This window comes from Camelus dromedarius, chromosome 18, assembly GCF_036321535.1.
Source record: "Camelus dromedarius isolate mCamDro1 chromosome 18, mCamDro1.pat, whole genome shotgun sequence".
Classification (NCBI taxonomy): domain Eukaryota; kingdom Metazoa; phylum Chordata; class Mammalia; order Artiodactyla; family Camelidae; genus Camelus; species Camelus dromedarius.
The window spans coordinates 4,562,005-4,700,670 of record NC_087453.1 but is presented as its reverse complement, the minus strand read 5'-3'; the positions used below and the strand labels follow the sequence as shown (position 1 = coordinate 4,700,670).

Genomic DNA, 138,666 nt, shown 5'->3' with positions numbered 1-138,666 from the left:
ACATGCGGAAAACTTGTCCAAAGCAAGTCCCAGGCCAGCCCAGATTCTAGGAGGGTGGGACAGACTCACCAGTTGTTGGAACACAGTCAGTGCAAAGGTGAGGCTAGAGGGAGTGGTGTGGAACGTGGCCATTAAAAAACAAAACAAACCTACCACAAGGAGGAGGACTATACGACCTTTCCGGGGATTTCTGTTTCTCTCCGCACCTCGGAGGGGAGCCTCCAACATCATTCATGGTCCATGTCTGACCTCGTTGGGGAATGCTTCCTCTGCCCCTGCCTTCTGCTGCATCCTCTCCTGTCCCAGCCCAGGTCACCGTGGCTGGGCACACCTGCCTTCGTGGAGCTGAGGAAAGACCCCCAAGGCCCCGGCTGGGCTGGTGCAGCCCCGGCACTGGAGGTCCCCGGCCGCTGGTGCCAGCCCGCTGCCGAGCCAAAGGGAGCTGCAGGAGCCCTCGGCTCGGCTCTGACTTTTTTCACCCACCGAGTGGTAAAAGCCTCCGTGGAAATGGCCAGGAGAGCCCCCGGCCCTTCCACAGAGCTGGGGTCTGGGTTGGCCTGACCAGCCAGGATCTTTCCAGATATGCAGTAAATTCTGACCTTTGCTTCAACCCGGCTCAATGAGTGTGCGAGGCTGACACAGGCCCGGCGAGGTCCCCAGAGCTCCTTTGGGGTGAGGCTCCTGGACGTGGGGCCGGCCCTTCCCCGTGATCTCAGTGTCCCCTCCCAGTCCCCACAGAGCTGGGGGGGGCAGGTGGGGGCTGCAGGGCGGCAGCTCGGAAAGACGGCGGCTCTGGGAAGGCGGGGATGGAAATGCTGAGCTGGGGAGTCCGGGCCTGCGGAGGCCTTGGCAGGGCCGTGGGTCTCGGAACCATTTCGATCGGGACACAGAGTGACTGTCCGTGGTGGCTCTGGCATCAGGTCACCTGGGTTCACCGCCCGCCACTCACCAGCTCTGTGACTCGAGCAGGCACTGGCCACCTGCCGGACGGGGTTAAGACCGCCCAGTGCCCGGGTCGCCGTGGGGAAGGCTGGAGAGACGCGGAGAGCGCTCAATAAATATTAGATCTAATTGTCCCCGCGGGCGCGGGCGCCGGCACACCTCGGGAACTTGGACGGTGCAGACGAGAAGCACAGCCCAGCCCTGGGATGAGAAGGCTGTGTTCTAGTCAGCCCCATTCCGGTGCTGAGAGACTCAGGAGACACACCCTGGAAAAGAGGGCTCATCCTCTCTATCCGGCAGGAGAGCAGCCAAGAGAGGCGGAGGGCTGTGCCCCGGGCCGCCCAGCTAGAGGGTGGGGCTTGATCGTAGACTCCATGCAGCGCCCACCAAATGCCCACCCAGGGCTGCAGCTTCATCCGCATCTTATTTCATCCTCACTGCCACCTCCACTCCCTTGGATGAGGAGGTGGGGTCCAGCAAACCACGACCCCGCCTGGGGGTCTTAAAGTCTGAATGCACGTGACGAGGTGCTGGACGTTGACTTCACTCAGGCTGCAAGTGGGGAATGGACTTCGGGGGTCCCCAGCTCCTGATCTAGGAAAGTATCTTTAGAAAGTGGCAGCTTCCATGGGGAGACTGATGGGACCAAAGCAGGACCCAGAAAGAAAGAGACAGCTCCTGAAGACAGCCTCCAACTGATCCCCATTTCCTCCGGCTTGATGGGGACAACTTTGCATCTTTAAAAGCCCATCTGGCAAGGCTGGAGGCAGGGAGACCGGAGAGCGGACTGCTGGTGTTATTCAGGACAGAGGACGGTGGCCAGATCTGGGCTGGTGCCGGGGACTTGGAGGTGGATGGCCAAGATAGATCTTAGATGGGGAACCAAGAGCCTTCGTTGTTTAATAACCTGCATTTCCCCTCATATTATGGTTGACTGCTATATAAATTCAGATCTATGTTTGAACCGCATGGCATCACTAATATTCATCTGTTTTGATCTACAGAAGCAGAAATGCCATATTGTCTGACCAAACACATCACGGGTTTCCAAGGACTGGCTCATCCCTTCCCTCTTGTTCTACCATGTGTGACCTCCATTCCTAAGGTCACCCCCACCATGGTCTAAGATGACTGCTGGAGATCCAGCTGTTACATATAATTCCAGCCAGCAAGGAGGAAGAAACAACAAAGAAGGTCATACTCCCTCCCTAAGGACACTTTCTAGAAGCTGCACAAGCATATCAGTTTATGCTTCTTTTACCTGAATTCAGTCAAGTGGCTTTGGTGTAAGAGAAGCTACTATATATATATATACACAGGTTTTATTCCAGCTGATCTCAGGATCAAGTAACAGTCAGGGTTTTTCTTGCTAAGGGAGAAGGGGAGAAGCAGCATAGAGAGAGATAATTAGCAGATTTTACCACTAATAAATACTATTATTATCCTCATTTCTGGATGAGATTGAGGCTCACGAAGATTAAATAACTTACCCAAGGTCACTGAACTGACAGCCTACCCACAGAGGCTGTCTTGTGATAACCACTATCATGTAATTTGACTGAATTAGTCTTCATAAATGCCAATTACATAAGTAGGATCTGATGATTGGCAAACCGTTGGTTTTTTTTTTTAATATAACATTCAAACAAATCATGGACATTCAAACAAATCATGGACATTCAAATATCAGCACTTTGTAAAACACTCTAATGATTGTAACAAATGCAGAAAAAGTCAGGCAAAAAATGTGTAAATGACACACCCCACACAGATATAAGAGAGAAAAGACCGATTTTCCCACAGATCAGTAGTCCTGCTAGGGAAGAAACAGTTCGTCTCAAGGCCTAAGAGTCAGTTTAACCAAAATGATCAAAAGGAGAAACGGATCTATGAAGTGGAAAAGTGGCTGTCGGGGAGGGGAGGCAATGCTGGAATCAGCGAGAGTAGAAGCTGGAGCACGTGGGTGTGAATGAGGACTGAGCGGGCTCTGTGGGTTTAAGAAATACAGCTCAGCACCACCCTGCAATGTCTTTGAAGTCTTGGATCCCAGCGAAATGGCCTTGGGAATGAGAAAATTCTCCAGGAGAAATATTATTTGTAGCCCACGGTTGTCAAGTGAATAGCTCTCCCCCACCCCAAACTGGACGAAGGGAAATTCGAGACCTGTAATCCAGGAGCTGGGCTCCACGTGGGAGGGCCTGACTCCCAGGTAAGGCGGCCTGGGGCCTTCTGCAGGCCGGTCTAGAGGCCCAGTGGCTCTAACTGTTGGGAGAAACTTTCTGAAAATCCACAGCTTGGTTGGCCTCCCTCCTGCTAGGATTAGGCTGCTCACAAAATCATGGCTTCACAGAATGCAAAAAATAAAACAGAGCTTTGAGACTATCTAGGCCTCTGACATCAGCTGGGTCTCATCTCGGGGGGCCAACTTCCTTCAAGGCCGCCAGCTGCGGGGAGCACTGCACTGAGCAAGTGTGGACTTAATGAGATGGGATGCTCTGCTTTGATTGATGCGTTATGTCTGCTGTGGGCACAGAATGGTAGGGGGAAGCTCGTGTGCTGTGTTTCCTGACTCTGAACTTGGGGAAGCCCTTCATTTTATAGAGGAGGTAAATGAGGCTCTCTGAGGGAAAGCAAATTGTCCTGAGCCTTCTGGTAGCTGAGTTTTAGTCCTGTCTTCCTTCTACCATCAGCATCTGAGGCTGGCAAATGGGATTTTCTCCAGAGCAATTCCTGACGGGCATCCTCATTCCACTCAGAGAGGACTCTCTGTCCGTCCAGGGGAATCCATTCCGCTGTTCGTTGATTCGCTTTCAGGTCTGAGCATGGCACAGTTAGAGGAGGGATATGTTTGATGTTGGAGTCAACCGTCCCCTGCGGCAATAGGAAGAGTAACTCTTGTGTGCTGCTGTAACAAATAACCCCAAACCACAGCAGCTTAACACGGGATGGCAGGCTGAACGAGGGCCCCTCAATGGTCCCCACGTCCTCATTTCCAGAACCTGCGAAGAGGATACTTAACAGGGCAAAAGGGATTTTATAGGTGTGATTGAAGATCTTGAGATGGAGAGGTTACCCTAGACAAGCAAAACGTCTCCAGACGTCGCCCCCCGTGCCCTGGGTGGGGGTCGTTGCCCCGACGAGACCAGCAGCTCTAGACCATGGCAGCCGAGCTCGACATGGGAAGTGTCTTAGGTTTCCGACTGGCACCCAGGGGGTGGAGTCCAGGGACGCTGCTAACTTCTCTACAACGTACAGGACGCCCCTCAACACAGAGAATCATGAGCCCCGCGTGTCATCAGTGTGGAGGTGGAGAAACCCCGTTCTGGAGCGCAAGCCCTGTGACGGCGGCGTCTTTTTCTGTCACGTGTGCTGCTCTCACCCCTGCGCCTAAAAGAGGGCCTGGCACAAGGTGGCTACCCAATTAGTGCCTGCAGAATCAGCAAGTGCATGGGTGGGGCTGGAAACCAGCCACGACACAGCCCTCTCCTCCCAGCTCCAGTCTCCCCGAGCGTGCGTTACCCTCTTCTCATAGCCTCTTCACCCTGGGGTTCCCGTCGCCTGGCTTTTGCTGTCTGGCTTCATTTCTCAGCATTTTTCTCCTTGCCCACCATCTCACGGCCTGACTGGTCTCCTCGGTCCTCAGATATGCTGAGCGTCCCCAGCACCGGACGAGCCTCGAGCATGAGGTCCCTCCAGCCTCTCGCAGGGTGTCTCCTCCCCTCCTGCCCCTCACACTCTACGTATTTGCTGCATAGAGTTGACTTCTATGCAGAAGTCCCTGCTTTGCTTTTTTGTTTGCTGTCTCATCTCCCGGGGAGTCACCACCATGATGCAGAGTTTGTCTCTGCTTCCCCCTGAACCCCCAGCTGGCCAGAGGTTAGCATGCAGTAAATGCTCAATAGATAACAGTCTGTGGACTGAATGAATAAATGAGCTGGCCCAGGTCCACCGGAGAACTTGACATCCCAGAAGTTCAAGACTAATGGAAGGAAGGCAGGGCCCACCTGCTGGGCGCCCAGTGGTGACGAGAGCTGGTGTACATGAACTTCTCGGGGATTCAGTGCACTCCTTCTCCGGAGCTGTAAGGGAAGCTGGCTCCTCCAAGCTGTGCAGAGGGGAGGAGAGAGAGGGGGGAGGTGGCAGAGAGAGGGAGGACCCGGATTTTGCACGGGAAGGTTCAAGGCAGAGCGCACACAGAATGTGTTTCCACTGTAAGATGTCAGCTCCACTTCCCCGTGTCAAAGGCCTCGACTCCACTGCCCACAACAAGGCTCCCGCCAGCCTGTGACCCCAAAGACACTCATACTTCCCTCCAACACTCTTTTGATCATCCCCCTAGGGTCACATGTCTTCCAAGGCCTGAAGATAAACTGTTAGTTTTATGGGGTCAGTTTTACTCCCACCAGAAAAATAAAATAAATGCATGACATTGTTTTGGGAAATCTACTTGCATTTCTCACACATGTGCCTCCCTTCTGCCTGCAGATGATTTTTCCGCCACTTCCTACCTGAGCAAAGACTTCCTCTCCCACCCGCACGAGCTGCCCTGCTCTCCGCTGCACTGTCTCTGACGCAGGTTTCACTCGCAGGAGCCGGGTGTGTGTGCCCTCGCCCTCATCCACATGCATGGAGAGAGGAGAACGGTGTTTCCTGAACTGACGAGGAACTTGCAGAGATCAATAAGACACGGCTCTTGAAAAAGCTATTATGGAAAATCTCTTTATAACAGACAGAAAACCGAGACCATCAAGTGTCAAATGGCATGGGATTGCAGCCTTTCTGAGGCCCTGCGCTGCAGCCAGGAAAATGGATGTTAAGGAAAGGGTATTCATTGACCTGGAAAAACATTTGTTTTATGTCCAAAGGGAGGTGGTGGAGGGATTAATGAAGACTCTAGCCAATCTGCTCTGGCCCCATCCATGTCCCCTTGGCCGGCACGCTTCCTGGGCACGTGACCCCAGCAGCTTCCAGCGTCAGCACCTGCAAGCGCTCCCCAGATGCGCCAGGGGTGACGTCCTCCCGGGAGCAGCCCTCGGGCAGTGGCTGATCCGGGCAGGTGGGTGAGTGGTTCGGCTTGTGCATGGGGCGACTCTAAGGCGTGTCATGTCTGATACTGTCTCCCAGAGGCTCCCAGCGGGGTGGAACCCCACGTGAACCCCAGGTCTCGAAAGGCGGAAATCCAGGAGTCGGCAGGGCCGCCCTCTGCTCTGGAGGCTCTGGGGAAGAATCTGTTTCCAGCTCATCAGGTTGCTGGCGGGATTCAACTCCTGGTGGCTGTTGGGCTGAGGTCCCTGTTCCCTTCAGGCTGACAGTGGGGGCAGGTGTTTGTGCCCCAAGTCTGCCCATTTTCCTTCTAGTGCTTTCCATATGATCCCTGCAGCAACAGTGGGTCAAGTCCCTCTCCTGCTTCAAATCTCTCTTTTCATCTGCCACACCTCTGACTCTAACCAGAGAAAGTTCTTGGCTTTTAAGGTCTCACGGGATTAGAGTGAGCCTACTGGAAAATCCAGGTTAATCCCCCATCTTAACACCCAGAACCTTAATCAGGTCTGCAAAGTCCAGTTTGCCAGGTAGCATACCATCTTCTCAGGTTCCAGGGATTGGGGTGTGGGCATCTTTGGGGAGCCCTTGACAATGCTGTATCACGAACAAAAGCTGATGCAATGTCTGGTCTCCATTCTCATCTCGAATGATTCTTCACTCAGGGACTCTGCAATTGTAGACCTGAGACAAAGGCCATTCAGACTGCATGGAATTGAAAGCAAAGATATTCCTCCCTGACAAGAGCAAGGTATGCAAGAGAAGAGCCTTCCTAATTCTCCTGTTAGGAATTCCATCATGTAAGGATGCTTGACTTGGAAGCTTGGCAGCCATCTTGCCACCATGAGGCAGCACCAAGCACCAGGATGGCAGGCCAGAAGGAGCCCAGGTGGAGGCCACTACTGATGTTAAGGCATCAAATCAGTCCTGGAAGCTTCTATCTCCAGGTAATTGGTAGGATTATTAAATCTGTTATTTAAGTTAATTGAGATGCGTTCTGTTCTTTGCTGATGAAAGCATTTCTAACAGATATGGATGATGGTTGTGATCATTTGGATTATTACTCAGCATCAGTCACTCCCTTCTGCCTCACACTGTGGAAGAATATCCCTCCTTACCTGGCTGACCATAGACCTGGCCAGTGAACATTAGCGAATGTGACACAAGCAGTGGCCTTCAAAGTGCGTGCGTACTTTGGCGTGGCTCTTGTGCCCCAGTGACCCACCAGGACAAGACTGTCCCCAGGGTTAGCTGCTGCCTCTCCAGTCTGGGCCCCAGAGCAAACCACGTGTTTCTGAGTAAGCCCAGCTGGAGTCCTGTAACCCAACCCAGCAGACCCTCAGCCTGAAAGCAGACCCCAGCAGAACCCAGCCGAGGTCAGCTGAGCCACATTCAACCCACCCTGTTGCTGCAAGCCACTGAGTTTAGGAATGGTGTGTTATGCAGCATTATTATTATTATTATTATTAATAGCTGACTAACACAAAGATGAACATGCAGAGGTCTGCACCCTCCCCTTCTCCAGGACTCCCAAAGTTAGGTAGAGGTGAGAGATAGAACCTCCTGCTACTTTGAGGATCTAAGAGCAAAGAAAAACCTATGCCAACCGTTTGTAGAAGAGAATCCAGGGAACTGGCCAGCTCCCAACAGTCTCCCGAGACACACAATGGGGCAGCCGCACAGACAACGTGTGTCTGGTGTGCTTGGGAGCCGCACAAAATTTCCTCAGCTCCGAATCCCACAGTATCTGAAGAAGCTTCCTGTGGGCTCTCAGGCTGCTCTGCTGGTTGTGCCCCAGGGACCCAGCATCCCTGGAGAGGCTTTGAAGAAGCAGGCGGCACAGGTGTGGCTGGTAAGAACTGAGGACCAGAGAGGAGGGGAAGCAGGCAGGCTCAGCAGATTCCCAGGACACCCCAGGCAGCCCAGACCAGGTGTCACATGCACACATGGGGCTCCATGGGCTCCATGAACAATGATCCACAGAGAGGAGGCCAAACCCCTAAAGTTAAGTTTTTACCACCTGGCACTGGGGACTCAAAAGAGTACTTAATTTCAGTTAGAGTTACAGTCCTTGCACACCATAGACAATAGATCGAAATCCATCATCATTATAGACAGAGAATTTATTTAGTCCCTGGGTAGAGTGGTCAGCTTGCTTAAGGATTGGCTTGATGCCTTAACATCAGCAGTGGCCTCTGCCTGGGCTTCTTCTGGCCTGCCATCTCCGTGCTTGGCACTGCCTCATGGTGGCAAGGTGGCTGCCAAGCTTCCAAGTCAAGCATACTTATGTGATCTCCGAGTAGAAGAACAAGGCAGGCTCTTCTCCTGCATAGTTTGCTCTTGTCAGCCTCTCAATTCCTATTGGGCTAAACCAGGGTTGGCAAACTAGGGCGAGTGGGCCAAACCCAACCCGCTGCCTGCTTTTGCAAACAAAGTTTTTGTTTCTTTTTTGCAGGGGGAAATAATCAGGTTATTTATTTTTTTTATTTAATGGAGGTACTGGGGATCAAACCCATGACGTCGTGCATGCTAAGCATGTGCTCTACCACTGAGCTATACCCTCCCCTCTGCAAACAAAGTTTTATTGGAACAGCCCTACTCATTTGTTTGCACATTGTCCGGGGCTGCAAAGGCAGGTTGAGTAGATGTAAGAGAGACAGTCTGGCCTGAAAAGCTGACAATATTTATTTTCTGGCCCTTTGCAGAAAAAGTTTGTCAACCTTTGCACCAAACTGTCCCTGACTCTGAGCTCCAAATTCTAAATCCCCACCTCCTGGACTCCACTTCCATGATAGTAATTCAACAAACACTTGAGAACAGTGCACACAGCATTAACAGGAATAGAATTGGCTTTATAAAAGGAAACCAAACCCTTGAGTGGGCCAGGGAGCTATTTCCCACATACCACAAAATGCTGCAGACTTCCCCCTCCAATTAGCAAACGGGATGTGTCAGGGGCCTGCCTGGATCTCACTTTTCTACCCGGTCCCGTCCAAGAAAAATGACTTTTCCTCTTACTGTTCACATCCCTCCCTGCCTACTGCCCGGCACTTCTTACAATCCTCCCTCACCCCCATGTTTTGCAGGAGAGGCCAAAATGAGAAGAGAAGTCTCAGAGTTTGAGTTCCACATGGAAACTGCTCTGGCCAGACTCCACCCAGCGCCGTGGATGCCAACAGAAATCCAGTGTTTGTGTCTATTAATCACTGGTGGAATCAGCAACTTGAGCCCATGCACCAGAAATGAATGGAAAAAGTGCAACCTGACCACAGAAGTATTATTTTATAAATAAGGCTCTTCAGTAGTGGTTAATTAGATACACATTTTGCAAGAGTTGGGGAACATTAAAACTATCATAGTTGACTGGACAGGCTAGGTTCGTATTACAGTAGTGGCCATTTTCTAGGCGATGTCGGGCCCCAGGTTGCAAATCCTAACTCTGAGACTCTATGTTTCCCTTAAGGATGTCAATTCTCCATCCCCACCCTCAAAAACAAACAAAAAAAAGATCAAGATTGATTTAGTGGATGTTTAACAGTGCTGTAAATCACTCAACATACTCGAAGCTCTACAGAATTCTGCCAGAAATGATTTTCACTAAAGCAGATGGCCTGTTTGGGAAACCGATTTGGCATGCTTGATTTTCGACCAAATCTCGATGCGTTCCTACTGTGTGTTAGCCTACACTGAGCACTGGAAGCGACCGAGGGAAGTCGTGTCCAATGTGCAGCTCTTCAGGCAAGAGAAAGAGAACACCACGGGAGCCGGAAGTGGGAGCGTCTGTTCAGGAATCCAGCAAACCTGCTGCGCAGACTGGGAGCCGCAGGTCAGGCCCCTGTTTGTTCTGAGGCTGTTTGAAATTCACAAGTTCCTCATGAAGACGGGAGAATCAAACTCAAGACAAGCTTTGAGGGCCATCTATTGCTTCGCTTGTGCTCTGTGGGACACTGCAGGGACTTAGCCACACTTAGAGGGACGGCTAGAAGGTAGGGTGGCAGCTTGGGGGCCAGAAACTTCATCCGCCCTATCGTCGATTCCTCAAAACATCCCCCAAAGGTAAGTACAATGATTGTAGCCGATCTTCAGGTGAGAGAACCAAGTCTCTTGAGTTTCTCAATTTTTCCATCAAAATGCTCCTGATAGTAGAAGAAAATAGCATGTAAGCTGGAGACTTAGAGGGGCTTCCCAAATCAACCTGCTGCCAAACCAAAATTTCTGATTTTTAATGTTGAGTTGGGTTTTTTCCTATATTCAGCTCTATAACATTTCTCAGTCTGTTTTCACATAAAAGTAGTATTTTTAATTGTCTATCAGTGAAATTCCACAAATTCTGCCCCCTCTCTGAAAAAAAAAAAAAAAAACCCTCTAATAAAATGAACTTTCCCAGAGGATGCAGCTCGTTTTTTCAGGGGCTTTTCCAAATCTGTCACCACTGACTTGTGCCCGGAGGCCAAACACATTCTAGCCTAAGAAGCTTAGTCAGAGAGCAGGGCTTGTAAAATGGTGGCCATTGGCCCTCTGGTTTTGTTTGACCTGCGTAGTATTTTTGTTTCTACCAAAAAAAAAAAAAAAAAAAAACCCAAAAACCTAGATTTCCAAGTTCTCTTGAAAAGTGGTCTTAAAATAGCCCTTGTGTGGCTGTGAGGAGTGCAGTCCCATCTGGCTGTGTGTGGGCTCTGCAGTTTGCCCCAGTCTCCACCACTCCCTAGTGTCTTACACCTAGACTATACCACTGATTTATATACTCATTTGGACTATGGAGGCATTGAGTATGGGTTCTTGTCTTGGAACTATTGATATTTGGGGTTCAAAGTGCTGAAAAGCCTCAGGGTCCTCCTTGGGAAGATAGAAGGCCACAAGAGAAAGAAAGAAAAGTCCATTCACAAAAGAGCCCTGCAGCCAATGCCAACATGGGGTTGTGGGGGGAGGAAGCCTAAATGACGCTCAAAGAAGCCTTTTTATTTTCCACTCTACCTCTGATGCGGCTCAGAGTGATGGATTAGAGAAGTTCATTTCCTTTGGTTTGGGGGGAAAAAAAACCCAGAATGCAAAAGAAATAGCCAGTGTTCAATAAAACACGGAGGAATGACGCAATGGTGCTTGAAACCCACGGAGTGGAGCTGTTAATTGCTTCCTTCCCCGGGTCGGGGCGCTGGTCCGCCCCCTCTCATGGACTTGAATGTGTTTGTCAAGGAAAGTACCAACCGCCCATAACTCTCTGAAACGATACAATACATCACTTGAAAGTCAGCTAGGATCAACACGTTGTTAACTGTTTGATCTCGCAAGTCAGAATTAATGATAGGTATTTTGCACAAAGAGAAAAAAATGAATGTTAAAAGCCTATTTACGTTAACTAAAGACATCCCTGCAGCATCGGGGTTGAGTTGGAGGCGATTTCCTGCGGCACAGCTGTTCCCCGTTTGTTAGTCTGCGGGTGGGTGGCAGCAACCGGTAATCAGAGCCAGATTGAGGGTGCGGGAGCTGGAATGATGGGGGGACCGGAATCTTCAAATGGAAAATCCCGGGGACTGCTGGGAAAAACGGGGTCCCGGGTTAGAGTTCAGTGCCAACTCCTTCAGAGCTTTGGGGAGAGTCGGGGATCAGTTTCCTCACCTGAACGATGGGCTTCATGCGTTTGTTCTGAAAATGCTCAGAGCGCCTGGGCTGGGCACGGAGGATCCAGCAGGGAACAGACCAAGTTGTTACCTGTGTGGAAATTACATCCTGGATGGAACCACTTTAGTGGATAAGCAAACAAGTAGATGAACAAATAAAAAACCCTCCAGGTCATGATGATACTGGTAAGGGAACAAACAGGGTGAGATGTGGCCTGAAGGAACCAAGATGGGTGGCCAGGGAAAGCCTCTCTGTGGAGGTGACCCTGGAGTTGAGCCCTGAATGAAGGGAGGGCCGAGTGAGCCAAACAACCTGGGGCAGAATGTTCCAGCAGAGGGCGAAGCCCACGCAAAGGCCCTGAGGCAGGACTGGGTTTGGGGGTGTTCAAACCCCAGCAAGACGCTGGAAGATGCTGGAAGCAAGGGAGGGAGCAGAGTGTGCAAGAAGATGGAGAAACAGGGACCACATACAACGTGTAAGGTTTCAAGGCCAGGAGTCTGGCTGTTGCTGTGAAGGTGGAGGTTCCATTAGAAGAGTTTGAATGGGAGAGTGATGAGGTTCGATTTTCATTTTAAAAAGCTCCCTGGTTCTGGTTGGAGAATAGATTGTGGGGACCAGTGGGGGCAGTGGAGTCGGGGAGACCTGGTGGAGGCGTTCCTAGTGTCTGTTTTATGACATCGTTCTCTGCTTCTGGGGAGTTGGAGGCTAGGATTTAGAAAAGGCTGGGATGTTTAGAAAAAGCCACCTCTGCAGGGCGAAGGGAAGTTGAGGAGGCTCAGAGCAACACAGAGTTGCCTCCTTGGACAGGCAAGCCTGCTTCTCCTGCTCCAGCCTCCCTCTGACCACGAGGGAGGACTCTTAAATTTCTCAGAGTCATCAAATTTGCTGTGCCCGCCCAGACAAATGAGGGTTTCCTGGAGAAATCAGGGACCATCGGTGACGGCATCAAAGCTGGCTCCGCTCCCCTGGGCCGGAGAAGTTTCTCGTCTACCAGACACAGCTCCTGAGGTGGGACGCCTGGGGAATGGGGGTCCCCGTGGTCCCAGCGCCAGAAGGAAACCCCACCCATCACAGCTCCACGTCCTCGCGGGAGCGAGGGACAGCGGCAAAGCAGAACAGGGACAACCAGTCTCATTTCAAATGTTCCAAGTCAATTCTATCATCAAATATTGAATTAATCCCATTTAAAATCATATTTTTACATGGCAAAGGATTTTCACCTGTACGAGTTTATTTCCACGTGTTACAGAGGCTGTTCTGGACACCCCGGATGGCTCATGAGGTGGTTTTGGTAGGACACAGACTTTTAAAATTTTATGGATTTACTTTTAACTGTATTGGAAAAAACATACCAAGCACATCAAACACATGACTTAGAATTGCTTAAGGCAAAGCTAGAGTGGGTATTTACATGAGAAAAAGAGAGGAGGGGGTACAGCTGATTTACATAAAATGTTGAAGAATCATAGTTATATCATGGGTGCAAGTAAAAATCATAGCGTGGCTGAAGTTTGGGGAACCCTCGCCCAGTGGGTGGCGACAAATCTGGAGAATCCACTCAACACGTGCTAGTGCCTTGAGGTGATGAAATAAATGGAGGGCGGCGAGAAATACAAGTCACACACGTGGTGATGAAAAGTCAGGGCCGAAATGCTGGGTTTTAGAATTTTTGGTTCAAAAGGCTTGTCACCGCCCCCGAGCTAAGACGTCAGCCGTCACTCTAAAATATGACTTTTGAAAACTCACCCCAATATGGCATTTCTCCAGAATTCTCTAGAAGCAGAGAAAACCTGACCAAATGTGGTAATTATCATGTCGTTCTTATTTTTCCTTCGATAGCAGGGCTTCTCCATCAGGGGTGAGTTGGCTCCCAGGGACGTTCAGCCATGTCTGGAGACACTTCTGGTTGTTACGTATGGCAGCGGGAGTGGGGTGGACACGTGGTGGGTGGGGGTCAGGGGCATCCCTGAATTTGCCCAGAAATGAACGTTTTGTTGGCTAAACACAGAGGGACTATTTTCTCATGAAGACTCATCATATGATAATATCTTTAAATTTGTTTTTTAATGTTTTTAAAATTTTAATTAATTAATGTTTTTGGTGAGGGGAGGTAATTAGGTTTGTTTATTTTAATGGAGGCACTGGGGATTGAACTCAGGACCTCATGCCTGCTAAACCCTCCCCCAATAATATCTTTAATTAGAGCAAACATTTATAGAGGCTTGTGTCAGATGTGGGCCTGCTGACTTTGCAAGTCATCCTCACAGCCATCCGATCGAGTAGGTGCAGAAGAGGAATCTGAGGCACAGAGAGGTTAAGCCACTCGCCTGAGGCTCCACGCGGGCAGGATTTGACCCCAGGGGTTCTGGTTCCCGGGCCTGCGCTCTTCACTACGCTGTTATTCAAAACAGTATAGAGCCAAAGTTGAAGGATATATATTTTCTATGGGACACACTCTAACGATTTTCGTTATTAAATGGAGGGAAAATGCCACACGTAAGACTCTAATTTTTCCCGAGTTGGTCTTCATGAAGAGAGAGGACGCACCGCTGTTCCAGGTTCGCCCCCTTTACTGCGGTTACTTCGATTTCCGTTTGGCCTTCATTTCCTTTCAGGCCTCGAGTGCCACGTAAACTGGACGGGACGGGTTCTGTTCAGCTTCCCAGGCCTGGGCAGATTTCAGGCTTGTTTGAGCAGGATTTTCGGGCCTGGTGAGAATGGAAGTTTCTAGAACCGTGCAAGTCTTACCATGTACTTCCAGGGAGCTAAGTTCAGCTGGTCCGGGTTATATGCCAGGCGCCATGCAGACGCTTCCAGGTGCTGTTTCCTCTCAGGCCCAGCCCTTTGGGTGTAGATACTGTTGGTTTTTGTTTTTTTATTGAGATAAAATTCGGCAAACAAAATTCAGCACTTTAACCTTCTTGAAGTGTGCGATTCTCAGGAAAACTGCTGTTTTTCTCTCCCATTGTTTTACGTAAGGAAACCGAGGCTCAGACAGGTGGACTGACTGGCTGGCCTGGGAGTCCCTTCCAGCTCCTTCCGACCTTGAAGCCAGAGAGCCGTGTTCACCACTTACTCTCTGCCTTTATATCCGTTATCGCATTTGATTCACAGCAAGCCTACGAGGAGACGCTTTCATTAGCTCCATTTGGTAGACAGGGAAACAGGCTCAGAGATGGGGAGTGATTTAACTGAGACCTTTTGGCTAAAGAGAGAGCCAGACTTGGACTCAGATGCCAAGTGTGAGGTTCTTTCTAGAACGAGAAGCCATTCTCTCGCAATTTAGGTGTCCGTGCAACGCGTCTCTGGCTTTCCTTCCCAAGGGTAAAAGTGTCTAGGCGTCCTCCTTGACTAGTTGGATGGGATTCGTATCAACACAGAGGCCTTGATTTCAGATCCCAGTTCGGAGCAAGTTGCTTAATGAGAAGTCAGACTACACACATGAAGGTGTATCTATTCCATGGAGAGATAATAAAGAAATAGCAAACTCATCCAAAGAGCTTATTTCATGGGACAAATAGGGCAAAGCATTTTCTATGTATTAATTAATTTAATCCTTGCAACAATCCTTTGACCTAGGTACTGTTTCAATAGAATAGATAGATGTGGAATAGATATGGACACTGAGGCACAGAGAGGTTAAGTGATTTGTCTGAGGTCACCCAGCTCCCATCTGCTAAGGCTAGAATTTGCAAGCCATGCAGCTTGGTTCTGTGGCCTGTGCTCTCAGTCACCACAGCTTAAAATCACACTGTGGAACTACATCCACTAGCATGGAAAATTTCATGAGTTCAGCTTAAAACGCAGGTTACAAAATGGAGATGTCCCTATTTCTTTTAAATTTATATGTACCACTTCGGTTTTTGAGTGCTGACTAGACGCTGGGTGCTAATGGAGTATATTGCTTAACTTAATCTTCAAGCAACCCTCCCAAGGAGGGAGCTACTATGGACAGATTTAGATGCAAAACTGAAGACTCAGAGGGGTTCTATCACCCAGCTATGGTCACACAGCCCTGAGAAGAGGAGCTGGGATTCGAACCCAGACACTCAGGCCTCCAGAATGCACCCACGTGGAGGCACTGCAGACCCATGGTCATGTCGCCTACTTGCAGAGCCCTGAGTTCCTTCACCATGGCCCGTGGCTGGTGGCTGTGATTTGTGGGTGTGCGATGTGGCCCTGTATTGTCCCTAGAGACCCACACTCCCCGACCCCAGCCCCACTTTTGCAAGGCGCTTTTCAAAATATTTAACAGCACACAATCGGAGGATGGTGTTGGCCGCCCCACCGGGCAGAAGCTGCCCCTTTAGATGCTGGACTGGGGTGCAGTGAGGGAGGGTCCGGGGCAATGTGGGGAAGCCTCGAAGGCTCAAAGCAACGCTCTTTGCCATCTTGCAGCCTTTTGCAGCAGCCGGTTCCGGGGTTTCCTGTATCTCTCCAGGAGCTGCCGCCAAGCCCTGACTCCCAAGCCCCTCCACATGCAGAGCCCCAAGCGGGAAGACAATCTGGAAGATGCTGGGATCGTGCACAGCTTTGGAGAAGCAGCAGAGGGGATGTGGTGGGGCGTGGAGGGGGCAGGGGCAGGCTCAGATGCCCGCCCCTCCATGTGCAGGCCAGACGTAGGGTGGGGAACAGGAACCCCGTCAAAGTGGCGGGGGCCCAGGCCAGAGTGGGAGGGGCCGAGGAGGCGTGCGGCGCAGCGATAAAAGCCCAGGCCCCACAGAGCCGCCGCCATCTGCAGGCGCAGAGCCCGGGCCAGCGAGGCGGGCAGCCGTGACGCTGGCTGGTCCAGGATGGCACCGAGAACTTGGGTTCCTTGGTCAGCGGGGTCACGGCAGGGTTGCCTCTGGCATGGCCAGCAAAGAGGGTGAGGGGCCACGCCCTGCAGAGGTTAGGAGCACGGGCTCTGGACCCAGAGTGCCTGGGTGCAAATCGCAGCTTGACCAATCACTAGGGTTATAACCTTATGCAAGTGTTTAGCCTCTCCAGGCCTCAGCTTTCCCATCCATAAAATGGAAATAATAGTGCCTACCTTACAGGGCAGTTGCAGGATTAATGTTGCACAACATTTAGGGAGTATTCTGGGAGGTAGCGCCCCTAGGAGAGACCCCACTATGATGGACAGAGTTAGTGGATTAATATCCTGGCATCCTTGTCGCTCTGAAGACCGTACACCACAGTCCCCTCAGGGTCCCCAGCAAGCTGGAGGCTCGGCTGCCCACAGCCATGAGCTGTCCTTTGTTGGCTGCCTCCCTCCTGTCTGACAACCCTGCCTCCCTGCCTCCCACATTCACCACTCGTCCTCACATCATCGCTGTCTCAGGGTGGGCAGGAGGGAAGGACCCAGTGGATGACACTGGTGAACAGCACTGGTTCTCTGTGCTGGGAGTCCGACCTCTGTGCAAATCCCACGCTGTCACCTGCACACTGAGACCTTGAACGAGCCATGCAGTGTCTCTGAGCCCCTGCTTCTCAACTATAAGATGCAGGCAGGTTAGTTGTCAGGACTTCACATGTTCTGCAGGTCGGGTGTCTAGCATAGACCCTGGCACATGGGACCCACTCAACAAATGTCAGCTATTACTATGACAGTGAGCTAGCCAGGGGCAGCTTCACTGTGAGGGCTCTGGGCAGGCGCACAGGCCCCTCACCTAGTTTAATGCTCTGCTGCCAATGTCATGAAATTCTGCTCTCTTGTTGTGCACAGCACCCTGCAAATTATGCAGCCATCCTGCTAAGACCTCTCTGGGCCTTGGTTTCCTCGTCTGTAAGATGGGTGACAACATAGTAAACCCTACCTGCACAGTGATGTGGGACAGAAGAGTGTGCGCCTATAAAAGTGCTTTGCTAATAAAGACAAATAACTCAAGTGAAACACTCACAAAGTCTCCGAATAGATGTTTCTCCAAAGAAGATGTACAAATGGCCAACAGGCACATGAAAGGATGCTCAACATCATTAGTCACCAGGGGAAAGCAAATCAAGTCCACAGTAAGATCGCACTTCACGCCCATTACAATGTCTAGACCCAAAAGGACAGGCTCTAACAAGTGTTGGTGAGGAGGTGAAGAAATCCGAACCCCTTACGTGCTGATGGTAGGAATGGAAAATGGTGCAGCCACTTTGGAAAACAATCTGATAGTTTCTAAAGAGTTAGAACATAGGATTTTACAGACATTGAAAACAAACTTATGGTTACCGGGGACAGAGGAGGTGGGGAGGGATAAATTGGGAGTTAGATTTGCAGATACTAACTACTATGTATAAAATAGATAAACAACAAGGACCTACTATATAGCACAAGGAACTATATTCAATGCCTTGTAACAGTCTATAATGAGCAAGAATATAAAAAGGAATATATATATGTCTGACTGAATCACTATGCTGTACACCAGAAATTAACACATTGTCAACTGACTATACTTCAATAAAATTTTTTTAAAGCCCATAGGGTGACTATATGACCCAGCAATCCCATTCAGTATATACCCAAGAGAAATTTTTTAAAAAGTATGTCCACACAAAAACTGGTGCACGAATATTTACACCAGCATTATTCATAATAGCCCAAAGTGGAAACAACCCAAATGCCCATCAGCTGATGAATGGACAAACACAATGCCGTTCGTCCATACAATGGAACATAATTCAGTTGTGGAATAGAGGAAGTACTGCCACCTGCTACAGCGTGAACGGACCTGGGGAACACTGGGCCGTGTGAAAGACGCTGGACACAGACCACGTAATGCATGATTTTTCTTATACGAAATGTCCAGAAGAGGGAAATTCATAGACACAGGAAGTAGAAATTGGTTGCCAGGAGCTGAGGGTGGGGCGGGGGATGACTGTTAGCGGTGCAGGGTTTCTTGTCTTTCAGGGGTGATCAAAATGTTATAAAAGTGGTTGTGGGAGGATTGCACAACTCCAGGAATACATTAAAAATACGGAATTGTGTACCCTAAGTGGGTGAGTTGTATGGATGTTATATTTCTGAAAAGGTGCTTTACAAATTCGGACGTGCTTGGCAATGGCTGTTCTGATGATGAGGAAGGCACACACACTCACCCCCACGTACACATGCGTGGTCCCGGCTGCCTGTGTGCCAGACCTGCACCACACCCCTGCTGGCTTCTCTGTGTTTATCTTCATCTTTAGGGAAACACAGCTGCTGCCAAGTCCTCTGGGGAGAGGCCCCGAATAAATACACCAAGCGGGAGGAAGCCCTCCTTCCTGCTCCTTACTCCATCCTGCGTGCCAAAGCAGACACAGAACAGAAGGAATCCCGGGTGGAACATGTGATGTGGCCCCTCCAGGTCCTCCCCAGGGCAGGGGCAGCCTTCTGGCCTTACCAGGAGGTGAGTGGCCTTCTCGCCTTGGTTCAGGCCACAGATGAGAGAGGGCTGAGTACAGTGGTGCCCAGACTAGGGGCTCCCCAGAGCAGTCAACATTCAAACAAAGTTGTGACTCATGTGGGGCCATCTCCTCTCCTTCTCTCTCTTTCCTTCTCTTTCCCCCTCTTTTTTCCCCCAGTTTTTGTATATATGTCCATCTCTCACTCTTTGATTCCCTCCCAATCTCTCCCTGTTTGTCCCTTCATCAGCATGTTTATCATCTCATGGCTGCAAGATGGCATCTATGCCTCCAGACATCACTCCCAATTCCAAGCAGAAAGGAAAGGTTGAAGGAACATTAAGCAATGCCTCGAAACATTTTCCAGGTTTTTGTGACAGAGACACACATCAATAAATGTTTGAATGTTCCTTTCTTTTATCTAAGCACCCCAGAATCCCCACCACTAAAGAGGATTTTCTATTTTGCTTGCTCAATTTTCTCCTTTGTTTTTTTTTTTTTTTTTTTTTTGTCTGCTCTAAAAGGATCCCAGCCTGTTCCTGAGCTTCTGTGAAATGGAAGTGGGAGAATTAATAAAGGCAGACCAACTGGTGAGGCAGGGGGCACAGGAAGGGAAGAGGGAGGGGCTAACTTAGCTTGGGAAGTCTTGGCAGTTGTGAGAGTTCTGGGCCTTCAGCCTTGTGAGCTTCTACCAAAGCTGTACTTTACCCAGCCACATCAAGTATTTGGGTTCATTCATTCATTCTCTTACTCCCCCACTGATTTCCCCCCTCATTTCAACAAGAACTAAGGGGCTCCTCAGACAGTGATGTGATTGCCTTGGACTAGTGAGCTCTTTGAGTCCCTTTAAGACCAGGGCTCCAGCGAGCTGCCTGTTTATTAGACAAATGAAGGGATGCAGGGATGTGCCATTAAGCTTCTCAGAGAAGGACCCTGGGTAAGAAAAGCTCAGTTAATGAGAAATCTCTGGGCCAGAGGCGATGAAGATGTTGGAGCCTGCTGGTCTGCTTTCTCCGTGACTCCTTGATGATGGAATCTTGCCACGATACCCTCATCTGGTTCTCCTCCAGTGGGGTCAGGACCCACGAAGCTTGATTGGAGCGCCCTCCAGCGCCTGTGCTGTGACAAAGCCTGGAGCACCATCTTGAGTGACGGAGGCAGGTGGACGTGGCTCCCACATTGGCTCCCACAGGCTCTGCTGGGCAAGTCCTCGCTTGTTCCCCAATTGTTGTGGGGGTGTAGATGTTTCAGGGTGGGGGAAGCTGGGTCTGGTTAGTGGGCAAGCTGGCTGGTTAGTTGAATTCCAACTAAGTGTGGGCTCCCTCTGCTGAAGACTGGCGAAAGGTCTGCTCTTCCCTGTGCCTTCCATCCCAGGTGGAGGCGACCTGCAGCAGAGTGGGGATAATTTCCACCTGCAGACTCAGGTGGCTGCCTCGAAGAATGGCAAAATAGCCTGATAATTATAATAAGAGCAATAATAACACCAGGCATTGTGCATTTATTATGTTCCAAATTATCATAATATGGTAAGCACATGATATTTATTTTTCTTTCTAATCTTCACAACAGCACTGTGAAGTAGATGCTATAATTATATCCATTTTGCAGGTAAGGAAACCGAAGCTCAGGGAGGCCAAATAACACAGTCAATAAGTGGGCGGAGCTGGGACTTAACCACAGAGGCATCCACCATCAGGGCGCACACCTTGGTCCCCACTCCCCACCGGCCCCTCCTCTGCTGCCACCCTCCTGCCTGCCCTCCAGTGACGGCCTTGCAATGGGCTTCCCTCCCTCTTCATGTAAACTAATTTACTCTAGCATGTGAATGACTGCTAAGCCTTTTTTATTTTAAATGCCAGTTCATCCAAATTCACGCTTAAATGGTGAAGTATAGCATAGCATCAACCAAAGAAAAGGGCACCTCCCTGTGCCCATTCCCTGGGAGGTGGGGCAGACTGGGGGTGCTGAGACCCACTGACTCCCCTCCCATTGACAAATACTGTTGCAGTAGACAGTGAAACATCACCTGAAGCCCTGCCCTGGGTGGTGAGTAAGTCCTTCCAGGCTTTACCACGGAGACTGTTCCTCTCCAGCCCTAACGACCAGCCTGCTCTCTGCACTTCCAGGTCTTGTCTGGACTGGAACAATTTAAAGTGCTCTCTTATAATTACAGAGGGTGTGCGGGCGGGGGCTGCGCCGGCGGGAGGCCCCTGGGCTCGCACGGCTGTGCTGCAGCCGGCAATTTCAGTAATGATAGCTGTGCATGTCGTTTATCTTTGGGGTTTCCAGAAATACAGGGACTTTTCCAGACACTTGTGAGTGTCTGTGAGCTGAGTGATTCGGTCCGCGTCATCCTCTGAGGCCGGGAGGACACACCCCCTGGACGAGCCGGGGCACTTTCAGTGGCTGTTCAGGGAACACCAAACTCAGATAGGTTCAGACAATCCAGGGAGCGAAGGTACAGCTGGAGAAAGATGGTTTTCCCAGAACTCAGGGATTTCCAGGGAGCCAGGACCTTCACTTTTAAAACCAAGAAAGTTCTGGGCAAACTAGAAGGAGATGGTCACCCTAGCCGTGCTTTTCTTTGCTCCATCCAGAGACCTTGCTAAACAGGTAACAAACGAAGATTTAAATAAAGATATAAACCTAAAGAACAATATGAATAGAAAAGGGGACAACAGCAGATGAAAGACACCCACAAAATATTTGAAAGCGAACATCAAATGCATAAGAACATCCCACTTAGGCGAGAAGAAAAGCTGAGCTAAGCAGCACAGGTGGGCAACGTTGGAAGGCTGGGAAAATCAGACTCCCTGATTTTAGCCCCCCTCTGGAAGGAGATGGGAGGTCAACCCTGCAGAGAGTTCACCTGAGACTCGCAAACCAGGGATGCCAGCACAGAGAAAGACGCAGTGACCCTGTTGTGAACAGGGATACTTAAGTAAGTGTAAGTCAGTGTGGGAAATGGTGAGCTTCACCCTTCTCCCATCACGGGGACCACCTCCACATCAGAACCAGAAACCAAAACCCACAAGCAGAAAACAACAGGACGCAAGGAAAACAAAGATAATGCAGAGAGAAGAAACACACTTAAGAAAAAAACCAAAAAGCATGGTTCACACTATCTCCGAGATAAGATTGAATTGGTGAAACAAGAAGAAAATGCTACTTTAAAAAAGAAAAAAGAACTTTCAGAGAAGCAAGAATGCACCCCTGTAAAACTGTAATAAGAGAGTCAAGAGGGTAATTGAGAGAGAGAGGTGAAGAAATACATGCCATCTTGGCCTAAAAACATGGATATGAAAGCTAGAAGTCAGAGATAGGAAAATTAGAGGTTCCATCCTGAGACCCAACTTCCAACTAGTAGGAGTTTTAGAAAAAGGAAATAGAACGGAGGGAGAAATGATCATAGCATTAAAATTTTTCATAAAACTGGACATAAAAAAGGCATGCCAAGTTTTCAAAGAGAAAGGAAGGGGAAATTTTCACATACAAATGAACAGGAATCAGAAAAGCCCTGAACTTCGTGACAGCGATCCTGGAAATACAGCAACTATGAAGAGTGTGGAGCCAAGCCTTACTAGCCTTCAAACACCTGGAGAAAAATTATCCTTAAACTAGAATTTTACGTCGGGTTAAACAACCAAAATGTGAGCTAGAATGATGATGTTTTCAGATATTAGCTGTTTCAAAAATTTGCCTCCCACAGATCTCATCCCAGTCAGCTCTTAGAGGACTTACTCCAATCACACAATGGAGTAAACCATGAAAGAGGAAGACACAGGATCCAGGAACTGGGGGCCCATTGAAGAAGGGAGGGGAGGGTGACTCCCAGAATGGTATGAAGGAAGTTCCAGCGGTACAGCAGGGATGGAAGCCCCTGAGAGGGAACCAAGGAGGAATAACTGAAAAATAAAAACAAAAACAAAATCACCCCATAGATTACCTGATGTGTTTGTGCTGAGAAAAGTTTTAGATTTCTTTTGGAGAGGTGGAGAAGGACGCATGATGGATACAAAGAAAACGAAGTAGATTATTTTCTAAAGGCAATTATAAACTCCAGGAAAAACAAAAGGTTGTACAAGAAGGGAAATGATGCCAAAATATACCATATGGGGTAGAGGTAAACAATATTTATAAGGCTATAGTTATGTAAATACTAAATATTCATTTCACCAAAAATTTGGATCAGTAGTTCAAGAGGAGAAGTCTATCTATGGAAGTGATGTAAGGTTTTGAATCCTCATTTTCCATATGAGAGGTCAATGGTCAATGGCTAAAATGGGAAATCAAGACAGAACAGTATGAGCATATTATTTAGAAATACAAAGGTATATATGAGAAGAAAGAGCTAAAAGAGTAAAAAGGTGGTTTCTTCTAGAAGGCACTAATGTCCAGACTTAATGTGCCCATCAAGTACCAGAAGGATAAATTTCAAAATGATGACCATCAATCTGTATCCCCACTGGGAGAGGGAGTCAGTAGGAGAGGTGGGTAGAGCACAGCTTCTCTTTATTATAAACCTTGCATTAGAGTTTAACTTTTTATTTACCTCTGCACATATAGAAATTAAATGTAATTAGTAACAAAAGGACAGTTTCCTCTGGGTAAAAAAAGAAATAAAAGGAATTCATTGGTACGTATATCTGTGGCGGCAGGTCTCTGTACACCCGTGACTCGCGGTGGGTGTCCTGGACCAGGCCTGCCAGACTCCGCCGCCGCCACCATGCTCGCTGCGCACGCAAGCCGCCAGCCCGCTGGACTATTTATACCCCTGGAATGTCACCAGGCTGCCGCGAAACAAAGACACTTGCCATTGCATCAAGGCCACGGCCGCCGCCCTGTCTCGGCCCAGGGCTTCTGTGCAGCCCCGATCAGCCTTATCAGGAGGCCCCTCGGAAGATAAGGAGCCTCCGCCTGGCCCACTAATGGTATTATTTTAGGATCACTCGGAAGGACAGGATGGGATGGAGGCCGGGGCATCTGTCATCCTTTCCTTCATCAACACGCGAAACAAGAATGGAACAAAGACCAGCGCTTGTTTGGAGAGCTGGAGAGGCCCCACCTGCCGGAAAGTCATCCCTCCAAAGACACCCGGGAAAGGAATTTGCTCAGAGCGACGCTCCCATCCCCCGCGTAGCCCCTCTGGGCGACCCACTCACCCGCAGGCCAAGGTGCCATGCCAGGTAGAGGCGAGAAGCCATTGCTCCCCAACTCTGGGCTGGACGGAAGGGAGACAATGGCTTCTGCTGAAATGTCCTAAAACAGAGAGACCCCGGGTCTGGATTCAGTTAGAAAGGGTCGGAGCTCAAATATGTCATTTCTCTGTTGGTCTTAGCAATTGAAACCATTTTTATTCAGCATTTCTATAACTTAAGTTGGATGTGCACCAGTGAGGGTTAAGACAAGGGTGTGGGCCTCTGAGCAAATCGTGGCAACACCTCACCTGCCCCCTTACCCTGCCCCTCACCCCCATGGCTCCACCACACACACACAAACCGTCCTGGGGATTTATTTAATCTGTTACTCGGCGGCTTGCTTGTGGCGTTAAATAATGCTGTGGGTTTGGGAGAACCAGGAACTAAGGTCAGGTTCATCCTTCCTAATCTCCCCAGCCACTTCCCTTCCTACGGCAGGAAATGTGGAGAAGGTTACAGGGTTCGGAAAGAAAGTCAGAGGGTCACTTCCCTGCTCCATTAAAAAGCAGTCCTGAGTACCCCGGACAAAACAGCTCACAGAGGGTCCCAAAATGCTGCCCAGAGGCCAAAGGGGCCGATCAGATGGAGCCGCCGGAGAACCCATCTGTAACCTTGACCTGAAAGGGCAGGGCTCAGAGGACACGCTTAAGGCCCTCCCCAAGGTCCTGCAGCTACTAGGGGCAGAGCCCTGCCTCCTGACTCTGGGCCTGTTAATAATGATAGAGACATGTATTTATCAAACGTGTCAAGGAAGCTCTGCTGTGTGCCGAGCCCTGAGCTGGGCACTGGGGACACCACAGCGACCCAAGCAGACAAAACCCCTTGACTTCCGGAGGGCAAGATGGACAACAGCTGCTTAAATAAGAAAAACACTGTCTGGTGGCGAGGAACCAGCAGGGAAGAGGACAGCAGGGCCGGAGTGAGGCTGCAGTCACCAACAGGGATCAGAGGACGGCTTGGGGACAAGGTAGTTTGGGCAAAGATCTGAAGGAGCTTAGAGAACAGCCTGCAACAGTCTGAAGGAACAGCATTCCTGGCTGGGGGTGGAGCCAGTGCAAAGGCCCTGAGGCAGGAGCACATACCTGGGATGAGGAGACCAGCCCAGGTGAGGTGAAGGGGTGCTCACCTGCTCTCTCTGCCATTGGATGTGCCGTCGAGAGTGGGGCCACCTCCCTGGCTTGTTCACAGCATAACCTCAGTGCTCAGAACACCGTCCTCTGCCTATTGATGTCCAAAATGTCCTTGTTGACTGGGAATGTGGCAGAGACCAAGTCAGACCTTGGGCTTGACAACAAAGTGCTCGTTCTGTCCACAGGACCAGCTACAGAAGCTTCAGGACCCAGAGTAATGTGAAAACGCAGGCCCAATCAGAGCACAGAGCCTGCTGTGGTCACCTAAGCCACACGTCCACGAAGCTGGCCCTGGCTGGGGGAGAGCTGGTACCATCTGGCATCACTGGCCTCTGGTGCTGAGATGTGATTTGTGGCCACACCTCACTGCTCACAGCGCTAAAGTAGGGCCAGCTCTGGGCCCACGTTCTGTGAAGCAGGGTCTTGAGACCCTGCCCTACTTGGCCACCTCCTCTGCCACCAGAAAGCAGTGTCTGAGAGGCGGTCAGAAAGCCCGAGTGCTGGGGGAAGCGCTGCCCTCCCGGCCCAGGTGCACTTTGCCTCTGTCCAAACAGCTGTCGCAACTCCAGAGAATTTGGAGAGTTCTGTGTTTTTCATCTTCTATTTTTATTTCCTCAAATCTAAGACCAAGAGAGGCTGGTGCCAGAGTCCTGAAGGGGTCCGTGCCAGCAGGAATTGATCCACATGCAAAGGGAGAGCATGTCTAGAAGAGGTCACTCGGAAAGGATGGATGGACTCCAACCTGAGTGCAGGGCTGGGGCACTGAGCAGGACGGGATTTTGTGAGAGAGGGTCCGTCCTGACATCAGATGCTCCCCAACTTAGGACTGGGGCAGGGCTGCCTCCGCATTGCCCCACCCTGGAGGGGCCCGGTAAACAGTGCCCCCTGGAGGTGTGTGGGGACATCCCCACTAATATCCAGCAAATGTTGAACAGTGCCATTTCCACCTCCCTGCACTTTGTCTAACATGGAAATGAGAGAACACGGCTCTCAGGCTTGTCCCAAGGATGCAGTAAGCTCAAAAGGAAAGCATTTTATGTGCCTTGGGCAGCATCCCTGGACCTGAGGGAGTGTTCAGGAGCTTGCAGTGTGTTTTACAAAGATCCAAGCAGATCATCCCATCATCCTTCCCAAACGCATATGAGAGTAACTGGAGTGACAAGTGATTTTGTAAAGAATTTGGGAACTATGGGTAATGATTCGGGCACATGAGGGTCACAGTTCAAATTGTTCAACTCATTTGGTGGGGTGGGTGGGTTCTCACTGGGAGGACCTTGATATCCAGCTGGAGTCACTGGTGTTTGATTGTGTGCATGCTACACGCCTGGTCCTTTTTATGTACATATTTTCTCTAATACCATCTACAACCAGAGGTGTGTAGTGTAGCTTAGGGTCTGTGCAAAGCAGAATTCTAAGATAGCACTCTCAATTTCTGCCTGATTTCTCAAAGGTGCAGGGATTTTTGCAGTTGTAATCAAGGCCCCTAATCAATCGACTCTGAGTTAATCAAAGGGAGGTCATCCTGGGTGGGTCTGCCCTAATCAGGTGAATCCTTAAACGAAGTAAATGAGATCCTCCTGCTGGCTTTGAAGGATTAGGCTGCCATGCTGTGAGAGGACCATATCAGGAGGACTTGACAGAGGCCTCTAGGAGCTGAGAGTGACTGTGGCTGACAGTCAGCAAGAAAGTGGAGACCTCAGTTCTCCAACTGCAAGGAATTGAATTTGGCCAAAACCCCAAAAGAGGTTGAGAGAGAACCTGAGCTCCAAGTGAGATTGCAGCCACTGACACCTTGATTGTAGTCTTGTGAGATCCAGCTACACTCTTGCTCAAACTTCTGATCCATGGAAGGCGTAAGATAATAAGTGGGTGATGATTTAAGCCACCAAGTTGGTTACAGTTATGCAGCAATAGAAAACTAATAGACAGCAAAATAAAATAGATGGCTAGTTGCTAATCTCTAGCAGCTGTAAAATTCTCATTGCTGATTTTTGACTGTGTACATTGCCACTCAGAATAAAAGATTTTATCTTTCCTGTAGCTAGAGGTGGCCATCTGACTATACTTTAGCTAATGAGAAATGAGTGTCTCCTCTTTGGGATGGCTGCTTAAAGTCAGCATACAGACTAGAATATAGATATGATGGCTGGTGCTACAGCAGCCATCTTGGAGCATAGAGTGGACTGTGAGGATGGAAGCCATGGATTAGGATGACAGGGCAGAAAGAAAGAGACTAGATCCCAAATGGCACCATGGAGCTGCCATCTTGACCCTGGATGATTGACCTTCAGACTCCTTTTAAATGAACTAGAAATAAACTTTTTTTCTGTTGTATACTAATCCTAAATAACCTAGGTGGGCACCATACTATCTCACAGGTAGGAAACTGAGGCCCAGAGAGGGTAGGAAGTTGCCCAACGTGGAGGTCCTGGCTAACTAAATAAGTTGGGCTTTGTGCTGGAGCTGATCCCGGGCCCCTCTGCCCAGCATGCACTCCCTCTGCAGCATGACAATTCACCTCCATCTCAAATAAATATTTGTAAGAAGGCAGCAAAGGTCTTCTCCCGGGGAAAGTGAGTGCTCCGTTGCCTCCACGTGGGACCTTGATCAGACACCACACCCCATCCCAAACACCAGATAGAGGGGTTTCAGTGCTCACCCCACCTCCAGGCTCTGCAGATGTGGAGATGAGAGGCTCAGCCGGGGCAGGAAAGATTAAAATGCCACTTCCTTCTTGAAGCCCTCTCTTATTCTCTTACCCACTCCCCAGCTCTCCCCATCATGTCTTCTCCTGCTCTTAGCACTTTCTACGACCTCATGGCAAAGTCCTTCTGTGGCCCTCAAAGCCATTCACACCTGGCTTCTCCTTTGCCTCATTGACTTCATTCTTGCCCAACTCACTCTGCTCACAGGGTGGGCCTCCTTGCTGATCCTCCAACCTGCCAAGCAAGTCCAACCTCAGGGCCTTTGCACATGCTAATCCTTCAGGCAAAATGCTCTTCCCTATGGTGATTACATCTCTTTCCACTCCCTTCCCTGACCATTCTTTTCAAGAGCTTGGCCATTGATATCACCCTCCCTTCCCTGTTCACTGTTTCTTCCTAATACTCATCATTACTTGCCACTAAATGATCACCTTCAGGGCCAGCTTGTCCATCGGGCACAGCAGATACTGTGCCTGAGGCCCATGGTACTTTTAGGAGCCCACAAAAATCTCTTAATGTCTTTAAAAAGGAGAAGATAAGAAACAAATACGATGTGGCCTGGTTTATATTCATCTTAGTCTCACAGCTCAGCTTATTGTTTTAAGTCACTAATTTGTACTACTTTGTTATGGAAACTAATATAGTCAACTTCTCCAAAAGATCCGAATGGAGGGAAGGACTCAAAAGGTACCTGTGAGAATTTTCTGAGCAGATGTCCCCCCTGGCCACTGCTAATCCTCCCAGGCTCCCAGCAGGGGCCACACACTGCTGTCACCAGGCAACGGAGCAGAAGTCAGAGGTAAGGCCAGCTCGGCCGCACGGCAGGTGGGGCCACGGGCCCCGGCCAAGGGGAAGCTGACAGTTCGGCATCGTGTTCACAGATGAAGGCCCTTGAGCAGCTTGGAAGCAGGGGGGAGACCCCGGGCCTGCGCTCGTGTTCCAGGAACTCGGCATGGATCCAAGGACTGACGTGGGGAATCGAGGGAGGTCATGTGGAGTCAGGGCTGGGGGCCAGGAGGCCCCACATTTCACGAGCAGCCCCAGGAGACTCCAACTCAGGTGAGCCCAGGGTCGGGTCCAGGCTTTGGGTTCCAATTCCAGTTCCAGGAATTAACAGCTGGTGACATTGAGTCAATCCCTTCACCTCTCGGCTCCCTCTCAGCATGGCCGGGGATGCTGTCAGGCCAAGCACGGGGAGAGCAACGATCCCGGACACAGGGGCTCCCTCTGTGAGCAGAACTGGGAGAAGAGGCACTGACACCAGATCCTCCAAGGTGACAACGAGCAAGAGAGGCGGGAACCAGGAAGGGGAATGGTGAGGGCCGAAGATGAGGCCAACGGTGCTGCCGGCCGCAAACACACCTGCCCACAGGGGTCTGACTGGGAGCCACAGTGGAGAGTGGGCTGGAGAGAAACCAAAGCCTTGTCCTTTGCCCCTGAAGTATGTGGCCTTCTCAGTCTAACTTTTCCTTTCCTCCTTTTAATAAAGACACAGGTACAAATCAATAGGCATCTACAATTTTAAAAATAGCAACGGACATTCGTACCTTCATGAGACAGACAGCGGGGAGCGGTGGAGACTGCAGCCAGATCCACGTGGGCGTGGGCCCTGGGGTGGCCAGATCTGCTAATTGCTCAAGCCAGAATCTTGAGATTTTTTTCACCCCTATCTTCTGATTTTCAAAAATGTGATGGCAACAAATTCACTTAAAAAAACAAACATATAAACACTCAGGGGGAGTAAGACACGTCTGCAGGCCGCATCTGGCCTTCTGGTCTGTGGCTCTGGTCTGCAGCCTGGAAACCGAACAAAAGATAGATCACGCATCAGGACCATGGCAGGAGGGTTTGGAAATCACAGGGGCTGGAACTTGTTAGGAGCGGCTGCTTCTACTGAGGCAGCAGGGGAAGACCAAGTAGCCCGGCCAAGGAGTGAGCCCGGAGTCTAACATCCATCAGGTGACCTCAGAGTGCACTTCATAGTAAAAAGGGACCGGAGATGCCGCTCCACGCTGCACGGCTGCCCGCCGCTCTGTGCACCGCGGGCCCTGGCTGCCTTCACCAGGCCCGCCGTGGGCCAGCGAATCTCAAGGCGGGAGTCAACAGCAGCCCCCAAACCACTGAAATAATTTGCACCGGACAATGGCGGCTCTGGGCCTGCTTTAAAGTTTTGGGTGCACACCCCCACCCCCACTACTTTTTTTCTTTCTTGTGCCTCTGTTTTATTGGGATGACTAAATCTTTCAACTATGTTAGCAGTAAACACAGCTAATTTACCCCCTGCCTCTTTGAAACAGCTGCTGACAGCTGCACTGTAATTCAATCAAGCATCTTTGTAGTCGAGCCTACCAAACTCACATTCGCTGTTTGGTTCCATCCCTCCTGCCCGGAGCCCCACACAGCTGCACCGAATATTGACGAGTGGCCCTTTCTCCCCAGGGCCTGGATGATGAACAGCGTGTTAATGGTGGAGGCCAAGGCAAAGAGTTCTGAGCAGACCAAGACAATTCCGGTGTCCAGGCGCTGGAGAAAAAACAACACAGACGTACACAGGCCCAAAACCAGAACCAAATGTCTCCTTTTATTGCAAAGTCAAAACCCTTTTCATTTTGTCTATTTGTACAGCATTTTCTCTGAGGACTGCTCTTTGCAACAGCTGAAGGTCCATGAGTCTGACCATCAATAAATAAGTCTTAAATAAGAAAATAAACAGGTTGGAGGGACGTGAGCGCATCGTCCCGAACAAGGGGCTAGAGAGGGTCTAAAATGAGCTTCAGATGGACATAAATAATTTCTTTGTTTTGTAACAACTATTTACATGTTTCAATGTACAAATGATGCTAGCCAGAGGCCAGTTGGGGCATACGTGGTGAGGGAACTTGCACCAAGAGGGAATCACACCAAAATCCCCAGATCCACCAACAGAGAAAACAAAATATAACAAGAACGGAGACTCCTCCCCACTGACCAGGCAGAGTGAAGGCTGCAGCCCAAGCTACTGAAGAAGAAAAAATAAAAGAAAATTAAAACGGGTCCCTGTGTTTCCAGGAACCAACTTAATCAACATGGAGAAACTAGGACCAGATTCCAGGGGCCTCAGGTCTCAGCTGGATAACCCTATTCTTTGTTCACAGACATCCTGGTCTCTCCAGGGCCTGCAGTACAGATGGAGGTGGGGGTGGGGCACACCATTTTGGGGACCCACCAGCCAAGGCAAGGGAGGCTTATGATATAGCCACATCAGAAATGGCACCTTCAAGTCAGGACACTTGATTAGAATGTCACTCTCAAAACAGCTTGTGGACCCTTCCATGTGAGGGTCACACCCCACACACCCTGTTCACAGCAGACCTCCCTCCGCGTCATCCTCCCCTGGTTAAGGGGCCGATCCTTTCGCAGGGCCCTTTGATGAGGGCCTGCAGATGAAAGGAGCTGACCACGGAGGCCCTCGTCAGAACCCAGACTCTGGGATGCTGATGTCAGTGACCAACAGAGGAGCGCATTTGGGGGATGACAGCCCCCTCTGCCCACCTACCCCTGTTGAGAGCTGGGTTTCCTTGGTGCTTCTCTCAGTAGGGCTATTCCGGCCAGAACTCAGGGTCAAGTTGCAGGTTCTGTCCTGAGTGCCGTCCTCCTCCGCTCTGCCACCTCTCACTGGCTCCCGACCAAGGGGCGGGGGCGGGGGCGCGGGAGGGGCTGGAAAGCCAATTCCAAGCATCTGCCGGTGCTTCACGTGGCTGTCTGAATTTCTGCCACTGCACACCCAGCTGAAAGATGGAACCTATTTTTCCTTCAAGGTCAACACCCTCCCAGCCCCAAGCCGAACATTTCCCTCTCCCCTCCCAGCCAAATCTTGGGTTTGGGGCAAGTCTACGTAAACAGTGGGCCTCACAAGCCTCAGAATGAAACCGAATGGAACGGAGAGGAAACCTCCCCTCCCGCCACTGGCCACAGCTTCTGTTTATGAAATCGGAGTAAACCAAGAAATGGGGATAAACTGTTTAGGAAAATATATCTGTAACATCCTAACCATTTTCATTCATTCGTTTTATTGTGACATTTATTACAGGAACTTCCGCGTTAGCCTTCCTTTCGCAGAGACACCGACGTGCCCACCCCTGGCCGCGCCCCCTTTCCTCCCGCTGCTGGTGGCCTGGCTGAAGGGCGCTCATAGTTACCCCTAGGAACGAGTCGGTGCACGGCTGACACTTCACAGCCAATGATCACGGCTGGGCCGTTTTTCTTTGTATTTTTTCCTGTTAGGTTTTGCCTGCAGCAGCTTGTAGGATCTTGTCCGTAGGAGGCCGACGAAAAACTGATCAAAAGCCATTTGCCTCTCGGATTCCTTAACACTCCTACACCGGTCAAGCTGGGGCGGGGAACGGGAAGGTCTTGCAAAAGGCAGTTGGTCTGCTGGCTCCTCGCCCAGGCGGTGGGAGGCGCTGGGTGGCAAGAGACCCAGGATCCAGAAAAATGTGGCCCCGAAGGGTCTGATTTCCAGGAGGGGCTAGTGGCAGCCACAGGCCCGGACCACCATGTTTCTGTATTTCTTCAGGATGACATTGGAGCTGTCATCGAAGTAGAGGACGGAGATGGCGTTGAGCTGAGTCGGAGCACAGCAGGGCTTAGGCACCGTTTCCGGGTTGATGAAGTGAACCTGGAACACACACCAAAACGTTGGCGGGGGTGAGACCCGGTGAGTCACTTCCCCCGGCCTCCTTATTTCTATAAGGAACAGGTACTGCTTCCTTAAAATCACCGTAGGTGACACTTAGCGAGCACTCCCAGTTCTAAGCACTTGCTGGATAACTAACTCAGTTCTGTGGGTGATTCTTGTTTCACAGATGAGAGAACTGAAGTACAGCGGTTTACACAGCTAGCAAGTTACTGGCCAGATGAGACATTTGGGGCCAGGTCATTCGCACTGGTGGGGCTGTCCTGTGCATTGTAGGGTGTTCCACAGCATCTCTAGGCCACATCCCCTAGAGGTCAGAGGCACTACCCCCCACCCCCCAACCGCGACAACCAAAAATATCTCCAGGCACTGTCAAATATCCCCTGGGAGGCAAGACTGACCCCAGTTGAGAGCCACTGGGCTAGACCAGGGTCAGCCTGTTGGCCAAACTCTGCCCTACCACCTGTTTTTATGAATAAAGTTTTACTGGCACACAGCCACACCCATTCACCTACACAGTGTCTGTGGCTGCTTCTGTATTACATCAGCAGAGGTGAGCGGTTGCAACAGACATTTATGACTCTCAAAGTAAAAAATATTTACTGTCTGGCCCTTTTCAGAAACGGGTTGCTGACTCCTGGGCCAGACGTATCCTGTCCAAGAAATAAGTATCATGCAAATCACACGTGGAATTTAAAATGTTCTAGTAGCCACATTTAAAAAGGTGAAAAAAGAAACAGGTGAAATTAACTTAAGGAACATACTTACTTCAACCCCGCATTTCACAAATACCATCACTTCAGTGTAGACTTAACATAAGAAGTCATTAATGAGGTATTTTACCTGTTTACGTTCTAAGTCTTCAAACCCGGAGTGTATTTTATAGTCGCAAAACATCTCAGCTCAGACTGGCCACACATCAAGGCCCAAGAGCCACACAGAAAAGCGGTTACCATCTTGGACAGTGTAAGTCTAGACTCCATTAGACTATTCTGTCCCTTGAGCAATAAAAATGAGAGGAAAAGAATGTGGACAAACACTTAGGCGGACATCAGTGAGGAAAGAGAAGGTCCAGAAGGTATCAATGAAGGAAGAAGGCAGCCAGCTGCCCAGGTTTATTGTTCTTGTTCACTCATGGACTTGTATGCACCTTACAGATGAGGGTTGGAGTGGGGGTGGGGGACAAACTCAAATGCCGGTCGGGCCACACACGTGCCACTGATGACCAACCTCGGCTAGGAGTGAGCAATAGGGGATAGTGAGGATGGGTGCAAACAGAAAGCAGACAGCCACAAGCTGACCACAGCCAACCGAAGCCAGCGCAGTCAGATGTGCCAGTGCTCGGGACAGGCCAGCGGTTCAGTCCTGTTTTCTTTTTCTGTGCAACTTCAGGTTTCCGACACCACGGGGGCCAACTGCAAATGCTATAGATGACCCTCCGAGCCCCAGTCTGTGACCTCTCACATAAGGCAGCACACTCTTTTAAACTGTTTTTATGGAAAATTTCACACCTGACAAATCTAAATCTTCCCCCATCTCCTCCACCCTTGAATAATTTTAAAGCCTATCTCAGATGTCAGCTCGTTTCCTCTGGACTTCACGAGGACTCTTTAGACGGCAAGGATTCACCCTCTTTTCAAACATGACCCTCATTTCAGAATAATCAAGAGGCTTCATTCTGACCTTTGAGCTCTCTGGGGAAACGTGGATTGAGTGGTTGGTCACAGGGCAGCCGGGCCGGCCCCTGCTCCGAGGGCCATGAAGGCAGGGCTTGAAGGAGGGTGGAGGTGTGCTCCTGGCAGCCAGGGAGACACCCCCAACACCTCCCGGGGTCCTTGGAGCAGGACAGAGCAGGGGAACACTGACACAGACCAGGGGACAGGTTGGGGACACTATCCATTTCCAGCCTGGAGACTTTCAAACCTGAATTGGACTCAGAGTTTACTGTTGTGGGAGGGAAGGCCCGGGCAAAGCAATGCTAAAAAAACAAAAAAAGGGCAGAGCAGGGTCCAAATAGAAACAGAGAAGTAAGACATGGGGCGGGACAAGGAGAGAGTGAGGCAGGTTACTAAATAAAAGAAGCACCAAGCTCTGTAACAAGCAGACCTGTGGGACAGAGGGGCTGACCCTGAGCAGTGAGCACTCCGTCCCTAAAGGCATTCAAGTCAAGGAGGATGACTAGTTGTCAGGAAAGGCGAGATACTGTTCATAACAGGGAGGTAGACCACCAAGTTTCCCTGAACCTCAGATTCTAAGCTAAAGAACAAAGTCCCTAACTCGTATCACTACTGGCATTGTTAGTAAAGTGGTAAAAATAACATGTATTGAGTGTCACCAGTGCGGGGCACCCTTCTAAGAGCTTTTAATCTCATCATCACACCGAATCCTCCGATGACCCCAAGAAAGTTCAAATCGCCCCATGGCTAACACCCCGCCCCATCTCTGTAAGATACTATCTTATTTGCCATCTTCCTATCATGTCCCCTCTCCCTGAAGTTTCCTCATTTCTTCACTTGACTCTTTCCTCCCCTGGAAAATGAGGCTTTTAGGGCTGGGACCACATCTGTATTGTCCCCTGTATGCTGTTCCCTGTGGTGTCCTCAGCTCCCAGCACACAGGGTCCACATGCAGTAGATGCTCAGTAAACACCCTTGAATGGCTGAATCACGAAGTTTGAGGCTAGGAAGCAAAGATGTAAGCTCTGGGAGGGAACAAGTTCTCAAGCCTGCCCAATCTGGGGGCAGCCCAGACACTGGGGCGGGGGGGGCAAAAGTCAGGGAAGCCCATGGAAGTGGACGCTGACAGCCAGGAACAACCATCCCCTAGACAGAGGCTGGGCCAGGGCGACTCTGCCATTAGGCACAGTGACCTTTACCCGTGATACCTTTAGGAGCCCATGAAACTGTTTCAATTTCTTTTAAAATTAGGAGAAATAAATGAACTTTAGGGTTGAAGATTACACAGAAAGATTACACATGCATATTATTAAGTGTAATCTTTAATCTTATTTTATGGAGAAAGGGCCCAAGACAGTCAGCATGCCCAGGGTTCCTGAACGTCACAACGTCACCTTGGCCGGAGATCTGCAGTGGCCCCAGCTTGGAGGACCACGAGGCAGGATCTGGTGGCTCTGCTCCCGTCAGCTGACCACACCCCAGACAGTGCAGAGGCCACACTCACCAGTGTCTGCACAATGGCGTGGTTGGTGGCATTCATGTAGGAGTTCAGAGGGAAGGCGCACTCCCCCTCGCAGTAGTAGGCGGCGTAGCCTTCGGGCGCGATGATCCAGTCCTGCGGGAGGGAGGGGAGGGCGTGGGGCGTGGTGAGGGCCCCATCCAGAAACCCAAGGGAAGTGGGGGCCGCAGGGCCCCACCCTCCAGGCCGAAACCTCCTCCTGTGGGCCAGACTCCATAGATCCCAGAGGTCAAAGGCACGGCCCACACCCACCCGGGCAGCCGGGGCCCCTGCAGGGGCAGGAGAAACAGGTGGCAGCCCTTCGTGACCACAACAGACTGCAGAAAGAGGGAAAGGCCACAGGGGGCTGGGCTGAGCCCAGCATGGACCCTTGGTCTTCATCTGAAGGTGGCACAGAGAGGGGTCACCAGGGTGGCATCCACCTTACCCCAACTAGGTGGTGACACGTGGGCAGTCTGCTTTACACAAAACCTCCAGGCCTCACCTGGGAGAGAGTGGATAGTGCAGCTGGCCCAGCCTGGTGCCTGGGACATGTGTGCCGCTCAGTAAAGGGTGAGTGGGGTCGGGTCAGCACAGAAATGTCGTTCTAGCAATAAACAGACCCCCGCTCCCCACCCACCAGTGACGCAAGTCTGTTCTGGGGCTCTGTCCCAGCACAAGAACGGAAGCACCCCTAGGCCATGAGTGTTGCCATCAGAGTGAGGACAGGACTGCAGGGGGGCACGAGTGGCTGTGAGCACAGGTGCCCCGGGGTGTATTTGGGAACCCCCCGGGAAGCCTCTGGACTCTCTGGCTGGACGGCAAGCTCGCTGAGGGGACAACAGCAAAACCAGTGGCCCTGGTGACTTTAGGACAACGCCCTGTCTGGGGATGCTCGGGCTCCACAAGGGCAGGCTCACTGCTACGTCCTAGGCTGCATTTCTGGTGCCTAGAAAAGGGCCCAGAATGTCAGAGTCTCATAAATCGTTGTGAGATCATATGACCCTCACTCCTTTTCTCGGATTCATCCCCTGCCCTCTGCCCGGCTCCAGATGGTTCCAGAGGGGCAGCCATGTTCCTTCAACATGATCCCACCCCTGAAACAGCTGACTGGCTCAGGGACAAGCCTGTGACCCAAGCTGGGCCAATCAGAGCCTTCCCTGGGAATCTGACGCACAGAAGTGGTGGGGAGGGGCAGATGAGGCAGAGGGTGGGAGCCTGCTCTCCAGGCAGCTGGATTCTGGCCCATGCACCCAGCCACGTCTGAAAGAAGCAGCCAGTGCAGGACAGAAATGGGGTTTATGTGGGGAATGAGGTTCAGAGTCCAAAGTGTAGGGGTTCCTGGTTCTGGCTTGAGCCTCAACCACATTTCTGCTCTTGGGTTTCGTGAGTCATCCCTGGAGCCTGGACCTAAATCCTCTACTGTGGTTGGGACACTTGATCCCAGAGCCTTAACTGATATAAGAAACAAGACCCATTGCACATGTGGGACACAGCCCCATCATTGTGGGGGGAGCATGGGGGAGCCAGCACCAGAGGCCCCCGACACCCAGGGCAGAGCCGCCGACCTCCCGCCCCACCTCCGCTTACCTGCCAGCCCAGGTCTCGGAAGCTGACGTATAGCTCATGCTTCTTACAGGCCTGCCTCTGGTCACTGCTGCTGTTTTCTGCGTTGACAAGGAAGCAGGGGAGCAGGATGGGGGAGAGGGAAAGGAAACACACACACATATTACACCTTCCTCAGTCTAAGGCAGTTGCATGAGCACAAAGTCTGAAAGCTGCAGGGTGACTTTCCTGACACAGAAGTTCAAGCACCCTTAGCCTCACAACTCACTTCCAGCCCCAGCAAACAGCCACCATAAGGGAGGTACCAACGCCCCTGCTCCTCTCACGCAGTCTTAGCTTCCAGCTTTCTCTCCATCCTTCTGTGGACACTGGTTTCTCTAGTTCTGATGCTGACATCTGCCCAGGTTCCGTATGGGAATCAGTCTCCGTCCACACCCCACAATGCTGACTCCAAGAGCCTAATCGGAGGGACTGATCAATCTCACCATGTGAGGCCAGCCCACCTCCCAATGCTCAGGCCTCTAAAGGGGGTGAGAGGAGGCACAGATGGAGCCAGGAACAAAGCCCCCACCACCAAGAAGAAATGAGAGGGCAAAAAGTCAAACCCCACTGACCTTGAGAAAACACAACACTGAGGTTTCTTTGAGGAATGAAAATTATGCACTGGGGTTTTCCAGAAGTATGTAAGGTTTGTAGGCATTTGGGATTAGGAATTGAGGACTTGTAAACATGTAGAAATCTCTGTTTCTGTCTCTCTGTTGTCTCTCTCTGTCACACACACACACACACACACACTGCTGCCACTGCACAATCTCCCCCACACACAGAAGCTAGAGGGATTCATTTTTTTCTTTAACCATGACCTCAGCTCCTGCCTTGGCCTGTAAGGCGATATATGGCCCTGACTCCTGAACCATCAACCACACAGTTCCATTTATGACAGCCTTCTTTCTGTGCCATAAATGTGCTGCCAAGCCCATCCCTACCTCTGGGCCTTTGCACTTGCTGTTTCCTCTACTTGGAATGCTCCTTCTCAGACTCTTTGTATGTCTGGCTCCTACTTAGTATTCAAGCCTTGGCTTGATGTCATCTCTTCAAAAAGGCCTTGTGAGATCACCGTTGGATTCCCAGAGCCCAAAGTCCACCAAAATTTGTGGAATGAACACACACATAAAGGAGGGGTCCCTGCCTTAGCTTCTTCCACTGCTCTGACCCACTCAAGGCCTAAGTGTCCCAGAAGGTCACAAACACCAGTGGGTAAGGAGCAGAAGGAGAACTTCTTGCAGGAGGGAGAGGCACTGGGGTTGCCAAGGAGATGAACCAGGGTTGCCTGTTCAGTTGACCTGCACAGGGAGACATTCAGATACCTCCAGTTCCCATTGCCCGGTCTGCTCTCTCAGATGGCCTGGTGGGTGGCCCCTCCCGGTGGACGGGGGTCCTCATGGCAACCCCAGCTGTTGCCAGTGACTGGTTGAGAACCCAGTCCTGAGCTCACTGGCTCACATCCTGACCTTGGAATGAGCACTGGTTCAGATGAGGGCGAGTGACCCAATTCACTCCTCCTAGACCTTGGACTCCACTTTGCAAAGTGGGGACAGAGGGCCCGCACCTCCCAGGGCAGCCTTGACCGCTGGAATCAGGTCAGCATGCACGGAGCTCACAGCACCCGGCTACTTGTCATCATCCTCCGAGTCTGCCGGTTACGGACGTTTAGAACTATGCACGTGCTTCATTCACACGCACACTCTTCACCTACTTGGAGTTGATAACCATTTCCTTCAAATCTAATGACCTGCCATCAGGGAGTCTGGCAAAAGGTGAAACACCCCTCACTTTTCTGCTTTCCCCTGATTCACAAGGACTCTACCTGTACAGTTGCTGGGTTGATGAGAAATGGTAAGAGAAGAAGGGCATCGCTGAGTGTCCCTCCCTGGGTCTCAGTTTCCTCAACTGTAAAATGGGTGTGGAAGCTGGGTGGCAAGCGGACTTCATATCCATAAACCTGGTGACCACACGCTGCAAATCAGGGAGCCTCCTCGGACACATGCTGGACTTCACATTGTCCGGGAAACCTCCAGGGACAGCCACCTGGAACCCCCGCCTTGGGCTGAGAACAAGGTTGAAAGGAAATGGGGGTGGGGTGAGGAGAGAGGGTGGGAAGGAGACAGAAAGAAGAAGAGAAATGGGGTTGAGGACAAGAGGACAGCTGAGGGGCGCAGCAGTCATCAGAAAATGGTCTCCACTGTTTTCCCGAAATGCTTAGACCCCAGATGAACAGGTGTGTGTGGCGGGAGGGGCTCACTCAGGTGCTCCATCCCCGTGCATCAGCTCTTTTGACTATTCCCAATTTTGTACATATCTTTCTATCTAGGGTTCAGAAAAGCAATTTTTAAAGATAAACAAACCAAGGAGGAAATGACACTAAACCAATTATTACAGAATTGTGTGTCTTTAGAGGAGGGATCCTGGCCCCTGGGAGACACTCAAAACCAGTGAGATGATCCCCGTGAGGGGGACACAGTGACCCTTCCCGGGCTGTGGGGGCAGGGAGCATTCATCTGCGGATGTCTTGGGCCCTTGTTACCTTGGTGGCAGGTACAGCATTCATTCATTCATTCATACAAACTGTCACTGTCTACAGCCAGTTTGCAGGTGCCGTCTTAGGCACAAGTGTGAACAAAGCAAAGCTTTGCCAATGGGGGGCTTATCTTCCAGGGAGGGGGACAGATAATAACTCAACAAGTCAACACAAATGACACTGCATCTAGAAGAACACCATGGAGGAGCTGAGGGAGGAGAGGGGGACAGGAAGGCTGTGCTGGCGTCCCGGGGCTCTGTGTCGTGGGCGATAAAGCAGGCCTTCTGAGGAAGTGAGGAGATCCCAGGGTGAGGACAGAGCTGGTTGGAGAGAAGGAGACCCTTCATGACTGAGGAAGTCAACAAGAACCAGATGGGAGCGGCAGCCGGCAGAGGGATGGGCAGCCAGGCACTAGTGCCTTCTTGGAACGAGGAGGCAGGGTCCGCGGTGTGGACGGGAGAGGTCTGCTCTGCTGCACGGGGCACCAAGGCTGGGAGTGGGATGGGGAGAGCACAGAGCAGTAACGGGGAGCCCTAGATCCCCCTTCCACCTCTGGAAACTTCCCTGAGGGCAGTGAGGGAGAAAACCCACTGCGGGAGTAGCAGGGCTGCTGGAGGGCCAGGTGGCCGTTGATATGAAAAAGGTCAAGGTCAATGGAACCATCAGAGAAGAGCCTGAGGAACCTCCTGGACCGTTCACTGCACCGCCTGGAGGGCGCAGACGCTGAGGGAAATCTAAGAAGGCCTCCATCGCTGTGGCCAGGCCTGTGGCCCCAGGTAGCACTGTCAACCCCACAAGCCATCCTCCCCTCCTTCCCTGCAGGCAGGTGGAAGGGTCCCTCAGCCCAGTGATGTTGTGTGAAGCAGTCTGACCAAGACAAAGGTCTGAGCACGTTAGTTTAGGCCAGGGATGTGGCAAAGAAGCTGCGTGTCGAGTGCCAACACTGCTGGCTGTTTGGTGCCCTGAGTGAAGAAGCTATGTGTGGGCTCCGTGAGAGGAGAGTGCCACGATTGATTAGGAATGTCTGCCATGAGCAGGGGAAGTGCCAGTAGGGGCTTGAGTGCCACTTTTCCCAGCCCTGTCTTGATTTTCGGCTTCAGGTTGAAACCCAAGGCCCAACAGACCAAGACCAAGAGCAGCTCATGAAGCTGGTTGTGGATGTGCGTGTGTGGGGTGGGCACCGGCCCTGTCATTGGAGCCAAACCCGTGGCTCCTCCAGGCCTCCTTGGATTGTGGCTGCTCTGGGAGAAAGTGGTCACTCAGACCTCCTGTAGGCAGAAAGGCGAGGACAGGGAAGAAAAGAGATGCTCAGGAAGCAGACTCCCAGCTCCCCTGTCCCTCCGTCGGCCCCACCCGCTCCACGCGGCAGCGGGCGGACCAGCAGGAGCCGACAGGCTGCTGCCTCACCCGCCTCCGTGATCCCGGCCGAGCAGCTAACAAGTCACAGCCCGCGCCAGGACGCAGCTCCCACCCCCACGGGTCACCTGGAGAAGATGGCTAATGAGCAGGGAGTTGGGTCCAAAAGTGGGTGGGGAGAAGAAAGTGGAAGAGAGGCAAGGGTCCCCATTTCTCCACCCCAAACTGCACCACTGGGGTGTCTTTGGGGGTGGGGGGAGCCTGCAGGCGGCACCTCAGCACACGGAGGGCGGCCCGGTGAGAGGGGAGTCACTCTGCTTGTGTGGCCCTACGGCAGGACTCCTAGCCTGTCACGTTGGGTAAAACTTCCCACGGGCATGTGGGCACACGTGCGTGCACGCACACACACATGCACACACACACACACACACACACAACTCACTCATAGAGATTCTGGTTCCTAAGCCTGCAGTGAGGCCCAGGCTTTGTTTTTTTTTTTAAAGTAAACTTCCAGGTAGGGTTTAGGTGAACTTCAAACAGGGCTGGGAATTAGAAATCCAGAGCAAGGAAGCAGCTTCCAGGCAACGTAGAGTAGCTGCCCTGTGAGGTAGTGAGAGCCTCGTCCTGGGAGTTATGTAAATGGAGACTTGATGGGCATTTGATGAGGATGCTAGGGAAATGAGGTGTTCAATGCTAAGACTTTGGGGCCTAGTCCCTCCCCGTCCATTACCTTGGTTAGGCCATTCCACCTGACAGACCTCTGAGACACGGGATGGAATTTGCCGGCGCTTCCTGCCTGATTGATACAGAAGGGCCTCTCGCAAGTCTCCCTACTTCTACCCTCCCTGAGCGCCCCGCCCTGCTCCCCCACCCCATTCCCTGAGCAGACAGACTGAACTGCTTATCAACTCCACCCTACACCATCGCCTGAAACTCTGCAAAGGCTTCCAAATGTGCTTTGGATGAAACGCAAACTAAAGATGTGGCTCCCAAGAGGACACTTACTCTGCTCTCTCCACAGCCCCGCCCTCCCCTGTCCCAGCCACATGGCTTTCCCCCACCCTCAAAGCTGCCCCGAAACCTCCCTCCACAGGCTTCTGCACCTGTGGGTCCTGCTGCCTGGAGCGCTGATCTCAAGCCCACCCAGCCTGGCCTCGCGGGTACCAGAGCTCTGAGCCAGGAAGTCTTCCCTGAACCACCCTCTGCACATCTACCATCTCCCGACCCCACGGCCAGTCACTGGTGTGGCTGTGAATGAGGGCCACCTCCTGCCCGTCCTGAATTAGCTCCGGACCATGGCTGGGCTTCCACTGTTGAAACCCCGCCTCCAAGAGCCGGGCCTAGAGGAGGCTCCCAATACAAATGGAAGAACTCAGCTGGTTTTTAATTGGGGTGGGGGTCACAGATCCCCTCAGAATAGCCTGAAAAGGAATGGATGCACCTGCCAGGAGGGAATTCTTACAGAACCTCTCTGTGCACAAACTCTGGGGCCCATCCAGCAGGAAGCCCTGCTCTTAAAAACATCACCAATCACAGCAACCATACTTTTCTTTTCCCTCGAAAAGGAAAATGAACAGAAATTTCAAAATTGGCCAGGTGAGGCGAAAGAAGCTATTGAATTTGAGGGTGAGTCTGAGGGAGAAGGACCCTGCACCACCTCACCAGCACACCTCTAAGCACCCCCACGCCCCCTTCCATGCCGCCTCTGACCAGCCCCAGGCCTTCCCCGGCTCACGATGAGCCCAGAGCTGCAAAATGGCCACGAGAAAATTCTACCACCCATATTCAACAAGTATTAAAATTTGCCACGAGTTTCAAATGTTTTCACTTGAAGAAAAGAAATGAAAGGTACAGCAGACTCCCCCAGGCTCGTCCTCCCCGCTGGCCGGGCTGCAGGCTCCCTCCCCGGGAAGCTGGGGTGGAGTCTGCCCTCTCCCACCTATTTCACAGTTTTCCTTCGTTTATTTGTAGCTATTGTTTTGTCTGTTTGGGAATTTACGTGATCGGCAATCTTGTTATACTCGTGTTTTGCTACTTGAGTTTCGAAATGAATTTATGACACGATTTGTACAATGAAGATGGTGAGCGCTGGGCAGGAAGGGATGTTGTGGGTTTCGCTTCCTGCTGCAGTGGTTCCAGAACCATCTGCTGAGCACATGCTTGGATTTCGAGTCACGCCCCGAGTGGGGTCCCGCGGGGGCCCCCGTGGGCTTCTAGGGGGTCTGCGGGTTAACCCTCCCACCCTGGGCGTACCTGCGACGTTGGCCACGCGCAGGGCTTCCTGGTTCTTGGACGTCTTGGAGCGGTTCTGGCTGCGCTGCTTGCCCCCCGTGGAGCGGGTGCTGCGGAGGTGGACCTCAGTGGCCTTGAAGAAGGCCACCATGAAGGGCTGCTTGTTCTGGGGCCCGTGCCGCCCGATCAGGCCCGCCAACTTGGGGTTGATGCTCTGTCCTAGACGGGAAGCAGTCAAAGGCACAGAAGGGCGGTTACGGGAGGGGTGGCTCTCGGGGAAGGCTGCACAGACCTCGTTTCACCCGAGCATCACGAGGCGCCGTGATTCTCCATTCGTCCATCCAGCAAGCACCCCCTCGCTTCCTGCCCTATGCCAGGCAGACTGGCCATGGGGCTGGAGCAGAGACTGGGGGCCAGAGAGGTGGGGTGGCTCAGGGGTAGGGACGGTAGGGGCACAAATAACGCAGGGTCCTGTGGGCACCAGCAGGCTCTTTGCTTCTGCTCCGCTTGCTGGTGTCCCCCCCAAATTCACGTCCACCCAGAACCTCAGGATGCGGCCTTGTTTGGAAATAGCATCTTTGTAGATATAGTTAGTTAAGGTCATACTGGATGAAGGTGGGTCCTAATCTAATGAGTGGTGTCATTGGAAGGTCACGTGAAGACATAGAGATGTGTGTGTGTGCGCGTACACACACACACACACACACACACAAGATGGCCACATGAAGACGAGGCCGAGGAACATCAGGGACCCCAAAAGCCAGAAGAGGCGAGGAAGGACCCTTCCCTAGCGCCTTCGGAAGGACTGCAGCCTGGGACACCTTGGTTTTGGACTTACTGCTCCCAGACGGTGAGCGAGAGTTCTGCTGTTTTAAGCCCCGGGACACACAGTGTGCACGACGCAGAAACCAACGGGCGTTGGGCTGTGGAGGGGGCAACCTGAATTGTTTGTCAAAGACTCCCGCCCTGGCCCCGGCTGCCCCGGACACTAGACTGTAGGGGTCAAGGCTGGAATTGGAGACCAGATGGAGGCGACTGAACAGTTCAGGGAGGGGTGATGGGGCCTGGACCTGGACCTGGACCCAGGGTGGTGGGACCACAGTTGGCCATAAATGGTCACCGTGATGGTTCACTTTTTTAAGTCCGTCTTTAGAATTTATTTTATTTTTAATGCCTTGTTTTGAAATAATTACAGATTAACAGAAATTTGTGAAAAAAACATACAGGGAGGTCCCCAGTACCCTTCAGGAAATGGGGAAACCGAGGCAGGGGTAGGGATGGGGAAAAGTCCAGGGGAGGGGAGGGGAGGGCAGGGGACGAAACAGTGTGACGGAGCGGCTTTTGTCTGAAATCCCCACCTGACCTCGAGGGAAGGGGGCAGAGGGGCGGCGGAACATCCTGCCTGCGCCCGGCTCCAGGTCCAGAGGGAGAGACAGACTTGGAGTCAAACATGCTCCGGCCCAGGGCCAGCCTTCCTGGGTTCAAGTCCCACCTCTGCCACTCAACGCACAGATGCTCTTTACGGCAAAGCTCTGCACACAAGAAGTGCCTAATAAATGCCAGCTCCAAGCAGCGGTCCAGGCTGGTGTGGAAACTGGACGCGCTCACCTGGGGAGAGTGTGGAGCTGGACAAGCAACGTGAGGGCTGAGCCCAGACGCCCCACCTCCACGACTGGGAGGTCGGGGGAATGCAACCAAGGCTGCACACGAGTGCCTGGCGGGGAAGCTTGGAAGAAGCTTGAACAGAAGGAAGGGGGTACCAAGAGGATAAGGGGTCCTGGAGACCGAGGGAGAAGGCAGATGAAGCTGTCACCATGTCCTGTGCTCTGTGGATGACCCGAGTACGATGGGGGCTAGGAACAGGTTACCTGCTCCGGCAACGGCGATGCCATTGGTCCATATAGACTTAATATCATGTCTGGTGGTGATAAAAGTATTTCAAAGAAAGATAAGGCAAGAGGACAAAGAAAGCCCACCTCACTCGTGTTAGAACAGCTTAGAGAGGCTGAATAACCTGCCTAAGGACACCCAGCCTGGAAGAGAGGGAGCTGAATTTGAACCCAGGTCAGGCTGCATAACATGACAGATACGGTACGTCCAAGCTGGGTGAGGGGTCGAAGGTCAGTGAAAGCTGTGTTTCTGGAAGCTCTGGGCCCATCCACATCTGGAACGGACTTACCTGGAGCCCCTCAGACGGGCTGAGAGTCCGGAAACCCAGCCTCCCAAGGACCAGGTCAGCATCTGGGGGTTCGCTTTGGTCGTTTAACAACAAATGTTTAGAAGAGTGCACTGCCCCCACCCCCCCCACTTTACCTTACTTGCTTTCCCACATTCTTTAGCAGGGTTTCCTCAAGTTCACCCATCTATAATTTGAATGATTCTATAAAAGAAACCATTAAAGCCAAGCCCCTAGGAATTGTGTCCCCCCTGGAAGGCATTTAGGGCAAAATAAAAATGCCTCCCAGAAAACCTGATGCCGTTCCAGACATAGTAAACCCAAGCGCTGCACGCAGTTGCTGCACCTCGGAGGGAGGGCGTCAGGCTCCCCTGGCTGTTGTCAGGACAGCCAGGTCCAGGGACCCACAGCCTCAGCTGAGAAATGGGCAGACAGAGGGGGAAGAAGAGGGTCTTCAGGGTGACCAGCTTGTGCAGGCTGAGAGAGCAAATTGCAACGTGGGGCCTCCATTTCCTCATCTGTAAAATGGGGGTGATATTTGTCTCATCCACGCCCTCCTTTTCTTGCTACCCAACCCAATTTTTATTTAGGCAGCTATGCCTCACATGGACGCCAGCCTGGACGTAGGGGTGGGGCCTGTGGTCTAATATGTGGCAACTAATCCTCCAGCTACAGCAACTGGTTTAGGGACGGGCACATGGCCTGATGTAGCCAATGACAGGAGGAAAGGTATCCTGGAAGTTTCCAAGTCTAGGGTCCAGCGCAACCCTCTCTCTCCCTGGATGGGACTGAGGGAGGAGGGATGGACAGAGGTCCAGGGACAGCCACCATGTGGCAACCACAAGTGGACCACCTTTCCAAATGGGGCTGAGTGGGTGGAAGGAAGAGCTGGGAGAAAAAAAGACATGCGTTCTCTGATGGCATCACTGAGCCACTGGATCAAACCACTCCTGAAGCTTGCTCTTGCCCCAGTCAACAGAACGAAAAAACCCCTTTGATTGTTTAGTCTGAACTGCCATTTGAGGGTTGTTCTCGCCACTTCCTTAGAGGCTTGAGAACTAGGGGACGTGGTTGCAAGGCATCCTGGGCCTGGCAGTGAGCAGGCGCTCAGAGGCAAGGTACGGAGTAGTCCTCTCCTGTCAGCGAGGATGAGAAAAGACCAAGGCTTTCAGGGCAAACAAAAGCTAACCGTCACCACAACAGAGATTCACTTTCAACGGAAAACAGGGATATGAGAAACTACAACAAAATATCACTTCCCTCCCCCTGCGTTGGCTAAAATCAAGGCAGACAATAAACAAGGATCGGTGAGGATGTGGAGAAAGTCAGACCCTCATACACTGCTGGTGGGGTTACAAAAAAAATGGCGCAGATATTCTGGAAAACAGTTTGGCAAGTCCTCAGAGTTCTCATGTGACCCAGCAACCCCTCCCTGCCCCACATATGTATCCAAGAAAACGAAGAACATAGGTTCACAAGTGTTCACAGCAGCATTGTTCACAACAGCCAGAAAGTGGAGCCAACCGAAAAGTCCATTAGCTGATGAATGGATGAACAAAATGAGGTGCATCCATCCAATGGAATATTCTTCTCCACAAAAAGGAATGAAGTACGGACACACGTTACCACACGGATGAACTCTGAAAGCATCGCACCACGGGAAAGAACCCAGCCACGGAACGCCACCTATCGTATGATTTCAGTCACACAATATGTCCAGAAAAAGTAAACCCATAGCAACAGAAAGTAGAAGAGTGGCTGCCAGGAACCAGGGGAGGGAAGGGAATGGGGTGAGTGCTCATGGGTGGGAAGTTTCTTTCTGGGATGATGGAAATGTTCTGGAATTAGACAGTGGATGGTTGCATAACAATGTGAATGCTGTTCATTCATTCACAAAAACCCCTAGATGGTACACTTTGGGATGGTGAATTTTATATCATGGGAATTATATCTTAACTTCTTAAAGTAAATAAAGAAACAGGGGGTAGGGATGAGCCACCAACCAAACCCTAGGGGACAGTTTTCTTTACAATAGTGAGGATGCCGATCACAGTGCCTGGCCCTCATGGCCTCATGGGCACCATTTCCTAAATAAACGAACACCTGGGCCAACAGCGGACAGAGCACTCACAGCCCACCTGAGCCCCTACACGGCCCCACCAGGGAGACAGACTTTACAAAGAGAAAATTTGGATTTTTTTTCTTCCCATGATGAAGGCCTTGCAGCAGGTCGGTGTTGGAGCCAGGATTCAAGCCCTGCTCTGTCAGAAGCCAAAGCCTGAGTTCTCAGCTATGACAGCAGTGTGTCCTGGTGCTGCGAACACGCCCAGACTCCTTCCTGGGCTGCCCCACGTGCTAAAATGGGGGTCAAGGTTCTCCAACACGAGGTGGGGGTTGCATGTGAGCTCAGAGGCCCCCTTGGCCCAGGGCCACATCTCAAAGAGCCAGTCAGGGGTGGGGAGGAGATAACTTTCTCCCAGGCTGAACTTGACCTCCCCGGTATTCCTTAAGACGTCCAATATGTGACTACAGTCGTTGGGAAGAACTTGGAATGAAAGGCTCTGAACTGGGATCCCCACCCCCGGCTTCTTCTTGGGGTAGCAGCGTTGTAAAAACACTACCTGGGACCTGCAAACAGAGCTAAGGGTGGAGAAGAGAGTGGGTCCTCCTGCACAGAGCCCATGCGGGGTTCTGGAAGACGGACCAATGTCCCAGCCATGCCCAGGCACCCCCAGGCACCAGGACTGGCTGCAGAATCTTCAGGGCCCTGTGCACCACGGAAACCCAGGACCCCTTGACCAAAAGTTATTAAGAACTGCAAGACGGCAACAGCAGAGCATCACTCCAAGCTCGGGGTCCTAAGATCCTGGTCCTGTGCTGGTCACACACTCACGGAGTCAGCCCCGTCGTGCACGCACAGACACACAGTAACACGTGCGAGCAATTTCTCGTCGCTGGGATCATGCTGTCCCCATGTTTCACATAAACCTGGTTTTGACACAATAGACTGCGGACATCTTTCCTCGTCAGCAAAACATATTGATCTCATCTCTTGCGGCCGCAGAGGAGCCTCGCATCTGGAAATTCCTTGGCCTCATCCTCTTCTGTCCCAGCGTGAACAACCAACTTGTTTATTCACTTATTAGTTCATTCAACAACTGTTTAAGGAGCACCCACTGTGTGCAGGCCCCGTGCTGGGTACACTGGAACAGGGCTACAGCCCCCCACGAGCTGACCAGGGAGGGAGACAGACTCCGGGCCCAGGGGGAGCCAGTCACAGGTTGGGTCATATGGGTCCTTGTCAGGGTTGGGGGGGCGGAGCTTTGGATCATGTTCTAGTGTGACAGCAGCCCCGGAGGGTTTGGCAGGGGGACGCGGCCAGAGTTCTGTGATGAGAGGCCCGCGTGAGCTGGTGTGTGGGGAACAGACAGGGCAGGGAAAGAGGGGGCCGAGCCGGGGTGCAGAAAAGAGCCCCTCCCACTGGGCCCTCCTCTGGACCCCGCAGCGCTCAAGGCAGCCTCTCTGGGCCCTGCACACATGTTATCCTTTTCCAAAAGCTCAGCAGCTCAGGGCTGGGACGGTCCCCTTCAGCTGTGGCCCCCGCACAGTAGAGGGCTCTAAGACTGAGTCCAAAGCACGCTCACCAACCAAGCGACTGCAGACGCAGGCGGCCTCTCCGCTGGGCACTGGGCGCTCGATGGCGATTCTCTGGGAGGCTGCCGTGGGCACCGTAGGATTTGCAGCAGCATCCCTGGCTGCTCCCAAAAATGCACCCCCAAAATGTTTCCAGGCCGTGCCAGGTGTCCCCTCGGAGGCAAAACGTCCCAGGTCAAGAGCCAGGCATTACGTACACCCTCCCTAAAGTAAGCCAGGCAAGACAGACATGCAAACCTAGGTCGCTGAGGTCAAAGGTTTTCACTGCAAAACCCAGAGGCAATGTGCTGCTGTATCAAGACGAGATAATTAAATTAGGGGGCATGCCATGAAGTACCAACCAGCCACCTAAAAAATCCATTCATCTATGTACAAACGTTCCCGGCGCACATGCCCTGAGCCCAGCACAGCTCTCAGTCCTAGGGGTTACGAAGGGAACAAGACTGGTCCAGGCTCCTGTGCGGTCGACAGAAGGAAGGACTGCTAAGTGAAGGGCAGAGCGTGAGACAGTGTGAGTACACATGGGAGAAAAGAAATTTAAAGCATATACCAACATGTGTGGATATGGACTTACGTAAAGTTTATTTTTGTTTTAATACCCCCACAAAGGGCAGAAAAATGTTATATTGGGAGAGAGGACGTGTGGATTGGCTGGGAGAGGAATTCCTTTTCATTTTATGATGCTACAATATATAGGCTTTATTTAGCCTTTGCAAGTATTTGTTGTGATTATTTGTATCCGAACGTCCAGGGCAAAGCATGCTGAGCAGGGAGCCAGGCCAAATGTATCGGGCAGAGGGGCTGAGGAGGGTGAATCTCAATCTAGGCAGGAAGAAAAGATATATATAATATTTTAACATTGGTCTGTATCTTTGGGAAAGTTGAAAAAGTTTTCTGTTCTAGACAAAGGTTGATAGGTGAAAAAAAAAAAAAAAAGAAAAACCTGAAGATTTGCTCAAGGATGGGGTTGTCAGATTTTGTAAATAAAAATACAGGATGCCCAGTTAAATCTGAATTTCAGACAAATGACTAATGTTTACAATAAGTGAGACATACTCAGGTTAGCAACTATTTGTCGTTTACCTGAAATTCAAATTTAATCGGCCAACCTGTTAGTTATCTGCCAGGAGGGGCTCCTTAAGTTAGGACAGAAAGCTTTTCCCGACGTCTGGTGGGGACTGACCCCTCTACAGATTGCAGCCGCTGTGGTGGGGAGGCCGCAGTCCCCCAGCAGGCAAGTAATGACTTCGCTGATTGCTTTGTCCTTAGGAGAGCTCATGGCTGGCCTCTCTGCAGGGTGTTTTGCTTCTGTTTCTGTTTTTTTGGCTTTTCTTAAACTTTAATTTTCAAATTAACATATAGTAAAATAGACCTTTTTGGTATACAGATCTGTCAGTTTTAACACACGCAGAGGTTCAGGTAACCAATTCTATCTGGATACAGAGCGGCTCCCACCCCACAAAGAATTCCCTTGTGCTGCTTTATCTCACTGCGTCCAACCAGGGGTGAGCCTGCCCCCCGGGGGACATGTGACAACATCTGGAGACATTTTTGGTTTTTGCAACTTGGGGCAGAGGTGCTCCTGGCGTCGAGTGGACGGAGGCCAGAGACGCTGCCCAGCGTCCTGCAGGGCATGGGCCGCCCCTACAAAAATGTGCACAGTGCCCAGGGGGAGAAACCTGCTTTCTCACCATGCTTCCTCTCCCCGGACTCCCAGCCTCCAGCATCTACTGACCTATTCTCATCCCTACAATTCTGCATCTTCTAGACATTTCATACAAACGGACTCCCAGCACTTGTGTCGGCGTGTCTTTGAGATGCACGCGTGGGGCTGCCTGTTACACGGGCCACTCCTTCCGGTGGCTGTGTATTTGGTGGGGATGCACGGAGCTGGGGACCCACTCCCCTGCTGAAGGATGTCTGCGTTGCTCCCAGTTGGGGGAAGCATGACTATCACGAGACATGGTCACGGCAGGGTTTTGAGCGGACCGACATTTTCGTGTCTGTAATGTAAAGCGGAAGTGAGGTCCTGTGCGTGGCCTGCTGCCCCCAGTCTTGCACACTCTGGGTGTCCACCTGCGCCTGAATCATGACACCTGCTCTCCGAAGAGGCCAGGGACGCTGGGGAGCCGGCTCGGCTCACTCCAGCATGGAGAGAAGGCCCAATCCGAGGGGCGCTCAGGCAGGCAGACCCGGCAGCGCGCCCAGCCCCCGCCCCGGGTCCTCCTCCACCCAAGGAGGCTAGAAATCCGACCCTGCCCAGCCTCCCCTGCAGCTCCTTCCAGGATGGGTGCTCGGGCACGTCAGAAATGCCTTCCTCCCTAGAAAGGCAGACACGAGAAGAGAACTTCCTCTCTCCAGCCCACTGTCCCTTCCTCCAGGCTTGAGCCCGGGGAGGCGACCTTCGTGCCAACTGCCATGAGTCTCAGGACACAAAGCCAACACACTCAACATGGGGGACCGAGTAGGGAAAGTCTGGACTGCTGTTGACACTCTAACCCAGGAGCTGGCAAACTCCAGCCCATGGGCCAACCCCAGGCCACTGCCTGGTTTTGCAAATAAAGGTTTATTGGCACAGAGCCTTGCACGTCCGTGCGCACGTTTACCCGGCTGCTTTAACGCACATATTTACAGCCTCTCTGACGGTAAAATCAAAGAACCCTGACACAGAGGGTCTGACCCACAAAGCCTGAAACATTTACCATCTGCCACTTTACAGAAGAAGCTTGCTGACCTCTGCTCTAACCAATCCCAGATCTGCTTACTTCCAGACGGATAAAGAAAACCATAAACGTCCCCATGAGATAAAACGTCTTAACTATTATTTGCCAATGAAAGTATTCCTGGCAGAGCTGGTTCTGTCTGTTGCTGGTTCCCAACAAAGATGAGAAACCACCGCTGTTGAGTGTTGCTCTGGACCAGGCACTGTGCTGGGCCCACCCCGAGCACCGCTCCTCAGGCGGGACTACTGATCCCACATTTACAGAGGGGAAAGCTGGCTCGAGGCTATGAACCTGACCACTGAACCTCGGCCGAGCCAAGGTGGATGGAGGGCAGAGGTCAGAGATTGCCCAGGCATAGACATGGGCCACCTATGGGGCCTCCAAAGGTAGGAAGGGTCCACTGAGGCTCAGAGGGTAGGTCCTTCCAAGAGGTGAGCCTCGGGGGGCAGAGGCGTGGAGGCAGGACTCCAGGAAGTGAGCTGCGGACAGGGACGAGCTGCCACTGGCAGGCCCCTGGTGGCCTGAGCAGAAACAGCACGCCCAGCCCAGAAGAGCCCCAGGAGCAGGCAGGGAGCACAAACGGGAGCCTCCTGGGAAGGGAGGGGAAGCAACTTGCCCACAGAGTGGGTGGCATTTTGATTTTCTTGTGGGTTCTTCGTTTTCCAGGCCTAGCGCCATCAGGTGCCCCTGGGAGGCCCACAGCATAAGAATGTTCCTCCTTAATTGTGCAAAATACATTAATTCCAGCCACTTCTCTCGATGGACCGAGGCCTAAGTGACAAGTGAGAATGTAGTTAATACTTGTGACATCTACTTGGCCCAATTACCCAGTGCCATCCCAGCTGCCACTGCCCACTGGCCCTGATGGACGCATCCCAGCCTCTGGGTCACACAGGCTGCTTCTTTGCTCTCTTGCTCTGGCTTCTGGACAAACAGGATGTGAAGCAATCCCAAGGGCGCAGGCACCTGGGAGCCAGCTGCACCGCAGGCAGGATCGCTCGCCAACCCCAGCTTTATGGGGCTTAGTGTCTGCAGCCTCCGTGGGTGAACAGCTCACTCCTGGGTCCCGTCCCCAGCTGCTGCGGCCGAGTGTCACACTTGCACAGCATCCGCCCTCAATCCTTTAAATGCCTTGCAATCCCATTTGATCCCATCTGGAATGACGGAGAACAGGAATACGTGCTCTCGCGCCCCAGCAGAGAAGCCCGAGGCCTTCTTCGCACACAGACGCCCGGAGGCAGAGACGGGGTGGGGGGGGGGGAGGGGGAGGGCCCCCCTGGGCTTGGAGCTTGGGGGGTGTCGAACAGCAGCTGGAGGCTGCCAGCGAGGAAGTGTGAGGGGGAGAAGTGAGGCCACCAGATCGTCTTCCTGGATCGGAGGCAGGGCTGACTGGTGTTGCTCTCCTGAGCCTTCAGGTGATTTCTTCTGTGGACGGGGGAGAGGAGGGGGACCCTGTAAACTGTAAATTAGGACAAGATGCTGGAGTCCTCGTCTTGGGAACCAATGACTAGGTGCTTCTATGTTTGCAAAGATGAGCCTCCAGCCCAAGGCAGTCTTCACCTCCCGCAGCTCTGGGATGGAAGGCGGCACCAGGAACCGGGTGCGTTAACCTGGAGGGAGCAGGAAGCCCTCCTTAGCAGTCCTTGGAACCTCAGAACTTGTCTTCATGGCCTCATCCCTGACCTGCCGCACAGGGGCCCCTCACTGTCTGCCTTTTCCTGAGAATATGAGAACGTGACAGCAGAAGCCTTGTCCTGTTCATGCCGCAGCCCCAGTGCCTACGACAATTCCTGGCCTTCATAGCTACACTCAAATGTTTGTTGAGTGAATAAATGTGCTTTCAGTGTGGGCAAAAGGCTCCTGACCGTAGGAACTGGGTTCTGACTGCTGTGGGGCTGGGGCAGAGAGGGTCCGTCATCACTCCCCAGGCTGGGATGCAGGCCTGGAGCTAACCTGTCCATCAGGTACAGTGCCAGGCCCATGGTACTTCTGGGGGCCCATGAAAACGTTCTAATGTCTCTTAAAATCAGAAGACAAAACATGAACTTTTTAGGGTTGGAGAAACATTTTAATTTTTAATCCAGCCAGGATTATATTCATTATACCAACGTGGTCACATACCTAACTGTTAATATTTTTGAATGGAGGGTGGACCCCTGGCCAAGTTGTGTGACTCTGGTTCCTTCCATTAGTCCTGTGGGAAGCCCACTGTCTTCTGGGTCCTTTTGTAAACTCTTTCCTTCCCAGGAAAGGGGACGCAGAGAGAACAGCCAGGCAGGAGCCAGGATGCTGTAGGGTCCTGGGCTCTCGGTCTGGATGGCCCAGCTGTGTGCCCAGCTGTGTACTCAGCAGGGGCTTGCATACTACATACTGCCCCCCAAGTGTGGTCTGGGTGACCACATTCCTCGAAAGGCTTTCTAGCAACCAGCAAGTCCGGAGTCAGAATCCTCAGTGAAGCCCAGGTCTACCCTGGGAGCAGAGTACCTTCAGTCAAGTTGCTTGGCCCACCTGGCCTCGGTCTCCTCTCTGTAAGATGCCAGTGATGGCAAACGTGCTCCCTGGGCAGGGTCACTGTGAGAATGAAGCCCATTAGTAACAGCAATAACAAGACCTCACCTCCACGGGCACAGACAGGGGCGTAACTATGCCTGAGGAACAAAGGAAGCGACAGGACACCAAGAGGTTGGGCCAACCGCCCAAGATCACACAAGGCCGCCCCGAGGAGTACCGGGCTTTTGGGTCCTGGAGTCTGTGCGGGAACCGCTAGCCTGTCCCCTTCTGGTCCTGCCGCAGGGTCTGAGCTCAGGGCCCAGCCTGCAGCGAGGGCTCAGCCCTCAAGGGCACCACTGAGACAGCCCCCTTGCCAGTGGGTGCGTGCTCCACTCTGGTGTCAGGGTCCCCTCCACTCAGGGTGCCTCTTCTCCCCTCTCCCCACGCCCCTGGGGTCGGGGGCGGTGAGTGCAGCCTGCGTGGCTTGGGAAGGGCAGGGGCTGCCTCTCCTTGTCTCCCGTACAAGGAACGACAAGCGGACGCTGGCCCTCCCTCCTGCAGCGTCCGGTCCTCGGAGATGAGACGAGCCACGGGTGCCTGGGGAGTTCATGGGCTGCTCCCCGCACAGGCTCGCAGGCTGGCAGAGGCCCCAGCCGGGCCGCTCCGAGGGTTGACTCACAGGAGGGCCGCAGCTGGAGGAAGACAGAGCAGATGCAGGCTTCCTGGGTGGTCTCAGGCGGCATTTGGAGACCCGGTGAGCTGGGGTCACTGCACCCCGCGCCAAACATCAGGAAAGAAGGTCTGTGATGGCTGTGCTCACTAGGATGGAAGCAAGCTCACCCATACCACCATCATTAACACGCCCATCGTACGGGTGGGGAAACTGAGGCCTGAGAGGTGACCTGGCTGCAAGTCCGGCAGCCGTCCTGTGGCTGCAGGATGCTGCACCCCTGACTCAGTGCCCCGTCTCCTCCCCTCCCAGATGGGGCACTGGGAGCTGGGCATGGGTGCCACGCCCGGTACTCGGCCTCTCCAGGTGCTGTCAAGAGGCAGTGACGCTCACTGAGTTTATGTGAATGCTAGTGGGTGGTCCCAGGGTAGGGACCAGGCTGTCTCTACAGGCAACACAGGGCTGCCACACAGTATATGCGCACCAGAATCATGGGCTCCCCCAGATTCCATGGGCTAACAGACCCCAGAATCCATGGGCTCCCCAGCAGGCCCTGCTGGTTTTTCACCTGTGTAGGCATCCAACATGAAAAGGTTTAGACCCCAGGTTTTAGACCTGAATGGAGCTGGGCAGCCGGGGCACCATCTTATAAACAGGGTCCCCCAAAACTCAGAGCATGACTCTTGCCAGCGTGTAATCACTGGGCCAGACCCCCGAGTTACCAAGGAGGTTGTGAGAAAAGGCAGATTCCTGGACCCATCCTCAGGGACTCGCCATCAGTGGGTCTGGGGGTGGAGCCGGGGAATCCGCTCAATGTGCCTGCCAGGGGATTCTGACGGACACCATGCTGAAGAAACACCATGAAGGGAAGCAATTTCCCAGCCAGGAGCCTGTGGTCTCAGAAACGTTGGGCTCATTTGCTTCTTATCTCATCCCCCAAAAGATCCAAAACTTCACATGCCCCATTGGTCATTGTATACTTTGCCCCTCCCTGATGGTCTGTGTGGGTGGTTCTTCCCTGACCCGGGCAACCAGACCAAACTTGCCGTCTCAGCGTGCACAGCGTCTGGACAAACGGGTCCCAGGGTGGCAGCATCCGTGCCTGGCCCCCGTGCCTTATTTCGGAGGGGAGGAGATGGGGCACCAAGTCAACATCTAATCTTTACCCTGACTCTAGGTAGCATCTTGCGACCACTAAGCTACGCTCCCCATGGATGGAGAGGGGTCCCAGGCACCTGTCAGAATATGGAGCCTCAACGCCGCCCAGAGGCCTCAAAGTTTCCTCCCCTGTCCTGGAGACTGGTAGTGCCGAGGATACAGGAGACAATGGCAGAGAGCACGCACTCTGTGCTTAGCAGCTGCCACACATGAAGCAATTAAGCTCTTCACTCTCATGAGCTCATCTAATCCTTCGCAACCACCCTGGGAGGTAGAAACTATTATTAACCCCATTTTCCAGATGAGGGACATTAAGTGACTCATTCTGGGTCATGTGGCTAGAAACAGCAGGGCTGGGATTTGAACCTGGGGAGTCCGGCCAGCTCCTGAGCCCCAGCTGTCACCATCAGGCTGTGCTACCTCCATAAACGCTGAGCCTTGGCCACAGCCTCGAGGGGGATCAGAAGCTGGAGGCAAGAGAGGCCCAACAACCCTGACTGTAGGAGAGAAAGGTAGACGGCAGGTCCAACACTGGGCTGAGAGTCATTTAAGAGAAAAAACAAACCTGGGCCACCCCAAGGCAGAAGGCAGGTAGTACAGAAGAACACAGGACCTATTGCGGTCAAGTTGGAAGGTCAAGCCAGTATCCACAAGTTCAGGGAAACAAGTCGCTCTGAAGAGAGCAATCAAGTCTCCCTTAGCCTCATTTGCATCACGAGAAATTGACACACTGTAACTGAGTATACTTCAATTAAAAAAAAATGTCCCATAGGTGCTTTTAAGGATAAAGAAGAATTGAATGATTTTATTGCCAAATAAGTTTGGAATTCTTCTACGCCGTATACCTTATCAGGGGAGTCACAATGGACATCAGCAAAATAAAGGCTCTGATAAGTCCTGCAGCAAAACCTGCTTAGTTTATCTAACTTAGCATTTCTCACACTTAGCTGATCAGGAACCCCTCCCTTTTCCCTGGGACACCCATTGACATTTCACGGAATATGATTTGGGAAATTCTGATATAGAGCAGGGGTTGCAAACCTTCTCTGTAAATAGTATTTCTGAAAATAATATTTTCAGTTTTGTGGGCCAGTGTCTCTGTGACAAGTATTCAGCTCTGCTGTTATAGCACAGAAGCAGGCCTAGGTGATACATAAACCAATAAGGGGGACTGTGTACCAATAAAACTTTATTTATGGACACCAAAATGTGAATTTCATATAAATTTATGTGTCACAAAATACTCTTCTTTTTAAAAAAATTATCTCAGCCATTTAAAAATGTGAAAACTATTCTTAGCTCACAGGCACAAAAAAACAGGCTGGAGGCTGAATTTGGTCCACCAGACAACCTGGTATAGAGCAATGGAAAACTCCAGCACCTTCTAGAACCCACTATAAAGTGTCAAGGGTGTGGAAAAAAGAAGGTTGGTCAGGGGAGGTTGTGGGGGAGAAGAGTGGAAAGAAGTCCAGACTGGAAACAAGACAAGTGTGGTCCTCAACTCTGTGGCCCCCTCCCACATAGTGCGTGCCCGTAGGCGGATAATGCTGGGGAAAAAAATTATAAAATGTATCTACATTGTCTAAATCCACTTGGCAAAACCCAGCATGAATGACAGTAAGAAGAAAAACTTAAAACTGGGACAGTATTTGCAGCTCAAATCACAAAAGGCCAAATGTCCCTAAAATACAAAGGAAAAAGACCGACACCTTTTCTGGACAATGGGCAGGGGAGACTGATGGAGGGGGGCACAGGGAGGAAACAGTAAACAGCTCAGGTGAGCAAGGGCTCAGCCTCGCCCAGAAGAGAGAAGAGCAAAGCAAAGCTACAAGGTCCCGTGTGGCATCTACTGGGTTAGCAGACAGGTAAGTCCGAGGGCGTGTCCTGATGCAGAAGGGGACACAGGTGTCCCCATGCACCGCCGGTGGGGGTGTGAATGGACGGACCTTGCAGGAGGGTAAATTGACAACATCGATTAAACTCACAGACTAACAATGTTGCTTTCAGGAACTGTTCCTAGAGCTACACTCAGCCAAGTCTCCCAGGACATGGGCACTGGGGTTTCCTGCTGCAGCCCCGGTTTCTAAGGCGGGGAGACCGGAAAACACCTAGATGTCCATCCCAAGGGGACTGGGTAAGTCACTTTGGTGGTAGCAGCAACAACAACTCTCGTTACGGCACGTGTATCATGAGCCATTCTCAGCTCTCGCTCCTCAAAGCACCGTGCGGGGACCCACAGCCTCTGCATCACCTGGGGGCCGTTGCGACCGCAGCTCCCCTCTGCCCTAGACCTGCTGAACCAGAATCTCTATTTTAACAAGAAGCCCAGGGGATTCCTTTGAGCCTTAGGGCACTCACTACCTGTTAAACTCTTCCCGTACTAACTCAATCTCAGAACAACCCAGTGGCCCAGGCTCTCTCATTACCCGAGTGTCACAGATGAAGAGCAAGGCTCTGGGACATTAGGGAAGTTGTCGAAAGTCGCGCAGCGGGTGAGTGACACAGCCACGTTCACTCCACACGTACACAAAAACATGCCAGCCTTTACAGAATCAGGAAGCTCTTTGAAGACTGAAAAGGACCAACCTCCAAGACGAAAAAAGCGAGGTGAAGAACACTGTATGTACTAGGCCGGTATTTGTGGGAGGGGGAAAAAAACGGAGAAGCAGAATCTGCGAGTAATCGCTTAGATCACAGAAGGCATCTCTGAGAAGAAAGAGATCCAGTGTGTGGAAACAGCTGCCCCTGGGGGTGGAAGTCAGCAGCTGGGGGAGGAAGTCAGGGGGAAACTGTTCACCACTGAAACATCTGTGACTTATGAATTTTGAGCCTGGGCATGTATTACCTGTTGTAAATTTTTTTTTAACTGGTGTAAGGAAGAAGTTACTCACCCTAAAACCATCCCCACGCCGTAAGTAATACACTTCGGGGAAGGAGAAATTGGCACCGCCAGGCCTACCCTAGTCCCCCACTCACCTTCCCTCTGCCCGTCCCAGGAAAGATGGATGAGCGGCGGGGAGTGACAGGTGCAGGGGGAGGGCAGGTGAGCAGTGGATTTTCCAAGTATCTGGGACCCAGAACCACATTCAGTCTCTTGGAAAGGGCTTAACGCCTTGCACCAGTGCAGTCGTTCTCACTGGGGCAATTTTGCCCTGCTGGGGACATTTGGCAACATCTGGAAATATTCTGGGTGTCACAACTGGGGGATACTGTTAAACATCCTACAATGCCCGTGACACCCCAGAATGTCCCACGTCAAGTTTGAGGAGCCTGCGTCAGATGTAATATGTCCAGGCGTCACCTGGGGCTCAGTGAAAGCACAGGTTCTGATGTGGCAGGCCTGGGACAGGCCAGCATCTGCACTTCTAACTCGGGGAGGCCACCAACGCTGGTGTGGGAGTCACACTTGCAGCAACGAGGCCTTACCCGATCCAGCTCTGGCCAACTGTGTAATCGGCTTACGTTAAAGGGGTACATTCATTTTGGACCCAAAGGCCAGACCTTGAGTACTGACTGGGGAGGGGGCAGGAGAAGCCTGCTCTTGACGGAAACGAGCACGTGCACCTGAGACCCTCCTTATGCCCATGGCGGCAGGAGGCGCTGGCACCAGCTGGGGCGGCGGCCAGGGACTTACCATCCAGAGTCTCCACAGACAGCTGCAGGCCCAGGTTGTGCCGTGGGTTGACCACCCAGTGGTTGCTGGTGGCTGTGATGTCAAACACCAGCCAGCCCTCCTCTGAGGCCCAGAGGGTGCGGCTGTCCAGCAGGAACAGGTCCGACTCCCTGCAAAAGAAGAGAGAGGTGCAGGTTCTGGGCCAGCAGGTCGTGGCTCAGTGACCCCATCAGCCAGCCAGCCAGCCAGCTGGCCAGCCACTGCCGGCCAGCCACTGCCGGCGAGCCACTGCCGGCCAGGAGGACCTTGCGAGGTGGGGGAGGTGGAGGGAGGTCCCCAAAAGTGGGCTCACCAGACCGAGATCCCGCTGTGGGGACCCTGAGTAGTGGCTGTGGTGGGGAGAGGGCGGGCGGAGGGGTGTGAAGGACGCAGGACACAGGGAGCTGCCGGCACAAATGTGCCCTTCAAAGCTGTCAGGGGGGTGCCAGTGGGACAGAGCCCAGGAATTACACAACCTCTGCGATGCTGGAAGTCTCAGGGAACAGAAGTGCACGTTTGTTGGCTTCTTCACCACTTACCAGGCACTGTCCCAAGTGTTCTACACATATTGTCTCATTCGATTCTCACAACTTTAAGTCGTGGGGACATTATCATCTCCAACAAATACACGGGAAAACCATGACTTTCCCAAGGTCACGGAGCCAGGAGGCTGCCAGATTGGGAGTTCGAGCCCACCTGCCAAGCACCAGTGCAGATGCTCTTCATGCCCACGCTATGACGCGACTTCTTCACGAGCCCACCGAGTGTGAGGAGGTGGACCCCTACGCTGACGTTAGTAATAGAGGTAGTCGTTTAAGTCCCTCTTCCTCAGATTTTGCAGTAGCAAAATGGGTAAAACTACAATTGATCTTGTAGTGGATGGAGGATGGATGGATGGATGGATGGATGGATTGAAGGATGGATGAGTGGATGGATGGGTGGATGGATTTTTACTTTCCTAGACAGTATATAAGATTTCATAATACATCTTTTGCAGTTTTATTTATAAGGATTATTTATAAGGATTCAAAGTTTACATATTTTGAGTCCTTTGACAGTCAGTTAGGATATTTGAGCCCCTACGTTGCACCAGGCAGTAGGTACAATGGTGAACAGCACCCAACAAGCCCCTGCCCCAGGGCATTGACAGCATCTCTCAGACCTGGATCTAACTTTCCTGGGAATTAAGTGGATCTTCTCTGCTCAAACATCATCAGACATAGCGACTATTCATTGAGCACTTGCCGTGTGCCAGGCCCTGGGACAGGTCATGTCATTGAGTCCTTACAATAACTCTGTGAGGTGGGACATATTAACCGCACCATTGTGCAGATCACAAAAGTGAGGCTCAGAGAGGCAGAGTTGCTCACCCGGAGTCTCACTGTTAGAACTCAGCCGAGGCAGGGCTGGAACCCAACCAGGCCACCTGCAAGGCTTGCAACCATACGAGACAGGGCTTTCAGGCACTACCTTTACTCAGGTGTAGCTGTCATCATTTCAGAGCCTCTGGCAGAGCAAACTCATTGGAATATAAGCCACTAAGCTCTTGGCTGAAGCTGAACAGCAGACACTACTTTAGATGAGGCACACGCCTCCCCAGTGACCCCATCCCCAACTCTCCCTCCTAAAAATGGCGCCGACTACCCCCATTACTCTTGCGTGTGTGGCCTGGAGATCTCCAAGTTTGTGAGCTTTGTCCAATTGTAATTCCATTGTATGCCATCCCACATTCGACATCTACCAAGCGCATTAATATGTACAAGACTCAGAGGAGGCGTGAAGACAACAAATTGGTAATGCTGGGCCAGCGTCTCAAACCTCCTTTAACTCAGAACCTAGTGGAAAAGCACTGGGAGGTTAACAGTCACTCCAAGAAGTCCACACAGCGGTGGAGAACCAGGCTCAGAAACAGACAGGAGCCACAGCAGGCGTGAGGGTGCAGGGCTGCTGTCAAAGGAATGACCTTGAGCTGTATTTCCCTCTTTGAGTCTCCCCATCCGAACGTCTCAGGGTGGAGGATCTAGGTGGCCTGGTCAAGTCCGTGCCCTGCCCTTGGCCATGGGAGGACAGGGTATTCCACGACCGTGGACAACACCACCAGGGCCACGAGATGGAAACAGGGGTTATACCCCACCACGCCCCTCCAAACCCCACTTTCTAAGCAATATTCAGTAATTGCCGGAACCCAATTCAGACAATGCTGAATTACACGACGCCATGCAGGTGAACGAGATACGACTTCTGATCTGATGGCCAACAAAATGTAGCCACAATACAAGGCAGTATGTTGTCTCCCAGCCAGCCAAGCTGAAGTCCCTTGTGACTGTAGGAAACTCACCACCTCTCTCACACAGAGGGGCTGAGAAGCAGGGAAGCCTTTTTAGAGATGCTAAGCTTGACTTTCCAGTTCAAACTGAATTAAAACAACCAGACAATCCTTCATGACCCGTTTGCTGCTGCTTCTTCCTAGGGCCCTTTCAGAGGTAGTTCAGAACTGACCTGGGGGATGTCCACACAGATTTTAGACTTACAGACAAGAATTCCCACTGTCTTCACCTCCAATTTGCCTTGATGACTTTCCTGGCTATGGAGAGTTACCAAGACTGTCCGTGAACCAGTGAGCTGTTCTCAGCAATGAACAGATGAGAGAAGACACACCACTCGGAATCACAACAATTCCCTCACTCACCCAGGCTCCAGGGCCGTGGGAGGAGACACCCACACCCCAGAGCAAGAAGTCACAAACCTGGGGGGTGGCTTTGCTGGAAAAGGGCGATCTGCAGGAAAAGGTGATCAGATACCCGGATACGCCCTGACGGACAGCAAAACAATGAAGAGTAACTTAGGGAACAGAATCAGGCCTTTGAACAGTGAACGCCTTGCCAAACGATACTCAGCGTTCTCTCGTTACAGCCCGGCACACCGGGGGCCCAGATGTTGCAGGCTGGCGTTGACTCACCGTGAGTCAGCAGGCACACACGGGCCCCGCTCCCCCGAGCCCTGGTGTGCAGTTTGTTCCAGGCGTGCTGGGAAGAGCTGAGCCTTCGATGAAGGCATCAGGACAGGAGAGCCCTGTTGAGGTGGTGAGAGTCACATGCTCACACGGGCTTCGCTTTTAGATCGAAAGCCCAGCCTGAAGTTGGCCACGTGAACGGGACAACGGAGAACTAACTCAGCAGCCAAGTCCAGACTGACGGCCGGGAAAGTGGGAATTTCTCACTGCCACCTTGAGCATCTTACTGGAACCCAACAGTTCTTACAGCCAGGAGGAACTAACCAGCCCTCTGTGATATCTGCATCGACCTTGAACATGCTGGCCTCCCTGACCCAGCCCAGGTGAGAGCAGAGACGGGAAGGGCTCAGGCGGAGGGCCCCAGGGACCCTAAATGCATTCTTTGCCCTTTCCCATCGCTGAACATCTAGGTGCTTTCCATGTACCAGTTCCCTGGTCAGGTCATTGTTCCTATTTTATAGATGAGGAGAGTGAGGTTCAGAGAGGTAAGTCCGACTGTCCACATCGATAAACCTTCCAAGAGACAGAACCCGGATACGGCGGGGCTGGAAGTGTGACCTGAGGACTCGAGTACTTAAAGCCCCGTCACCTCCTTAACTCACCCTCTTGCCAATGGACAAGAGACACAGGAAGCTGTTGAATTCTGCATGATGCGTGTTATTTGCCTGACATTGTGCAGAGCAGGGAAGATACTCAAGGAGGATGAAGTCCAGGTGACAGAAAATGGAGAAGGCAGGCAAGGCAAGCTGGCTGATTCTGGAGCCTCAGTTTCCTCCTCTGTAAAACGGAGATGATGTCATCTTCTTCAGCAACTGGTGACAGCCACATGGAGCCGAGCCTAGTGACAGACTCTCAAGGCTCCTGGAGCATCGCTGTAGTTACGAGTCATGGATGTGTTGGTGTACGTTCTCCGCTGGACTGTGGGAAATTCTAGGATGTGGACTTTATCTACCTTGTCCCCAGTCATATGCGACCTCCCAAGATCCATGGAACAATAGACCATATGTCCATTCAAACAATGTTCACCTTTGACTCCAAAATTCATCAGACAAGTGTTGTAGGCTTTCCTGCAAATACGGCCACCAACAAGTCCTCCTATCTCTGCTCACATGCAGCGCTCCATAGATCAGTCAGGTCCGCTCCCCACTGCTGAAGTCTGGGCTGGCTGACCCATCTGACTTGCTGTGACCAGTAGGACCCAGTGGAAGGGGCGCCTGGCCATGTCCAGAGCTAGGACACAAGAGGCTTAGCAGTTCTGTTTTTGCAGGCCCCTGGATGGGGAAACCTGACCACTCTGCTGAAGGAAGATCACATGGAAGGGGAGGAGGGCTGCGGCTGTGAAGGAGGAGGGTCTGAGAAGGGGGAGAGAGACAGAGACAGAGAGAGAGAGAAAGATCAAGCCAGCCCCCAGCATGGGCGTTCCAGCCCCAGCCAAGCTCCCAGCTTCACCCAATGACCACAGCAGACACTCCAAAGAGTAGAAACACTGCCCAGCTGAGCCCGGCCCAAATTCCTGAGCAATAAAATGATTGTTGTTTTAGCCACTGAGTTGTGGGTGGTTTGTTCAGCACAGAGATAGAACCCAAACACAGTCATGCTGCTCGTAACAGAAAAACTGAAAACGAACCATCTACTGAGAGGGACTGGCAAAAACACGGTGCATCCAAGCACTACGTGGCTGTTTCAAAGGACTGTATAAACCCAAACTTCTTGACAAGGAAGAAAAATAGTATGAAGCAAAAAGGTGCTATAAAACAGGATGTGTAGTATGCAAATTTCTGGGAAAATACACAATGCAAAAATTGGTAAAAAGAAAAAAAATAGAAAATTTGAGTCACCCAATATGCATTAATGAATTGAATTAGAAACAAAAGGCCTTTCCCATCCCACACTCAGACGTTTTTTTACTATATTTTTACCAAATTTACCAAATTATCAAGAGATAATTCCTTCTTATACAACTTGGTCAAGAAAATGGAAGAGGTCAAACTGAGAACCTGTGTTGTGAAGATAGCATGCTACTGATTCCACAAATGGGCATTTCCCTAAAGATATACAAATGGCCAATGAACATATGAAAAGATGGTCAACATCATTAGCCATTAGGGAAATGCAAATCAAAACCACAGTAAGATAGTACTTCACAGCCACCAGGATGGCTAAAACCCAAAACACAGACAGTAGCAAGTGTTGACAAGGATGTGGAGGAGTTGGAACCCTCATACACTGCTGGGGGGAATGTAAAATGATACAGGGACTTTGGAAGATAGTATGGCAGTTTTTCAAAGGGTGAAACACAGAATTACCATAAGACCCAGTAATTTTATGGCCCAAGAGAAATAAAAATCCTGTACATGAATGTTCATAGCAGAATTACTCATAATAGCCGGGAAAAAAAAAAAAGGAAACAGCTAAAAACCACCAGCTGATGAATGGGTAAAGAAAATGTGGTACGCCCATACAGTGGAATACTACTAGGCAATAAAAAGGCATGAAGCACTGACACCAGCTACAATGTGGGTGAACTTTGAAATCATTACGTTAGTAAAAGAAGTCAGACACAGAGGAGTGCAGATCATATGATTTCAATCCTATGACGTGTCCAGAAGAGGCAAATCCACAGGCACTGAAAGATCAGTAGTTGTCAAGAGGGGGAAATGGGGGGAGGGTGGCTGCTGATAGGAATGAAGTTTCCTTTGGGGTGATGAACAGGATCGAACATCAAATAGCACAGCTCTGAATATACTAACAACCAATGAATAATCCACTTTACAAGGTTGAATTGGGTGGTATGTGAATTCTAGCTCAATAAAGCTGTATTTCAAAGAATGAATAAGGCCAACCTAAGCCCAAAATAGAGAGCACGGTGTCACTATGCTAATAATTTTGCTAAGGTTAAGACACCCATGCATGCAAAGCCTATATGCATATACCCTGGAGTTTCAGCAACAATTCAGCCTGAAGGCTGTTTCTTCCCTCGACACACATACATCAATACTGTCTCAAGTTAGCAAACACATTCTATTTCTGAAAGAAGTGAGATTGTATGGGGTCCACAAAGTTCCACGTTTTACCTGGTCTGCGGAACAAACACGGGCAAGGTGGCTGGCTTGGCTTTACCCCCTCTTAGGGGTGGAGATGGTTTTGCCGGCTCCTCCAAGCTCACAAAGAGGCATCGGAGCTGGGGTACAAACCTGGCATTCCCTCCAGCTTCTCATGCTGCTTTCGATGAAAGAAATAGCAGAAGACCCGGAAGATGGAATTCTCCCCTCCCAAAACCCAGGCTCCCCCAAAGCGCTGCTCTCTGGGAAGTGTGAACCACCAGTGACCCCAACTCCGTGGCAGGGAGCGGTGTTAATGTTCAACCACCAGCCTGGGGCAGAGTGCTGCTGGGGAGTGCGGGCTTCTCCTCCCAGGGGCACCCATGAGAGCAGGCCGAGACCTACCCACAGAGGGAAGCAGGAAGAAGTGCACACCGTCACCGCGCCTGGGTTCCAGCATCTCAGCCGACCTTCCTCTGGAAAATTCCACCACGGTGGAAAAGTGGGTATTTTAAAATCTCCAGCGTGGGAAGGTGGAAAGTCCTTTTTTTTTTCCTTCCCCCCTCTGGCTTCTTAGAGACTATTTAGAGACTGTGATCTCAAGGGCCTTCACCCACAACCCACTCCCAGAGTAGTTAAGAGCCCCATGCAGGACAAAGGACACCACCCCCTCAGACCAGCCCTGGAGAAACTGTTCACGCTTTGCACACACTCAGCTCTTAGGAATACAGCCATGAGACTAGCAAAACGTGGCCAAGACTGGAAGCCTGCGGATCCTTCTGGCCCCTGGCTCCCGAGGCAGGAGCATGTGGGTCCCACCTGGGTCCCTCAGGGCCCACTGCCCCATCTCCTGGGACCGTCCCTGTCCAGTCTCAGGACCCAATTTCACTCTTCTTCCTTCCTACCCTACAGGACAGGGGGGTGTGACACCTCCTTCCACCTGACAGTGAGGCCCAACCATCCAGGGTCCTACAGCCAAACAGGAGCTTGGAAACTTGCTCCAAGACCAGAGTCTTGTGCACAGGTCGCTGGTGGCTACATGGGCAGCAGAACCCAGTCCTGGGCCTCAAGCTTGGGCAGTGATGGAACATGTTCTTATCATCACAGCCTGAGACCCAGTCTCACGTCCTCTGGGATCCCTCAGACACAGCCCATCACCTACAGGGAGCTGGAGTTTGGAAGGACCACATTCTGAGTCATCCAAGGTCTCTCTAGGAAGCCTGGCTGGTGGTTGGGGGGCATTAGCACCCCAAAACCGCATCCTAGGCACCTACTGTGCGCCAAGCTCTTGAGTGACATTCTCTCGCCCAATCCTTCCTCTTCCGAGGTAGATATAATTACAGCCTCTATGTTATAGATAAGACAACTGAGGAGCAGGGGCATTAAGACAGCATCCGGCTAGTGAGTGGCAGGCCCCCGACGGAAGTGCCGTGAAGCACGTGGGGCCAGCCTTCATATCGGTACCCCTGGCCAGGAACCCCTCCCCGGGCTTAGAGGAGGCAGAGTGAATCCAAGAGAGAATGTACTGGTCCAGTGCCAAGTGTCCCCCCCGCACTATCAAAGAAAGGGAAACGAGCTTCAGATTCTGTGGTATGCAGAATGCTCCTCTCCCCGCCCAAGATGTCCACATTTAATCTCCAGAACCTGTGCATTCCATGGCAAAAGGGACTTTGCAGAAGTGATTAAATGAAGGACTTTTGAGATGGGAGATCATCCTAGATTATCCAGGTGGGCCCCATGTAACTATAAGGGTCCTTATAAGGAACAGAAGAAGACAGGAGGGAAATGTCAGAACAGAAGCAGAGGGTAGAGTGATGTGACAGCTGGCAGGGGCCACGAGCCAAGGAACGCAGGTACATTTAGAAGCTGGAAAAGGCAAGGAAACAGATTATCCCCTAGAGCCTGCAGAAGGAATGCAGCCGCGGGGACACCTTGAAATTAGCCCGGTGAGACCCATTTCAGATTTCTGACCTCCAGCGCTATAAAATAACAAATGTGTGTTAAGCCACAAGGGTGTGGTAATTTGTTATAGCAGCCAGAGGAACTAAGAGTTTCACTCCTAAAACCTATTCTAGGTTTTAGGAGTGAAACTAGGTCCTAGGTCTCAGGAGCTCCACTGGGAACTAAAGACAGAAAAAAGCCAGAGACGGACCTCTGGGTCCAGGGTCTGTGAGAACCTCGCACAGTGAGGACAATTAAACCCTGACTGAGTGTTCTCTGGGCGAGCAAAACAAAGAAAAGCACTGGATTTGAGGGGTGAGCAGGGATGATGCAACCTAGAGGGCAGGAAGGGTGTTCTGGCAGAGGGAACAGAATGTGCAAAGCCTTGTGAGAGAGGCTATCGAGGAGAGGGTGCAGGTGTTTGGGGAGCACAGAGGCAGGCAGGCGGTGGCACATATCTGCAGGGTGGCCTCTGGCCATGGGAAAGTGCAGCTGCTGAGAGACTGGGAGGCTGGGAGTTTTAAGCAGGGAGTGGAAATAACTGGCTTTAGGCAGACCTTCCCTCACCCCTGCCCTGACCCTGGCCTTGACTCTGACCCTCACCATCACCCTCACCCTCACTATCTCTGGCTCTTTGGAAAACTGCAGGGCTGGACATCTTACTTTTAGAACCCTGCAGGTTGCTCAGAAGACAGCGCACGATGGAGAAGCCAGAGCTTTCCCAGGCTGACGTGATGTCACGGACGGGGAGCTGGATGAGTCAGGCTGGGGAAGCAGCAGCCCGCAGTGCACCTGGAGTCAGACCAGCAAACGCCAGCCCTGCGGGGAGGCCGGGAAGGAGATCAAAGGAGCCCACGGAGGAAGTCAGGCGTGGCCGCCATGAGGCTCCCGGGCCCAGGGAGTGCCCCTCTTGGGCCCTGGGCAGGGGGGACCCAGCCCCAGTCCCGACACCCCACCGGGGGCTTCAGGGAATGCCCAGCCTTCCGTCCAACTCACTCAGCCAGTCCCTGGCGTCCAGGATGGGAAGATGAAGTCAGGGAGGTCTGAGGCTTTTTTTAAACACATTTTTTTTTTAGGACCATGCATATCCAGGAAGACTAAAATTAAGTCATTTGGGGAAAAGGTGGAAAAGTACACAGAGAAGCACAATACCCTCCTCCCACAGCCAGAGCACGAGTCACCAGCCCACAGCTTCCCTGCCCTGAGACCATCTGTATGTCTGTCTGTCCCTCCTCTCTTCCTCCACCTTCCCGCCGCCCTCCTCCCGCCTGGGCATTCACAAGAACACTCGTGTCCAGAGTTCAAGAAGCCTCTGTTATCAAAGTCAGGACCAAGTCAGCAGCCATTAAGGCCTGGGCCTCAGTTTCCCCATCTGCAAGAGGAAGGGTTTGGAGTTTACTGAGGTCTCGAAAACTGCCTCCCATGAATAAGATATCCGAGAGGAAAATGAAAGGGTTGAAAATCCAAAGGGCTCTGTAGTCAGAGAAGACTGGGAAGCACCATATGATCGCTGCTTCTTAAGGGATTTCAAAATGCACATGAGCTCTTTAAAGGCTCTGAGAAGTCCCGCTACAAAGAAATGTCTACTCCTGCCATGGAGGGCGGTTAAAGAGGCCCTCACTCTTGTGTGGGGGCGGGAGGTGGAGAAGGATGAGGACTGCAACCAAAAATGGGATGCCGTTGCCAGCAGGAGAAAACATTCAGGAGGTCTAAGTGGAGCCCAGGATCCTTTCGGTGATGAAGTCCCCAGGGTAGTCCTTGGGTCGCACTTTGGGTGGTCAGGGAAGTTGGCATTACAACACGACGTTTAGGGTCCTAGGAAAGTTGAGATCAAATCCCCATGAGTGACCCTGGGCAAGCCAACCCCTGTCTTTCAGGTTCTTTCGTCTGTAAAGTGGAGATAACAATGAGGGTTATTCTGAGGATGTGTTAACTGGGCTGATGTAGTCGAGATGCCAGCTCAAGGCTCTGGGTTGCAGACCTCACTCACAGCCTCATCATTCTGACCCTCATTCCAGATGCAGTGATCTTGGAACAAGCCTGGCTCAGAGACAGCTCACTGAATCCTATGACACCTGAGAGCGGGGTGCTGCTGTCCCCTCTCACAAGCGGGAGGCTGAGGCTCGGGGAAGCTTACAAATGCTCCCAGAGTGGCGAGCTGCCACCTGGAGGAAGCCACCCACCTTGTCCCACACTCCCTCTGTCCGCAGCAGCCTGCTCGGGCTTCCAGAACCTCACATCTGAACAGATGACTGCCCTGCCCTAAACCCTTTATCAGCTCTGGGGATAAAAAGCCAAACTTCCCTCATGTTTCTTAAGGGAGACAAGGTAACTGACGGTCCAAACAGGGAAACTCTGGGGGAGAGAAAGGAGGCACATTAACTCCAGACGAGCACACGGGGGCATTTGGTCACCCTACCTATAGGCTCTGGGTGGTCGGGCCCCCCTCCCTCCCCAATGCCTCTTCTCACCCATTCTCTTTCTGCCAGGCCCCCAGGGTACCAGCCGCCCCAGGCTCCTTTCAGACTTTTACCTACACCAGACTCCAGCCCATTCCAGGCCTCTGTACAGGCTGTTCCTGCTGCCTGGAATGCTGTTCCCTATCCCTTCACCCCCGTCATGCCTGTGCATTCTGCAGCTCCCCAGGGAAGCTTCCCCTGACGCCTTTCACATCCTCGTTAGACATCCTCAGAGCCTCTCCTTTCCAGCACCCAGGCTGGACTTTAAATTTGTTAATACAGTTATTTGGGTTTTCCCCTTTCCCCAAAGCATTTTAAGCTTCTTATTGGCAAGAGCCAGTCCTACTTTGCTCACTGCTGTTGGAGCCCCAGCACCTAGCAAACAACACGGTACACAGTAGGTCTCAAACATACATTGCATGAATGTGCTGGCATCTTTGGAGTTTCTTACCAGCCAAGGAGGTTTTCTGTTGTCAATTTCTGTAGTTCGTGTTATAAAAAAAGGAAGAGTGTTTTTTCAAATGGCCTAGGTGCTTCCAGAAATGCATTTGTCTCCAGTTCCCTGGGCCTCAGCCCACCGTCCCACCTCGAACCCCCCCCAGGGAGCCCTCTCCCAAGTCATAGGTACCAGGCTGCCTTATCACACACACTGGCCCGCCCCCGGGCACCTCCACGTCCCCCGCCTTCTGCGGGCCTGCCTGGGTGATCAGAGGGTGGCCAAACCACCCCAGCCAACCCCCCATTTGGAAGCCACCCAGCCATTTGGGGCTTCACTTTGCCCATTTCTGTGTCCTCATCACTTCGTCAGCTCCTTTATCCACACGTGTCGGGAGAAGCCAAGAGGATGCAGACAGGCAGGGAGCCGGGGCTGGGAAGAAAGTCAATCTCAAATTTACTTTTAGACCCAACTCTTATTCCTCCTTACTTAAGACTCCAGAGTTTGGGCCACAGAATTTCCAAAAATCAGAGGCCCTGTCCTTCTGTTTAACCTGGGCAGGATCCATATGGAAACCAAATGATGAGAAGCGACCACGCTGGGGACTTCAGTGCTCGGAGGGGAACCATAAAGACCCCTGGCCCCCACTCCCAGAACCACCAGGCCTGTGGGGGGCCCTGCGGGGCTTCTGAGACGGCCTGGGAAATCCCACGCGGCTGGGCAGCTGCCTGTGGCTGGCACCACGGAGGGGGGCGGGTGAGACATCCAGGATGGGACACTCATCTTTCGAGACTTTCCCCGGTTGCCCCATTTCCTCCGGCCTCCAGCTCTGGACCAAAATAGCACGAGGTAAATTCAGCCTCTTTCACGCGTACTCAACGGAATAAACACACCAACACAAACACAGCTTTCCTGCTGGGTCTCCTGCCTTTTTTTTTTTTTTTTTTTTAAAAAGAACCACAGACTTTTTAAAGATTCCAAACCCAGACGCAGAAAAGTTAAGCCAAGCAGGCAGACAAGGGAGAAAGGAAATGAACTTAGCAGTGGAGTCTGCAGACAGAAGCAAGTGTCGTGAGGACCACGTTCCACGTTCAAGGTTTTCAAAAACAAAGGCCAGATGAGAACAACTGGATGCAGAGGCGGGAGGGGGTGTCTGAGACCGCGGATCCTTAAACCAACGAGTGGTGGCCAGGAAGAAGGGAGGCTGAGGACACACCTGCTGTGCCAGGAGGCATACGCACCTGACGCCACTGAACCTCACAGCCCTACCAGGTGGACACTCTTGGCCTCTGTCATATTTTGAGGCCCCCCAGGAACAGATCCTGAGTCAAGGATTTGAATGCAAGTGGTTCGTCTGAGAAGTGACCCCAGGAACCACTTGGGTTGGGAGTGTGGGAAGCGGGGCAGAGATGTAAAGAGAACAAAACAGGGAGCTGTGGGCATCTGGGGCTCATATCCACTGGGACCCCTGGGTGCTGCATGAACACAGCTCAGCGTGGTGCTTCCTGGGGCGTGAGGATGCTGGGGTACACAGCCACCTGGCCCTGCCCACCTGCAACGGAGGGCTGCTCCCAGGACCTCGACTCCGCAGTGGGGGACACACGCTCCTTGGGTCAGAGAAAGCCCTGGGCAGGACAGGCTGGTGCTGAGCAGAAGCATCTGGTCTGCGGCTCCAGCCAGCCGCCATCGCAGGAAGAAGGGACAGAGGCCCTGTCGAAAGTCACAGCTGGTGAGGCCAGCAGGCAGGAGCTGCCCACCCCGGCAGCCAGACGTGGGCTGGAGGGGCAACTGCAGGGACCCCGCCCACGATGGCCTCGGGAGATAGGGCCTGCGGGAGCAGACCCAGCGATGAAGTGGAGGCCAGCGGTCCCTCTTACGGTCAGGAATCGAGACCAAGGGCCTCACAGATTCTTCTCCTAGGAATTCAGGGCCCCAGAGATGCACCCCGAGCCCTGCACGTGTGATGCCGGACGAAGCTGGACTCTGACGGAAAATGCTTTCCAGGCCGAATTCCCATTTCCTTTCCCTTGACAATGGCAGGTTTCTCTCCTCGTTCTAACTCTTAGTCCTCCCTGCAAACCCGACTCACAAACCACCCCGCCTCCCTCCTCCACTCCCCCGGCCTACGGGCCTGACCCTGGAGCCAAAGGTTGAGCCCAAATCCCTCACCCCACACCATCGACGGGAGATGAGAAGTCTGCTTCTGGACCCAAGTATCATCTTTCAGGAGCCCCTACCTAGGCCCTGAGGAAGAACCAAAAATTTAAAAAACCCTACCCCTTAAAAGGTTCTCACAATCTAGTTTTCACTCAAGAAGCCAAACCGTAGGCTCGGTGCTAAGTCCCAGGGGCATGATGGTCAGAAGCCCCCAAGGTCACAGAACGTCCCAGGCTGAGGACCTAGTAATCTTGACCACCTGCGTCCAGGCTCAGAGGACAGCGAGACCACAGCACGGGATGTGGGATTTGAGCTGGCTTTTAAAAAGGGCAGGGTTGAGACAGACTGAGCAGCAGTGGGAGAGGATGAAGCATAAACGCTCTGCCAACAGCTGGACGGCGTCACAGTTGTCAGAAACGCATCTAAGAAAACTCACGGGCAGGAGGAGACAGGACGACTGCATGTCACGCGTGCCCTGGATGGGGTCCTGGAGCAGCAGGGCACCGGGTGCGAAACAGGGAAGGCTGGGCACATGACTGACTTCAGTTCATAACAGTAACACAGCCACGTGGGCTCACTAATGACGGCAGCTGCACCCCGCTCATGTGAGAGGTTAACAGGGGCCCCGGGCACAGCGCGCAGGGGAGCTCTCTGCGCCATCTACTCCATGTTTCCGGGAGTCTAGACCTGTTTTAAAAAATAAGATCTGGTAATAAAAAGTCCATTGTATTTTTCTAAAATCTGGTTTCTGGTGGTGGAGGGATTAAACTAGAGCAAGAAGGCTGGAGAGACGAGGAAGGGAGATGGGCTGGGGCAGCAGAGGCCAGAAAACAAGGTATCTCCAGAGGACAGGGGGTGTGCGAGAGCCAAGCCGGCTACATCACAGGTCGTGTGTGTGTGTGTGTGTGTGTGTGTGTGTGTGTGTGTACAAGGAGGCAGCTGGAAGTGAGGCTGGAGCTGGACTGTAGAAGGTGTGCAGCCCTGGACAAAAGCGCTGGACTTGCGAGGTACAGACGAGAAGCATCCAGACACACAGAGACATCAACAGTCCCTGTACCCAGGGCGCTCTCAGGGCCAGCCTCGCGGGCATATGACCTGTGCAGTCACCCAGGCCCACCCATAGGACTCCATGCTTGGTTTAATGCTCTGCAGTCGCTGCCTTATGATCCTTAATGTATTTTCTTAAATAAAGTTACATTTTTTGTTTTTTTTAAATGGAAGTACTAGGGATTGGACCCAGGATCTCGCGCATGCTAAGCATGTGCCCCACCCCCAAGCCACACCCACTCCCCCCGGCCGTGCATTTTTAACACGTAGTCCTGCATTTTCATTTTGCACTGGGTCTCACAAATGAGGCGACCAGTCCTAGGAGCTTGTTGTTGACAATTAATAATAATAGCTACATACTGTATGATTCCAGCTATATGGTATTCTGGAAAAGGCAAAATTATAGCGACAAGTAAGATCAGTAGTTGCCAGGGGTTGAGGGGAGGGGAAGGATGAACAGACAGAGCACAGAGGATTTTTAGGGCAGGGAAAACACTCTACGTACGGATACTGTGATGGTGGACACATGTCATACGCATTTGCCCAGAGCCATAGAATGTGCAGCAGCAAGAGTGACCCCTGATGTAAACTAGGGACTTTGGGTGATAATGACGTGTCAATGAAGGTTCATGAATGATAACAAAGGTCCCATCTGGTGGGGATGTGGATAATGGGGGGTGCTGTGCATGTGTGGGAGCAGCGTGGGGGGTGAAGGGGAAATCTCTCCTTTCAATTTTACTATGAACCTGAAATGCTCTAAAAAATCTTAAAAAAAAAAAAAAAAGCAGAATACTGAGACTTCTAGCCCCGACATCAGATCAGTTGTTGGGGTTGGACATGGAAATCTGTGCTTCTCCCTTTAAAAGGGTTCCCAGGTGGTTCTGACAACAGCTCGGGCTGGGCCTTCCCACCCGGACCACGGGGCCGATGGAAGCCTGCGAGTAGGTGCACGGCGGGAGCTGAGCAGTGCTTAGCGGGTGGACAGCAGTGAGCGAGACCAAGGGAAGGCAGAAGACAGGGATGGGGAGGCACCCTCGCTCCAAGCCTGGCTCAGGCTTGTCCAGAAGTGCAGCATCTCAGGCCCTCCCACCTGGGCTCCTCGGCTCCGGGGGGCTTTTCCTCCCAGGCGCCAGTACCCCCCTTCCCCTGTGAGCATCCAGAGAGGAAGTGCCCCTTCCCGCCAGTGCTTCGCCACCAGGGGCCGTTGGGTTCCCATAGGAGACGTGTGACAGTGTCTGTAGATACTTTGGGTTGTCATGCCTTGGCAGTGTCATCTCACGAGTGGAGGCCAAGGAGGCAGTCAAACACCTAAACACCCTAAACCCACCTGCAGGGCAGCCCCTACTGTCAGCAGTGCTGAGGGTGGGAAACCTGCCGGAAGCAGTCCTGATGGCTGCGGAGGTACCAGAGCCTCAGCTCCTTGACCACTGGCTGGGGTGAGGGGCGCACCACCACCGCCAGAAGTCCCTGCCGGAGGAGGGAGCCAAAGTCACCTTCCGTGGGACTCTGTGCGGTACCAGCCTGGCCGCCTGGCTGCAGGCACACTTCCCCACACTCCTGCCTTTTCTGGAAACATTTTCTCAGCATTCACTTTCACACACAGTCCTCCTCTCAGGGTTTGGCTTCAGGGAAACCAGACCTGAGATCAGTGACCAGCAGCCTTCACTCGATGGCATAGTCACTCAGTGAGCTGTGGCTGCCTCACTTAGTGGAGCTGTACTGAGGATTCAGGCCAAGCGCAGATTAGGCAGGAAGGAGCGCTGTGATCCATTAGCCATGCCTGCCTTGGGTCCCCGAGGGGACATGGTGGCACGCATGCTGGACTGCAGGCCAGATGTCAGCTTTCCTTCCTCCATTCTTAGAGTGACAAAATGCAAAGCCATGGACATTGTGGAGGAAAAAGAAGAAAATGGTGCTGACGGAGGCTAGCAACGGGAAGACAAAGGAAGGACCAGTGTTTGGAAGAACCTTGAGCATTTGCCCAGATGCTGACTTGAACCTGAACTTGAAGTAGCCAAGGGCCTCCTTAACTGCAGTTGACTCCTTTAAAACATGATCTTTCTGGTGAGCCTGTATTTCCCATCCTTTCTGAGTTCACATCTGAGCGGGCACTTTTCTCCCCAGCTACAGATGACCGCTCGTGCCCAAACTGAAAAATATTAATTCTCTCTGTCTCCTGCCAAAAAGGCTAAAGCAATTACAGGCCCTGATATGAAACACAGATGTTAATGCATTTGGAAAAACAGACTCCTATAGACGAGCTGAGGTCCAAGTACGAAGCGCTTTTGGAATTAAAGTGCCGGGATCGAGTCATCCAGCCAGCCCCCGACACTAAAGCCCATTCTTCCCCAAATTCGCTCCAGCGTAGGGAACCTGGGGCCTCGGCACACATGCTGACATGTCCCCTATTTGCAGATGAGAACCAATCCACTCTTGGGTATCCACTGGCACACAAGCTCGAAATAATATAATTATAATCGTGACAGGGAAACTTCCCAAGATCGTAAAGTATTATAATTACGGGCAATTTTCACTTTTTGGAAATTGGGCTCAGATGCTGAAGAAAGGTTGTAAACGAGGCGCTCTCGGGTTTCAGCTCTGGAAGAGAGAACACATTGGAAGATTCGCTAGGATGAATGGGCCCAAGACTGGAGATGCTTGGGTGTGAGAGGAGGGCCAGCAGGTACCTGTTTCCCACGTCCTCGAGCTGGCCACCGCGCATGGTGCTGAAACTCCCCCGTGCGAGACACAGCCGTGTCTGCCAGCTCAAAAGGCCCATGGCTGGAACGTCAGATTGTTCTTCAGCCACTCGTGCACATGTGTTTTGCTGAGCACCTGCTATATGCCAGGTTCCAGGTACAAAGGATACGACAGTGAGCAGAACAGACCAAACGCCTGCCCTCCTGGAGCGCCCACCCCTGCCCCGGCCACCACCATGGTCACCGCAGCTCCCACTGAGCTTTGCCGAGGCCTGATGAGGCTCACGAGGGTCCAAGACCCACGCAAGTTCATGCAGCTCCCAAGTGGTGGAGTAGAAGGTGAATCCAGTCACCTCTGAAGCCCCTGGTCTTTACCAACTGTCTACACAGCATCACTGGGGCAAGAGGGGCAGGCCTTCCACCTTCTCTGCCTCAGTTCCCTGGTGCAGAAGATATCCTCGCCTCCCATTACTGGATTCCTAGGGTTGCCGCGAAGGCAAAGGGAAACGTGTACCCTCCAGCGAGGGAGGAAAACCAGATGTGACTGGGGAGGGAGGCAAACTTCCTTTCCTCAGTCCCTGCCCTGCTATCGTGCCTCAGTTTCCTTGTCTGTAAAGTGGGGTGGACGATGGTACCTCCCTCGGGGGGCTGTGAGGGGAAGGACAGAGCGCTGCATAGTCTGTGCTCAGAACAATCAGCATTGTCATGGTCACTGTCAGCGAAGGCAGCCAGTTATTCTCTCAGTTCAGAGAGATGTTACCCAAACAGGAGCATGATCACATCGTGAATTCAAAAGGCACTGGCCAAACGGGTGAGAGGAAAAGGAGCAGCCCTCTCCTACAGGGCAGGTCTGCAAGGGGGCCGCCTCACGGGACCTTGACCTTCATGGCCATTACGCGTTAAGTCCACGTGGAGTGACGGGAAGAGGGCAGCTTAGCATCATCTGTCACCTCCTTTCCCAGAAAGGCATCTAGGCTGCCATCCACTCACACCGGCCCTCACTAGCACTGTCCACACCCCACGTGCTTCCAGCAGGACAGGAGTCTCCACTTTCCTTGAACGGATGAAGTGACTCTGCAAGGGCCCTCAGATCCCCAAAGGGGCAGGACAGAATAGGGAGCAAGTCCACTCTGGGGACTTTAAAAAAAAAACACTAGTGCCAAGGCGATACCAGGACCAGTTACATCAGAATTCTGGGGGTGGGGCCTTGGCACCCCTAATTTTACTTAGTAGCTGGTTTTGAACTCCACCTCCACTGTGTGACCTGGGGAGGATCACTTGGCCTCTCTGTGTCCCAGTGACCTCATGCACCAGACGGGAAAACAGAGACTTCTCAAGCTTATCTTGAGAACTAAGAGAGTACGTGCAACTCACAAGCACTCGACGAATAGGATTTGCCACCACTGGTTCCCTGAGCACCACCCACGTCTTCCCTGTAAAGTCAGTTTGGGGATGAAGTAAGGAAGGAAATAGAAGGCATAGAGATTTTAAAAACCACCAAGGCTCACAGTGGCCTTCACTCACGGGACAGGAGACCAGTGGACATTTGGTGCCGGGCTGCCGAGCAGGGCAGGCTGACTGCGCTTCGGCCGCTCGACCCCGGCTGGACGCAGCAGCCGGCCACCGGCTCAGCAGGGGCCGCTGGAGGCAGGCTTTTTCAGAGTGATCCCTTTGGACACGCAAGTGGACCTCAAGAGCTCCTGTGTCCTTCTGAAGCCACTCCGTGCTGGGATTTGAAGGGGGTCCTGGAGGGAGGCAGCCAGGAGAAGTCACCTTGACCAAGCCACTCTCCTCTGACCTTCCAAAACGTTCCGGCTGTGCCGGAAAGTCAGTGCTCCCTCCTTGCCCTCTAGGGAGCTGAACCAGCAACTCCTGAGAAAGCCACTCAAAACCAGAGCTCACACCCTGGGGCTGAGGTGTAGTGGTGAGAGGTTAAAGCCAGGAGATGTGGAACCAGGCACGTAGGCAGCAAGAAGGCTCTGGAAGCTTCCAGAAGCCTCCAGAACCAGAGCTCAACAGGATCTCCACTCTCAGCCAGCCCCTTCCCTGTGCTGCTGAGACTGCCAGTCAGGGCCTGGACCACACTTTGGGTTCAATCCTGTGGGAGAAAACAGTCTTCTTTGAGAGACCAAGCCAAAAGGAACCTGGGGGCCTGGACCAGAAGACACCTCTCCCCTTGCCTCTCGGGCACGTTAAGACAGCCCACAGGTAAGAGAGGAGAGATCCCGGCCACCAGTTCTCAGCCCTGGCTCCGCAGGGAACCACCTGGGAGTTTTAAAAAGGCCAGCCCCAGCCCCGATTCTGATGTACCCACAGTTGGAAAAGAGCCCCAGGTGATTCTAATCACAGCCAAGGGCGAGGACCTCAGCTGGGGACTCACACTTGCCCTGTTTGAGCCTGGTTCCTGCAGTGGAGGAAATCTGTACAAGCAAGAAGTACCAGGGTGTTGCTATGGCCAAGAACATGAGCCCTGGAATCTAAGAGACCAGAGTTCGAGTCCCACCTCTGCCACATTTGAGCTGTGTGATCTCAGGTAGGTTACTTCCCCTCTCTGAGCCAGTTTCCACACCTATAAAATGGGGATATCAAATCTTTACAGGATCAATTCCAAGGCACAAAATGAAAGTGAAGCGTGCACCAAATGATGAGAAGCCTCGAGCAGGGGGTGGGGATGGCAAAGACTTAGGAAGGGTCCAATGACCCGCCACCCTGGGGCCACCCCTCGGGCACAGGGACCACAGACGCTCTCCCAGTAAGACATCCTCGACACCGGGCACCTTCCCACTCGCTTCTGTGCATGGCATCCTCTGGGAGTTTGTCAGCAACACAGAAGCTCCGGCTGCATCCCAGCAAGCCGCCTGACCCAGAGCCTGCGTTTTCACCTGATAGTGGGGGAGTTGTGTCACTAGGCTGAGCTGTTAAAGGGCAAGGATGCCCCTGGGCTCAGGCCAGGGAAGCTCTGGATGAAGCTTCCTTCTGGAGAGAAGGGAAGAGCTGCGGCAGGTGTGTATTCCTGGAGGGTTGGGGGCACTGGCTCAGGAGACCGATGCACCTCCTCCACGCGGGGAGCTGGGAGCCCTGCACAGGGCTGGGGGTGCGGTGCTGGTGGGGCTGTGGGTTTCGGCGCCCCAACCTGGGCAGCACAGGCTCAGCGCTTGCCTCCGCCCTCAGTGCCGCAAGCTGCCTTGGGCTGGAGGGAACTGGCGAGCAGCCCCGCTGCCCCCTCCTCTGGCCCATCCCGGGGACATTCCCTCTTCCTCAGAGTGACTCAGGCTGCAGCTGATCCAATCTTGGCCCCAGAGACCACTCTGAGGTCAACCTCCTGGCAGCCAAAGTCCCTGAGACAGACCAAGGGACATTTTTCATCCAGCGGCCAACTTCATCCCAACCTCGGCAGCGACTGCCCACAAGCGGGTCCCGCTGGCCTGGCTGGCCTGCGGCCCCCAGGGTGTCTCACTGAGCAGCTGTGTCCCCTCCAGGTGTGGCAGCACTTGTGGGGAGGGAAGCTCAGATCTTCGAGAAGGAAGGGGAAGGGTGGGGCTGGAAGTTGCCCAATCTCAGTTCCTTGAATAAAACCCTTTAGCTTGCAGGACCCCCACCCAACACCCTCATCTTGAGCTGGAACCGGAGTTTGAGCCACTGGGGCAGAAGTGGGACCAGTTTCTGGAAGCCAAGCCTCAGCAGGTCAGCCCCAGGCCCTGGATTCAGAGAAGGAGGGTAAGACTCCAATCCCCGAGCCCCTCACCCCCAACTCCCAGCAAGGCCACTGGAGCCAAGGTCACCATCCCCAGACCTGCCTCTTGGCACCCACCCACCCCACGGCCGCCCAGGGCGGCCCCGGCACGCCTCTGCGGCTGTTTGGGGCCTGCTGCAAGCGCAGCCCGAGGGCTGTGGAAGGCCTCCAGCTAGGCTCATTATCGGAATTTAATCTGGATTCCGAGAGATCAAGAGGACTCCGTGGAAAGTGGCCGCCACAGGGAGAGAGGCGCTGAGGCCGCCCCGAAGCCGGCTAATCCGCAGCACCCCCAGGGCTTTCCTGGAGCTCAGGCCGGGGCTCGCCGGAGAGCCACGTGTCCCAGCTCTGCGCTCCGCATGGCTGGGCGGTCGGCCTCAGGGAGGCCACGGCTCCCTTCGCAGGGGGAGCAGGCGGCCACCCAGCAGGGCGGTGGGGGCAGGCTCAGGACTCCTCAGTGATCAGATCAGACAAGGGCCTTCAGCTCGAAGAACACGTGTGGCACAGGCTGGGGAAATACAAACGAGCGCTCCAGCTTGGAGCAAGCTCCTCCATCCCCGTCAGAGACGGCATAATTAAGGACTTTAGCAAAGGGGGCAAAGACAGTACCGCAGCCCGAACCTGGAGCTCTCCATTCTCCTAAGGAGGCCTCTGCATTCCTGGCGACGAGGATGACGATGGTGAGGGTGGTGGTGATGGTGACAGTGATGGCGATGACACTAATGTCTGGTAAACCTTTACTGAGCGCTTGCTATGCTTTAAGTAACCATGTTAACTCCCTTTATCCTCACCACAACCCTGGGAGGTTGATCAGCTATTATTCCCATTGTACAGGGGAGGAAACTGAGGCTCTGAGGGGTTACTACTTCCCAAGGCCACACTGGTACGTAGCGTTGGGATTCGAATCCACACTCCACTAATAGCTAAGTTATCCTGGGGAATTACACAATAGGATCATTCGCTTCTGGATCCAAAAACAAAACAACCCACCCAGAAAAAAAAAATCAATAATTTTTTGGAAAAAAATGTTAACTTTTGCAGAATGAGGGCCCTGCTTCCCGGTTTCAAGTATAGAAAGGAAGTTTAGACATCTGAAGCAAGCAGCCCCTCCGTCCCCTCCCACTGCCTCTCGTTCCACTCCCGGCTCTACCTTCTGCTTTGCACCTGCCACGTCATCCTAGGTCGCCTCCTCTGCTTGACTGTCACCTCCCCAAGGGCAGGGACTGGGGTCGTATCATTTCCACCACTGCACAGCCCATAGCGGGTGCTCAAACATTTGAGGGACTCAGTCTCCCAGCAAAGCCCAAAGCCCCCTGAGGCGGGAACCCAACGCTGGGCTGAGCATCCTCAGCGATGGTCTGTGGCCACGCTGCTCATCGGGGCAGCCTGCCATGCTAGCCACAGAGCTGCTGACAGCTGCCCCACCGGTCCCTCTTCCAACCACAGTGACTCAGGCCTTCCCCACTCCCAGGGCCACTAGATCCACCGCGTGGATCTAAAGCAGGGTCGAGGAGGTGGCCCCTTCAAGCTGTGACAGAACCAGGTGCCCACGAAGTCAGCAGGTTGACACAGGCAGAGACGAGGAGCTGCCGGCAGCCGCTGGGGGGCCAAAGACTCGTGTTTCATCCAAGAGAGGGCCAAGGGGCTCACCCAACTCTGCACCAATGGCTCCCTTCTGTCCTTCCTACGACCTGTGCTCATCCGCACCTCAGGATGGTGGCCATTGTAGTTCCCCTGAGACGCTCTCCCCCATCCCATTTCGGATCCTTCTAGACGTTCAAATGTCCCCAGCTCAACAGGCCGTCAATGACCACCAACCACCTTATCAGGCCAGTGGCTCTACTGAGTTGCTAACTTGCTGATTGCCTGACTTCTTCACCTTGTTATGGGTTGATTGCATCTCCTAAAAAGATGTGCTTGAGCCCTACCTCTGAATTAGTAATTAAGGTCTTTCAGGATGTAATGAGTTAAGCAGTGAAGTCACGCCTGAGCAGGGCGGCCCCTGATCCAAGATGACCGGTCTCCTGATCAGAAGAGGGAAGAGGCGCACTGCGGAGACGCCACGAGAAGGCAGAGCCGTGTGACAACGGAGGCAGACGTGGGAGCCACGCAGCTGTGAGCCAGGAATGCAGGCAGTCCACAGCCACCAGCAGAAGCTGGAAGAGGCAGGAAGGACCCTCCCCTGTGGACTTCAGAGGCAGAGTGGCCCACTGACACCTTAATTTCAGACTTCTGGTCTCCAGTACCATGAGAAGCTATGTTTCTGTTGTTTCAAGCCATCCAGCGTGTGGTTGCCCTGAGAGGGGAGCCCCTAGGACATCCCTCAACGAAGTTTAGACTAGGTCGCTGCCCCGTGACGGGGCTGGTTTATCCCATAGTTCTGAGGCCAGCGCCAGGCACAGAGGTGCTCAGAATCGCTGGGCTCACTCGGCTCTCTCCAAGTGCAGTGGCCTCCTTACTCTCCCACCACCCGAAGAGGTGCCCAGCACACTCATCACTGAGTCTCTGCTGCTCTCCCCTGCCCCTGGAGTAGGGTGGTGCACACAGCAGGTGTGGGAACATGGGTGGGGTGCCCCTCGCATCAAAAGCAGCACCCAAGGATGCTCCAAGCCTAAAAGCAAGCTTCCATTTACAGGAAGGAGGGCCCGCATCAGCAGCATCCGAGCTGACCCCAAAGACCACCGGCCAGGGAGGGGGACTCATTCCTGGGTGGAGAACTTCAACGAAGAGCGACACCATGACATCAGCTAACCCTTCCCGTCCTGCTCAGCCAAACCCACTTGGGGCAGCGACATTCCTGAGGTTAAACCTCCCGATGGTGGTCTGAGGCAGGTGTGGGGAGCTTGCTAGGAGGCCCGGGGTGTGAGCTGGGCTCGGCGTTTGCACAAGCAGGCCGACCGAGTGCTACTGAGGACGTGCCTCTGGGCACCTGCCTCGCCTCCAGTGAGTCAGCCTTCACGAGAAAAGTCAAACACACGCTCTTGTTCAAGAGTCCCAGGGGATCTGTCAGAGGACAGAGCAAACATATGTCAGCCCTGAGAATGAACTCAATGCTTCTTGTTAACAGCCTGGACCAGGGCCCAGCCCGCCAGGGTTAAGTGGGGCACCTAGTGCCTTTAGCAAGATTTGGAGGAGACTGCCAAGGATGCCTGCCGGCAGACTGCTGCCTCCCCCAAGCCACACCCACACTCCTTCCCTGGTACCAGCCCTCCGGGAGGCTCTGCCATCCCCTCTAGCAGGGGAGCAGTACAGGGCAGTGCGTTCAAGTGGGGGCTCTAACATGCAAATTTAACCCACACAGAGATGCCATTTGTCACCCACCAGACAGACGGACAAACACCAAGACAGTCTGACAAGAGCCCGTGCTGGGGAACACTTGGGGAGCCAGGCCTCCTCTGTGCGGCTGGTGGGAGTACAAACTGACATCACCTCCAAAAGCAGCTGAGCAAAATCTACCAGAGTTACTGATGTGTGCGCCCTTTGACCCCAAAGTTCTATTTCTAGAACTATATCCAACGAATAGGTGTGCACAACTGCTACCCGCCCCCACCGGCACGGTCTGTAATTTGGAAAAGTTGAGGGCCCACCGTGTGCACGCAGGAAACGGGTTAAACACTTAATAGCATAGCCCGCGTGACGGGAGACGTGTGGTGATTAAGAGGACGAGGATGCCCCCTGTGAAGTGACATGGAAAGATGGTCAAGGTTTTGTGACACAAGTGGATGCAGGAGAGACTATGTGATGAGATACCATTTGTGAAAATAGTTAAACACACAGGTATTTTTGCTGATTTGAAAAAAGGCAAGAAACTGGGGGCAGAGGCAGCTAACGAAGGCAAAACACGGGAAACACTCAAGAAAAGTTTGGTTTTCTTAGTATTTAAGATGACCCCAAAGAGACAGTGCTTGCCAAACGAGGTGCTGACAGTCCCCATGTCCCTGGATGTGCTAATAGGTCCCCTTTCCAGCTGAAGGTGCTTGGACTGCCCATCAGAAAGGGGCACCCACACCACCCTTCTTCCATTAATTTCGAGGAATGGCATGGGGGGAGGGTTAAAAATACGGCAGCCCAAGATGTTCAAAAACCCAGCCTCTGGGTAGTACCACCTTGGTCGCATCCACCTCGGGGCTGCAGAATGTCCTTGTTAGATGACATGCAGATGTTCCAGCTCATTCTTAGCCTTCTTACCTCTCAGAGGACTTTAAAACTAAACTAAAGGGTCTAAACTTAAGAAATTAAAAGTCTTATTACACAAGCTTTTGGTTCCTGACCTCAAGATTCTTGGAAGGCTAAGAATTCTGTGCTGTTTATTTTTGGTTTGGGGATTCTTATCCTAACGTCTTATTACTAGTGGCCACTCTCATTGGTTGCCAGACATCATGTGCTGGGTTTCAGGGATGAATGAGAGGGGTAGATGGTCAAAAAGATTCCTTCCTCTTCCTCACCCTCCTAAACACATGCCGACCCAGACCACCCCCAAGTGCACAGGGGGCTACACGCCCCCAGGCCCCCCTGGCCGTCCCCTGTTCCCAACTCCATCTGCTGATGGTGACAGCTTTATAACGTCATACACCATCCTGAGAAAAGGTACTGAGTCCAGGGCGTGGCACACGGTTGGTGCTCCCTGGAGGAAGCAGCCGTGACTCCCCCTGCCCCAACCTGGCCCCACCCTCCAGCTTCCATCTCCTGGTGGCTCAGGAGGCTCAGGACCCCTCCCCAGCACCAGCACAGCACCCACCTGCCCAGGTGCTCCTGCAGCACCTGGTAAACGCTGATCCGGAACGTCTCGTTGTGGAAGTGTTCCCGGATGTAGTCCTTGTAGATCCGAAATTCGGCGGCAGTCACGGCTTCCCCTTCTGGGATCTTGGAAAGGTCAAACCGGAACTCCCGGTGGTGGTAGCGCGGATGGAAGAACTCTTTGTCGTGCTCCACTGGGGAGGGAAGAAAGCACGCATCAGCGCCGAGGGCTCATTAGTAACTGGGAGGCCCTCTCCCAGCTCAGAGTCCAAGCATCTTGGCTAAGATAGAGACGTGCCCGTTGCCAGCGACCTGCCACAGACCTAAGGGTCACAGCCCCAGAGCAACGAGTCTGCATCAGCCTGTGGGGAGGGCGGGGCGCTGACCAAGTCATCCCAGAGGCCCTGGACAAGCCTGGGTTCCAGGGGCTCAGGCCTGGGCTCAAATCCAGGCTCAGCCACCACCTAGCTGAGTGGGCCTGGACAAGGAACCAGGTAAGCTATCTGGACCTCAATCTCCTCGTCTGAAAAATGGGAATAAGTCCTCCTGCATGGGTTGCTGTGAGAGTTAAGAGATCTAATTCCCACAAATTGTTCAACCGCTGGTAGGGCTGGACAGCTGTGAGCTGAACTGGTAAACGGAACCCTCACTGTGCACATCCTGAGGCACCTCGGGCCAGCGGTGCTCAGCCCCGGCTGCATGTGAAAATCACCGTGGGAGCTCTGAAGGAAATACTGATGTCCTGGCTCCGTGGTGGGCTGGTAAATGTTTGATAACGGGCTCTCTGGGACCCGATGTGCAGTGTCTGCCAATTTCCATCTTGGCAGCTTTCAAGCTACCAAAGTGAGGTCACTGAGGACGGAGGTGGGCAGGCTGGCACACAGTGGGGTCCAGCACCCCGCTGCTCTCACCCCTCACGGAACCAAATGAATCAGTATCTTTGGGGAGGGGGCCCAGAAACTTGTACTTTTTAAAGCACCCCAGATGTTTCTAATAGCAGCCAGGGTTTACAAGCACAGCTTTAGACTATAAGCAGAGAAAGAGGTGAACGGCAGTGTCTTGTAGGGGAAGGGAGCTGGAAAATGACTTCAGGACAAAATAAGGCACAGGGACGCAGCCCTTCTCTCTTACACTGGCAGTGATACTAGGCTAAGATATTACACCCATTTCACAGATGATAGACACCAAGGTGGATATAAGTCCAAAGACAGTGTCTCTGGGAGTGAGCCATGGTTCCCAAGGATCATGCACCCTTTGGACCAAAACGGAGCAGCGATGAGGGCGAGCGTCATCAAAGGCTGCACAGATGCAGAATGGCCACGCTCAGGTGGGCTGGCAGCATCTGCAGATAACTTTCATCCCTAGGGAGACACAGCCCCATCTCTACCTCCTGCCTCACGGCTGGGGGGCCAGGGAGACAGGGAGAGAGAGTGGAACCACCTTGGCCAGAAGAGAGGAGAAACATGGCCAGTGCACTCCAGCTTTCTGAGCCCTGGAAGCTCTCAGGCTGGGTTAGGGCTGCCACGGGTACACGCAGGACGGGCATGCCTTTGGGGAAAGGGGTTCACAGCACTGGCAGCCCAAAGGCCCTTTTAAACCCAAAATCTGTTTCAAGCTTTAATAATAGTTCCAAAAGATATTGGAGGTGAGGGCAGGGGCCTCGAAGGATTATCCACTGGGCAGAAGAGGCAGGTGAAGTCCTCAAGGCCAGGGACCCTCCAGAAACCGTTCCACTGTCTCCCTGGATTGCACTGTCCTCCTCACACACATGCCCTTTGTACCCACGTGGGACACTTCTCTTCTGACTCGATTTATGAGAAAGGCTGAACTGGATGGCAAAGATTGGTGTTGGGGACATCACTGGTCCTTCACTTTGATTTATGGAAAAGATGAGGATGGAGGGGTCTATCATGGTGGCCTCTACCAAGTGATGCCCACTGGGGGTCAAATGAGCCTCGGGAGGGACCCCAGGGTGAGGGGTCTCTGTCACTCTGGAAATGCCCCGGGCCAGTCCTTGGTCACCCTCCTGGCTCATTAAACCCTCGCGTCACCCTTGGAGGTAAGCACAATGCTACGCTGGGAAGGGATGCACCTGAGACCCAAGGGGTGTGGGGTGGCCTGCCCAGGGTCAGAGAGCTGGGACTCAGACCCAGATCCCCGCCAACACAAGGCTCAGCAAGGAGAGTCCCTCTGCTTGTCTGCAGAACCTTGTCACTGATGGCAACGTACGTGCAGTATGCCCCCAACCATGTGCCTGCAGCTCAGTGAATTGTCACAGTGAACCCACCCACTGAACCTTCTCCCAGATCAAGAAAGAACATCACTTGCGCCCTCTGCATCTCCCCCAACGTCTCCAACCAGAGCTTAGTTTTGCTTGGTTTTGAGCATGATGAGCAGGGGAAATCCAGTGTCTGTTCTTTCGTGCCGGGCTTCTTCCAGGCAGCAGCATTTGTGTGCTTCACCTGTGCGGCTGGGGACGTCCATCCATCCTCATTGCTGTATAATATTCCTTGTTTGATTACATAGCTCCCAGATCCATTCCACAGGGCATGGGCATTTGGGTAGTTTCCCATTTGGAGCTCTGAACACCTGGGCACCCAGAAGTGAGTTGTGTGTGTTCAGTGTCGCACTAGGAGTGTGCCAGGAGGAGCGGTGGAAGAAGACAAGTCTGTCCTGTGAAGCACCTGGGCAGTCTGGGGACCACCCGTGGCCTCCTCTAGTGCTTTTATGCCCGGGACCCAGGGGCGGGGGCTGGGGTGAGGCAACAACTCCTCGAGAGAATCCCTGCACCCTCAGCGAGCAGGCAGCGTGGTCACCCCAGCACCCCATGGGTGAGCTTGCAGTGAACTCACTGAGCTGCCCCCCGGCCCCACCATCCCACCCGATCCAAGGTCACCAAAGACCACCCATAACCAAATGGAAAGGGCATCCTACAGTCACCATCTTGCTGGACCTCCAGGTAGCAGCAGTCAACACCTGGCTCTTCCAGCCTTCGCGGATCTCGCCTTCCTGTGGCTCCTTCCCCGTGAGCTCTTACTTGTCTCTCCTCACCCTCCGCCCCCATCATTCCGGCCACTCCCTGAAACACGCCCCTACGTGGAGCTCTGTGGGACATCAGAGCGCGGGGCATAAGCCAAGGCACCCTCCCCCATGCTGACAGGGGGCACAGATGAAGCCTCCCTTTCCAAAATCTTCCATTGTCCCCCAGCAGAGCCAAAGCCCCGAAGGCCAGAAAGAACCCCTGGGGTGCGATGCTTCGACATTCGGGAAAGAAGGTTGCTTTGTGCCTGTCAAGCAGGATGCCTGAGACTGAGCAAGACGCAACAAACCTCGGTCCCCCTGCTCCCAGAGCTGGGCCAGACCACACCTCACAACGGCTCCTACGGGCAAACACGGCCATCAACCCGAGCAGAGAATGGGGATGTGGGCCCCCATGTGCAAGGGAAGATAGCTGAAGAACCCAGAAGTGCAAGTGCGTGTTTTACAGAGTGCATGCTCCCGACGGGCCCCGCAGAGAGCACCCCTCGCCACCATGTGATGCACCGGGGGAGGCAGGACTGAGCCCATTTTACCCACGAAGAAACTGAGCCTCAGGGAGGCCAGGTCACAAGTTAGGTGAGTGGCTGAGCTTCGACACCCACAGTCTTGACCCCTCCACTCCCTGGAGCCAGGTGGCCCGAGTTCAGATCTCAGCTGTGCCCCTTGTGGTCTTGGCCACGTTACTTAACCTGTGTGTGTCCCCTTCCTCCAGGGACGATCACATTGGCCCTTCCTCATGGAGTTGTTGGGAAGGTCACGGAGGCAACACCTACAACAGTGCCCGACAAATGGAAAGTAATTTGTGTCTGTCATCATTACAGGGCCTCCCAAACAATGAGCTATTAGAGTGACAGTGCAGAAGAAGTAAGTGTGCATGTGGATATTTACATAGTTCCGCTATGATAACTTTATTTGAAAAAACTACAGTAGATCAAACGGAAAAGAAATGTTTGAGTAAGCATGATGTTAACACAGGTACACTGATATATAATCACATGTATAGTTTGTCGCAGCAGGTGTATATGTAACTTTTTTTTAACGTGTAAGATAAAACGTATCTTAACTGCTAAGCCAGTTAAGATGCCAGGGCTAGAAGGTTTCTTTTAAAAAAAAAAAAAAGATAAATGGATAAAGTGTGTCACTAAATTTCTTGCAAACGTTTGCAGGCTCTTTGGGATGGCTTTCCGAGTGAAGTTCTTTCATTAATTATTTTAGAGCAATGAGAGGCATGAACTACGTACGCCATTATTCTATTCTTCCTGAAACCCATATAATCTTGTAATTTATCAAAGAAGTCATAAAACAAACAAACAAAAAGAGCAGTGACTAATTCAAAGTTCGAACCAAGTCCCAAATCTCACCTTCCCAAGGTTTCCATTTTATATGGAAACCCCTGGAATTCACACCATTTCAGTCTCAGGGGTCAAGATGGTTTAATAGCCACCACTAAAGCAGAAAATTATGTTGTTACACTTTGTTGTGAAATTACAGTAGATTACCCAAGACCCGAGTTTTAAATGTCTAGAGTGGATCTCTCCCTGTGCCCATCAAGAAGAGCTACCTAGGGAAACCCAGAGCCTAGGAACCCAGCCTTTTCTCCCACTGCCCCTCTATATTCCAGAACACCACTGACTGAGAGAACGCACAGGCATTAACAAAGGACTTTCATCTTCAAAAGATTAAAAGGGCCCAAATCCCCAAGACCAAAAGATAAGTCCAAAGAAAACAGATTCTGGAAAAACCGTCCTGACAGCCAGCCAGCCCTGTGACTGTCCCCAAAGCCAACTCTAGTGTCGTCCTTTCACAGCAGCCTGAATTAAGAACCCCAAAGCTGGCCCTGGGAGGGGACGTTCTGGGCTAGAGGGTGTCAATAAAGGCAGAGGCAGGTGGAACAGGAGGCACCCACCTGGATATCTGCTCTCCTGACCCTCCGACATGTCAGGCAAGACCTCTGCCCCACAGACAGCTCAAGCCTGATCCCCAGGCGTCACCCAGCAGTGTCCTGCCTCTCTCAGCACCTGGGCTTCCTCCTCCCATTTACAATCACATGAAATGTACAGGTGTGCCCCTCACTGAGTTAAGTGTCCTCTGCACGAGCCGATTACGATAACCAAAGGCAGCTTGCAAAGGGCAGCAGGAATTTAAAGAGTACCTAAGTGAAGGTATTCAGAACCATGCTTTGTGGAACTGTATTTAAGACCCTAAAAATTAGGGGGCTGTACCCTCCAATACGCACATACTTATGTGTATACATAATACTACACAAAGATAAAGGCGTGCAGTACGTTCTTATACACATGAGAAAAGATACAGAAGATACAGTATTTCTCCTCCCTAGGGGACCTTTTTGTGCTGGGACACAGCCCCTGGTGATGTCACCAGTAGGTGCCATGTTTACCCATGGTGGCTCTTCCAGTCAAGCCAAATGGTCCCAAAGGAGATGACATCCTATCCCATGACCCCCTTGTCCAGAGTTGGGGGATGGGAGGGAACAAGCTCCAAGCTGAGCCAAACACAGGATTTCTTTTATTGTTACTGGCACCTGGTGGGAAAGAGCCCTGTTTTCTCCGCCTTGAACTCTAAGGATGTAAGGTGGCGCTCTGGGCAGCCACTCACCACCACTGCGCAAGCCGGTGGGTGAGGAAGAAGACTCCAGGCAGAGAGGACAGAGCTCAGAGCTGATCAGGGAAGACTTCTAGGTTGGATACCCTAGTCTGGCAGTCCCCACCAACCCTTAAGTTTGGAGTTTCAGTTCTAATTTGCGAGTCACATGGAGACCCTCCAAGTAAGTCTGCTTTAAGCTAATTAAAGTCAAGTTTCTATCCTGTGCAACCACGGCAGTGCAGCAAAACAATCATGAGCCCAATTACACACACACCCAGACATGGACGGGCAGGAAACACGCCCAGGTAATAGTGGGTATCTCCAGGTGACCTTCTGCCCTGAAAGTTACTTTCTTCAGACATGGATAATTTCCAAGTACAAGATGACCCCCTGACCGAGCTCTGTGGGATCAGGGGCAATGACTGTCTAGATTATGAACCTCCAGTGCCAGCACAGCCCGACGCTTAGTAGGGCTGCAAAAGTCTACTGGATTCAATATATCACTTCTCATGTAATTCCCTTCCAGCCTTTAAGTCAACTGTTTTATGGATAACACACATGCAGTAAAGCACATAGATCCTAAGTGTTCACGAAGTTCAATGAACTTTCTCGATGCACCCAGAGCAGGACACAGCCCATTCATTACTAGCACCACAAACATCCCCACAGGGCTCCCTCCCAAACACCAGCCCCCTGCTAATCCCCAAAGGTGACCGCCATCCGAACACCTGCCACTAGACTCACCGTGCCTGCCGGGTGTTCCCCCTTCTGCACCTGCTTCCTTCATTCATGCCCCCGTCTCCCTTGAAGCAGGACTGGAATGGACAGAAGTCAAAGATTGGTCAAAGGCAAACATTTGAAGAGAGGGAAACTGTGAAAGGCTGCCCAGTGCCAGCTTGGGATGCTAGTGGGCAGGCATGCCGGTGGTGGATACAGACGCAGGAGGAAGACACCACAGCTGAAGTCTGAGGGAAGAAAACACGTGTAGATGCACATAGACTAAACTCAAGGTGACCTGGGGGGAGTTCAAGTGGGACATCTGACTGGACAATTGAAAAGAGAATCTCTGGAACACAGGCAGGAATGTCCAGCTGGGAGCTGCTGAATCGGGTTATGGGTAGTTTTGTGGGTAGAACGCACCTACGATGAGAAAGATGAGCACAGCCTCGGAGCACCACCGGGGGCCGCGCGGGAGACGGAGAGCACGGCCGCTGGAAGAACCCGGACCAGAGGGAGCAGGGTCAGAGACGGGCAAGAGAACATGACCAGGGGGCGGCCAGATTCAGATAAAGGGACAGGGAGACCATTCACTGGATTGGGTCACCGGCTGCTCAGAGACCCCAGGAAGCTGTCACAGTGGAGACAGCCACGCAGAAAAGACACTTGAGAGCAAGACCGTGGCCGGTTGCAGATGAGAGACATTTGCCTTGTCGAGGGTGGACTGTCGGCCCCTCCAAAGCTGTCTTCACGTCCTCCTCGAGATGCTCTCCTGGCCAGCTAGGAGGAGTTGGTAAACGGGGAGTAAACAAGTTAATCGCCCAGCAGCTCCTTCCAAAACATTATGGTTTTTAGAAAAAGCTTAGTTAACTTTCCAGGCCATGCAGTCCTCTCACTGTCCCCGAGGCTGCCACAAAGTTTGCAGAGGGGACCAAACATTTTATAAGCAACGGGGCACTTTCCGAGTAAAAACTGCAAGTCCAGCATTAGAAGTCTGCTCCTCACTCAGAGTCTGGTTTCCCCGAGCTCAAACTGGACCACGGAGCCGCAGTTCTGGGCTGAGGATGGACCCCCAAACCCTCTTAATGAGAATAAGTCTCCGAGAACCAGCAGAACCAACCAAACTCCACAATACAGCCAGAAACTGGAACGGAGTTTCCCAAGACCCTTGACCTCTTAGGGTCCCACGGCCCAGGATCCGTCCTCCATCCCGATTTCACTCTGAAACTTTCAACCCAGGCCCCTTTCTGTCCTACGGGGATACAATTCATCCAGAAGATTCTGGCACAAGGGAGAATTCACCGGAGCTGACGTGACCAAGCCTGCTGTCACTAGGCGATTTACAGCCCTGCAGGATGTGAAATGGCTCTTCATTCACTGGAAGATTTACATGGCAAGATTAAGGAACATGAAAAGGCACGCCATAAATCGGGAGTTTTAGAAAACTGACAGGCACACCAACTGCTCTACCAGGAAAACGTTCTCTTAGTAACACGAGCGTTGATACACTAGGCTGCTCTCACAGGGGAAGGGAGGAGACAGTCCTGAACGCAGAGAAAAGGAACATCGCATAAACGTCTAAAATGATTTAAAAAAAAAAATGCTGCCAAGAAAATATTCCAGCGTCTTCTCGCCCCCACAGTACTCGTTCTACGAGGACTTCCTGACGCCCGGCTCTGGGTGAGGGAGCCCGCTGCTGTCTGGGGACAGGAGAGATGCTGAGAAAAGCAGCTGGATTGCAGCTCTGTCACCACCTACCCCCTGAGCTGGGTAATGGGTACCATTTTTTAATTTTTATTTTCAATTTTCAATTATTTACAAATAATGTAAAATTGACCATCTTAACCATTTTAAAGTGCACAGCTCGACAGTATTAACCCACTCACGTTGCTGTGTGACCAATCTCCAAGATGCTTCTAATCTTGCAAAACTGAAACTCTGGCGCCATCACACACAACTCTCTGTTCTGCACCCACCCCAGACCCTGGCACCCACCATTCTACTTTCTGTCTCTGTGAATTTGACTGCCCTGTGTACCTCATGTAAGTGGAATATTACAGCATTTATCCTTCGGTGGCTGGCTTATTTCAACGTGTATTATGTCTTCAAGGATCATCTATGTTGCAGCAGGTGTCAGAATGTCTTTTGTTTTCAGGGCTGAATACTATTCCATTGTACGGATACACTACATTTTGCTTATCTGGTCATCTGTCAGTGAACACTTGGCTGCTTCCACCTTTCGGCTACCGTGAATAAAGCTGTGCGTATGGGTCTGCAAATATCTCTTTGAAATCCTGCTTCCAATCTGTTTGGATGTATGCTCAGACATGGAATTCCTGGATCAGTCGGTATTTCTATTTTCAATTTTTTGAGGACATATTGTACTGTTTTCCACAGAGGCTGCTCCATTTTACAATCTCATCCCGAGCACTAAGGGTTCCGATTCCTCCACATTCTCTCACCAGCACTTGTTATTTTCTGATATTTTGTTTTGATGGTAGGTAGGGATGATGTGAGGTAGACGGGCCACAATTAAAAATGCCCTCCCACTGGTCTGGAGGCCACATCACCTGTGTCACACACACACCACATCCTGTTGGCCCCCAGCCAGGCCAATAGGCACACAAAAAGATGCTCAGCATCACTAATTATCAGAGAAATGCAAATCAGAACCACAGTGAGGTATCACCTCACACCAGTCAGAATGGCCATCATTAAGAAGTCTACAAATAATACATGCTGGAGAGGGTGTGGAGAAAAGGGAAACTTTCTACACTTTTGGTGGGAATGTAAATTGGTGTAGCCATTACACAGGACAGTATGGAGATTCCTTCAAAAACTAAAACTAGACTTACCCTATGATCCAGCAATCCCACTCCTGGGCATATATCTGGAGAAAAATATGATTCAAAAAGACATATGTACCCCAATGTTCACAGCAGCACTATTTATAATGCCAAGACGTGGAAGCAACCTAAATGTCCATTGACAGATGATTGGATAAAGAAGATGTGGTATATTTATACAATGGAATACCACTCAGCCATAAAAAACAATAGAATAATGCCATGTGCAGCAACAAGGATGGATCTGGAGATTGTCATCCTAAATGAAGAAAGCCAGAAAGAAAAATGCCATATGATATCGCTTATATGTGGAATCTAAAAAAAAAAAAAAGAGACACAAATAAACTTATTTACAAAAGAGAAACAGACTCACAGACATAGAGAACAAACTTATGGTTACCAGGGGGGTGGGAAGATAAATCAGGAGTTCAAAATTTATAGATACTAACTACTTTATATAAAATAGATAAACAACAAGTTTCTACTGGGAAGTATATTCAATATCTTGTAGTAACCTATAATGAATATGAATATGAAAATAAATATATGTATGTTCATGTATGACTGAAACATTATGCTGTACACCAGAAATTGACACATTATAAACTCACTTTATGTCAATAAAAAAGAATGCAAAGAAAAAAACCCTACTCAGAGGTAAGCACGTGAATTGTGTCCATTTTACAGATGAGAACACTGAGGCTGAGAGAGTGAAGTCACTTGCCTACATCCATGCAGGTGGTCTGAACACCCATATGGTCTTCCCCCCTCTGCCAGACTCTGTCCCTCTTAGCCAACCTTCTTGGCCATGGAGACAATTAAATAAAGACATCCCTGAAGTACACACCAAGCTCTCAGCACACACGATGTGGTCACAACATTAATCTCTTTAAAAGCTAAACTCAGATAGTGAAAACGCTGCATTCCACTCAGGTCCCCTCTCGGGTTTATAAATTTTGCTCCTGCTCAGCGCCAGAGTCACCCTGGAAGAAACCTGACAGCTTAAAGATTGTGTAGCATTAACCGTCTCCCTATCATCCCTCGCCAGCCCCCTACATCAGGGGGAGGGGCCCTGCCTGGCAGAGGGCACACAAGCAGCATTGTCTCCCCTGAACGGCCGCTTCAACTCTCGAACTTTCCACCAAATGCTTTGGCTGCCAACAAGACCACCTGGAGTCCCAGCGCCGGGTGCTCCGAGAGGGTCTTCGGAGACACTGCCTCCTTGTTAGATCCAGGGGGCTGCGACCCGAGATGCAGGGTGCGGTGGCAAGGGGGCTGGTGAGCCAGGCTTTTTGTCATAAGCGCTGCAGCCACACAGATGTGGTGTGGGGGTGGGGCAGAGAGAATTACTGTGCCACAAGATTAAACACTTCGGTGGCAACATGTGTGCAGTGTTGCTCGAACAATGTTATCATTGTGAATTGAATGGACCAAAGGGTTTAGGGGATGGGGCGGGGAGAGGGAAAAAAGATGGGTTTAATTATCTGTAGGGCTGAAGCCAGTTGTTTGCCTAAAAAGCCCCAGACGTTGGTAAAGCTGAAAAGAGAAAAATGGGCTGTAAGCTTACATCAGACTTTCCCTACAAACTGAGGCAGCCATCCTACACCCAGGGACACCCCATCTCTTCGGAGTGGGGAACCAGACCCTAGGGATCTCTGGGTCCCCACCGCATCCTTGGCTAATTGAAAATGAGGGGGAAGAGTGGAAACTAGTTACTATTTTCAGCTAAATTTGTGATTCTCAACCAGGGGCGATTTTGTTTTCCCCCGCCCCCACCAAGGGATCCTGGCCCAATGCTGGGGTTTCGTTTGCCACAGCTTAGGGAGTGTGTGCTACTGGTGTCTAGTGGGGAGAGGCCAGGGACATTGCTAGACATCCTACAGGGCACAGGACAGCACCCTGACTACAGGGGACTGCCCAGCCCCAACTGTCAATCGTGCCGAGTTGAGAATCCCGGAGCTCACAGACACACAGGCCTCGTGAGGGTCAGGAAACCTGGGTTTTGGTCCCACCTGGGCTCTCATCTGGCAGGGTGGGGCCCCCAGCTCTGTTCTTCCCTCTGTAACAAAAGAATGGAACTGGTCTTTCACTTCTACTAGGTTGTACCATATATAGTTGCCAACACTCTACCAAGTGTGACCGCTATATGGTTCAACCTAATGCCTCTAAACTTGAACTCTACATCTGCACTGTGCCACTAACCACTTGTGACTACTAAGTGTTTGAAATGTGGCTGGTGTGGTTGGGAACCCAGTGTTTACATTTATTTCCATGCAATTAATTTAAATTTAAATAGCCACATGTGCCCAGTGGCTCTCGTATTGGACAGCAGACACAGAACATTTCCTTCATTGCCAAAAGTTCTATTGGACAATGCCGCTCTGTGGCATCAACGTGCTGGCTTCCAATAGCAACAGGACCATATAAAGAGCTTATCGCAAACAAGGGTCCAAACATACATTCTCAGAGACACAGGAGAAGGTTTTTCCTCAAAAAGAAATTCCTGCCTCCTACAGTGTTGGTGGGAGTGTAGTTTGGTGCAGCCATTATGGAAAACAGTATGGAAATTCCTTTTAAAACTAAAAATAGACTTACCCTATGATCCAGCAATCCCACTCCTGGGCATATATCCAGAGGAAACTCTAATTTGAAAAGACACATGTACCCCAGTGTTCACAGCAGCACTATTTACAATAGCCAAGACATGGAAGCGATCTAAATGTCCATCAACAGATGACTGGATAAAGCAGATATGGTGTATATACACAATGGAATACTACTCAGCCATGAAAAAGAATAAAATAATGCGATTTGCAGCAATATGGATAGACCTGGAGATTGTCATACAAAGTGAAGTATCCCAGATAGAAAAATACCATACGCTCTCACTTATATGTGGAATCTAAAAAAAATGACACGGTGGGAGGGCATAGCTCAGTGGTAGAGCACAAGCTTAATATGCACGAGGTCCTGGGTTCAATCTCCATTGAAAAAAAAAACCTAAAACTAAATAAAGAGACACAAATGAACTTATTTACAAAACAGAAACAGACTCACGGACATAGAAAACAAACTTATGATTATGGGGAGGAGGAGGGGGAAGTGGGGAGGGATAAAGTGAGAGTTTGGGATTTGCAGATACTAACTACTATACATAAAATAGGTAAACAGCGAGGTCCTACTGTACAGCACGGGAAACTATATTCAATACTTTATAGTAGCATATAATGAAAAAGAATGTGGAAAGGCATAGATATATATACACATATGTATAACTGAACGACTGTGCCGTACGCCAGAAATTGACACAACATTGTAAACCGACTATACGTCACTAAGAAAGAATGCAAGCAGGAGGAGCCACGGTCCTCAGGGTGCCAGGTGAGAGGAGGCTCTCTACCAGAGAGAGCTGGGATCCAGCTCTGAAGCTACAAGAACACAGAGCCGGGGATCGCTGGGTATCCTGAGCTCTTAGGGCCTGGCGCATAGCATGTATCCAGAGGGTTTTTTTGTTACATAAATAAAGCCGTACCAAAATGGAAGAAAAAAAAAAAGGGGTTCCCGGTGGGAGGGATTCCGTGGAAGCAGGGAGAGGCCAAGGACAGACACTGGTGGCCCCTCAGCTCTCGGTTCCATCTGTCAAACAGGCATGATGCCCCCTGCTCTGGTCACAGGGCCGCCTGGGAGCCTGTCTCTTGGTGAGTGACATCAGGCTGGATAATCTCAGGCACAGCAAGTTCCGGGGTGCAGGGGCAGGGGCCCTGCTGAGCCCCCTTCTCCTCCACTGAGCCGGGCCCCCTCCCTGAACAGCCCCTCTCACCCCACTCATTTCCTTCCTAGGACTTGACTGCTCCAAGTATTTGATTGATGGGCCCACTGACCTGTTCATTAACTGTCTTCCCTTCCAGGTCTTAACTCCCCGAGCGTAAGACCTGAGAGAGGGCACAGGATGTAAGAGGCTCCAGCGAGCCGCCGGGCTGGGGTGTAAGTCCCGGCTCTGCCACCCACTGGGCCCTTGGGCAACTTACTCCTCATCCGTCAAATGGCAGGATGATGAGGCTAACACAGACCTCACTGGGTTGGTGCAGGATTAAAATAGACCAGGGATCCTCAGGCTTCAGTGTGTTCCCAAACCACGGGGGAGCTTGTTTAAAAAAAAAAAAAACAGACCAGTGGACCAACTCACAGTATTTCTAACTTGGGAGATCTGGGGTGGGGCCCGAGAACTTGCATTTCTAACAGGTTCTCAGGAGATGCTGGTGCTGCCGGTCAGGGGACAACACTTTGAGAAGCGCTAGAGTTGAGACCATTTGTGGAGTCCCTGGCACGTAGGAAAGTCTTGAACGATGTTCGCAGTTACCACTTCTCCCCTGTTCTGTCCACCACACTCACTTGCCTGGCAGTTGGCAGGTCCTCGAGTATCTTAGTGAACAATCTTTGGAAACTTTCCCCACAGGCAGAAAAGCCCCTCTGGGCCTCACTCAGACCAAGAAGCAGTAGGGAATTGGGGTTGATATGAGGCCCTCCTGGCCTGGGTTGTGACTCAGGCTCTGCTGGTCGCCAGCAGTGACTCAGGACAAGTTAACTCATCTCTGGGGGGCTTAGCTTCCCCTTCTATGCACTGGGGACATTAAGAGGCCCCCCCGTTATGAGGCCATTGTGAAAACTCAAGGAGACAGGCTAGCAATCACGGGACATGGCGGGGACAGGCACCAGACCAGAGAGGCCCCAGGAGCGGCCGGGGGCGGGGGGAAGAGGAGCTGTGGCAGCCCGTGTTCCCCTTCCTGAGGACAGGAGGGTGCCTGCCCAGACCTTCCCCCAAAGCAGTCAGAGACTCCTGGGTCAGCTGGGCAGGCACAGCTGGTTTAAGGTATTTTAGAAGCAAATCAAATCAAATGAGAATTTATAATCCTTCCTGAGGTCTGGGTTCCATCAACCTAAACTCATTAGGCCAGAGCAGTGCAGGTGCAGCTAAGGAGGAGACTGTTCTGCGTTTCCTTCATGCTGGGCTCCCATCTCCCTTTCAAAATAAGAGTCTTCTCTAAAGCCCCACACTTGGAACAAACACTCATCACAGAGGCATCAGTATTTCTGCAAACAGGACAGCAAAGAGACGTGCAGAAGCTGCGTCAGGAGCAGCAGGGGGAGTCTGGTGGAAACCAGCAATCTTCAAGACCCTCATTCACATAATGCTCACATTTTAACAAACTGAACTTGACTTCCCAGGCTGAACTATCAAAACGCCCTTAAAACTGCATTGTTGTCCCTTGAACCTGTTTCTCGTAAGTGAAGGAGAATTCGAGATCAAACCAAAGAATTACGTTTTGGATTCTCCGTTGAATGTAACCAGTAGAATTGCAGCAATTTTCCGAAGTGAGTCTCTGGTTTACATGAAACCGTTCTAAATGGGGTCATCTTTCTAAATCATTAGAAATAATTAGCAGTGATTTAAGAGAATTCCTGTACAATCAAATTGATAGAAAGTAAACTGATTAAAATTCTATGGTGTCAGAAGAAAGGACAGGGGTCACCCTTGGGTGAGGGTGGGAGGGAGCTTCTGGCAGCTGGTCACAGTGGGTTTCTAGAACTGGGCACTGTTACCTGGGTGTGTTCACTGTGTGAACATTCCTAACTGTTCTACATTCATGCACTGTTCTGTACACACGTTACACTTCAATAGACAAGTTTTTTTTTAACTTTTTTAAATTGAGTTATAGTCATTTTACAATGTTGTGTCAATAGACAAGTTTTATTAACAGTAGGTGTCGGCTGGCTGTATCCATCTCCAGTTCTCCCCAAGAAGCATTTGTCACCATAGTTCCTCTATTGTAAGAGGTGGTGATCAATTTAATTCCAGCTCTTTGGGGAAAGGATACTAACATCTTTATCAATGTTAAGACATCCTGATTTCAGGAGCACTGATAATCAAAGAAATGGGATATTATGCCAAAATCACATAAATGGAAAACACTTCTGTGGCATCATGCTGCCATGACCTATGACCTTCCCATTAGCAAGGCTGTTTACTAACCTGCTCCAAAACCATCCTTCAAGCCTGAGAAGCAGTTCAGGATTAAGTTTAGGAGGTGGACCTCCAAATTCAGATAAAATTTCTTGCTACATAACCTGGGCCAGCTACTTATTTCTCTGTGCTCAGTTTTCCAGCCTGTAAAACAGGGAGGATAATAATAGCCCCCACCTGAAACGGCTGTTATGAAAATTAAATAAGAAATATAGGCAAAGACGATAAAGGGTGTTTGGCACATAGTAAGCCCTTGACAAATGTTAGCTATTAAGATTATTATTATAATGAAAAAAAGATTATTATTATAATGGCTAACATAGCTATAATTGGATAGTATACACAACCCCAATCCCCTAACCCAGCCACAAGGGGCCAGAGACTGACTCACAGAAACCTTATTTATGTAGCATGATCTACCTTCTAAACCCAACTGGTTCATGAGTGAACATGTAATTCAAGCTGCCTAAGAGTTCCTCTCCAGGAATTTCAGTTGGGTGCAGTAGCTCAGCCATGCCATCAAGAACTCAAGTTTCTTCTGTCTTTTTTACTCTGCCACTGTCTGCGTGTTGACTTTCAATCCTTAGGCGTGTGGTCTCATGGTCACAAGATGGCTGCCATGGCTCCAAACATCACATCTCAACAGAACCATATTCAAGACAAGAAAAGACCTGTCACTTATCAGGAAGCAAAATATTTTCCAGAACCATCTCCCACACCTTTCTACTCCAAGCAGATTTCCTCTTGTGTCTCACTGGCTAGAACAATATCCTGCAGCTATCCCAACCTGCTAGGGAAGCTGGCAAAGCAGGTAAGTGGCTAGCCAGAGAACTGTAACTTCAAATTGCTGTGGGTGGCCATCTTTCTCCCAACAGGCAGGGTAGCAGGGTAGCAGAGGAAACCAGGGAGGCAGAGAGGTAAGAGGGAGGCTGTGCAATGACAGAGATAAGACAGAATCACCCCTGGATTCGCTGAACACCTAGTTGCTGGTGTGTCCTTTCCCAAGGCTTGGGAATGCACTGATTTTCTTTTTTTCACCCCTTAAACTAGTTTGAATTTGTATATATTTTTGCCTGCAACCAAGAATTCTGTTACGTGTCATTTTGTTCACACACTGCCCAGAAACAATGCCTGAAAATACCGTCTACCTCCTTTCCCTCGATCACCTCTTGCAACCAGTGGGCCTAAGGATACACCCGGACCCCTCGCATCAGTCTCTCTTGGAAACCAGCAGAAGCAACCCACCTGCCCAGCACCCACCCACTAGAAAAAGTCTTTACAGACTTTCAGGGAACAAGCAGGGCTCTCCCAGGACGGCAGGCCTTCCCTCCAAGCAGCTCTCCACCCTTGGTGAGCAAACAATGACACGGATTCTTCACATGCCTTGAGTACCTCCATCTGTCCATCCTCTACCCAGAAGGAAACAGGAGCCACCTGTCCCACACGCAGGACTCAGACCAAGCCCCAGCCTGGCCTCTGCTTCCTTCTGGGGACAAAGATTCTGACCTTCTCAGGTCATTTTCAAGAACTTCTGTCACTTGTCGAAGGAGATGGTGATAAAAGATTGTTTTCAGCAAACAACTGGCTATTGGCTGGAATCCCATGCAGTCCTCAAAGTCGGGGCTAGAGGTGTACGTGCTCACAGGTTTGAGTGTAAAGAGAAACAAAAGCCTCTCCAGGGGCTGCAGAGGGTCTGGTTGAATTAATGTCAACATGTAACTCACCTTCTGCATATATTCACTGTGGCACACGATTATTTGAAGACTTTGGAAACTAGTAGCTTAGGCTCCCTATTTATCTGTGCATAATGCATAGTGGAGCCAAATCACATGTGCAAATAACTTGTGCAAATCCAACCATATGCCCCACAGACAATGACAAAAAGGGAGAGAGAAATAACTTCAGATTATTTGAATATGGCCACCCAATGAACACTTCCAACACACTGTCCTTCCCCACATTTTCCCCCTTTGTGTGGCCAGAGGCCAGTTTCATAGTTTCCCATCCTTCTCAACCAGTTTGGGCCAGGGGACTCAAAGAGAAGTCTTCTACAGAACTTCTAGGAAGCCAAGAGGCAGGCAAGTGAGGAACGCTTCTTGGACACTTTCTTTTTCTCTTGCCTTGAACATAAGATTCTACGAAAATGTGATGTCTGGGGCTGCAGCAGCTCTCTTGTAACTGTGAGGGAACAGGCATAAGGAATTTGAGGACGGTGAAGATAAGGTGGAAAGCTCATGGATACCTGGATGATATCACTGAGCTGCTACCCCAAACTGGGAATCACTTCCCTTAAGACTTGCTGTGATGGGAGATAATGACATGCTTTTAATGTTGAAGCCACTGTTAGGCAGGTGTACTGTGACTTAGAAGTCCTAAATGAGGCATCATTCCTCTCCACAGAAGCAAAGAGCAGCCTTTGGGAGGTATGTATCTTGTAGCATTTCCTGTTCATGAGGGTGGTATTAGTAGTTAAAAATAAGTATTTTGGTACAATATGGCACTAAAGTTGAGCCAACTGTTTCATCGTGTGTGCCACGGGAGAAGTTGCAATCTGGAGGAAAAAACCAGCAGTAGGGACTTAACATACAGAGACAGAGTTCGGTTAGGCTGAGGTCATGAAGGGGGAGCCCATGATGGGATTAGTGACCTTGTAAGAAGAGGAAGAGGCTAGAGCTCCCTCGGCCACGTGAGGACACAGCAAGAGGGCAGCCAACTGCAAGCCAGAGAGACAACAGGACCAACCACGCAGGCACCCCGGTCTCAGACTTCCAGCCTCCAAAACTCGGAGAAGTAAAAGTCTGATGTTTCACCACCCAAGCAGTGGTGTTTCGTTACGCGCGCCCAAGCTGACCGAGACAGAACCTGGGGCCCAGTGCACTCGAATGCCTTCAAGTCCCTTGCACTAGTGTGTGACCTGGGACTCAAAGCCAGACAAACCTGCTGTCCCCAAAGCTGGGCAAGTGACTGGTCACCCCTGAGCCCCAGTTTTCTCGCACACACACAGATGAATGTGGAAATCGTGCTGTCTGATGAATGCTTGGCCTGGGCGGGTCCTCACTCAGAGAAATGTCAGCTGCCCGTATCAAAAAGCAAGGGGACAGGACATGCTACCCTGATAAGTCTGACATAAACAGAGTTCAGAAAAAAAAAAAAAGAAACAGAAAAGGAAACCATTCTACTTGGAAATTTTTATTCATCCTTTTTTTCCCTTTTTTTTTTTAAAGAGCAGGCCAGCTCACAGTCAAGTGTCTAAATCTGAGGGGCTGTTTGTACCCTAAGCTGGCGGGCATACGTAGAGCTAGTCCTGACGGTTTGGTGTTTCCTTAAAACTCTGCATCAGTAAACACAGATTATAATCAGCAAGAGGCAACTTTCTAGTATAACAGGATTCGGAATAAGAAAGCCAGCTTCCTGGTTTGCCTCGTGCCCCGTCAATAGAGACCAGCTTCCTGCTTCACCACGGGGTATCCCAGCTAAAGGAAGACCACCCCGACCCAAATAAGCAGAGCTCAGCCGGTGGGACAGGTGCACACCCTGTTCCCATTCCCAGGAGGAGCCAGGCAGTGCATCCCTAGATGCCAAGGCGAGCTGCACTCAGGACCTGCACAGGCAGGCCAGCTCCAGAGCAGTCCAAGTTTCGGCGGGGCAAGCACCAGCATCACTGCCAGTCGCTAGCATGATGGGGCACCGTGCTCAGCCCTCCTCTCAGCTCTGCGCAGGGGACAGATCCTCACAGCAGCCCAGGAGACAAGCGCCAGCATAACCCAGAGGAGGAAATGGGGACCCAGAGTTTAATAACCTGACCAAGGTCACAAAACTAACAAGGAGCAGAGGTGGGATTTAGATTCATGTCCAACCCACAGCCCGTCTTAACTACCACCTGAGATGTTGTAGGAGAATTTAAAAAAAAAACAAGATGGGAGATGGGGCTGCTGGGATGAAGCGAATTGAGGAAAAGCTGTGCAGTATTCGTGGAAACTGGTGCTGCACGCCCCACGCTAAAGATGCCAGGAAGTCTTCAGAGGAGAAATCTGTTTGAATCAGTTTGTTCAAACTCGGAGGAACCCCTTCTGACATCAGGAAGAGGGAGGGTATCGGCATGTCACTGGGTGTCTGCAGAGGGCAAGAGGGGCAGGTAACATTCAGGCTTTTTTACTATTTACCCTTCCCCAGGTAGAGGGTATAGACCATCTCAAGCAGGAGTCAGCAAACTTCTATAACAGGCCAGGTAAAAAGTATTCCAGGCTTTGGAGAAAGTGCTGTCTCTATTGTAACCACTCAATTCTGTCGATGCTCAGACAAAACACAAACAAAACGAGTTCCAGTAAAGCTTTATAGACACTGGAGTCTGAATTTCATCTCATTCTCACATCATGGAGTATTCTTCTTTTGATTATTTATCACCCTTTTAAAAAAATGTAAAAATCATTCTTGCTCACGGGCTGTACAAAAATCAGCAGGTCTCCCTGCTACGCAGCTCTGAGCTGCAGTGAGAGATGGAAAATGCAGCTTCTCTGCTCACCGCCCCTCCCCCAGCAAGTCACCTGCTGGAGGGGAACCAGGTAAGAGAGAGGTTTGCCCTATTTCCTCCTGAGGGAAGTTGGGGGAGGAAAAAAAGAGAGACTGGTTCCAAGTGTGCGTTTAATAATTTTTTAGTATCCTCAGGCAAAAGGCGCAGTAAAAATATTTTGGTTCCCAGGAGGTGAAGCCTGTTCTTCAGAGATCTGACCTCCATTTTCGTCTCCAGGGTGTTTCAGGCTCAGGCAGGGCTGCGTTCCCAGGAGAGAGCTCACGTTTTGATTGCAATCTGTCTTCCTTTCAACCGGAAAACAATCCATCAGCCTAGAAACACAGCTTTCTCCACTCAGTGCCACGGGCCGATGGGTTTGAAGCAAAGGCTCTCAAATCAATGTCCAAGTTTGAGGAAAGTTTACCCTAAACCAGTCGTTCTCAACTGGGGGCACTTCTGCCCCGCCCGGGGCACGTCTGGCGATGTCTGGAGACATTTGGCTGTCACCACTGGGGGTTGCTCCTGGTGGCCAGTGTGCAGAGGTCAGGGACTGTTCAACATTCTGCAGCGCACAGGGTGCCGCAGAAGACAGAGAACAGTCTGGCTAAAAGTGTCAGGAGTGAGGAGGACTGGGAAACCCTGCTCCAGCCCTACCCAAAAAGGGCACTTCCAAGTCCCTAGGGTGTTTGAAGCACAGGAGACGCAGAGATTTCTGGATCTCCTTTCCCCATCCCCACCCCCCGTCCCCACCAGTGTATTAAGACAATTAGGAGCTCAGGGTTTGAGTAGGTATAAGGCAAGTAGCTTCATTTATTGTTTCCTCCTAAAGGAAATGACCAACCAGTGCCTCCACCCTATAAACATTTACTAGCCCTGAAAGGTTCCGAGGCCCCACTGCCATTTTTAAGGGCTTCTCTCTCAACAAATGTTAGGTCAAGTCAGTTAGAAAATGGAACTTGAGAAGGGAGGAGACGGTGGGGGCGCATTTTACAAAGTTCAGGACCAAGAGGGAAATCGAAAGACCTAAAGCGACACTCCCCGCCCTCTCTTTCTTGCTTATAAACGGAGGACTACTTTATACAGGCATCTCGTGAATGGAGGCAGAAAGAGTTTTAAAGGTCTCAGGACACTGCCGCGCGGGGTTTGCATTTGCTGGCTGAGGCCCCATCATGTTCGTGGGTCTGTAGATGGATGAGTTACTGGCCTTCGGGGTGTGATACCCCAACTGCATTCTAAGATGGTCCCTCAGGGGGCCACACCAGCAAGAGCCACTTTAGGGCTGAGCTTTCGGCCAAGACTCTCCTGTCTCCAGTAGGACGGGTTTCTGGTTCGCTGGGGCTTGGGAAGAAGAATGCAGAGGAAAATGTAACCGATATCCAGGTACCCACAACTAAGAATTAGCAGGAGTTAATCTCATAGCTGCTTCCTCTTTTTTTCAATAAACTTTTTATTTTAGAATAACTTCAGATTTACAGGAAGTTAGTATGAAATTCCCGTGCACCTTCCCCCAACTTCCCCCAAGGTTCACGTCTTCCGAAACCGTGGGACACTTGTCAAAACTGAGAAATTAACATCGATGTGTTACTATTAACCCAACTCCAGATTTTTTTCCAGCTTGTACCAGTTTTTCCACTGTTGTCCTTGTTCTGTTCCAAGATCCAATCCAAGATACCACACTACACTTCCTAATGGTTTCTTACTATTAAAATTAAGAAAACCTGATTGAAACCATTGGAGTTTATTTAAAGTTTCTCCCCAGTCCCAACCCCTCCCTGCCTCCCAAAGGCTGCAGGTGTGAGTCCTGCTCCCCGTGTTTCCAGTGTAACCACATCACAAATGACATACAGAATTATCTGGTGCTCCTGTCTGTTTTGACACAGTGACAAATGCTTACGCCCTAAACATCCTTCTACAACTTGCTTTCTGCCTCTTGACGCTCTGTTTTGAGTCGATGTTGATACATGAAGGAGTCTCTGCATTCCCTTCTGGTTTACAAACGTACGTCTCAATCCCTTGGCTCAGGGACACTTAGACTGCTGGGGATTTTATACCACTACAAACACATGCAATATTTCTTCTGGTACCCATGGGGAAAACCATCTCCATGGTCTTTTCTATACAGTGTCTTAAGGTATTGCTATTAAAATGTCAGTCTCTAACTGCCTCTGGAATTTCCCCAGCAAGCAGGTGCGGGTGCCTGTAGGTGCCCCAGGACATGGGCACTCGGGGCCCTTTGCCCTGTCAGTAATTTTTAAGCCATAGAGATGGGAGGGGTGGTCACCACAAGCAGGATGGGTAATGGAAAAGGAAGGTGTGTGCTGTTTACCTTTATCTTCCTCTTCAGAGCACAGAACCACAAAGTCAAGGTCAAGGGTTGGAGGCTGTTATGGTGATCTCAATCCCACCTCATGTGCCCCCTCTCCCGGGTTCACACACCTTCACGGTGCCAGGGGCAAAGAGTGAAGGGGTTTACATTCAGCAAGAGTGGGATCCCAGCGTCAATCCCACCACTTCCCAGCCCTGCAAGTTCGGGGCCCTTCCGTTTCTTACTCCTTAAAATGGGAATGATACGACTTGCTTCGCAGAACCTGAGAGAATTAAATAAGGAGCCTGATACGGGAGGCCGTTATAAATCCATTACTGCTACAGACAGATCTCAACCCTCCCACGTTATCACTATGATTTATTTTAGTGATGCATTTAGATAATGAAAGAGTCTCTAAATTCGGTTTCTCAATTCAGCCTTACAAGACTCTGCCTGGACAAGGAAGGGCCCCTGAAGCCCAGGAAGAAAAAGCAAGGCTTCCCAACAAGGCAGCCTCCCGCACGGCCCGGACACACGCCAGCCAGGGCGAGCGCCTCTTGAGCTGGGCCCAGACTCAGGCTCCTTAAGTCTCCGGGGAGTGCACCAGAGTGCAGTTGAGAGCTTGTTTCTGCTGAAAGACAAGTCCTAAAGAGGCGAGTCCTTTTACAAGTGGGAATGGAAAGAAGTGGTTATTCTTGTTGAACCACGTGAATACCGAAGTGATCAGGAAGCTTCTAGAAACACTGGTCTTCCCAATGGGGTGCAAGCCCTCAGGGGAGGCAAAAGGGATCCATCGGGATACAGGGCGGGAAATGTTATAATTACGATCAAGTGAATTTCAAGAACTGATGGACGTCAGGGACGACAGGAATTTACTAGCTGAGCTTCAGCAAAACTCTGCACAGTTGGTGGATGAGATCGAAAAATACAGATCATGTTTCAGTCAACAATTCACTTGCCCCGTTTTCCATTGTGTTACCTTGTGAGACAGGCTAGGCCTAGGACAGTGTGGCTGTCCCTACTGCAATTTCCCAGGCTCCTTCAGGTGCTCCCCTTTCCAAGCTTGGGGTGGAACTGTAATCTCCCAACTCCTCCCCCACCCGGGTCAGATCTGACCATGAGACTAGCTCTGACCAATGAAATGTGGGCAGAAGTGTCTGGGTCACTTCTAGCTGGAAATGTGACGAGCCCGTGCACAAGTCCCCGTCTCTCCCTTCGGGACGGGGACTGGTGACATCTGGGAGGGTGGCAGCCTGGCGATGCCAACCCATGATGCAGCCGTACCAAGGGAACAGCAAAGCCCTGCGGCTTTAAGCTACCGAGGCTGTGGGGTTCCTTGTGAACTTTATTGATGCTGACTAGATGAAGGATCAAAATAATCGAAATTTAGGACCAGACCTTTAGCTCACTGATCCCAAACTGTTGAACCACGATTGCTGAAAGGCATCAAATCCCATTACCTTCAAAATTTTAGTGGTAGCAAAATCAAATTTGTCTTGCTAATGAATTAAAATGGTAATCTTTGCATTAACTAATAATTCATGAATTCATTAAAATGTGTATTCACGAACATTAGAATTTTGCTTTTCTTTTTTTAATCTTCTGTGCCTCCTACTTAAATTCTATTTCAGTCTTTGTTTTAAGTGCAAACCATCCCAAAACAGGAGTAGTGATACAATGTATTTCTACTTAGGGTGCGGACTCAAAAATTCACTAGGGGGGGATGCAAGATGAAAGAAACACTCAGAGGACGGGGCCTCAGAACATCACCTCTTCCCTGCAAGCAAGCCACCAGCATCTGAGCACCTCCTGTGCCAGGAGGATTCTGTGAAGCAGCGCGAAGGCAGGAGAGTAAGAAAGAGAAAACAGTCAAGAAGAGAGTCCTTTATCAACAGCCAAAGCACAAGTCATCGAAACCGCAGAATAACTCGCCTGCCTTTGAGCGCATTGTTAAATCGCTGGGTAGATGAGCACAGGGACCATCTAGGCCGACTCAGTGTCGTGCTAAGTGCTTGGATTTTTTTTTTCCCCAAACTACATGAAAGCGAGAGAGGCCAGCATTACAAGACGGTACAGGCCTCTCTCCAATGTTTAAAAACATGCGAGGTCTCAATTTTGGAAACAGTGCAAGTTTTTATTCACAGCCAAATTTAATTAAGCCAGACAACAAAGGACTGAAATTTGAAAGCTACTCTGGGGAGATAAAGACGTGAAAGAATAACACATGACCTCAAAGATGCGGGGACCCTTAATACTTGCTAAGTCAGAGATTTCAAATAGTACAGAAAGGGCTGGAGAGAATTTATGGGAAGCCTTGGGTGAGAAAGCCCGGCCCTCGTCTCACGCCCTGGAGATCTTCTCTGTTGTCCTCTGGTCTCCAGAGGCTTCTAAAGGCACTGGATCTGCATGGGGCTTTGTTGTAGCCTAACCCTGGCTGGGGGAGCGGGGGGGGGGGGGGGCGGGTGGGTAGTCCTGCACCTGCTCCAGTAAAAAGTGGGGAAGTTGTGCTGCTCTGTTAATGAGTGCTTTGGGCTTGTCACTCCCTTGAAGGAAAAGACAATTTGTACTTTGACCACCTTCCAGGAAGGGGTGGGAAGAAATACGTCAGTAATGCGAGTTTTTGCAATTAAAACTTTTTAGTTGGGGATAATTTTCGATTTAGACAAAAGTTGCAAAGACGCTACAGAGAGTTCCTACATATCCCCTACTCAAGTTTGAGTTTCCCTAGGAGTAAAATTTTTAAATAGAGATGCTAAAATCTAGAGAAAGTCAGCATTGGACCCTACTTACCCTCAGATGGGTTTGGGGTGCTCACTCAGATTTCACTGCTCTCTGAAAGAGGAGGAAAACACATTTATGTGTGCCCCTCCGCAAACACACACTTATCTTCGGGGTCATTTTCTTTGCATCTCTAAAATAACACGGGTGGCTTAATCTCAGTATTTTAAGGTTAAACACTTAAAAATTAAAATTTGGACTATTATGCCAAAGTGAATAGTGACCTGGTCACCACAGAAAAAAAGAGTTACCATTTCTTGTGCACCTACTGTGTGCCAGACTCTACACATGTGAAATATGATTTTTGTCTTCAGGAAGATCTGTGGAGAAGAGGATGACTATCCAGCTCTATAAAACGAAGAAACAAACTCAGAGATGTTAACTAACTTGCTCAAGGTCACACAGCTAATACGCAACCACAGTGGAAGCAGACACATGGATTTAAGCTGTGTCTAAACAGAATTAGCATGGATCCCGTTCCATTCTCCCTTGCCAAGTCACACCCTCTGCTGTCACCGAGAACTTCCGTTACACGGCAGTGAAGCCCCCCAACCCCCCACTCCATATATCACCCAGAATTAGCTGCAAAGTGTCAGGAAACTTGGCCAGGCAGCCCCAAGCATCAGCGAGGGCTGGAAGCCTTCACTGTGAAGCCCTTTATAGAAAGCCGCAGTTGGCAGCCCCCGCTCCTGCATGGGAACAAATTAACATTGGCATTCCAAACACAGGAAAGGAAGGAAATTGGAAACACAGTTTATACTTGGCCAGCTCTTTGAAATACTGTACCATGCTACCGACATCAATTAATGAAAAGCAGGGTTGTGCTGAGAGGCTCTGGTTTGCAAATGCATTAACACACGTTAAACATGTTTGTACAGGAACCGGATTATAAGCACCCTGGCTCCAAAACAATAAAGCAATTACCCTAAAACTGGTGCTCTCCGAGTTGTCATTAATTCAATCCACTCCACGCGGATCAGCAAAGGCTTTTCTCGGCTCCCAGCAATGCCTCTCGACACAAATGTTGAAAGGACGGCATCGCACATGCTACTCTGGGTTCCACATAAGTAAGTGTCAAGCTTCATGCACTGCTAATATCCCCCCAAATCATAAACACTCCACTTTGGGGTGGGGGGTGGGGAACACACAGTGGCAGCCCTGGTATTCATCCGCACTGCCATTTCACATAGGGTTCAAGCGATTTTTCGCCACAGAAGGTTAACCGGGAAATATCTGTTCCATATTAAGAAATACCAAGTCACATTTTTGTCAAAGATTATTTGTCAATGCCATTTGCTGCAAAACCCAGAATTCAATTGCAGCTGAACACACAGCTAATACCGGACGGTTCACATAATAGCTGTGGTTGTACATGGGATCATTTGCAGTGAAAGCACCCCCCTTCCTCTATAAACTGTTTCAGGAATTGGAAAGAAAAGCATCTGAAGCTCTGGAATAAATAAAGCACTGTGCCTTGAGCTGCCCAGTACAACGGACCCAGCATGCTGGGAGAACAGACTCAAAACAACCAAAAAGGCAGCTGCCGCTTCGCTTCACAATTTTATAAGAATGCTTAAAAGGAAAGATTTTAGATGATGGGGGTGGATGATGACATATCTGGCTCGCAAAGGCAAAAATTTCTTCAAAGACTAGCATCCTCACGCACTGCACCCCCAGGTACCGGCACCTGCGACCACATCCTGGGTCCAGGCAACAAACGTCACTGACGTCGCCGCCCTGCTCCCTCGCCCAGGTGACGTCACCGCTCAACTCCACGCTGATCTGGGAGCCATCAGGTTGGAGCAATTTGGGTGTGCAAAGCTAAATGTGTTATCATTTTCACCACAAATTAACAGTTTCTATGTAAATATTGGTATTTCCTCACCCCATGAAGGCGAGAGGAGGCAAAATGGCACCGGCGCATTTGATTTAAACTAATTAAAAGCAGAGGGTCATGCAATTCAATATATTGATTTTACCAGTGGGACTTGAATCTTTTATAATAAGTGTACACAGCTGCAGCGCTCTCCCACCGCCACCACGTTTTGCAGGCTAATCTGCACATTCCTCTGACAATAACACGACAGGTCCCACACATCCCTGCCTGTGCCCTAACCCCAGTGGCACTGCCAGAGTGCATTTAGGTGAAGCATCGCAGCGGCCTGCCCCAAAATGGCCAGGTCGACAGCCCCCAGCTAGGTCTGAAGAGCGACTGCAAAAAAAAAAGGAACGTGATCAGCCACCTGGTGCGAAGGGCTCTCCATTCAAAATATTCTGCTGGTTAAATGGATGGGCAGGCTGGGGAAGGGTGGAGATGGGGAGCATTAAGACACTCTGATTCTTGCCATGGGCCAAATATGACCTTACCTAACAGGGAGAAAGAAGATATGAAAGCTATAGGGGTGATCAATCAACTTGGACGAGGCTCTCCCTGGAATGAAGTCATCACTTGTCTCGGCGCTCAGCAGACATGTGATATTCGCTCACATCGCAGGCACGCCGGTGGTCAGGGGATCGCGGGCCAGCTGTGTTTATCTCGGCAGAGACTTGATAGGCCTCGACGCTAGGGAAGGCCCCGACCCGAAGTTCATACACGCTGCATCGCAGAAGCTGTGCGTTCAGGGAGTGCCCCCTTTGCTGCTCCAGGATGACTTTTTCTCTAGGCCTCCTCCCTTACCCCTTCAGTGGGCCACCCCACAACCGAAATGACAACCCTGGAATCAAACCCCCATACAGCCACGCAAGCTGGCACCCAGGGCTCGCACGGCCTTAACCTGCTCTGATTCCGGAGGGGAAATACAGAGAAGATCAAAAAAAGTTCAAATCCGGGTCACATATATCCTTGGGAGGACAGGGGGGTGGGGAGAAGATCTTTGATTTATATAAGCAGGAAAATGAGGTTTAAAAGAAGTGATTTTGAAAGGGTTACTAAAAACACAGCTGTTGGCGCACTCCTGTAGCGAAGGCACTCTGCAGAAAGACAGAAAGAAAGAAAGAAGGGGGAAAGGCTGTGTGACATCTATATTAACCTCTGGCTGCTTACCAGTGAGGGCCGGAGCTCCGAGTGCTGGAATGTGGAACAGCCCCTTCCAAATTTTAACACAAGCCAGGTTACAGCTGCAAACGCCTGCAGCCCAGGCTCCCTCTGCAAGCACTCCCTGAAGGAAATTTTTAAACTGTAACAGAATCTTTCTCTAATACTCTACAGTGGTAGGGCCTGTTCTTAAGGGGCAAAAGGAGAGATCTTAATGCCAAACACTTGTCAACAAAAAGGATCGCCAGATGGTATAAAATAAAAGGAAAACTGAACGGCCTTCTCCCTGCCCGGCAGCTACATTAACAAAAGCCACTTTTTATACACTGAGCCCAATAATGATAGATTTCCAACTTTCTCTCTGTTTTTAAATTTGGCTTAGAAGATGAAACAAATCTGGTTCCTTCATAACCTGGACCAGAGATAAACATGATCACACACCCCAATTGCCAGCCAGCTTCTTTAGAAAATCCCAAAAGATGCTGCTGGATGCTGGACACTTCTCCAAAGAATGAAAGAATGGCGGGCGGGAGTGGGGGGAGCTATCGCCACCGGATACAGTCTGCAGAACTCACATTGCTGGGGGGTAATTTAAGTTTTAAATTCCAAAATTCAGTGTACAGTGTACAGCAGAGGAGTTGGGGGCTTGTTAATCAGAACAGGTTTACAAATCTCGCCATTGAACTTAAGGGGCCCAGGCTGGGAAGATGTGAGTCTCCCTCCAACAGCTCAGCAAGCATTACCCACGCTTTAGTGCACAGGCTGGTCTTTGTCATAAGGTGCAGTCTGAGGTCCTCATTCTCAGCGCCTGGTTTTGTCATAAGTTCTCCTCTAGTTCCCCCTCTAGTTTAGATCCTGCTCAGCCTGGCAAAAGGCTTGAATTCTGAGGAGAAAGACTTAGAAGAACAAAAACCAGTTTGGCTGCAGACAGAAGAAAGAATAAACGCACCAGGTCTGCAAAAGCCTTCAGAATTCAAGCTGAAGTCCCCCGAGCACTGCAGGACAGCAGTGGTCTGCAGGGGAGGGAGGAGGGCAGTGGAGAAAGAAAGTCAGCTTTCCTTCAAGATTTCCATCAACGGCCCCCTAATAGTCCCCCCCAGGTCGGCTGCATCATAACAAGTAATGGCTGGATATGAACAAATGACATTTTCTCACCCTTAGGTAACGTGTGAGACTAAACACACCTTTACAAAACTTCGTATGTTACAGGTCAATATGATTTGCAATCCAGGAAAAAAATCATGTGCTTTCTCTCGGCTTCCAGGCAGGTCTCCTACATGCCCCGCTCCAAACCCACGGCTACACCCAGGCCCTCCTGTGGAGAAATCCCGGAACCCCAAAAGAATGGAAGGGATAGGCGATTTATTCCTGTGCGTGTGGCTGCTGAGCAGAAATTGAAGGCCAACCTTGGACACATCTATGGAAGAGTCTTGCAAAACTGCAGTCTGGGTCTTCACCCAACTAATTACTTCAAGTTTTAGGGACAGAGAAAGAAAGAAAACGAGGTCAGTGCACTCTGTTAAAAGCCACTCTGCCATCTAATTTGGAGCGATGTTCCACAAAGCAAGACCTGAGAAAGTCAGGACTGTCCCACAAAGCCCAAAGCCAGCCCGACTGATTAAGAGGCTCCGACAAGCCGGTCTTTGTCCTTTCAAGATGAAAGAAATGGGACTAACGGGTTGAAAGGTGCGTGTACAGCCAGAGGAGAAAAACCACCCAGCTGTGGCCTTCCCAAACAAGTCCCAGCTTGCTCCTACCACCGCCACGGGGGAGCAAACAGCCCTGCCCGAAGTTTCCCAGAGGCGTCCAGGTGGCAACTTAAGTTCTTTTCTGGCAGGAGGGAAGCCTGGGTCTGGCCGTGCTGCTGGGCCACAAGCAGCAGGGTGCTTTTTGCACTGGGTTTGCAAGCCCTCCACGGAAGCCAGGGCTCACAAATACCTTTTTAATGACCTCAGCCAGGCTCTGAAGGCCGCCACTAGGACCTGCTGCATTCACTGGGAGTCACAGGTACCCAACAGAGCACAAGATAGCATAAATCTCCAGCCAGAGAAAGGGCCCTGGTTAACCCTCGACTGCAGGATGGCTACCGAGCTCAGCTTTAATTAATTTATGTATATGTACATATTTGGGGGTTTTCTTTATTTCCTGGTATAGGTCATAAACACATACTGAAAAAAAAAATCACACAGACATAAGGACACACAATGAAAAATCAGGCCCCAGCTCCCAAATCCTAAAGCCCCAGCCCCAGTTCTACCCCACCTCCCAGTAAATTCTATTTCCAGTTCATGGTGTCTTCTTCCAGTGGGAAAGGATGATACACAAGCACATGTGTAACCTCACTGATCTGCACCTTGCTTTTTTTCACCTCATATATCTTGGAGATTGTTCTAAATCAGGACATATGGAGCTGCCTCATTCTAACAGGCTGCCTAGTATAATTTAAACTTCCTTAAAGTCATTTTGGCATCTAAACCTCCCACTCCTTGCTCGCTGAAACTTGTTTCACTATTCGATTTTTGACTATTATCAAGGAGAGACAATGGCGTCCCAGGAACTCCAGGGACCTTATCTGGCGCGGGAAGCATTAAGGTTGATCCGCGCTTCCCCGCGCCTTCCATCCGCGCCCCAGGAGTCCCGCGGGGGGCTTCAGGGTCATTATTTCCATGTTGACACAGCGCCGGTGGACGTGAGTTTGCTGTCTTGACTCCGTTCGGATTTTCGCAAGTTACACTTGTAGAATGAAAGCGGGTCGGGGAAACAACGCTATCGGGGCGTGTTATCTCAGAAGCCAAATATTTGATCATCAGCCCTACAGCGCGCTGCCGGGGGTTAGTTTGAGCAAGTCTGGTGAATGTGCGTGCACAGATGGAGGGGGAGCATCGCGCCCCCGCCGCAGCACCAGCCTCCGGTCCCCCAGGCCGTCGCGACTTCAGTCGGAAGCCGGGTCCCCCAGCCTCCCCCGGAGGCGTCTGCTCGGAGATCTCTCGCTACCCAGTCGCCAAAAGCCGTGGTTTGCGCGCCACACGTGATAAACGCTGAAAATGGATTCTGCCCGCCCGGGACCTATCATTAAATATTTAAAATAGAAAGGTCGCAATGGCAACGTTTTTTTCCCCAGCTCCAGCCAGGAGAGCTGAGAGCGAGGGGTGCGCCCAGTGGTCAGGAAAGGGGCCCCGAGGCGGTCGGGGCGCGCAGCACGCTACGGCGGGCGCACCACGAGGGGACAGGTAGGGCTTGCTAGGGCGGGGAAGGGAGTGCGACGGCCGCGATGCCAGGGCCGGGCAGGGCTGAGAGGCGCCCAGAAAGGGCGGGAAGGCAGCCTCGCGGAGCAGGGCCCTTTAAATCCAGGTAGCGAGGGCCGAGCCGGCCGGGCACATCTCACATGACCGAGCCCCGCGCTTTGAACTGAGCCGCGACCCGCCCGGCGCCTGCAGCCCCAGAGGTGCGGCCTCCGACATAACCCGGAGAGGGTTTCAGACCGGTCCTTATTCCCCCAAAACTCCCGCAGGCCAGATGAGCCCGGCTCGTCCCACCTGGGGCGCACACAGTATGGGGTCCACTTAGGGCCCAGGGGCTGGGAGACCCTCGGCCAGGCGCTGCCGTTTTGCAAACGGCCGGGAGTGGAAAGATGGGCAGGCTGGGTTTAAGAAGCGGCCCCCTCCCTGCCCCAGAGACTCCTGACTAAGACGCGCACCCCCTCCCTCCTGCCTTCACTCACCGAGGTTGACGAAACTCATGACCATGTCGGCGTCGGTGAGGAAGTGGCTATCTTGCAGGCTGGCCAGAGGGGGGCCCTGGGTACTGAAGACAGCCTTGTAGGGGTAGGAGAAGCCCTGGCCGTCGGGCCCGCCGCCCTCCTCGACCGCCATGGCATTGTATAGGTCCAGCATGAACATGGGCGCCGAGTTGTGCTTGCCCTGGAGGTGGGGGCGCGGGCGATGGGGCAAGCCCAAGATGGAGAGGATCTCGCGCTGCATCTCCCGCCGCTCCTGGCTGCGGAGGCGCCGGTGGATGAAGCTCGAGTGCACCTCGTTGTCCAGGCTGAAGTCGGCCAGGGCGGAGCGCAGCAGGAACAGGGGCGCCCAGAGCGCCACGAAGCTGTGGGGCGCCGCGGCGCGCAGCGAGCGCACGTGCATCGCGCCGGCTCTACGCGCGACCCGGGCTCCGGGCACCCGGCACCGGGGCCCGCGCCGCCCCAGGTGGCGGAGGTGGGCAGGCGGCCGTCCACGCCGCTCGGTCACTTGCTGAAGGCGGGCCCCGCTGCGCCCGCGCCGGACATGGCCCCTCCCGGCCGGCTGCGCTCTGCCCGGACCCCCGCCCCCGGCTCGGCGCTGGCCCCGGGGCCCCTCGCCCCGCACTCGCTCGGGCGCACCGCCGGGCTTGGAAACCGGCTGGAGCGAGCGAGTGAGCGAGCAAAGAGGCGGGCGCGGGTGGGAGGAGCAGCCAGCAAACCTAGGAGCCGGGAGAGCGAACGCCGGGGAGGCAGCAAGGCGGCCGGCGAGCGAGCGCTCCTTCCTCCGGCTCCTCTCGCGTTCTTGCTCTCGGGAGGCGGCGACCCTTCCTCTTCCGAACTCCGGCGCCCAGAGCAAGGGCCTCAGGTCGCTCCGCAAGCCCTGCACGCCCTTGATCGCACGAGAGGCCGCCTCGGGAGCCCCAGAGTGGTACGCGCTGGGGCCTGGGAGGAGGAGGGGGAGGAGGAGGACGGGCTTCCAAGGGCCCCTCCCGCGCCGGCGGCCTCCCACCTGCCCTCGGCCCCGCCCTCCCCCCAGCTGCGCCCAATGGGTTCATTCATTCCTTCTAGTGCGCTCTACAAATATTTACCGAGTGCCCACAGGGTGCCCAGCGTCGGGCCCGGCGCCGCGGGGATGCGGAGCGACGAATCTGAGCCGGCCCAGCCTTCTCTGGACCCGCAGTCCGGACAGGAAGGAGGCCTGAGCAGGACCCGTGGGATTTGGGCTGGGGTAGAACAAGTTGGGGGAGTGTAGAGGAAGAGTCGGAATAAAAGAAGGCTTCCCGCAGGAGGTGGCACCAGACCCCACCCGTCCCTTGCCCCTCCTTTACTCCAGCCACGCTGATCCCTCCCCGAACTTGCCAACTTGTCTTTGCACTTGCCAGTCCTTCTGCCTGCAACTCAATTTCCTCCCTGTATCCCTCCCCACCGCCACCATCTGGCCAACCCTCCACCTCCCGGTGCCACTCAGGTGCCACTTCCTCCCAGATTAGGGGAGATAAGGTCGCTTCCCCTCCTTACCCCACAAACACTTGTTTTATTTTCTTTAACTCCTCCCACCTTCTGGAATTACTGTTTGAATTACTGTGACTTCTTTGTCTTGTAGCTCCAGTAGAAATGGAGCTCCCTGGGGGCAGAGGCGGGGCTGTCTCAGATGCACTTGAACCCAGGACCTGGCAGCCACAGTGGCTGCACAATCATTATTTGCTGAATGATTGAAATTGTGTGAGCTGGAGAATTCCACCTCATCTCCTTCCCTTTGGGGCCCCAACCACTCCTCAGCCTGAGACCAGATATCCCCGCCCCACCCTGTCTGACCTTCCCCACCAGCCCCTGCCTGGCCTGAGGAGCATGCAGCTGGCCTGGCGTCCAGTTCACCTCTCAGCATCTGTGCCTGAGACCCCACCAGACGCTCCTGGCCTTCTTTCTTCCTTCCCTTTATTTATTCATTCATCCTGCAAATGACTGAGCTGCCCACCTGGGGCCCAGCTCACACTGGCCATGGCATACAGGTACCCCAGACAACTCAGAACCCACTGTGGGACCTTAGGTGAACTACTGCTCTTCAGAGCCTCAGTTTCTTCATTTGTAAGATCAGTGCAAAATAACACTTGACCCAGGGTAGCAATGAGGACTACAGGGTCAAAGTTCAATCTTGCCTCCTTCTGTTCTGGGGGCTGCCCCCAAGGAGGCAAACTCACAAACCAGTGGTTCCCAGATGATGGGATAGATGGATGGTGACCACAGGGAGTTTGGGATGAAAAGAGAGGGGTTGAGTTTGGGGACAGGGGGTTCCTTTTGGGGGAGGGTTCTAAGCCTCACCTGGGGGAAGCAGAAAGCTCCAGGGTTAGAAAGAGGAACCTGATCTTCTAGAGACAAAACAGGAACCTTAAATATGGTTTAGGGGCCGGAGGCGAAGCAGCGCTTGTCCACTGATCGTCTCAGGGAAGGATGCTCACTGGCTGGAGCCAGGCAGAGCCAGAGGATCAAGAGGGAGAGACCTGGGATGGGCATTGTGGAGGGTGGGAATGAACACAGGGACCTACTAAGGCCGTGGGAGGCGTGCTGGCTGGTCCCGTGGCCACTGGAGAGTGTGCAACCCAGATCATTTCAGCCTGTTGTAAGTGACAGGAGTAAATAAACAGGGAGAAGTGGAGGGAGGTGGGAAGGGGATCTGCTGGATGCCATTGACCTGAGTCCTGCAAGGGTGAGAGAGAGACGGCTTTCCCAGGGAAAGGCATCCTGGGACCAGCAAGTGCACAGGCCCTGCAGAGTGAGGAAAAGACACCAGGCTCTGTCTCCTCACAGCGACCTGTGCCCCCCAGGGCTGGCCTTCCAGGGGCAAATGCTATGCCACCTCCAATGCCAGCTGAGAGGAAGGAGGTTGCTTTCTTCCAAAATCTTAACACTATTCCTCTGCAGCAGCCTTCTCTGCTTTTTAATCCACTGTCAAATATTTGCTGGGGCGGGGTGGGGGGGCAGATTTTAACAAGCCAAGTGAGGCGGGGGTGGGGGGTGGGCGCAGAAAGCGCTACCAGTCTATACCTGGAAACAACCACTTGGTCAGCATCTGCCCTGTCCTCCCCTGGCCACGGGAAGGCCTGCAGCAAGCATTATAGTTTACACCTCTGTGCACCTCACCTGAGCCTGGCACACAGCAGGTGCTCCAGGTACTATTTATTGAGCACCTGTTCAATAAGTAGTAATAAGTAAGGCCAATTCCTAAAGAGAAAGGAGGACTGAGGGCTGACTGTACAGGCACCCGCCAAAGGCATCTGGCAGACTCCTCACCTGCCACCCTTTGTCGGGGATGCCATCTTTTCTCATAGGAGTTGGAGACCATGTGCTCTCTATATCCGAGACCTGGAAGAGACAAGGTTCCCTTTGAACCCCCACCACCCCCTATGTAACCTTATATTTCCTCTGATCCATGCTGGAGGAGCAAATGGGCTCTTATTTTCCCTGCTTTCTCCCTCAGAGGAGTCCCCAAGACTGCACCTCGCCCCCAGTGAACACTGGCTTGACTGCTGAATGAATGAATGAATGTATACAAGCCTGCAAACAAGAAGTATCCAGCTGGGAGTACATCAGATGCTGGTCTGAGAACTGAGGCCACCAGCAAAGGCTTCAAGACTGTTTAGAGAAAGTCTTGAGTGGGAGGAAGCAGCCTGGTCTCACACCTCAGCCCTGCCACTTGCAGTCGTGTCCCAGGGACTTAATCTCCCAGTGCCTCGGTTCTCCTATCTGTATAACGGGGGGACTAATAGCGCCTGTCTCCTAGGGAGGATTCGGGAAGTGAATTCAATTCATGCAAAGGACTTCGCAAGGTGCCTGGGGCCCAGAGAAAGCATTTGATAGATGTTAGTTGCCATCTGGATGAAGAGGAAAATATGTTAACCGAAAAGCCTCCTAAGCTTAAAAATAACAACTTTTCATGATGGTCTGCTTTTTGGCGTAGCAGAGGGAAGCAAATGTCTCCTGACTATGAGATCCAGAGCAAGAGCAAGAGTGTGAGCTCCAGAGAGCAGGGCAGAGCGGAAGGGTGGTATCAGGGAGGAAAGGGTGATATCCCCTCCTTCCTACCCTCCCATTGTCCCCCAGCCTCCCCCGCCCATGCCATCCAGGGCCTAGGAACTTCCCTGGGGCCTATCTCATTTCCCCAGCAGACCGCCCCCCGCCCTGCCCCCAGTTGTGGTTCCCCAAGCTGGGGCACCCAGTGCTAGACTCCCTGGCCGTAACCCGATCTCCTCAGTCTGCTCCACACCTGGGGCCAGCTTTGCCCGGATGAAAGATGGCCTGGAAATGTGAGGGGTATTATTGTGTCTGGCCTGCCCCCGGCCGAGTGTCCACACCCCTCACTCACCGGCCTCCCAGCACTGAGTAAAGAGTTTTCATTTCATACATCATCAGTCACATCTTGCCGGAGCAATTTTGACCAAGTCAGCATATGTCTCGAAAGCAATAAAAAGAAGAAAAGAATTCTGCTGACACGCACATTCAGCAGGAGGGAGAACCTCATCTTCATCGGCAGATCTTACACCATCTGCCCCGGAGGAAGCTTGGCAGGCCTGGGGGCTCCCTGGGAGGCGCCCCGCACAGCGCAGGGAGCCTGGGGGCTGCTCCCTCTGTCCAACCACCTGGCCAAGGCCTGATGACCTGGGCCTCAGACCCCAGGAGGGAATAGGGGGCCAACAGCCTCTTCATGCACAGGCTTTAAAATCCTTGTCTGCAAAGAGATAGACCCCGGAGGGGAAATGACTTTAGCACACCTGTCATTAAATGTGGTTTCCAAGCAAGTCTTCCACTGCACTGGAGACAGACAGAGATGCAGGCTTTCTCACTCTGTAGCTTTCTCTGCACAATTTTTTTAAACAGAAGAGTAAGATGCTAAACAGTTTCTATCAGTCTTAAGCACACGTGGCAGTAACCACAGCTCCAAATGGAAAACACAGACAGAAAGACTCTCTCTCTCCCCAGAGAAAGGTGATGCCCGAGGCAGGATTTCCAGGGTCTCCCAAACAGCTAGTGGGGATCTGCGGTTTTGTTAATTATTAGCACGGCTTTTATTTCTTCCTCGAATGGAGGAAATCTGATTTGGTTTGGAGAACTTACTAGCCTTGGTTCAGCTTTAGAGAAGGTCCTTTCCTCCCTTCCAGATGTGAATAAGAGTGGCCGACAAGCCCAAAGCATTTCCCTTCCGCCGGGCACCTGCTAAGACTGCTCTGCCTTAGCCCATCCACCCTCTGACACAGAAGGGCCCATTCTGCTTCTGAGACCACAGAGGAGGAGACCGAGATTCTGAGAGTGCCTCGCCCAAACTCACACTGTTCATCCGTGACAGAACGATTCTCCTAAGCCACATCTGTCTACACAGCCCAGGCTCCTCACCATCTGGTGGTTTAATGATCCGGGAGCTGATCTTTTCTCCTCTGCTTGATCCTAAAGCAACACTTCTCCATCCAGACTGCACTGAAACTCCTGGGAGCTATCAAAATGCAGATTCCCACACAGCCGGTGGGAGCGGGGCCGAGATTCTGCACTTTCACCCAGTTCCGGGGTTGGGGGGGGGGGGGCGGGACAGACGCTGCTGTCTGAGTATTACGTGTTGAGAAGCAAGGTTCTACATTTCTGAAGTTACAACTCCCTTTCCTCCTAATTTCACTAAAGGGGGCCATGAGCACAGACAGAATAACAGGCAGCAAGGGTCGCCAGGCCCAGACGCAACAGGGGATGGGTGGGGACCAGGGTGAACTGGAAACCATATTACCATGGGGGATGCCACCCAGGAATTTGATTCTAGTGTTACCAGATAGTTTTAATTTTCAAGAGAAGCTGGAGATTTGGGTTTATATGTAATGACTGTCAGTGTGTACTTGTTGGCAACTGATTCCATTTGTTTTTGAACTGTTAGACCAAAGAAAACCCATCTACCAGTCAGATTCTGGAATCTAGTTGCCTCTGGCCTTCTAAAGGGCTCTTCTGGTTTTGGAGGACTTATCTAGCCTTCCCTTTGCCCCCAAGCCAAAAGACCACCAAAGGAAAGCATTTCTAAGCAGCTCTATTTAATCCACTATTCAAGGAACATGGAGTGAGAGGTGGGAACCTGCCCCTCCCCTGCCTCTGGGCAAAGTCAGACCCTAACTCTCTCCAGAGTCTCCTGCTATAACTGATCTTCTGATAAACTCACCCTCCCTCAGTTTAGAAAATTCACCCCCAAACATCGAAACCCAGAGGTTTCTACTACCACTTGCTCCAACTTTCTTTAGGAGCAAGAGTGTTGTTGCTATTGCTTCTCCCTCCTTCTAGCTGCATCTGAATCCTTTCTTATGTGTGGGAATTCCCTGTCTTGAGAAGCACACCCTGTCCTTCCTCCCCAGACAGGAGCTGAACATCCCGGAGATGCACTGTCCCAGCCTGCTCTACAGCCGGTGCACTGGTATGTGACCAAATCTCAGCCTATCGGAGGCAGCCACCCCAGAAGCTATTATCCTGCAGAGCAATCTGGGGCCGTGTTCCCAGCTGCAGAGCTCCTTCGCGTAGTTATCCAGCCTTCCTGTGTGTCCTGTGAGCTTCCCAAGATCCTCTGGTGAACATTGTTCTTGGATCAGTTAGCCCCAGATGGTTTCTGTTGCCCACAGCTATGAACCCTGCAGGATAAGGCATCAAGGAACTGGAAGGGGGGAGGGGCCATGGAAATCACATCGATCTAAAGTTTACAGACCTTTTCTTTCTCTCTCTCTCTCTCTCTCTTTTTTTTTTTTTTTTCCAGCAGCTGAAACTTCTGGTTAGGGAAGCTTTTCACAGATGCCCAACTCAGAAAACAGAAAACAGAGCTTCTCTGGTTCCACAGGGCAGGAAAGGGGGCTAGGGCTACTACATTTAGTGAATAAAAATATAAGATGCCCAGTTAAATTTGAATTTCAGATAAATAAGGAATAATTTTTAGTATAAGTATATCCCATATATCATTTGGGATATACTTATGATGAAAGTTTATTTCTTTGTTTATTGAAAAAGGTGTTTTCTAGTTTAAGCCATTGTGTACTGAGTTTCGGATCAGTTACAACTAAAGTCCTGCAAATGTGTGCTTCATTTCCTGCATCTTGAAGATAGAGAAATTGAGACCCGGAGGAAAACTATGGGGCCCAAAGTCTTAAGAGTGAGTCAGAGCAGAGCTGGGATTCAAATTCAGGTTCCTGGCTCCCAGGAGCTCATCACTGCTCCCCACTATGCTTCTCTCCACCTGTTTCTTCTTCCTTCTCTTCCCTGCCTCACTGTGTTTCTGCCCATTTAAAAAAACCAAACTACTCTTTCTTCTACTTTGAATTTTATCTTTACTGTCTCCTGCTTGGCACACCCTCACTCTAAATAGGTTAGTCCTGATTCAGGTAAAAAGATAATTTGAGAAGATTAACAGATTAGAGCTCATTTTCCGTCAGAGGCAAAGACTCTTATTAAAGAGTCACATTAATGACACAGCTATCTGGTGTTGAGCATGTTACAGATTATCTTGAATCTTCTAACAGCCCTGAAATTAGATTCTGTGTCTCCCATTTCACAGATGAAGATCCGGAGGCACAGAGGTCAGAGAACTTGGCCAAGACCACATGGTTAATGAAGGCCAAAGCCAGCATTCAAGTCCTGGGCAACCTGATTCTCACTCTCTTATTTCCTCCAGCCACACCTCTCCATAAAGCCAGCCTACAGCTTTTATTCCTGTAGCTCACATGATGACTGACCACTGAGTAAGGTTGCAGGATTTAACAAATAAAAATATAGGTCACACAGTTTGATTTGAATTTCAGATACACATGATTAATTTAAAAATATAAGTATGTCCCAAATTGTGTGGGGCCTTACTTACATTAAAACTTAGTCACTGTGTGTCTGATATTCAGATTTAATTGGGCATCCTGTATTTTATATATGGCAATTCTACATGAAGGGGCTCTTCTGGGTAAAGCAAAAAGCCTCAGTTGTGTCCTGGGTTCTGCCTTGTAGAAAAACACGCACCACAGGACCTTTGCACTTGTACCATCTGCCTGGAAGGCACATCTGCCAATATCCACATGGCTTCCTCCCTCACCTCCTTCAAGCCTTGCTCAAATGTCACGTCACCACTGCAGCTTTCCCCTCCCCAAAATCACATCTCCCCACTCCTGCCTTCCTTATCTTCCTCTCCGTGTTTTCTGCTTCTCGATAATACCACCCGAAATATTCCACAGTGACGTGTGTATTGTTTCTCTCCCCCACTGGAGTGCGGGCGTGGATCTGTTCACTAAGGAGAGTAGAGCCCAGAATAGTGTCTCCTATGCAGTTGATGCTCACAAGTATTTGTTGAGTAACTGAACTGACTCCCTGAGAGCAATTTCTGGTTTCTGTCTGGAACACTACCTGACTCAAGAACCAGGAGCTGGGATTGTCACTGGCACCTTGTCACCAAGGCAATGCCCCCGAGGGGCTCAGCGTGTAGCCCAGCATCACCAGGGAGATCAGGTGACAAAATGGCCTCGGCAGTGGCTGCAGATTAGAACAGCCACGCGCGTGCTCAAGTGTTAGACTGTGGTTTCATTTTCTCCTTCAAGGGCTCATGTCTCCAAACAACTGAGTCCCAGGGACACAAACCCTGGAAGTCAGCTTTTCCCATTTTCACCCAGCATTCAGAGTGTGTGCAAGCTGCCCCGCACGCCTCACCCCAGCATCACCGCAGACAACAGTGTATAAAGCACTTTTGCGTCTGATGGAAGGAAACACACTTACAGACGTTATTATCAACAGCAGCTAAATAGTCCAGGTTTCCCAGCACATTATCTGCAAGACCGCGTTTAAGAATTGTGAGGACAATTCTTCTGAAGTCTGTATTTTGTATGCCCTTTTCACAGATGAGGAAACTGAGGTTCAGGGAGAGTAAGCAGTTTCCCCAGGGTTTCACTACCAGAAAGCAACAGAGTTACATATGAACTCAGACAGCCCGATATCAGGCTCTCAGCCCATGTCCTCATCTGTAAAACAGATGCAATAATAGTACAACGTGCGGGGAGGGTAGAGCTCAGTGATAGAGTGTGTGCTTAGCATGCACAAGGTCCTGGGTTCAACCCCTAGTACCTCCATTAAAATAAATAAATAAAACCTAATTTTCCACTGAAAAAAAATGAAATAAAAATGCTCAATTTTTTTTTTAAAAAGTTGAAAAAATAACAGTACTACCTGGCTGGGATGTGGTACGAAGTGCTTGCATGGGCCCAAGTGCCCACCACAGGCGCCCTTGCCCCATCTCCAGCTGGAGAGGGTTAGGCTAGAGGAGGTCACTGAGGGCCACCAGTCCAGGCTGGCCAGAGTGATCAGTGACATGGCTTGGAGCAAGACACTAGCCAGACTTATCAGATTCACTCTTTCGGGTATTTAAAGCAGAAAATACTGGAAAAATGAGGCTTCTCTTGAGAAAATGAGAGGAGTCCACGTCAGGAGGTAGAAAATGAAATTAGCACAGCCTTGATGGGTTAGGAGCAAGCTGGCATCATAAAGGAGCTCAGGCCACTGTGTCCAGAGGTACAGGTGTGCACCCTTGGATCACCATTCCCATCCTTGTCTGACGGTATTGACTTCCAGGCTTGGGCAGTGCACACCCTGAGTGACTGTACCTGGCAGCCCTGGGATTTTGTTTATTCATGACTCACTCACATAAGCGTATTTAGTTCCTACTACGTGGCAGTCCCTATATAGCCCCTGAGGTAGCAGCAGTGGAAAGACCTTCAAAATTTCTTATATTCTAGTTGGGGGAGACAGACAAGAAATAAGAGTGAGTGACAAGTTCCAAAGAGGAAAAGAAAGCCAAGGGGGAGGCTGAAAGCAGCAGGAGGGGGAAATGTCTCTGAAATGTGATGTCTGAGAAGTCAGGCATGTGTCAAAAGGGGAATGAGTGCTCCTGGCAGAGGCAACAGCAAGTGCAAAGGCCCTGAGTTGACTCCCAAGAGCATCTGGGCTACTTGACTCCAGAAATAACCTCTAACTTCAGCTTTTCCAGGGGTCTGATGGTTCCCTGTGCCCAGCTCCCTGGACACCAGTGTCTTTATGATACCAGCATATTCCTTGGGTTGGCTTAAGTGGGTGCCTAATTCTTAGAGCCTAAAGAACTCAGCCCACACCCCCAGCCTGGACCCCTGCCCCCAAGCAGAGTGCAGACATGATGCTGCTGGGTGCTCATCCATTTCTCCTGGTCTGAAGCTCAGCACCCTCCTCAGCTAGACCCTTCCCCAGCCGCCTCAGAGGACTGAGTTCCCAATTAGCTATCTGCAGTCACAAACCCAGAAAGTGTGACGTTCCCAGACATCAAAGGGGTTACAAGGATGGCAGCCACCTCAGAGCCAGACCTCCTCCTGCAGCTGCTTTTCAGACACTGAGTCTGACATTTGTTCTCAGGGCTCCAATGAAGGGGAGAAGCTACCGATGTCTCGAGCCATCTCCCACCCCCACCCCTGCCGTAATTTGTGGCTCCCATGTCCCTCCATGTCTCTGGCTCTATGGCCCTGATTTTGTTTTTATGGGGTAATATTCTTTGATTCCCAAATGCCCTGTGGGAATTTGCTGGGGGCGGGAGGTGGGAACCAGAGAAACAAAAGGATGTTTTACAGTGGTTCAAAAGCATCATTATAACCAGAAAATTTAATTTACGGACTTTTGGTTCTTTCATTTCCATTTCTGAAAGACAGAAAAAAAGTCAGTTGAGTGTGGCCACACTCAGTCCCTCTGGCTTGGAGGATAGTTCAAGGCATCTGTGACTTCAGAAAGCCTTCTTGGCATTAAGCAATAAACAGGCCAAGCAGATAAAACCATCCTGTGTTTAAAAAGCTGGTCTGTCTCCGAGGCAGAATTTTTATAGATAAAACAACAGAATGTGAATTCAGAAGAGTCATCTTGTATAAATGGTCCCACGTGGACACAGATCTCCTCGCCCAGGAGGTGAACTCTACAACAGACAGGGAGGTTTGGGGGGGATTTAGAGAACTCTGTCTGCTGGCTTCAACAAGCTACCCTGAAGCCCCACTTCCCAGATGAGTCTGACGTTGCAAACACTGCCTTCACACCTCTGCTGTCTCACACCTGGAATGCCTTTCCTCTTTCTTCCTGGTCATCAAAATGCCCACACGTGTCCTGTGGGAAAAGGAATTTCTGGTCAAGTAAGTTTAGGAAGTGATGAGCTCAAGAAAGATAAACAGGATTCCTCACTGCAGGACTCCTCCATCTTTAATTAGAGCACAGTGTTGCCCCGAGCTCTCATGTGCCGTCAGAGGTCTACCGAGTACCAGTGATATAAGCCCAAATAGAAGTGATGTCTCTGAAGGGGAGCTCCGTGGGGGCCGTGCTGGCCCGGGGGCTCACGATGCCTTCTCTGCAGCTTTGTTTCTCTGTCTCTTGCTTTTGATTCGGCATCTGTCTGAATGTTCATTATTTCCTACCACAGACAGATTCCTCTGCATGGCAGGGGGTCCCAGTCACTGACTGCTCCAGACCTACAGTGTTGGCTGGTGACTCTGGAGTGGGACAGCCCCACTCCCAAAAGATGCCCAGGTCTTGACTCGCCTCGTGGACCAGGAAATGGAGCACCTGGATCTCCTGATGTGGGTCACCTGACGGCCCCTACGTCGGGGTGGGGGTCAGGGCACTGAAAGCCCCACCAGAGACCCATGCCTGCCGTGGGGCAGGAGCAGTTCCTCCAAAGCAGGGAGCTGTTGTCACCAGAAAAAGCAGGGATGGGATTCCAGGTGGGAGAAAATGAATTAGCAGGTACCAGTGCTGGGTTTGATCAAGGAAGCCCCTTTCTGGTCAAGTATCCAGCTGAGCTGGGGTTTTGCAGACAGACAGACACCCTGGGGAGCCAGACTTATCCCTGCCATGTGGCCTCCCCATCCTCCAGTTTCCACCTGCGCTTGATGGCTGGCAGATCATTAGCACCGGACGCCTCGTGCCCAGTGATTTCCGAGGTCCCAGAGGGCACACTGTATACCGTGGTTTTATACTTTCTGCGACTAACGCGGGACTCTGCACACAGTCAGTGCTCAATAACTACCTGACAGACGGAGGAGTTCGCAGAGTTCCCTGCACTTTCTCTATCACAGCCTAGCTCATCTCACGTTGGTGCAGGTCCTGACTTCTAGTCCACCTCCCTAAGACGGCAGAGTCGCACCCTACTTGCTCTCTGATGACAGCGGCTGGTACGTGGTCAGAGATGCTGAATCACAGTGATGTCGCTCTCCAGTGGTTAGGGGGCTTTTCCCTGTCTTTGTTCCTTCCTTGCATCTTAAATTCGTTTATTCCTCTTTTTCAAGAGGAAAGGTCCCCCTGCTAGGGGCTCATCCTGTTTTCATGCAACGAATATTCATTGAGCTTTACTATGTGTGTCCGACAGGCACCCCTCTGAGGGTGGCGGGGACAGGAGGGAACAATGCAGACTAAATACAATCCCTGACATGTGAGGCTTCTGTCCTGACGAAGGCCAGAAGATGAGGGGAAGCAATTGCCTGTCCTGACAGCAACACATCTCATCCTCACCTCTCAGCAGCCGGCCTGGGGCTGCACAGGCATCCTTAGCTGCAACAGGGACTAAGCAAAGTGTATTTTAACTGGCGTGATGTTGGTTCTGCTAGAAAGGATGGAGGGGAGAAGGGATGCAGGGTCAGCAAGCGGCAGCATCTGCCTCAGCACATCACAGGCCCAACTCGTCCCAGCCGCCTTCTATCTTTGTGACGTGCGGACGGTGCATCCAGTCCAGGGACGATCGGGGGCAGCGAACTGTGGCCCCCAGGCCACATGCAGTCACCCCTTTTAGTTACTAAAGTCTTACTGGGACACAGCTTCTGCCATGTGTTCACATATTGCCAATCACTGCTTTCACGCTGCAACAGCGTCATTGAGTAGCTGGGAGAGACCATAGAGTCTGCAGAACCCAAAATACTTACAATCTGGCACTTTGCAGAAAACGTTTACTGACTCTTGCATTAAATCCTTGTTTCTCAAAGTGTGGCTGGTGGGCTGGCAGCCCTAGCATCGCTGAGAGCAGGCTGAGAGCAGGCTCTCTGGCGCAGCCAGGCCTGCTGATCAGAATGGGCTGCCGCGCGGTGCGGGAGCCTGCGCGATTCACTGACCCCTTCCCAGCCTTCCAGCTCTCATCTGTAAAATGGGGAGAATTCTCTCATTTTTCTCTCTCCCGTGTCACCAGGAACAGACAGCTAACCCATGGAACAGAAAGCGCCTGTCCTATACTAATTACTTAAGAGATGGTGACTAATCACTACTATTGGCCTTCATGTCACCCTCATCACCCCCACTGCCCCAGAAGGGCACTTAGGAATTCCTCGGAGGATAAAGAGACAGGGCCCTGGACTCTGCTGGCTGCTGGCCACCGGGAGAGAAACACCAGTGACATCATTCTGGTACTGAATTCCCTTTGGGGCTTTAATCTGACATCACACGGAAATGCTTCAACCCAGCTGTTTCCCCTGCAGCTTTCTGGCTAGTTCTCCACTGTTTGCACTGGAGGGTCCTCCTCAGCCCTTAACCAGGACATTTTTCCCCAAGTCAAGTCCAAAACAGTCAGACTTGTTCCTCTGACTCCTTTTGTTCAGATCTACCCATGAGCCTGAATGAAAATGGTTCTGAGCTGTGTTAAGCCCTGCACAGCAAGAACGGCCCACAGCCCCAGTGAGCTGAGCATTCTGGAAAAATCTGGACAAGGAATCTCAAGATCAAACAAGGTGAGCTTCTGAACCCAGTCTCCCCAGAAATTTCATCTTTGCCAATACAGATAACAATAGGATTAAAGACTAATTTAAAAAAAACCCAAAATTTAAAAATAATTCCTTTTAGGTGGTGCATTCTAAAGAATAGCTGGCATTGAACTGGTTTGATGCTCCAGAGAGCTGCTCGCCACAAACATTCCCATCCCCCACATCACACAAGCAGCTCCACTTTGGGGCAATTCTGCCTGTTGCTGACAAATGCCCCTACCTGTTTGGAGCTTCTCAGCAGCAGAAAATCACTGACCACAAAGCTTCCAGGGCGGGCACTTAAAATCAACCCAGAGACACTCCCCTTTCACGCGCTTCTGCCTCTGAGTCCTATTTTGCAGTCCAGCTCCACACTGTTCCTTGCAGACTGGATCAGCATGCAAGCCAGGAATTCTTCTAAGGCGCTCTGTATGCGTAAATATGATCACCTTGAGCTTGTGCAGGAATAAGAGAGCTCCAGTTACCAGGGGCTTTCGGAGGCTTTTAATAGGAAGCATTTGTGCCAAATAAAAAGGCTTCTCCTTGTGTTTTGCTTTAGTTATAAATTATCTGCTCCATGGATCCAACTAGAAATCTCTGCTGAGGGTGAACTCCGTGGCATGGCTGGATCCAGATTTGCTGCTTAGTGCAGATAGATTTTCAGCGGCTGCAATCAAACTGCAACCAGGGGGACAATAAGAACAGAACTTCTTTTGTTCTGATTAAACTGTTTTTAATGGTCCCTTCTAGGCCGTGCTTTAGTGGGAGTCTCAACAAGGCCACTCATTGAGACGTCCTTGAAAGAGCCAAGTGGAGCAGAGCACGAGGGAGCCCTCGGGAGGGGCTGGCAGCCCTTTGCTCAGCCTTGGTGGTCCTGCTGCAAAGGAGAACTGGGCTATTTTATTTGTTGTCCAAGATGGAAAAGGGAAGGGGGTTGGTGTGAGGAGGACTGTCCCACAAATTTCCGTAATTAGTGCCTGCATAGTGTTAGGGACACACACACACACACACACACACACACACACGTAACATCAATCATCAATCTGGAGCGACAGGGATTCCCTAAAGCTGAAAACCCAGAAGCTGGTAGAGCTGATGCACTAGATGGGACAATTTGTGTCCTCCTGGCCGGGAACTCAGATTGCATTTGGGGAGCCACATTTCTCACAACTGTGCTTTTCATCTAGAGGCCTCGGGAGCCCCTTTGGCTCCTGCAGGACCCGGAATCCAGACAGGAAAAAGCAGGCGAAATGTACCAACCACTCACAGGGCACAACGTGCTGCCTGCTCTCAACACCCCTGTGAAAACCCGAGGTCCGTGTGTGTGTCCTTGAGGGTCTCCCAGGTGGGCCCAAAGGATGCCGTCTGTGCAACAACAGGGATGCAAGACACAAGGAAACAAAAGCTGTGGTTTATCCCTCGGAGAAAGTCTCCCCACTTTTAACTGGACACGTGCAAGTGAGATTTTAAATGTGCTTATTTGTTCTCTTTAAAGAGCACAGTTTGGCTTCCCCACATTAGTGAAGTCTGGGCTGGCTGTTCTCAGCCAGGGGCGGTTCTCCCCCCAGCCCCCGGGGACAGGTGTCAATGTCTGGGTCACAACTGGCGGGGGTGCTACTGGCATGTGGTGGGTGGAGGCCAGGGATGCCGCTCACCCTCCTACGTACACGGGACGGCCCCACAGCAGGGAGGGATCCGACCCAAATGTCCGTGGTGCCGAGGCTGAGAAACCCTGGGCTAGAAGAAAGCGACCCAGACCCACAGCCAAGATTGGGAGGATCCGGATACTCACTCAGTTACAAGTCAGGAAAGATGGAACTGCTTTCCGACTGGCGGGGGGCACAGTTCCTCCCTCCCAAATGCGTCAGAACAGCAAGGGGTCTGCCGCTCTTTGAAGCAAGGGCTTTGGGGTTAGTCTTTATTTGGCACTAAATCATCTTAAATTGCATGGGGAAATGGAATACAATTCAAGTTATATTACTAATCAATCTTTCAGTGGAATAAATCATGTGGAATGATATTCGATTAAATCTGTAAGCAATTAAAGGTCATGCGGACTCTGTGGGGGAAATTCTGGACTTTCATCAAGTTTCCCTCATGCTCACTCCTCTCCCCGCCAAAACCACACCTGCTTCTATCACAGGGGACTGTCTGGAGGTAGACCATGCTTGTTACTTGACATACTGATTTATTAATCACGTCACTTTTTCTCTGAGAAGTAATAGGAAGAGGCTGGTATCAGAGAACTTTGAACAAAGAAGAGGGTGAAACTCAGGGTCCACATCCTGAGGTTTGAGTCTCGGCCCAGCTGGCTGTGTGACCTTGAGCTACCTGCCCCCTTCTCCCCCAAAACCTTGAGTTTCCTCATCTATAAAAGGGGAATAAAAACAGTTCCCTTCTCCTAGGGTTCTTACCAAGATTGAAATGAGATCACAGATGTAAGCTGCTCAGCACTCTCCCCGGCCCCTGGGAGCTGGTCAGGAGATGCCGGCTGTCCTTATGGTCCAGCTTTGTCCCTCTGCGGGTCCAGGGAAGCTCGAAGTGAAGAGGTCCCCCATGTATTCTTGGGACACCCTCTTAGGACGTTTGTGATTTGGAATCTGCCTTCCCCTGTAGAACGTAAGCTGTATGAGAGCAGAGCAGGTCTGTCTTGGCGCTGGGCACAGGCACACAGTAAGCGCTCAATAAACGCTTGCAAAATGAATGAACAGTGAAGAGAACATTTGACCAGTAACAAGAGCCTGGACTTCTAGTCCTTTTCTCTACAATTTACTAGCCGTGGACTTGGAATAACAAAGATAACAGCCCTCTCTTTCTCTCTCGCACACCTCCGTATCAGCAGGTCCTGCCACCTCTACCTTCAAGGTCGATTCTGACTCCACCCACTTTTCCTACCTGCACCTGAACCCAGGCCACCATCACCTCTGCCTGGATGGCGGCCCCGGCCTCGTCCCGGAGCCCACGCCGCAGTTCACAGCTGCTCCACCTTCCTGGCTGCCGTCACCTCTCTTGCTCCCTTCCGGCTGTTGCAGCCGAGCCGGCCTCCTCCTCCAGGGTCGCCACCCAGACCGCCCTATCAGAACAGGCTCTCTGCTCTGCAGCGCTGCAGACGAAGGGCACTGCCCCGAGGTTAGCCACTCTCCAAGTTCGTTTTAGTCAAGGTTCTTCAGGAAGCTGATGACATCCACACAATGAAACAACTCTTTCACACTGTCCCCTTGGTTTCAAAAGTTTCTTGGTTTTCCCATCCCCTCACATGGACTACTTTCTTGGGGACTAGAGGTCGGGGGGGGGGTACCCTCTCTGGTCACCACAACATTTTTTCCTTTATGGGTGGCTTTGAGGCCAGCAGCCTAGCTCAGACTGACTGAAATCTGGGCTTTGTCTAGCATCAAGGTCCAACCCAGCATTCTCTTTTAATTTCATTTTCTCTATGACAGACAACAGTGACCAAAGTATTATATATTTTGCTTTTTTTCCTTATTAGTTTACATTTCCTTATGCATCCAGTGAATCAGCTCCCCAGGAGTTGGATCCAACTCTGCGTTCCACTGGCAACTTTAACCTTTAGTAACTGATTGCAGCACTCCTGCTGTTCCATACCATGGGCGACCACATGGCCACCCAGGAATCAACAGTTCCTCATCCTCCACCCTTTCATCCTCTCTCTTCTCAAGCCCCACAAGCCAGGGCTGTTCTAACAAATCCCACTTCTGACACCAACTATATGTTCTGCTTCTACTCCCAACACTCCTGATGCCAAATGTGTGTGTGGGTTTTTCCCTACACCAACCATTTCTCCGACTCTCTAGACACCAATTGGGTACCCTACAATTCAGTTCAATCCTGACACTACCTACCTGGAGCTAGATCCCACAAGTTAGGGGCTCAGTCCCAAAAGGCTGCCCTGACATTAGATGTCAACCACAAGTGCTGGACCTCCTGCACTTCTGACCAACCACTGGGGGTTCCCATTACTCCCCATCTCAGGTTTAATAATTTGCTATAACTGCTTGTAAAACTCAGAGACACACTACTTACTTTTACTGGTTTATTAAAAAGGATATTATAAATAATAAAAATGAACAGCCAGATGAAGAGGTACATAGGCCCAGGTCCGAAAGGATCAAACCAGGAACTTCTGTTTTTTGGGGTTGGAGGATGCCACCCTTCCAGCCTGTGGGTATGTTTGATAACCTGGAAGCTCCCTGAACATCATCATTTAGGGTTTTTTATGGAAGTTTCATAAGCATGATCAATTGTTAACTCAATCCTCAGCCTCTCTCCCTTTCCCTAAGATTGGGGGGTAGGGCTGAAAATATCAAGCTTCTAATCAAGATCTGGCCTTTCTGGTGACTAGCCTCCTTCATGAAGGAAGCTATTTAGGGATCTGCCAAGAGTAGCCTCATTAGAGCAAAAGATGTTCCTATCACAAAATTCCAAAGGATTTAGGAGCTCTGTGTCAGGAACCAGAGCCAAAGACCAAACATTATAACAAAAGATGCTCCCTATCACCACTATTACTCAGAAAATTCCAGAGGTTTTAAGAGCTCTGTGCCAGGAACCAGGGATGAAGACCAAATATATATTTCCCATTATATGACAGCTTGTCCACCCCACCCCTTATCTTCCTTCCTGTTATTACCATTATCTATAGTACTTTTTACTCATCTTCTGTATGTTATCTTTCTTTCCCCATGGAAGCAGGGGCTTTATCTTCCTCATCTCTGTATTTCTAATGCCTAGAACAGTGCCTAGCCCATTAAACAACAACAAAAAAAGAACTCAATAGGGGAAAGGGTATAGCTCAGTGGTAGAGCATGTGCTCAGCATGCATGAGGTCCTGTGTTCAATCCCCAGTACCTCCATTAAAAAAAAAAAACTCAATAAATATTTACTGAATGAATATAAAGATTTAAAAAAAATTGATAATTGATTAGTTAATGATGAAGCGCTTGGGTTCTGAAACCAGACTGCTTGAGTTCAAAGTCTGTTTGCTCTACACCCCACTGAATATCCTAGGGTATGTGATTTTGGCTGTATGAGCCTCAGTTTCCTCAACCATAAAATGAGGACCAGTTGCATCCATCCTTGGGGTTGTTGCAAGGATTAAGCAGTGTCATAGTACGTGCTGACTTAGCTCAGTGCCGGCATCTCGGAGACAGTGACTGCTTGTGGAACGAGTTAACGCCTTGTGTCAGTACAACACTAACCCACTTTCAAAACACTCTCATGCTCTTCCCTTTTTAACTGATTCAGGCAGAATCTTACGGAATTACTGATATTTGGCTATTTTTCACTTTCAAAAAAAAAAAAGATGAGTTCAGTCTCCATATGTAGGCACAACATGTATATTACTGATCCGTTTTGCCCATAAGTAAAATCACAGTAAGCAAACACCAGGGACCTCTCCCCAGGCCACACAACCGGGAAACGATGGAGCCAGTCTGAATCCAGAATGTCCATCAGCTCGGTGTTCTAATTGGGATCCTTTGTGCCTTTAGAAGTTGGCGTGTGATGCCAGAGAACTTCAGAATCCCTTTGTTTTCTCCTGGGTGCAGGAAAGAGATAACTGCCAAAACAGAGGTGCCAGCAAGAGGCAGGGGGCAACGGGGAGGGCCGTGGCAGGGACCACTTTCCAGCTGAGTGGGAAGTGAACTAATTCTGTGATAAGGGGTATTGCTACCCAGCCCCTGTCCCCCCAGCCCCATCCTCTAAGCACATCACACAGTTTCCTTTCTTCCCTTCCCCACTCCCCCATCACTCCTCCTCCCTCTTTCCTTCTTTCCTCCCTCCCCTTCTTTCCTTCCTTCTTTCTCTTCTTCATTTTTTAATTAAACAGTGACAGGATTCCTTTCTAGTGGATTCACAAGAGGTGAAATCACTTAGCAACCTTAATTATTTTCAACTTAATAACTTCCTGGGGTTGGGGGAGAGGCCAAGCCCCCAGCGGGTGAAATGCCTTGCTGGTTAAGCTGCTCAGAGGCAGGCTCTGGAGCAAATGAAGCATCTGACCAAATACTTCTCATATTTTCCCTCTCCCCGGTAAGCGCCTTTGTTTGGCGTGAACCTTTTTTTCCCTCCGTGATAAACATGAGTGACTACAGTTGACTGCAATTTTTTCAGCTGGCTGTAGCTTCAAAGGTTTGCGGGTTTTGAATTCCAGGCTTTTAAATTACTTTTTTTTCTTTCAGACACACCTATGGTAGATAGTAGAAATATGAATTTCATCTTCAAATAAAAGAGAAGTAGGGAGGGGTGTTTGGGGGAGTTGTTGTCAGTGGGGTCAGATTGGCGTGGGCAGTTTCCAGGGGCAGAAACCCTGTAGATCATTGTAACCTACTGAGCAGTGATGGGGGAACCCACGTTGCCGGAGTCCAGCCCACCACTGCCCGGATGATCACAGAAAAACAAGTACTGAGCCCTGACCGTGAGCCCTTCCTGGAGATATAAAGTCACTGAACCTCAAATCACCTGAGGAGAAGGTGCCAGGATTATCGATGGAGAAGCTGAGGCACAGAGAGGTTAAGCAACTTATCCTGGGTCACACAGCTCCATAATGAAGCTGAACCCGAAAGTGGTTTGCCCCAAAGCCTGCCTGCCTCCCCAAAGTCACTCCTTGTACCAAACTAACACTCTATGAACAAGCAGCCATAAATCAAGACTCATAAAATACCTACTTTGAAGCGCTGCCATGGTGATTCAATGAGATAAAGGGCATGAAAGATTCTGGTACGTGATTCCTTAAGAAACATTTGCCCATTTCCTGCCTCTCCCAGCTGGCAAGACGCATTTGTAAATACCAAAGACAAAGATTCAGACAGATTAGGGTTCAGACTGGGCACTCATCCTTTCCTGACCATGTGATATTGGGTGAGTCCCTTAACCCCTTCTGAGCCTCAACGTTCCTCATCTGGAAAATGGAGCTAAGGACCCAGAGAAGGGCTGCTCCTGGATCCTGGAGCCAGATGGCCAGATGGTCTTTGCTGAACCAGGAATTTCATGATCTAGCCTGAAGATAGTCCCAAAGTTCCTTTACTCAGCATCTGCTCGTGCCAGGCACTGTGCTACGCTCCGCCCATGAACTGACCCAAGAGCTTCCCTACGATTCTCTCATTTAACCCTTGCAACAAGCCTGGAACTAAGTCCAGGTGTCAGCTCTGTTTCACAGGCAAAGAAACTGAGGTTCAGAGAGAAGTCACTCTCCAGGATCACGCAGTAAGTGTGTGGCAGGGTGAGAATTTAAACCCAGGCTGGTCCAAACCACCCCTACCTGCTTCCCAACGCCAGCTGTCGGTCACTCGGTTCTGGTCACTTTCTGCCACATTTCTATTCATTAAAGGTTTAGTATCCACTCTCCTGTGTCAGCTGCTGAGTGACCGAACACCGGCATGAGACGGCACAGCCGTGACACCCTTACCCGACCCCTTAGCTGTTTGGAGATGATTCAATAAGGAGCAGATTTGGGGGAAACCTCTGGGATTCTTTTTACAGCTACTCCCTTCCCAATACCGCTTGTAGCGCTGCTCCAGGTGAACCCAGGTCCAGGTTCTTAAAAACAGCCCAGTCCCACAGAGCAGCCAGGTGGAGACCCGTGCAGATACCCCCCGCCCCCCACCCCAAGCAAAGTAGAAGCAAATCCCCGAATTCCTGCAGCCCCCCAAAAGCACAGGTCTGGTGGGATCTTCCAACCTCCGAGCTGGTGTCAGGAGACCAGGCCATTTTTTGTCATGTTAATGAATCATGTTAACAGGGTGTTTTAACAGAAACATTCATCACCTTTTGTGCAACAAGGCTTTCCTTTTTTGTTCGACTTAAACAGTTAAGTAGGTAATAAACGCCTATCAGCCCCACCACTACAGGCTGGTAATCCCCCCAAACCGTAAATCATCCTGAAGATTATTATTGTCCTGATAAATTAACACTTGGAGGAAACTGGTAAGCCAGGGTTTGGGCTGTCT

At 51.3% G+C, this 138,666-nt stretch overlaps 1 protein-coding gene across 2 annotated transcripts; it reads right to left on the bottom strand.

Moving 5' to 3' along the window:
* Positions 1-30,543: 30,543 nt before the first annotated feature.
* BMP7 (bone morphogenetic protein 7) lies at positions 30,544-118,255 on the bottom strand. Of its 2 annotated transcripts, XM_010991604.3 has the most exons (8): positions 118,034-118,251; positions 116,931-117,887; positions 85,356-85,548; positions 60,074-60,222; positions 43,590-43,787; positions 37,427-37,503; positions 35,843-35,953; positions 30,544-32,644 (listed from the first exon to the last, which is right to left on the bottom strand). In XM_010991604.3, the coding sequence occupies exons 2-8, from the start codon at positions 117,346-117,348 to the stop codon at positions 32,495-32,497; spliced, it is 1,296 nt and encodes a 431-aa protein (XP_010989906.1). In that variant the 5' UTR covers positions 117,349-117,887; positions 118,034-118,251; the 3' UTR covers positions 30,544-32,494. The 2 variants fall into 2 exon arrangements, with proteins under 2 accessions (XP_010989906.1, XP_031289431.1); XM_031433571.2 differs by lacking the exon at positions 43,590-43,787 and having other exon boundaries at positions 118,034-118,255.
* Between the last annotated feature and the right edge of the window lie 20,411 nt (positions 118,256-138,666).

Coding starts and splice junctions, on each gene's coding strand:
- BMP7 (XM_010991604.3), bottom strand. CDS start 117,348: ATGCACGTGCGCTCGCTGCGCGCCGCGGCGCCCCACAGCTTCGTGGCG. Junction 60,223..85,355: donor CTGCAGGAGCACCTGGGCAG/GTGGGTGCTGTG, acceptor CTTCTTTTGCAG/GGAGTCGGACCTGTTCCTGC. Junction 35,954..37,426: donor TCCGAGACCTGGGCTGGCAG/GTAAGCGGAGGT, acceptor TCCCTCCCGCAG/GACTGGATCATCGCGCCCGA.